General features: G+C 41.9%; 7 protein-coding genes across 7 annotated transcripts; 6 read left to right on the top strand and 1 right to left on the bottom strand.

Moving 5' to 3' along the window:
* Positions 1-45,473: 45,473 nt before the first annotated feature.
* On the bottom strand, positions 45,474-83,411 carry tsc1b (TSC complex subunit 1b). Its single transcript, XM_085793879.1, has 22 exons — positions 83,109-83,411; positions 74,934-75,155; positions 74,615-74,718; positions 72,847-72,999; positions 71,763-71,907; positions 71,489-71,643; positions 69,485-69,558; positions 69,199-69,377; positions 68,374-68,489; positions 63,776-63,941; positions 63,536-63,657; positions 62,952-63,045; positions 62,021-62,128; positions 60,561-61,206; positions 58,975-59,018; positions 53,792-53,958; positions 52,943-53,125; positions 52,747-52,857; positions 50,781-50,903; positions 49,297-49,484; positions 48,858-49,031; positions 45,474-47,844 (listed from the first exon to the last, which is right to left on the bottom strand). Exons 2-22 carry the CDS (start codon positions 75,040-75,042, stop codon positions 47,115-47,117), a joined length of 3,891 nt encoding a protein of 1,296 aa, XP_085650005.1. The 5' UTR covers positions 75,043-75,155; positions 83,109-83,411; the 3' UTR covers positions 45,474-47,114.
* A 2,399-nt stretch (positions 83,412-85,810) lies between these two features.
* On the top strand, positions 85,811-89,512 carry gfi1b (growth factor independent 1B transcription repressor). Its single transcript, XM_085793878.1, has 7 exons — positions 85,811-86,012; positions 86,459-86,559; positions 86,934-87,110; positions 87,215-87,444; positions 87,563-87,700; positions 88,256-88,421; positions 88,916-89,512. The coding sequence occupies exons 2-7, from the start codon at positions 86,466-86,468 to the stop codon at positions 89,092-89,094; spliced, it is 984 nt and encodes a 327-aa protein (XP_085650004.1). The 5' UTR covers positions 85,811-86,012; positions 86,459-86,465; the 3' UTR covers positions 89,095-89,512.
* An 8,422-nt stretch (positions 89,513-97,934) lies between these two features.
* Positions 97,935-107,654, top strand: gtf3c5 (general transcription factor IIIC, polypeptide 5). The gene is made up of 11 exons (XM_085793877.1): positions 97,935-98,262; positions 101,487-101,685; positions 101,783-101,975; positions 102,812-102,992; positions 103,285-103,389; positions 104,547-104,661; positions 104,786-104,866; positions 105,705-105,793; positions 105,908-105,990; positions 106,922-107,064; positions 107,373-107,654. Exons 1-11 carry the CDS (start codon positions 98,059-98,061, stop codon positions 107,558-107,560), a joined length of 1,581 nt encoding a protein of 526 aa, XP_085650003.1. The 5' UTR covers positions 97,935-98,058; the 3' UTR covers positions 107,561-107,654.
* Positions 107,655-111,117: 3,463 nt separating this feature from the next.
* LOC146977556 (bile salt-activated lipase-like) lies at positions 111,118-114,993 on the top strand. The gene is made up of 11 exons (XM_085793875.1): positions 111,118-111,198; positions 111,358-111,505; positions 111,785-111,904; positions 111,983-112,180; positions 112,269-112,399; positions 112,909-113,016; positions 113,100-113,214; positions 113,493-113,679; positions 113,833-114,036; positions 114,144-114,353; positions 114,475-114,993. The coding sequence occupies exons 1-11, from the start codon at positions 111,133-111,135 to the stop codon at positions 114,656-114,658; spliced, it is 1,671 nt and encodes a 556-aa protein (XP_085650001.1). The 5' UTR covers positions 111,118-111,132; the 3' UTR covers positions 114,659-114,993.
* A 2,439-nt stretch (positions 114,994-117,432) lies between these two features.
* Positions 117,433-122,753, top strand: LOC146977555 (bile salt-activated lipase-like). Its single transcript, XM_085793870.1, has 11 exons — positions 117,433-117,574; positions 117,962-118,109; positions 118,395-118,514; positions 118,599-118,796; positions 118,902-119,032; positions 119,165-119,272; positions 119,356-119,470; positions 119,564-119,750; positions 121,745-121,948; positions 122,083-122,292; positions 122,414-122,753. Exons 1-11 carry the CDS (start codon positions 117,509-117,511, stop codon positions 122,595-122,597), a joined length of 1,671 nt encoding a protein of 556 aa, XP_085649996.1. The 5' UTR covers positions 117,433-117,508; the 3' UTR covers positions 122,598-122,753.
* Positions 122,754-125,319: 2,566 nt separating this feature from the next.
* LOC146977554 (bile salt-activated lipase-like) lies at positions 125,320-130,138 on the top strand. The gene is made up of 11 exons (XM_085793868.1): positions 125,320-125,436; positions 125,708-125,855; positions 125,995-126,114; positions 126,205-126,402; positions 126,551-126,681; positions 127,537-127,644; positions 128,683-128,797; positions 128,934-129,120; positions 129,268-129,471; positions 129,622-129,831; positions 129,915-130,138. Exons 1-11 carry the CDS (start codon positions 125,374-125,376, stop codon positions 130,105-130,107), a joined length of 1,677 nt encoding a protein of 558 aa, XP_085649994.1. The 5' UTR covers positions 125,320-125,373; the 3' UTR covers positions 130,108-130,138.
* A 3,706-nt stretch (positions 130,139-133,844) lies between these two features.
* Positions 133,845-142,573, top strand: wdr5 (WD repeat domain 5). Its single transcript, XM_085793876.1, has 14 exons — positions 133,845-134,054; positions 135,013-135,122; positions 135,352-135,460; positions 135,553-135,626; positions 136,621-136,710; positions 137,025-137,114; positions 137,251-137,334; positions 137,456-137,511; positions 140,063-140,109; positions 140,307-140,382; positions 140,582-140,615; positions 140,920-140,994; positions 141,082-141,169; positions 141,386-142,573. The coding sequence occupies exons 2-14, from the start codon at positions 135,045-135,047 to the stop codon at positions 141,484-141,486; spliced, it is 1,002 nt and encodes a 333-aa protein (XP_085650002.1). The 5' UTR covers positions 133,845-134,054; positions 135,013-135,044; the 3' UTR covers positions 141,487-142,573.
* The last annotated feature ends 442 nt before the right edge of the window (positions 142,574-143,015 follow it).

Here is a 143,015-nt window from a genome sequence, read left to right as displayed (position 1 = left end):
ACATCCCCTTACAGGGCCGGCTGGGGTGGGGTGGGGTGGGGTCTGCCCTTCCTGTGGTGTCACTGGAGATGATAGCCTGCCCCGGGGCGAGGAGAGAGGAGGCAGCTCCGCTCCAAAACCCTCAGGATCTCATGAAAGGGGACCTTTTTTATTTTATTTTTCTAAAACCTCTACATTTCTCCGCTCTGTGGTGGCATTTACCGGCTCCAGACTCAAGTTGGGGAAGAAGTGGTGTCTCCCATTTTTTTTTCTAGAAAGTGAATCATTTATCACATTATAACGGCCGTGGCTGCAAGAGAGTTCTGAAACGCTCTGGTAATTAGTTTTTTTGGGGGGGAAGTGTGGTTTTAAATGAAGAGGAGCACGAGTTAAAATACAAGTTACACACTCACTTTCAACAGAACTCCCATCTCTTTGCTTTACTCCACTGGATCTTGTTCATCTCTGCAGTAGCAGGTGTCCACATTATAAATGTCCATGAAACACAGTGTGAAGCCGCTAATATTCACCACACAACCATCTACACTTGGTTTAGACCCATGTCTCCAGTCATGTACATCGGCATTTATTCCCTGAAGCATGCAGCTGTGTGTTTTAAAGGGTTAGTGTTGCAGCCTAACCTCTGTAACACTTGTTTACACACACACCAGTGGGATTTGTGTGTGTTTGGCTGGAGGACTCAAAGACACTTGAAAATGACTCAGCTGTTCTGCATATTAATACTAGTGTGATCTGAACAACAATGTATTAATACAGAGGGATGATGATGACGACGATGATGATGATGATGATGATGAAATGCTCCTTTAAAGAGCGTTGACTTTTGTGCCTATGAGAAGTTGGCTCTATACAAACAATATTACAGACTATGTGGACGCACTGTGTTGATTTTGCTCATTTGTCTTTTTAATTACAATATAACATCAAATGGGTTTCCATTCTTGATCATGGGAAAAATTGTTTAGCTAATAAGTAAAAACAAAAATCAAGAATCAGATATCAGGTTTGACTTTTTCTTTTCTTTTCTATATCACATCTCATGGTCTTCCTCAGCAGGAAGAAAGTCGCTCAGTTTTGTAAGTAAGTGGACCTTGAGTAACTTTTTTTCTTCCTTTTTTTCCAAATTACAGAAACATTGTTCTCCTTGCACTCTCCTTGTGGTAGCCTTTGGGATTTCTTTGCTTTATATATTATTGATTCCCGGATTCACAGTCTAATTTTAAAATGTTGATTTTAGCATGCACGCGCGTGTGTGTGTGTGTGTGTGTGTGTGTGTGTGTGTGTGTGATCTCCACCTGAACCACCTTAACTCAGACACCTAATTATAACCTTTATCAAATGAATTCAACCTCCACCTTCTTTCCCTAAATTGAAGTAAACCCAAACCAAATAGGTGGCAACAGTTTCCATTGTTATTTGATGAGGAGACAAAATTAGCAGTCAGGTCACAGACAAACAGAAGTTGTGTGAAGATGATAAATCAAAGATTTTCATACAAAGGAATCTAAGTTCAAAGGAAAACACGAATCCTCCTGGTCGAGCCAAAAACAGCTCAACTCTAAACCAACCTTGCCTTCTGTGAAAGTTGCTGAGTTCAGTGCTTCATTAAAACTGCTTAAGCTTAATTACAGAGTTTAGACTGTGCGAGTTAACTGAGAAGTTAATGAGCTCTTCCTCTGCCCTGGCTGTGGTGGGTTTGCAGCGTTTGGTGCCGTCATGGCTGCCAGGTTCCCCCTGACTTTTTTTTTTTTTTTTTTTCGTGTGTGTGTGTGTGTGTGTGTTTTTTTTCTCAGCCTGGGGATTTGGTGCAGGGTGTGTATGTTTGTCAAGTGGAAGTGGCTCCTCAGGTTGTAATGTTCCTGTCACTGATAGGTGGAGACCAGCTCTGTTACAGAGGTTAGCTGTGTTTGGTTGATCCTCCTCCTGCTTTAATATAATAATCCGTCAAAGAGCATCTCCACTAGTAATTACCTGCTTCCCCTCCCTCTCTCTCTCCCACTGTCTTTGCTCTCAAGACTTCAAACGAGGGATTTTTCTCTTTGCATACAATATTTATATCCTTTATGTCAGTGGCTGGATGGCATAAAACATTCATGGCACCTTTTCACACCTTAATTTCATGTGATATTCCTTTTGTTTTGTTTAGACTGGATTTTGAACATGATGTGTCCCACTGTATTCTCTCAAGAGTATCGATTCATTTTGTTGCTTCAGGATCTTCTCATTTACGCTGTAAAACGTGGCAGCTGCTTCGCCGCCTCAGCATCACCTCAAAAAAAAAACATTGTTTTTCCAAACCGGGGGCTTTTATGAGTCTCCTGTTGATTCTTTCTCAGGAGCAGGTGACGGTGATGATGATGATGATGGTGATGATGATGTGCACCAGCAGTCAGAGCTGCCATGTTGTCTGCATCACAGCTGTCTACATGTCTTTACTAGTGACTGGAACTCTTCACACAGGTATTCTTGTTTGGTTAGTTTATCCATTTAACACATTCCAAAATCAATTCAATTAAAAACTGTAATTAATTGAAAATCAATTAATGCATTTATGACATTATAATGTAACAGTGACAGAAATAGAGATTCACTTTATTTTAACTACTTCTTACATATTCAGTATGTTAAATTTGAATTTCTTCATATAACATTGTTGAAATAAAGGAATTTAAAGAATATTCAAAAAGAAAAAAAAAAACCCATTATGGTGTTCAGTGTCAATTATTACGCCCTATTTTAAGGTATTTATTCAACATGGGTTCCCTCAACCGGGACACTGTGGTTGGTTACCAGGGCAACCCGGGATTAAGGAAACTTTTACAGAAAAACAAATAAATCACTTGTTTGTTTGTGTATGGTAATGATGGTTAACGTGAACTTTATTTTCACGCGTGTTTGAACTTGTGGTTATATATAGAACAGTAGGTGCTCTTAGATCAACGGATGGGGCTCAAAACTATTTATTTATTGAAAATTGCTTTATGAGTAAATTAACATGTAGCAGAATGAGTAGCCCTGACTTAACAATGACCTCATAAATCCTGCGGTGCCTTCTTCTGATTTGCGTAGCAGCCAGACAGGACGCATATAGATGTTCGGCTCTGAAATAAACATGGCAGTTTGTAAAGTTTGGGCCCAGAAATATATCACAGCTGCCGACTCTCTCCACGGCCCCGAGAGGCTTCTCTCCTCTGTTTCTAAAGTCTTCTAATCTGAACACCCACACCCCCCTCCCCCTTCCCTCGCCGCCCCCACCCCACCCCAAACTTGTCAGTGCTAATGAAGTCAGTATGCGAGGTTGTCTTCCACTCTCTCTGAACTGATGGGGTGAACATGGTTGTCTAACTGGTTGACTCCTCCGCTCTGCCTCCCCCTGGGGAGAGAGAGCTGAGGGAGGGCACTGACCCGAGACCAGCTGAGGGGGCCGTGCAGGGAAGGGTGGGAGGGTGGGGGAGTGAAGGGGAGGAAGAGGGGAGGGGGGGTTGTATGTCCATCATTAGAGTCACTATTTGTTCGTGGCTTTGCGAGCACCGGAGTGGAACTAATACTGAGCAGCAGAATGGACATGGAGAGGGAGGGGAGGGGAGGGGAGGGGAGGGGAGGGCCACTTTTTACTGCTACATTAATTAAGCTCATTCTCAACATGCTCCTGTCTGCTCTTCTTCTCATGTCATTAAGTGGCGGAGCTGCATTGTGTGTACGGCTGGTTTAACCTTTTCTGACATTTACCACAACGGCCTCACTTCCAGACGACTGAGGACATGATTTAGTATTTACATGTTCAGACTCCTCTGCCTCCAGTTGACTTATAGGACAGGACTTTTTACCAGGACAGCAGCTGTTTATTTCTACTCATTAATGGCCTTGAGTTTTTTTTGTTTTTTTTTACTCTTTTCTTTTTCAATAGTTTTGTTTAAAAATATTAAGGAACTGTAAAATGGAGAGAGGTGCCTGTCATGGATCCTCAGTCCAAAAGAAGAGCAGCAGCTCCTCTCATTAGGAAGCCAGAGCTGGATCATATTTGACAGGTGACTAATTACCTGTGTCAACAACGGATGCCATTATTGATGATTTATGTTGTGTTAACCAACTTCACATTTAATTGATTTATTGTCACTTGTAGTTACTAGTTGGTTTAAAGATGTGTGATTTTTTCCCCTAAGTCACTTGTCAGTCAAATCTAATGACATCACACCCACTCAGTCCCATTTAAAAAAAAAAAAAACATGAACTTTAACCATGACTATTTAATACAGGGGGTTCCCAATAAATAGTCTGTGGTTCAGGGGTGAGATGTTGGAAAGTTTTTCCATGCTAAAAGGGAACAGGAACGATACTGTGGAGTTTGAAAATGTACGGTGGAAACCACCACACGCTCTATCATTAGATCATTGGTGGCACCTCCTGATAGACATTTTACAACTACAGCTTTCTGTTGCACAGTTTCATGGGGCAAAGGATAAAACACTAAAATCTTGCTCAAAGCTATAGTTGTTAGGAAACTTGCCTATGAAAGGGTGGGTTAAGGGGTGGGGGGGATGCAGATCACTCACCAGGGAGGGAAGGATTTTCTTTTGAGTTATGTTTGGTTTTGTTTTGTGTTTATTTTGTTTTGTCTTTAGTCAATTAGGTGTCAATATGTGATTATGGCTGTGGAGGATTTTGGGAGCTTGGATGAAACAGGAGTGTGTGTGGAGGGCATTGTGGACAGGCAGAGATCTGGATTTGAGTGTGTGAGTGTGTGAATGTGTCTGATTTGGGGTGGGGGGTGGGGGGGTTGACTCTTAGACGTTAGAACGTGTATGGCACCTTTGTTTTCGTTTTGTTTGTTTGTTGTTATTTTTTCTATATGTATGCTTAAATGTATAAACATGCATGCATACATTTACCATATTTATAATGCAAGGCAAGGCAAGGCATCTTTATTTATACAGCGCATTTCATACCAAGGCAACTCAGTGTGCTTTACATAAAGACAAAACTTTTTTTTTTAAAAAGAGGAGCATAAAACAGAATAAAAACAAACACTAAAAACAGAGTTAAAAGCAAGAGCAAATAAAAGTTAAATAATAGAAAATAGATCAAGTTTAAAGTTCTTAAACATGTGTGTGTATGTGTGACGGTATATATGCGTGTGTATATATATTTAGTTTCTTCTTTTTGTGTGTGTGTGCTTTCTTTTTTTTGTCGCTGTTATTGGATTTATTTTGTTTTTGTTTTTTTTGGAACATACAGTCAATAGTATGTTGTTTGCCAACAGTACATACACGTGAATTGTCTGTACGTTCTTATTTTATTTTATTATACTGATTTTCATTTTTTAAAAATTGTTAACAAAAAAAACTGACTGTTGACATCATCAGATATATATTTAATCAAATATCAGTGTAACTTTCAGCCCAGTTTGACCTGCAGTATGAGGGCTGGTGCTGACGCAGAGAAAATACATTGACTGCGTCTGTCTGAGCTCCGAAACACTGACGGTCATGAATCAGAGAGGAATCGACACTGCTGAGATCTGACCCCCGTGCTGACCTTTTTTTATTTATAGCTCATTAATGTAGTAAAGTAATCACCCACACTATGTCTCATCTTTACAACTCTGGCATGAACCACTTGTTTCCATCAGTTGTGCCCAACATGGGGGTCGAGGTCCCTCCAAGGGGCCGTGAGACAAACCATAAGGGGTCATGAGATGATTGGGACTGGACAGCAGAGTCGACATGTTTCTGCTGCACTAACTTCTGTTTGCTTTTACAGCTTCATTCTAAGTTTGACAGTTTTTTTTTTGCTCGTCACTTAATGGATAATTTAACCACTAAATGAATTTTTAACCTTGAAATAAATAAATCATGATATGAGCTGGTTTTAAGTGGTAGACATACTCAACCAATGATGATCAGCCTCGAGTTGACATAACTGTGAGACTTGATCGTCTACAGTGAGTACATTTATTTTTATCACCAGAGTATATATATATTACACTATTAAAAACTGATCTTCAGTGTTGGGGATGTTGTGACAGGTGCTTTTGATTCATTTTGCTTTAACTTGCTTTTTAACTTTTACTGTAAATCTTGACTTATTGCTGCTTTTTCTGTTTAATGAGCTCTGCCTGATGTGTTTGAGTGTGATTGATGGGCAGTTACATCTTTGTCGCTTCAGGATTGAATGACTGTTTCTTCTTCCCTTCCAGATGACAGGGATAAGGGAACAAAACAGCACCGGTGGCTCCTATACCTGAGCCACTTTCAGCAGATCTTAAGTGAAACACAGCGCTCGTCGGGGGCCTGCAAGCCATCATGGAGCGTGTGTTCGTAAATACGGCAGATGACGGGTGTCTGTCTCCATCAGCGCCGGCGCCGTGAAGTGACAGCTCTCTGTAACGGTGACGAGTTGGGGCTCCAGCGGAGACAAGATTGCCTTCAGGTGGCTCCATTTTCAAAATCTAACCAAGAATTTGGAGCGCTTAACTTCCCTTTTGAAGGCTGAAGGGCTCTCGGCGCCTTTTATATTCCAGATTTCGGCAGAAAGAGAGGGAGGGTGGTGGGGAGGGCTTATTTGAGAGTTTGCTTTAATATCTGTCTTTCACAGATCAGAGGGTGTCAGATTCTCACACCTCATATTTCATAGTCTATCACAGGCCATGTAAAATTCCTTTAAAAGTGCATTATGCAATATAATAGCAGGTTGGGGTGACACTTATCTGCCAAGGGGAGGAAGGCTGGTTACAGACCTATTGCCTTTTACAAAAAGGATTTCATCACCCGGGGAATCTGCGCGCGAATTTCTCCGCTTCGTCTTGTGATTGCAGCTGATGACTGAAATTAGAAATGAACTTCATGCCATGCCCACAGACAAATGTGTTCTTGCACATGCAAATAATTACACCTTAAAGCCGACACAGAGCAAAGACAAGGTTCGGGGGAAGATTTGAGTTTTAGTGACTTTTTGTTGAGAAGCTGTCGGAGCAGTTGATCTAGATAATCTTGTGCAGTCCTCAGAGTGTGTGCATGGGAGTGGGAGAAATTATTTCAGGGCCTGGTTATGCAGAATTTCTAATGGGTATTTTTGTTTTTTTTGTGTTTTTTTGTTTTTGTAAAGGAAATACCGGTAATAACTATGTGCAAAACCATTAGAATGAATATTTATGTTGCTTGTAATGAAATATTCATTAAGTCGGTATAAAAAAAGAACAACGAGTGAGACTGGGGGGAGCGAGTGTCTGTGTGTGTGTGTTTACTTGTGTGTATTTGTGTGTAAAATAGGGGCAGTGGGGCCCTCATCACCTATTGCACAGGAGTACTGACAAAACCCCTGGATTGAATGTCTGACATCTCTTAACAAAAGAAGCAGCAGTAGCATCTTCTTCCCCTTGTTTTTTTTTCTTATTTTTCCCCTCCCTCTATCTCTATCTCTTCCTCTCTCTTTCTCTTTGCCTGAGATGATGCGAGTTCCTCTGTTCATCCGATCTCCACATCTCTCCCTCTTTCTCCACCTTTCATTCCCTCACTTCCCCTTCGTTCCATCTACCCAAATTAAGAAATTAATGAGGGATAGGTTCTTTACCAACTGCCCCCGCAATGTTTACCACTGATGAAATTATAATGTAGGCCCTGCTGTATTATTTATAAGCCAATTAGGGGAAGTGTTACTTGATTTGATGGGGAGCCGACACACAGAGTACATTTAACTAATGGAGACCAAGAGAGTAAAGGGAAGGAGGGGAGGGAGGACAGCTGAGGCGGACTATTCCGTACGATGCTCTAGGATTACGTGGCTAATTGCCCTGCTTTATCTGTCTGTCACGGATAGCCATGCATATTTTAGCGTTCCCAAAGACTTTGATTGTTTGCACTCGTGTTGGGGCTGTAACAAGTAGAGCAGAGGCCAGAGTGGAGTGTAGTTAAAAACTGGCAGCAGGGGAGGCAGGGAGGGGAGGGGGCGACGGAGAGGAGAGAGAGGAAGGGAGGGAGGAGGACGGAGGGGTTGGGGTTTGGAAGGGAAGGGGGGGCAGCCGTGCACAAAACTCAGACACTGTGACAGGTGGAGGAAGAGTTTTGACAAGGAGCAAAGGGGGCGTCGGGGTGGGGAAAACGTTAAGAGGAAGGAAAGAGCCGTTCATCGAGAGGCTGCAATTAGATGGCAGCATAAACACTAATTAATTTCGCTTATTGTAGCCTGTAGCCACGCACGGCTCACTGACCTCCTCGTTAAGAAATGATTTCATAATTCTGTTTGCTCATTTGCATGGCTCATTTGCACTGCAGCGTGGCAAAGTAGTGACATCCAAGGAGACAACATGGAACATAAAAACCACATCCCATGCAATCCAGATGCACACCAGCAGCTGGAAAACTGGCTACAGACTTAGTATAAAAAAAGGTTGCTGAATGAATCAATTAGCCGACTCCTTATTAATCAAGATTTATCAGTTTAACTTCTTTATCTGGAAAATATGGCTAACGTTAGCACTCGCCTGCCTCTCACATAAGCTGATTAACTGATCAGTCAGTGTGTGGCTAAAACTGTTTCTCAAATTATGATCATTTTTCAGGTTGCTTTTTTTCTCTCATTGTAAATTCTATGTCTTTGTTTTGTGAACGATCTGAGAGCGTCACAGCGGGCTATCACACTATTTTCTGGCTTTGCACATGATAAACAATTAATGTCAAATAAGTGTCAGATTTCAGACAAAAAGCTAAAAAATCTCACTTTGCACTAGGCCTTTGCCATTATTTTCTTACATTTTGCCGACTAAATAATTCAATGAAAAATAATCAATAGAGAAAGTCAATGGTGGAAATTTTCATTAGTTGCAGCCACACAAAAAGTTGCACCCAAAACACTAGGCCTCGAATATGATTCTTTTTTTTTTTTAAGACATAAAAAACAATACCTATTAACTTTCCTGGTGCTGGCCGTTCACTGCTGGACATATCTAGAGGAATATTTGATTTTCTGCAAATTTATTTGGGCCCTCCGGGGCGAGCCGGAGGCCAAGACCCCCCTGGTGCAGAGCTGGTCCTGGGCAGGCAGATCCTGGAGGAACCTGCTTAAACCCCTGCAGTGGAGCTCCAAGGAGCAACTCTGACTGATGAGCTTTTTGAAAGTTGATCAGACACTTATGCTAAGAAGGGGAAACTGGAGCAAAGGCATCCTTAATTATCTGATGAGGAGAAGCTTATCTGAACGGTTTCTTTTTCTCTCCTCTTTTATCCTGCCGGATCACATGGCAGATCTTTACATAACAAAAGAGCTACCTGGCCGGCCCGCTTCATTTAAAACTCCATCCTGGTGCGGAGACACTCTGCATGTGTGAGCCTTGGTTCTGGTCTGAAGGCGATTCACAATAAGTCCCTGCTTCACGTTACACACCGCAACATATTCTGGACTTGTAATTTTCCCAGAAATATTGAGCGATAAAGATTTGAGGCCTGAGCATATTGGAACATTTATGGGTCTTCTCACTGCAATGACTGTGTAATTAATTCACGATTAAAAGTATTAGTACAGGCTTTGTGTGGTGATTTATTTAAAGGCTGGTACTAACGCTGGCTCGGTTTCCTCCTTTAGGAAATGGGTAATAAGATCCGATGCCAGGCCTTCTTTAGCATCCCTCTCCAAACACACACACACGCACGCACACACACACACACGCACATCCCATATTAGCGTGTCTCCACCATTAGAAGCCCGCACATAAGCACAGGAGCCCTGTCACCACCGCCGTCACAGGCACCATGTTAACTTATTCATTCCTGTTAAAGCCCATGTAACTGGATAGCTGTTAATTAATATAGCTGTCGGGTAAATGGTTGCCACCGGACCATCGCCACCATCCATCAGTAACATAATCTCAGGCTTGTTTTCATGCCAGGCCTCGGGCTCAATTAAGATAATGCTATGCAAACGAGGTCTCTCGCCATTAGCCTCATCACTGAGGGGCTGTTAATGGCATAATTGGGGCACTCCAAAGAACAATTACCGTGGCACCTCCTCCCCACCTATGAGATCAGCAATCATCCGCGAGCATGACTGAGGAGTCACGAGTCGTGACCGCCGGGCGACGACTGGTGGCTGCAGATTGACCCGGGAGGTCCAACAGGAGCAGCTGGAGAGCACAGACACACGACTGCAGCCAAGACCGCAGGCCCGCGACCCGTCTGATGGACTGTAATTATCACCAAGTGATGCATTTATGCTGAAATGGATGAGTGTTTATGTTTTAGGTGACAAGGAGGAAAACCAATTTCTTTCTTTACCACTACTTGACACAAAAGAACCCTGACATTCAGCCCATTAAACAAGACTCAGGAGATTTGCAGGCCAAATGATATTTAGACCGGCCTGATTGTGGGTCCAAGTCAAGTCTCAAGACAAAAGTATTTGTTTCATGAAGTCAATACTTCTGGGATCTGCTACAACAGTGAGAAAAACCTTATTCAAACTCCCACTGACATTTGTAATAATGTAAATAACAAAAAACTGAGCTTTGGAACAAAACCTTTTTTCAACAGCCTTTAACACATTTCCCATAAGCCCTATGTTCACAGGCTAAACATCACACCTCAGGAAAAAGAGGTGAGAGCTGCCTGTTTCTGAGCTAGTTATCTTTTATTGAACCAGGATTTAACCAGGAGAAATCCTGCCTTGAATGTTTTTGGTTTCAAGTCTTAAATCTCAAGTTAGTCAAGACACATGGCAGTCAAGTCAGGTCAAGTCTCAGGTGTTAGTCAGACTCAAGTTCAGGTCTGGGCTAAAAAACTCGAACCTGGGTTAAATGTGGTTAAAAGGCTTTTTTTTTTTTTTTTACCTTGTCTAAGTTACAATGCGTTTTGAGCAGTTTTGGCAAATACTGAGAGGATGGCCATTTTAAAGGGGTGAGGAGGGGGAGGCAGCGGTGCAGTGTTGGTCCTGGAGGGGGGAGACAGGAGGCTGGTGTTGGCAGAACAGAGTGACCTTGGTGAAGGTCAGTGAAGCAGCAGGGGTCCTGGTTATGGAGAGGTTTGTGATGTGATGAGGAGAAATCTATACTAAACTCAATCTATTGCAGTACAAGGAGCAGGTAAAGAAATGTTGGTGGACATGAAAACACTGTGATTTACCACTAAAATTTTGATTCATGTTATCCCCACCACTGGTATCAACAAGGTGAACAGAAGAGTTCAGTATACAATTACATTGTTGGTGTAATTTTCCTTCAATTTATATATTGGATCTTATCTGGTGTTGAAGAGGCCTCAGCATCATTTGTTACTATCATGGCCAAGCTAGCCACAGTAATATGCTAATGGTTTACTGTTAGTGCTTTGTCCATGGTTGCTTTTACAAGATCAAGGGATGGGATTTCCTTCTCAAATGTGCTGTGGCTAGCCAGGCTAGCTTTAGTTGAAGATGAGATGTGATAGATGTTAAGAATCAAGAATTAGGACTGGTTAAGGCTGCTCCTCACTACAGGAGACAAAAATGAAGGAAAATTCAGTTTGATACTGAAACTGGTGAGTCAACAGACACTGATGCAAATCAGGGCTAGCTGCTCTATGTCACTCTATGTGGTTATTTAGGGCCACAATTGTTGGGGGGGCAGGCACATGACCACAAAGGTACCCACCGGGGTTCAATTCAATTCATTCAACACATACACATGTCTGTGTGTGTCTGTTTATTCAGTTGTAAGCAGTGTGTGTGATTTGGTGTTAGCGCTTGGCATGTTTTGGGGGCCAAAATAAAAATATTGTATAGGGCCATCAAAATTCTAGGGCCGGCCCTGAAATGTTAGCTATGTACCAAAATATAAAAATGTAGAAAAAGTCAGAGAGACATGAAAGTTATATAGTCTTGTGTTTATAAATGCAGCTTTTTCTGGTCTTACCAAAGCACCTAGCAATACTTACACATCCACTCATATAAGCTACTGTATCACACCCATGCACACACACACTCATACGATTGGAACTGCCATCAAAAGTAATGTGGGCTTCAGTGCTTTATCTACAGTAAGGTCACTTAGAGACATATGACCTGAAGGATGTGGGAATCAAACCACCAACCATCTACTAAGTGGAAGACGTGGTGATTTAAATTAAATTTATATGAAAGAAATAATGAAACTAGATCCTTTCTATAGTTGTGCTCTGTTTCCCTGTGACAATTCAAGAAGAAGAGCTCCTTCTCCGTCCAAGCCTTTGAGCTGTTTCATCTGTCAGTCACCAAACTTAAGTAGAAGTCTAACAGAACTTCAACTCCCGGATGCTTGGACCCTCAAAATAACTCCCTGCACTTCACAACCATGTGACAGAAGAAAAGGACCCTTTAAAGATGAAGTGAACTTTCTCACAACACTTTTACACAAACCGAGTAACACTGAAAACAATCTTTAGTCAGATCATTATTCTAAAGTAAAACTTAGGACTAAACGTGACGGTCTGAATATAGCAACAGGCAAAAGTTTCATGTCCCCTGCACTGTGAATCTGCCATCTGAATTTGTAAACTCCCCAGAGACTTTCTGTGTGCTGAGTCACATGCCCACACATTTTCCTTCACGGCGCGTTTGTTGATGATTTTCAGTTTTTTCTCCCTTCAGCAGGAGAGACAAAGCCACATCTCTGCAAAACTGAGGCCCTTCCCATCTGTTGTCTGCTCACACCTCCACTTTGCTACATGACACACACACACACACACACACACACACACACACATACACCATGGGCGGGCTTCAGCACTAGCACTGGTTATAATGATTCCTCTGACACACATTGGGGCACATCATTCCACAGCACAGCACAGCTTTGCAGCTCAAGGCCCCTAAACCTTACTCACACCGCTCACTAGCAAGATGCTTTCTGTGTATGTGTGCGAGTGTGTGTGTGTGTTCATGGCCATGCGGCTGAGCGGTGAGCGGCTCCTTGGGAATTTTAAGAGTCAAGCTCCCCTAAATCTTCTTGTTTCAACTTTAGAAAATCAATAGGATAAATATCCTGTTTGGCCCTCTTGTCCTCAGCCGACCACCTCCAGCTCACTCTGGTTACCGGAGCGGAGAATCTCGCTCTCACCTCAGGCTATGTTTAAAATAATCCCTGGTTTGTTGAGCTCTGAATGGCCAAGGATCTCAGGTGCAGCTAGCTTTTTAAACAGCAAGCGAGAGGGGGAATCAGGTTAACATATGCCATCAGAGAGCGCCACTGGCTAAGTCCTCCAATCGACCTGCTCCGTGTGTGATTAGGCTAGTGAAGCTGAGCCAGGGCCAGACACCGATCGAAGAGGGTACACTCTCAATATGGATGTGAAACTCGCCTGCCACGGCCACATCCAGCTGCTTCCATTGATTTTTTTGTCCTCAATTATATAATAGAAGCTCTGTTCTGGATTTGAACTTAAATCACATAGTTTGGCGAGCGAGCATATCCCATAAATCAAGAAAGCATTTTGGCTCATATGAAATAGGATTTTTTTATCGACTGCGTTTGGCAGCCCCTCCGGAGAGATTTGCGTGGCCACGGTGTGAATGTGTGATACAAAAGTGTATGTCTGTGGGGGTTTTTTCATGGTTTCAGGTGATTGGACTAAAGACAAAGAGGCACTGACACAAAACTTTGAGTGTGCAGTTCAGCAAGCCACAACTCAAGCTCTCACAAATCTGTTTTGAAAAGCCCTTGGATTAGTTCTCCCAGTACACAGTTGACTCTTCTAATTGGAAGACATCCACTTTTTTTTGCCATTTTGATCCATTGGCAACTTTGTTGAAATCCTCAAATTCTTTATCCTCCCAGGCTTATAGATATCAATTGGAAAATACAGGTTAGGAGCATCATGGTGAGTGAAAACACAAGTGGACACTTATCCAGTTTCACGATAAAATGAATATTCAGCTCAGCCTAATATGCAATCAAACCATGGTCCACTCTAACAATCATACAGAATATCTAATCTACCAGTGAGGAAGGTAGGCTTTTTATATTTATGAAAATAGAAAAATAATATTTGTCTTTTTCCAATTTTTATCAGGTTAAAAAAAATGTTTATTAGTAACTTTATATTATTCTGGTTTGGTGTGTACAAAAATGGGCAAAACAATATGATTTTATTGGACGTTACATGTGTCATCTTCTTACTAATTGTGCAACAACCATATATTTTTACATTTTATTTAAAGTAATTACCGTAGGTATCAATAAAGTATTTATCTATATAACTATAACTGTAGCAAAACTAATGACATTAGCCATATTTGTACGCTGTGTTCAGTGCAGTGGTTCCCCACCTTTTTTGGCTTGTGACCCCATTTTGACATCACAAATTTCTGGCGACCCTGTGATCATACAGTCAAGTGATCACGGCCGTCAATCAAGATGCGCCAGCTCAGATATTTTTATATGCTGCATTTTATCTGAACTCGATTTATATTCGAGAAGTGAAAGTATAGAATACAGTTGTTTAAGATTGTGTGTGGTGTTTTTTAATCATAATTTTAAATATATATTTTTATCAGTATTTTTAAAAAAATCAATCACTTGACATTTCAGGCGACCCCACGGTGCCGACCCAAAGGTTGAAAATCAGTGGTTTAGAGTGATTTAATAAATGTTAGCATGCTGACAGGTGAAACTAAAACCTGGTGAACATTACACCTGTCTAACATAAGAGTGTAGTTAGCATTAATATTGTGAGCAAATTAGCATGCTGACATTAGCATTAAGTGGCTAAGCCCACCCTGACACAGCTGCTAACACTGTTATGCTTAGTTTTAATTTCTGATGGCCCACTTCCACTATAAAAGACTGGAGGATAGCCTGTAGTTTAAATAAATGAAGGCTGCTTGTGATAAGCAAAGCTTAGAAAATCTACAAATAACAGAAAGTGGAGAGAAGACTGGGTGAAAAATAACAAATTGTGAACTAGTTTTAAATGGCTGATTAAATTCAAAACAATTTTAAGCCACTTTCTAGTATTTAAACACTCAACACAAAAATGATGTCCCCAGCCAATAATATTACAAGTATTTTTTTCTTTTCTGTAACCAGACTTTATCCATGCAGAATCCAAACTGTAATGCCACCTTCTCCATTTCATAAAGACAGCCTTCATTACTGAGTGATATGACTGTCACTGTAAACCAAAGTATTTCATGCCCTATAGACCTGGTAAACTGACCCTTCGAGCGCCGCTCATGGAGCACGAAACATTGACCTAATTTCAAGCAGCCCGTCCTTCCTGCAAACGAGAGCACCGTCATTATCACCGAGTGCCATCAGACACCTGGACGAGGAGGACGGTGGAGAGGCGGTGGCTGAGGATGGCCAGGGGTTCGGTTCGGTGGGAGGGAGGGAAGGAGGGAGGGGTAACCTGAGCCTCAGATGCTAATCTTTCTACGCTCTGGCATTTTGGGGGATAATTGTAGCCCTGGCTGAGCTCAGGTGATGATGCAAGCGATCTAGTGGAGTTAAGCCCCATCATACTCACCGGTTTGCTCTCTTCCTCTCACCTGTTCTTCCCCCTTTGCTTAGTCTTAATCTCTTTTTTCCTTACCGCATCCCCCCCCCGCCTCCTTCCATATGAATATTCGCTAGGATGCCTGACAAACCCGCAGTAAGAGGCAGTGGGGAAGGGTCGTGGGCGTAACTTTAGCTGGAGTAATGAGGCCTAATCCCCTGCTGACTGGGGCCTGTTTAAACAGCTCCTGGCTGAGCCACCCAGTAATGGAGTAATTAACCCCAGCGCCCTCTTATGCCCAGCAGCTCTGGTCCTCCACGATGGCCGCCCCCATATTCCACTCCACTCGCATTGCTGCTTTGTCATTGTCCTGGATGTGATTGCGATGAAGATGGAAATTGATGGAAAAACATCCCTGATAGGAAATCCGCTCCTGATGGAGTGCAGAGTAACATAATCCACCTCTTCACAGCCTATTTCTGCTCTTCCCTGACATTGTCTTTGTAGCGACTTGTCTTTATCTGAGAAAACCATATCATATGTGCTATGTGAAGAAACAGTAATGGGAACAGTTCAAGGTTCAAGGGTCATTGTAAGCGCCGCGAATCACCGAGGCACACGGAGCGTTCAGGTGTGAGACATATCTCTCGCTCTCACTGATCTGATTTCTAGACAATCATACAAGGCAGATTCTTTGTATTTGCTTTAGGTGGGCTCACGAAAACAATCAGCACAATCAAACAGCATACACTACACACAGGCATCCCATCAAGCCAATAGGAAAAGCCTTGTGTGTTCATGTCCCGGCTCTTGCCGCCTCCATCCAGCTTAACGCAGAGAGAGGCGCCGGAGCGTTTGAAGTAAGCAGCCACCACACATTATGCTAGATGAAATGCTATCATGCGTGGTCGCTGAATGGTTTGTGTCATTAAGAGAATAAGGCAAACAGGGATCCGAGCACGCTCAGAACCTGCCTGCTCGCACGCCTTTCTGAGGGGAAGGCAAGATTAAGGGGATGTTCAGAGGCTCTCGTCTGTCAAGACTTCAAAGATGCCATCGACACTCCTTGTTTCTGCCGGCGCAGCGACCAAATCGCACACACTCTGCCGCCTCTGTGGCTGTCAAAGCTCTTCTGACATCCCCTTTATCAGGTATACAGGCTTTAATCCAGACATAGATAAATAAATCAACACACAGAGGTCCTGCTCTTTTCAGCGCCTCCTGGTGGCAGGGTATCTGCACAGCCAAGAAAAATATCAAGAAGTCATTAGTCGTCTGCTGGGGACAACAAAGAAAGGCCAATTACATGCTACAGAAAGGATAATTAATGCACAATTGTCAAATACAGTCAGGCAAACTAGTGAATTAACCAATAAGCACAGCTTCTTCTTTTTTTCCCTCCTTGCAGTCACGTCAGATGATTCAGTGCGAGATAACAAGCAAGAGATGAAATCAGCGGTGGCATCAAGGCTCACACTCACTTGAATTGGGCTCATCTCCTGCTGCATGCCTGAATTGAATTTCAAAGTGTATCTATCAGTTTCTACAAACAGAAAAATGTGTTGCTTTCCACCTTTTTTGTGAGAGCAGAGATCCACTTTGACACCCAGTGCAACATCTGGAGCAGACAGATGAGAGGCGAACACAGGAGTTTGAATTAAAGTTGACACGTCGACATGCAGGAAGACACGCCACACATCACAGCCAGCCCCGCGCAGCCAGGATGGACACATCAGTCTGTTTAGATATTGGTGAATCCCAAGTACAAACCCCCCCCCAAAAAACACAGGATGGCGGGACGCAATCTGAGCTATCGAAAGTGTAATAAATACAGAGGAATAAACCAAAGACACAGGAGTATGTACCCGATATGACTGCTTTAACTCACAGAGAAGTTCCCGGGAAAAAGGAAAAAAAAAAATCCAGCTGGAGAGACAGAGTGTTGTACCTGTCTGGGTGTATTTCCGTTGGTTCTTTTCATTTTATTTTAACAGCAAAAGTGAGGCAGACAGAGATCACCACAACAGAAATATGTTGTCTGAACTGTGAAGAGAGATCTGTTGTTCCATTGTTCTGTTTGTTTGTTTTGAAGCCCAGTCTGGCAGCGGAAAGCACATCCCTTTCAGAATACAAAAGATGCCTTAGAGGCAACATAAGTGAAGTTTTATGCTGATGACTGACTGTTTGACAAACATCGGGGGTGAAACTACAACTCCATTCGCAGAGGAAAGGGAAGAAGGCGCTGGGAAAAAAAATAAAAATCTAACAAGGGTACCTGGGTAATGTGTTAAAGAAAAGGAGAAAAAGGGGTTTAAAAACTGAGGGAGTGAGAGGACACACAAAAAAAAACTAATTTATATCCTATAAGAGGAATGTGAGGCACCCAGGGGGGGCCCTGTAAGTTGTGAAAAATTAAAGGAGACGGATTCAAACTGTCCAATTTCCACATCAAACAAACCTTGGGCTCCATGCTCCTGGAGAGGCTGCCTCATATCCAACACACAGCCTCAGAAAAGGTGCCCCCCCCCCACCCACCCCTTCTCTCTTCCCTCTTCCCCCTTCCCCATCCTTCCCCCACCTCTTCATCCCTTCCTCAAGTCCACCACTGCAGCCGCCAGTTTTTTTTTTCATTTTATTTCTTTCTTTTTTTCTTTTTTTTAGTGGTACTCTCCATTTCCTCAATAACCCCGCTCTCTAATTCCCCTAAGCACTGTACTGGTTACACTAGCCACTGTCTCTCCCCTGCCTAATTATACCCTTGTGAGTCTATTAATCAACTTGTGAATTATTTAAGGGGGAGAGCTCCTCTGCCTGTAACTGGCTTTGACACTGTGAAGGGGAGACGGAAAAGAGAAGAGAAAGGCAGTGGGTAGGTGGGGTGGGTTGGGGGGGGGGGGGGGGGGGGGGGCTAAAGCGATGGGGTTAGGAAAGAGAGAGGGAAGGCAGTAGGTGGGTGGATGGAGGGATAGAAAGGAGAGAAAGAAAAGAAAAGGGAGATGGAATCAGGGTCTTCTTGCATGTGTCCCCCGAGGACTGGGCTGCCGGTGCAGCGCTGCACCCAGACCAGACAAAACCCCCATCAACATTCACCCTGTTTGGTTTTTTTGTTGTTGTTTTTGTTTTTTTTCCCTCCTTCCTTCCCACCCTCTATTTTCATGCATAAGTTTTCATGATAAACAGGAAATTCATGAATATATAGAGTGATACAGTGAGAAATGGAGGAGGAGGGGGACAGAGGGGTGAGGTGAAGGAAGAGAAAGAGGAGTGAACAGTCAAAGCCGAAGAGTGAGGCGAGACCGGGGGGGAATTACTGTATGGAGACGGCAGGATGCACCTGCACACACACTTCCATACATACACACCGAGTCACATATATTTACACACAAACACACACGACTTGGCGCTGCGGGGGGGGGGGGGACCGGGGTCCTTCTGCTGTTTGACAGGAGGCAGCGTCTCCCCGGAGCAGCCAGGTATACGCATGGCGGTGGTGGTGATGATGATGATGGTTGTGTGGTTGTTAGCATGCTGCAGTCTGTCCTCCTCCTGATCCCCTGGTCCCTCCTGCTGCAGCCGCGCTGCTCATCAGCCGAGAGGAGAGCTCGACCCTTCTAATGACTCCCATCCACACCGACGCCCGCCATAAGCAGCCGGGGCAGGAAGAAACAAGTGTGAAAGTGAAATCATTATTATTTTCATAATGTTTTGTGCTCTCAGTCGCACCCCCGGCGCATCACCGAGCTGTCCGCAGAATCATAATGAACTCCAGTCGGAGGTAGCGGTGAGGGGTGCCGAAGAGACAAACTTTATTTCAAAGATGTAGTTAAAGGGTCTATTCGCCAAAATCACAAATACAATTATGTGTTCTCACTAACCTCTTGTGGTAGATTTTAATCCACATGTGTCTGGTTTGTCAGTTTTGAGTCATCAGCCCAGATTCAGTGGAAGTGAATGTTATTTCATCCGTTGGATTCAAGGCAACTTGAATGGCAACTGGAATTTCTCTATGCTCTTTTATCGCTGCTCTATCCAAAGCAGCAGTACTGTATATAACCTGAAAGAGAAGAGCCAGGGCTATGTACTGTTGGTACTATTTCTGATAACTGGGTGTGAACAATCACATCCTGAGAAGTGGTATCGAGACGCTTTACAAAGACTGTTCACAAATCTTCAGTAGGCTACTCTGAGGGCCGGATCTACTAAAGGTTTGCATGTGCAAACTTGATTTCACGCGCAAACACATGCTGAAGCTGATCTACTAACCGGGCGCACGGAGGATTGCGTCTCTCGAATGGCAAAATTGCACATGCAATCAATTTAGTGTGTTTGCCTTAATGAATATGCAAATATGGGCGTTTCTGCCAGAACGTGCAAAATATTGGGAGGAGTAAATGCAAATAGATTTATTTAGCGCACACAATGTGATTTACTAAACCTGAAACAGATTGCAGTGGAAGTTTTTGCATCTTTATTTAGGACATTCGAAAAGCAGGTGTAACCAAATTTTATTTTGTTCTTATAGGCCTTCTATAGCTTATCTCCTCATCTTCTCTTCACTTCATCTGTTCTCTTCTTGTTTTACCAACCACATTTACTTTCTCATAGTCTCCCACGTTTCTTCTACTGCACACATTTATTTGCCCCTCTCTATTTATCCATCGGATCAAATTTGCGGCCATCCAACTCTCTGTCCACACACTCCATGGTGGAAACGATTACCACGCGCAAACCACTTATTTAAATACTACAGTTTCCATGTTTTGTCATTTAACGGGTTACTCTTAGATCACCTATTTTGCGCAAAATCTTACTAGGAGCACGCAATTTAGCGCCTCTTATCTGGGATCTTAGTAGATCCGGCCCCTCAGTACACTGATGAAATCCCATTCACTTCCATTGTGTCGGTGTAGAAGAAAATCTTAGCAGATAAAACCAGACCTTGGCTGTACAGTATCGTCATGGCTACAGACCACAATAGGTAAGTGAGAGAAATCTTTTCTTTTTTGACTCATATTTACTGAGCAATCGAGCCCGTGGGCTGCAGGCTTGTGTGTGTTTTAGACAGACTAGTGTTTGCACTTTTCACGTACTGTATGTGTGCGTGTGTATGTGTGTGTGTGAGTAGCACTTCTCATTAGGCCCGAGCAACGCCATCGTCTGTGAGGGAACGTAAGTCCACGTTGCACCGTCTCTGTGGGATGTTTATTAAATTAATAAAAAGTTGCTCAAGGCGAGCTGTAGCGAGGAATGCCCAGGGCTCGGCTGTGATTGGCACTCTCCGCCGCTCGGCGCTCTCTCCAGGGCCCGCCTGCATTTGCTTTAACTAACTGGCCGTGACTGAGGAGAGAAGGCTGACATGAAGCCCCTCTCCTCCACCCCCCCTCTGTACTCCTGTGCCGCCCCCGGCCCCAGACATCATAACAAGTAGGCAATTGAACGTACTGAAGTCTGACTGCAGAGAGGGTGACGTTTTGGGCAAATTTGTCCTACAACACTGTGAAATGGAAAATTGATCATTGCTGAATCATGCTTTAGTTAATAATTACAACCTCCCTGCTAAATAGCTATTCATTAGGTTTGGGAGTCAACTTGTCATTTAAAGCCTAATTTCTTCAACATATACATAATACATATATTTTCACTGAAAATAAAAGTGGATAATGAGATCTTGATTGGCTGACAGATGATTATGTTCTACTTTCTGTTCAAACCACATGGTTGTATTTTTATTTCATTTTTGACCAGACAGAGCACGGACTGGTGGTTATTGTGGTCTGTTTCCGTTCGTTATCATTGATAAGTAGCTGCTTAGAGCATCTGCTAATGTGATGCTACTACCTGGCAGATCTACTGCAAACTGAGCAGGAGGCTGAGGCCTGTGGACAAAAAAAAGAGAGAGAGAGAGAGGGAACCAGGCAGAGCAGAGGTCATGGAGAGAAAACCGCATTTATATCAAAAGAGAAAAAGCAGACAGGCAGGGGTGGAGGAGACTCCTGAGGGGAAGATGAGTCTTGTTTGTTGGAAGGAAGAAAAAAAATCCCCCAAAATTAGTCATTATACAACCATTTCTTACTTCACACAAACACTTTATTTAGACTACCGGCATTATGTTCCAATTAAACACAAAAGAAAAGTCTGGCATTTCAAACTCTTCTGAGAATCTGCATATTGCCTTTCAGGAAAAAAACAAAGGGAAAAATTAAAATATATTATCATCTTTTAAAAATCCTTTTAAAAATAAACAAGACAAACACAAACAAAACACAACAAAAAAGCCCCACTCTGTCTCTTTCACTTTCTATCTTTCTGTCTATCTCGCTCTATCTCGCTCGGGCTGGGCGACTCTCTGAGGAGGGAAAAAAAAAGCTGAGAGAACTCATTTGCATATAAACTGTGAGAGGCAGGGATTGTCATCGGCGGCACATTAGACGCAAGGAGCGCGAAGGGAGAGTATTTTCATGTGCAAATTTCAGCCTCGCCAACTCTGTGCATTATTATTTCATCAGCGTCTAAGAAGGAAACCCCATACCGATCCCCAAACCCCGCCATCATCCCCACGGACACTTCAAGATCCACACCAAATCCCCCCGCCGCGCCTCTTCCCCAGAAGGCCCCACTACTGAGTAGCTGTTTACACCGGGGCCCGCGACGCTGGAGCAGTCAATCCGCCCCCGAGATGGGCGTGAGATCAGATAAGAGGGAACGGCAAAGAAGAGGGAGCAGATATACACCAGTTGTGACCAGCAATATTGGTGTTCCTTGCATTAATTGCTTGTAAACTGCGAGGCTGGAGGCTTGCTGGCTTTCAAGTTTAAAAAGGAGATTACAGCCAATTAGCAAGGCCTGTGAAAACCCTTTACCGCCTGGGGAATAGTGGCTGATCCCTAATGTGGGACAGCTGTGAGCAACAAAGGAACAGTCACAGTCCTGTGTTTGAACACACACTTGCAAGCAGAGCGGTTTCAAAACACATACACACACATTGTATGCGCTCAATAATCTCACATGCAAACAAGAAAAACTGACTGATAGAAATAGCTGCAAAGAAGTGAGATTACATGCATGAAAAATGAATGAGTACATAAATGCAAACACGCAAACAGACACATACGTGCACAAAAGCCTGCACTCGTTCCCAAAGTGACAGAAAGGGAACAGACAGGGAGGTAAATATGTTTTAAAAGGTGAGGGGGAAAACGTTTGTGGGATGGGGAACGTATTTCATCCTTTTAAATCAATTTGTCAGGTTTTTCTTGGGAGCCGTGTTACCAAAAGAGCCGAGTGTTTCCCTGTAAACTGCCATCTTTAATTTCTTTGTCTGACATGCTCGACTGTACCACGACACACCAGAGAGGTGAGCAAAAGGTTCAAAGCCCAGATGGGAGCAGAGCCTGTGTACCCCAGAGCACCGTGGATTACCTCATTCACTCTCATGTCAAACAGAAGGCAGGGAGAGGAGGAACACAAGTCGAAAGATCTCCACAGGCTCGGTAATCTACAACGATTTATGCCGAGCCCCCGACTCCCACATTACGAGTCTCGCTCAATGATTTTCCTTCTTCCTCTTTATCTTTCCTCCCCGTGTTTCGTTCCACGTTGCACCTGCACATCCTCTGCCTTACCCCGCAGCCCTGCCATCTACCTCCTCCTCCCTCGTCCCTGTGCACACATTAGCAAAAACAGCTGTCTGCCAACTATTCTGACTTCAGGTAATGAGATTCAGATCCTCCATATGCACCAAACATCTTCACCGAAAAGACTTTGGGAAATGTGTCGAAGAGATTAATATGACCAAAAATAGTTTTTTTGTTTTGTTTTGTTCAACAGTTAAATCTGTTCTGCAATTGTCTTCACAGAAAATCCTCAACTGTCATTGATCTAGATCTGCAAACTGTTGTTAACTGTTGTTAAGACTTAACCAGTACATTTTGCCAGCTGTTGGGATTCAAATCCAGAGAGGCTGAATTAAGCTGTATGACTTTTAAAATCAGACTATGGATCTTAAAAAAGTTACATTTGTAAGTCTGTCACTCGTAATCAACTTAATTTTGCTGCTAGAGCCTTATGGGATGATCAGTAGCTTTTGGTTCACACTTTCTCATCAAGCTAGCTCAAAAATAGTTTGTAGCAGGTTAGAGTCAGATAACCTGTAGAACAGAAGGCAGTTTACCTAAAAATGTTTCCTTGTAACGATGACGACGACCTTACTTTTAAAGTTCAAAAACACTGACTTTGAACTACACTCACATGAATCGTTAATATGAGTTGTTTTGGAAGCAACAATAACAATGTATAATTTATGATTTATGTAGGAAACCTATTGGGATTCAACAAGGTTTTCTAGAAATCTTGAAATGAAAGTTTTTGTAGACAAGTTTTCTCTGTTGCTGAATGTAGCTACCTGTGTGTGGTGGTGCTTCAGCCACCCTTGTGTTTCCAATCAAAGAGTTTCCAATACATCTCTGGGGAGCACTACTTTGTCACATTTGACTGGGTCTTGGCCAGCTGGTTAGCCAAGGTGTAATAAAAATGGATGCAAAACAAAAGTTATCACTGGGGATGCTTTCTGCTGCTGAAGATGGCTCTTGGTGAGTGAAGAAATTAAAGAGACCCAGAGGAGTTTGCTTTTGGTTATAAAAGAGTCTCATATTAATGTCGATGAATCTACAATAAATATATTGTTTATTCTTTATAGTTATTTTGATATTATTATTTAGTGGTCAGCACCCAGCATTTCCTTCAATTTAATGATAAGATCAAAATGCTGCAATGCTAATATTGCTATGTAGTGATACCAAAAAATCACAAATAGAAACTTTAATGAAGAAACACAACTGCCATGTTATTGTATCAAACAGAAATCATTTGGAGGTACATGGGTTGAATGGTGGTCCCATAAAAGTTAGGCTATAAAGGTTGTGGCTTGGGAATAACGGCACTGGGCAATTAGCTCCCATGTAATAGACTTTTTTTTTCAATTGTATTATTAATCTGATTGATAGGTTGTTCTCAGAGTTACTGACCATTGTCTGAGCTAAAAGTAAATACACTGACGCTTTTTCTTGTGCAAAGTGAGATAACAAATATTTGACTTTTTCTTCTCCTAACCTTAATCAACTACTTCTATTTACTTTAACACTAAAAGTATACCATAAGCAGAATTTGTGAGCAAACATTTTGTGACAATAGCGACAAAGCTTGTCTTATATTTTAATAAAAATATAATCTGGGCAGTATTATATTTTGTCTTCATACTTTCTGTACGGAAAGTGAAATACTTTTTAAAGCCTTTTGTGGGTCTGCAACATTTTGAGATACACCCAAGAAATATGAGATAGAGGCAAACAATAGCCTACCACACGTTCAAACACCTCCTTGTCTTAATTTTGCATGCCCGCCGTTTTCTCAGAGTAGGTGTCCCATCTTCTCCCTGTGCTCAGGGGAGTATTTGTTTATAGCGTGACCCTCTCAGGAAAGTCGACAGCTGTTTCCAGTCGTGCTTAGCGGCGACACCGCCATCCTTCAACATGATGGGTTTCGCCTTTTAATGCATCGCAGTTAACCACATCCTAATTAGAACTAATGACTTGCTCGTTAAAGAGCTCTACAGCTAATTGGCATACTGAACTGCAAACAGGGAAACACCACAAGGAGGTCAGGAATTTAAAAAAAATCATATGATAGTTGTAAAATGGGGGGAGGGCTGACCAGAGAAAGCTGCTAACCTTCTTATCAAACTGCATTTTTAATTAGAAATAATCAATATTCAAGGCAATGGATTTACCACAGTTTATATATCCATCAAGGTTCATAAATACTTAATGCTTAAAAAAGTAAGAAACCCCAACACTCCCAAATTTTTATTCCCCAAGTTTATGGCAATCTGGCAAATCAAATATGATTAATTATAAATTGAACCATTACAGCGCACTTCAGAAGCTCACGTTCACAAATTGCATCCACAACTGGGGTTGAACATGAATTTGCTCTCCTGGTATTTCAGCGGCTCATATGCAAAGTCGCCGGGTCTGATTCACATGCAGGATCTGTTCTGCACCCTGTAGTTTCATTTAGATCAAAAAGACTCAAATAGACAGAGAATCACAGGATATCCAGAATATCTGATAACACCCCCCCCCCCCCCCCATCCCCAACCTTTCCTCTGAGAATCTCAGCTGCTCTCGAGACAATCTCATTAAATCAGAAATGTAAGAACCAAAGAGAGAAATATACAACACAAATACGCCTGTCTATTGTCTTTGCTATACGATGCAGTGAATCCAGGTTAAGTGCTTGAATAATCACCCTTGCTGGACCATTCAGACAATCTGTGGACACAAGTGGAAGCTTTAACAGTCACACCACATTAGTGCAACTGTAAAAAAAAAAAAAAAAAAAAAAGGCCTTTCTGGGATTTGTTTCCTAAAAATACTCTCACACCACCCAGCCATAGTCTCCCAATAGCCTGATTTGAAACTTTGCAGCCTCAGGACAAGGCAAGCAAAGGCAGAAAAAAAAAAAATAAATAAATAAAAGACATGCCCCCAAACTGCTACTATTACAGACCCAACATGGCAAACAGTGGAAAACAATAGAGTTATTTCAGTGCGGAGCAGAGCAGGACGGAGAGCAATGGCATCTTGGGGCAGAGGGCTGCAGGGCTGGGTGGGGGCTACCCAGGCGGAGGTGGAGGGAGGGGTGCTCTAATGGGCTCAGGGAGGCTGACGAGCCCTGCTGGAGGCCCACAAGAGGCCCTAGCCTGTGGTCTTGCCTTGGGCAGGCCTGCCACAACAGCAGTCAGGTGGGCTGACAGACTGAGGGAGAGGAGGCCTTCCCCATGTGGCCTGCCATCAACCCCTCGCAACCCCCCAAATCCCCTCCCTCTGCACAGATGTTTGGGGTTTGGGGAGCAACAAGCTGTGCAGAAACAAACAAAGATGGGGGATTTAACATTGCCAAGTTGCATCTGAGTGATATATTTCACAGCGTCGCTCTAATTGAGTCAATCTGTGGTGCTTTTTAATTCAGACTGGAGCATGTGTCGACATCTCTGCTGCCAGATTAAAAGTTAAACATTTGCTCATGCAACATGGAGGAGACTGAAGTATAAGGTTTATTAATTAATGGTCATTTACAGGCTTGAATTAAACATTAACACCAACCCTCGGCGTCCACACATATTAGTACAAAGTTTGTTTGCGGTGCAATGTGTCAAAAAGGGTTTAAAAGACAGGAGTCGGTGTTGAATTTGAGCATCAACACATGAATCTTTTTTTCTCAGGTGTGTTATGGACTTGTGGTCTGTGCTTATATAGGCGACCTTTAACCCCAGAACTCCCTGAAGCCCCATCCATACAGCTCACTGTAGGAAGTAAAGATCAGGGCAGCCCGGCCTGGACTCTCCCCTCCTGACCGGCGAGGCGTGTGAAGCCTCTGGCATGACTCTCAGCATGGGAAAAGTGCAGCTTTATCACCGCTGCTCAAACATTCATCACACAACCTCTCCTGCAGCGCGCTCCAAAGGGAGACAATAGAGCCTCCATCAACTCCCATCAGAAGCTGCCGATTTAGGCAGAAGGTGGCAGAGAGGCAACTTCAAAGTTTTCGGGGGGGTGGGGGGGGGCACGGGTCGACGCGTACATCACACCAAAGAGGAAGAGGAAGAGGAGAAGAGAGGAGAGGAGGGACAGTCGAGGAGGAGCAGCTCTCTTCAGTCAGGAGGGAGGTCATTATCAGGCCATGTTTACACTGGCACAGAGCACATGGATGTGTGCTGCTGCTTTAACATTTGAAATATTGTATTGCAGGCAAAATCACTGCAGGCAAAGTAGTTTATGTCCCTCTTTTTGTCTATGCATGCATGTGTGTGTGTGTTTGTGTGTAGTTGTTCCAAAAGTCTACTGAGATGAGACTTTAAAAGGTATTTGCGTTTTCTGCATAGAGAGGTGAAGGTCAGTGTTTCTCCTGCGAATATCGACATCTTTGCACAAACAGCAGAATAAATACTTTATTCACTGTGGCATCAGGAGAATATACTGCAAAAACATCAGCTTTAACAAGTAATATGTTAGTTATTGGCTTCTAAAACTGTCATTTTTTGCATGAAACAAAAAGGGATTTAAGCTTTTGTGTTGCCTGAGAATATTGATGTCCTAATTTGCCTTGAAAACAGGGTATTATAAAAAATATTTTAGTTTAAAACATAAAAAAAACTAAGATTATCAATAAAATGTGAGGAAATAACAATTTTGATGCTATGTCAAAGATCTGTCTCTATATTGTTTTGCAGATTAGCATGCTAACAAGCAATCTCTTTCCCACCATGTAGGAAGTGATGTGATAGTGAGTCATAGCATTCACCATGAGAGGTTGAAGAAGTTACTGTGAGTTAGCTACAAGCCTTTGTTGTATCCATACTCTCTTCTTTCAGTCTTTCCTCAAACTTTGTTACTGTGCGTTCACACCAAAAGCTTCCAAAGCGTCAAAAACGCTCGAGGGTGGGCGTCAGACAAGACAGCTCCCAAAACGGCAAATATTTTCAGCCGCTTTGGCCGCTCGTCACGTGACTGACGTCAAAGTTCGATCACGCTGGTCATTGGGGAGCCGAAATACAAAAAAAAGAAAAAAAAGGCAGCCGACGGACATCTCTATTCTGACAGGCTGCCGCCGGTTGCCGCTGAGCCGCGTCATAGCTCATTACCCTAAAGTTAACCACGGCTCAACTTCTCATCTGGTGACGCTTTGGACGCTTTGGAAGCGCGGCGACGCCTGTTGACGCTTTGGACGCTCAGTGTCGCCAGGCTCTCATTGAAAATGAATTGACTTCCGGCGTTTTTGACGCTTTGGAAGCTTTTGATGTGAACGCACAGTTACGGATGCTGCAGCTCTCACGCTCTCGCTCGCGCATCAAAGTAGCTATAGAGGGATTATCTGTATCCTACTACAACAGTTTATCACCTACTGATGTAGTGTGTGTTTTATACATAGACTGTAGGTTTTATAACGGCAGGAAAAAAAAAACAAAAAAACGTCAGGACGGAGGATCGAGTTTGTACCGCGGCAACGGAAACTCAGCCACGGGACAAGACATGGACACTCACAGCAGCGGTGGTTATCGGTAAAAACAACACTGTGCATCCCTAACGTTACCTACAGTTATTTAACACACAATTCATGTTCAGGAAAACACTCACGATTACAAAACTCTGTGACTGTGAGGACTGAGGTGCTGCCTGGTCAGAGACGAGGGAAGAGGACGGACCTGTCTAAAGTCTGGAACAACTGCATAACGTAACTGTAACGTTATGCATGGCTGAGTATGTACCGGTAATCTAAAACAATATAGCTTAACGTTAATTAATGTCAGCTTGCTTTCCATTAGTATGTGACCTCGTCTTCAGTCACTGTCGTAGTAAACATTTCACAACTCATTCGCTGCAGTTATAACGTTACAGCTGTGCCTGTGAGCATTTAGCTTTATCACCATTCAAACCAACATATCTAACACGTTATATTGCTCGAAATTAATCGCCAATGTACTATTTTCTCTCTCGTTTGCCTTGAAAGGGGTGCGAGTTGACGGTATTCTGTTAAATTTGCGCGTTTTGTTATTTTTATCAAAACAATTAGTGCAACTAACAGCACAAAAAGACCTGATCACGGCTCTTGCTGCTCTCTTTCTGCAGGCGACATGCGCAGTAGAACGTCAGTGACGTAGGCTGATAATCCCTCTATATATTCTCCTCAATCCATGCAGGTTTGACAACACGTCAACAACTGCCCAACGCTGATGATAGATTTATTCATGCTAACTTTAGCTCAGTGTGAGGGTTGAAACATGGTACAGGGCTAGTGAAACAGTCCACCAATAGCGATTCTGCTTTGAAAAAGTGTCGTTATCAAGACAACTTATGGGCCACGGAATTCCAGAAATGTAGATGCATTCGGGAAATCAAACAACATATTGATGTGTTTTTCCAAGTGTGTCGACAGTTGTGACATTTCTCATCAGAGACTGTTCTGCTGCACTTGACCTGCGTCAGATTAATTTTACAATCCATGTTGTGATTATCAATTGATTTATCTATACCATGTGACAGTAAAACGGTGTATGTTTTGACAGTGCATTGTGTGTAAACTCAACATAAACAAGTAATAAAATCATTGTGTCAGCTGAGCATTAGGATGCACCATGTGGGTATATGGATAGAGAAAAAAACAGGAATCATTTTGAGAATCAAGAACAATAAATGTGCAGTTATTTCTCTCGGTGGCAGAGATGTTTACAGTTAACCCATATTTCATAAACATACAGTGTGACTGAAAATAGCAAAACAAAGTCAAACTATGCCATATCACTGGTGTCAAGTGAAGTATGATAGCATATTTGAATTGGAAATCTGGCAAAGTGACGATAACAACCTCATGCACTCGCTCGGAAGGCGAGAAGAGGGTTAAATGAACAAAGCCTTGAAAAAGAGTCCAATTCTCCAGCTCCTGCCCCAATCCTCGCAGTTACCCCCACAAAGTACACAAGAAAAAAGAAAATAGTATCATGCATATCATTCATTAGCAGCAAATAAAAGAAATTCTCTCTAATAGTGCCCCCAAATCCCCGAGCTCCCAGCACCACAGAGCGGGGAACTAAAGAAATGGGGGAGAGAGAGATGCAAAAGGAAGCCGTCTCCCTCAAGTGCTTGTTAGGCCCAAATTATTATGGCGATGAATAATTTTAAAAATAAATAAGAAAATAAATAAATAAAAAAAAGAAACATTTATAGATCTAAGTATTATCAGAGGAGCCGCGGGTCTGTTGCCAAGCTCTCTGGGCCCGTTTGAAATCCGCCTTTGTTTTTCACTTTGATCTTTAACTGCTAACCTATCCATCGCTTCACCTGATCCCCTGTTACTGCTTCTTCACCCACTTCCTCCTCTTAAACTTTTTCTCTCTCCGTGGCACGGCACTGCCCGCACTAAGTGGTAATCATAATCGCATCATCATCATCATCATCCTCCTCCTCGTCATCATTAACTTTTCTGTTCTTTCACAACAATAATTAACATACTGCACAGGGAGCGAGATTAGGCGGAGAGATGCAGGAGTAAATGAGGGAATACAGAGGAACGCAGAGCAAAGAGTGGAGGGAAGGAACCCATGTCGGAGGAAGAAAGAGAGAAAGGAGACATGAGAGAGCTGCGACCAGCTCCTATACTCTGGCTTCCTCTCCTCTTATCAGGATTCCTCTGATTCATTTTCCTTTCCTCCTTTTGTTGCGTCTCTTTTCATCTAATTTCCTTTCCTAGTGCTTCCTCTCCTCTCATCTACTTACTGTTATCTTCTCCCTCTTGTTTGCTCGTTCCTCTCCTGCAGTCTCATTTCTTCCTCTCTGGACTCCTTTCCTTGCACCCTCTCTCCTTGCACACACTTTTCTCTCTTCCCCTTTTGTTTCACTTTTTTATTCACTCTATTCCCTGCTCATTTACTTTTTTGTTCATGCAGTTTTTTCCTCTCCCCTTCTTTTTTTCTTTCTTTTCCTCTCTGGTTTCCTCTCCCTTCACTGTCTCCTTTCATCCTCTTTTGTTTCCAATTCTTTTATCTCCTGCTTCCTATCCTCTCATATTCTCTTCTTTCCTCCAGTTTCGTCTTTGATTTACTTTCCTCCTCTCTTCTTTTGCCTTCTTTCCACTACTTCTGCTTATTCTACTCTCATTTTTCTCATCCCATTTACTTTTCTCTTCTACATCCCTGTTTCTTCTCATTTCCTTCCTCTAATCACAATTTCTCTTATCTAAATATCTATTTACTAACTATTTTTTGTTCATCTCATTTTTTCCTTCTTGTCTCATTTATTCATCTCATTCTACTTTGTGTTCTTCCTCCTTGTTTCCGCTCTCCTTTTTAATTCCCTTAACACTAGAACCGCCGTGAGGTCATTTTGACCTCTCTCGCTTCTTAAAATGCATGTAACTCTGTTTGCGTAAAAACCCTATGTCTCCCAGTCGATGACTTTTACTAAAAGTGCGTTCTACATCATCCTATGCGTTTTCATGATTCTAGTATAAAAGAAAACGAAAAAAATTGTGATTTTACCTAGAACCGCCAAGAGGTCATTTTGACCTCCATTCATTCTAATGCAAAAACGGTAAATGGACTGCATTTATATAGCCATATACATTATAAAAGCAGCCAGACACATAGTTCAAAACACTTTATAGTAATGCTTCACATTCATATACACACACATACTTTACAAAAAATAACAATAGTCGTTGCTAGGCAACCAATATAGACAACTCTTTATTTTTCGAACAGTGTGTGTATATAAAAATGTATAAAACTGATTTTCCAATCATTGCAATCTGTGCTAAATAATGTCCATTTAGTCACTCAGTTTGTCAGTTAGTTAGTTATTTAGTTAGTTATTTATTTAGTTAGTCATTTTGACCTCATCCCACAACGCAACACGAGTTCAGATATTAAAAAGCTGTCAAACAGTTAAAACAGGTGTCAAACAGATAACAAATGAACATTACTCATAAACATTGAACATAACAATGACAGTCCCTTGCTCTCATGAGAAATAGACATGAATTCAGAAATTTGTAACAATTTTGAAAATCTTTATATACACACACTGTTCGAAAAATAGAAAATTAATGAGTCGTCTATATTGGTTGCCTAGCAACAACTATTGTTATTTTTTGTAAAGTATGTTTGTGTATATGAATGTGAAGCATTACTATAAAGTGTTTTGAGTTGTGTGTCTGGCTGCTTATGGCTACATAAATGCAGTCTATTTACCATTTTTGCATTAGAATCAATGGAGGTCAAAATGACCTCTTGGTGGTTCTAGGAGTACATGGAATGTTGGCGGTTCTAGTGTTAAATTTCCTCTTTCCTCATTTCATTTTATTCTGATCTCATTTTGTCTCCTCTCATGTTTTATCACCTCTCATTTCCTCTTTCTCATCTGCTCATTCTGTGTTCTCATCTCCTCTTTTAGCTCATTGAGGCCTCTATCCCTACTTTACCATCCATTCCCCTTTTCATTTCATCTCCTTTCTTCTCCTCTCTTGTCTCCTCATCCTTCTTTTCTTGAATGAATTCCTCTCCTCTCCTCCTTGTTTCCTACCCTCTCCTATACTTCCCATCATCCTCCTCCTGAGGTTTCTGACCCCCGGTGCAGGGACATCCCAACCCCGTGCTCTGTGCAAAGCCTCTGATTGATATTGTAATGAGACTTATCCCAACATCCCTTCCTCCCTGTACTCTTCCCCACCTGCCCCCACTCCCATCTTTCACTGGTACCCTTCCTCACCCCCTCTACCCCCTTTGCTCCCCGAGCCCCCGAGTGGCTCGCTCGATTCCGTTTCATCACACATCAAACAGGCTTGACGCTCTCCACGCAGGCAGGACCCAGAGAGTGCAACATCTGCACGGGGAGGCATGCGGGGGTGTGTGTGTGTAGGGGGGGGGGGACTCCGGCCTCTGAGGGGGGGAGGGAGGACACGTCGTGCTACGAGCAGATGTCACTGGGACCCAAACAGCAGGCGTGTGGGGGGGGACGCCGTGGGGAAAGAGATGTAGCGAGGGAGCCACCCCTGCAGCCCGGCCCCGGCCTGGGGAGGGAGGAGAGTGGAGAGTTTCTCCAAGCACTCCACCTCTGCTCCTCTTCCTCTCCTCACCTTGCAGCCCGGCTCCCCTCCTGCCCCCCTCCTGCTCCCCCTTTTGACAGTACAATTAGGTAATTAGTCATCTCAGTGCTAATAACCTAATCATTACTTGTCTGTGTGTGTTTTCTCTCCATTTCAAAATACGTGTCCTCCACAGGCACTCCCCCGAGTCCTGACGTGGAGGTGGAGGGGCAGAGGAGGCGTACAATTACCTTTGTCTGGCGACTCCCCATGGCACCGAGAGCGCTGAGGCTCTGATCCAGACCAAAGCAAAGGCCCCTTTTTAATGGAGACAGAGAGGCTGCTCTTTGGAGAGGGTCAAGATTGCTCTCACATCCATTAACACCAGAGCTATTTCATCACTGCCTTGTTCTGGCAGGCGGATCTGTAGAGGGACTGTGATCAGCCTCCGTCGAATGCAGACGCTGACATTTCCCCAGTTAGTGAAAGTGGCAATCGGGAGCCTCCGCTGTCAATGAGTCATCAAAGGGCTTGTTTGAGAACAGCTGTTGACGTCAGTGCACTGCCACAAGCATTAACCCTAGTTGAGAAGTGAAGTTTTTTTTTTTTTTTTTTTTTCCTGGATTGCTGATGATCCTTTCATCTGCATGGGTTACAGGCAGATCTCAAAGTTCACAGAAATGTTATCTGTCATCAAAAAGGGATCCTATTCTGACAGCAATTTGAAAAGGTGAATGAATATTAATAACTTATTATTTATTTTTGCATGCTTCAGCATTTACGATAAATCGCTTATACTTTACAAAGCTGCCCAACAAACGCAAACGTTTTTACCAAAAGGTTCATTTAATTTCTGCAAGTTTTCATCCTGGGGGGGAAGTCCTTATTTTCCTATTGGCTCATGCTGACATCCAGAAACCTATCATTCACAATTTTGACTTAATTAACTCAATTAGACTAAGAGTTAACAGCTAATGCCGATGTTCAGCAGGTATAATGTTAACAGCCATTTTGCTTTAGTATGTTCACATGCAAACATGAACAAACCAACACTAGACATGGGTTCAGGGAGGCCGATGAGAATGTTTGGACAAATTTTGGCTCGCTACGGTGAAAATCAAGTTATCACGAATGCTATATTGCAATGGATCTTGAGGCTGTCATAATGACATGGCAATCCATCACATAACTTCTCAGTCTCGACAAACTGACAGGTGGACTGACATTACAAGCCACACTGCCAGCACAAGGCATCAGCATACAGACTTGAATTTTGAACTGAATCTTGAATTTTAATTTTATTTTGAAAATGTAAAACCTGAACAGGTGAGATAGGATGACACAAAGAGGCAGCAGTATTCATAAGATTTGGATTATGTAGTCTATACATTGTAAGCATTTTAAACAGACTGGGACTAATAACTTTTTATGAGTTTGTAAAAAATATTTAGATTATTAGTATATTTTAAATTCTCTAAAACATACTTTTGAATACAATCTGAGTTAAGCTTTTGCAAAGTAGCAAATAGGCTAAACACAGGCATGCTCTTTCAGATGACCTTTCCTAGAGTTTTAAATTCGAAACACCAACATCTGCTCTTTTTCTTTTGGAATATTTTTCAAATCTCCACAGACGTTTCCCAGTAGCTGAGGAAAAAAAAACCCCAGCTCGCCTTGGCCATGAAATCATCCTTATCCATTCCTCATAATCTAGTCTCATGTTTTTGGTTTGTGGAGTTTGGATCCCCTGCTGTGCTCACAGCAACAGCCGCCGTGTCATCCTCTTTATTATTCAGATTTCTTGGAGCCAAACAGCTGTTTTGCATGGCAGATTGAATCAGAGCTTGGCCTCACGCGTGACACTCAGGTGACAGACTGAAGGACTGAGGTCTTGAATTAGGGCACAGCCATTAACACATAAAGAGGAGCTGCTGTTGAAAACTAACTGATATTGTAATCCCCAGGACACCGATGAACAAGTGCACCAGACTCTAGTCTTTAAGTGAACTGCGGGGGTTGTTAGTGTGAAATCTTCACATAGTTTACATCCATACCTGTATATAAATTAAGTTTTACGATGAATAAAACATCTAGACTTCATGTGCAGGGATTTTTAACTACAGAGACAGGCGTCAAAGCAGCAGAGAGAGAAAATTAATCGTTGCAGCCGGCAACCATTTCTCCTCTGGAACAAACTGCTGCAAATGGATTTCACAAGCAAGTGCGTGGTAGGCAGCAGCCTTTATTAGACAGAGCTGAATGCATTGCTTTAGCTTGATGGCGAAGTTGGTGCACTTTATCACAGTCTGGGTAATGAAAGATAACTTCCCTGCGTCTGCGGGAAGCGAGTCCGGCACCACAACCCCCATGCATTTTTTATCAGCCGCAATTACTCAGAGCTTGTTGATATTTCCCATTCGTTTCATTTGGGAACATTTGCATGAGATAACCAGAGGCCTGCTGTAGGGCTAACCGAGCTGTGCTGCAGTAAATTATAGGTCTCCAACTGTCCAACAACATAGTGGAGGATTTGCTAATGGCCAGGCTGCAGCAGCAGAGGTCAGCCGGTTCCTTTGGACGTCTGGTCTGTTGTCAAGTCTCCTGGCAGCTTGGTTTAGCCAGTCCAACAATTTCTGGGTCAAAACTTGTGAATGTCAGGTTCATGTGCAGCAAACAGACTGGATGTGATCAGTAGCAAAAACAATGGAGGCTGTGTTTTTGGCCCTGTATGTCAGCTTATTTGTTAGTATCTCGAAAACTACTTAACAGGGCTGACGCATGACATGTAAAAGAAAGACCTTCCTCCAGGCTCCTGCTCAATTTCCACAAGGTCCAGAACATCACATGTGGACAGGAAGGAATGAATCACCAGCCCTGTGATCAATGAACAACCCACAAAATCCCATCCAGTCTAAAACATAGCAGCTTCATATTTGGCCAATAATTTAACTTTACGAGCCCAGAAAGACGTTAACTCCAAAATTAATTTAGGTGCAGTCTTTTTCTTGTTAACGAACTGCATAGATGGAGCATAATTTATGTGGCACACTCCAAGCAATCCTGCACAATTTTACCCAAATAATGGGCATATGTCAGAGGTCATGAGTGTGAATTACTCTGAGGTTTGCACAATTTATACTTTTATCTTTAACCATGTATATTTCATCGCAGCTCCACAATCAGACAGGATTAGACGGGGGACAATAACAGGATTCTGCAACCTTGTAACCGGATGATCCATGTATCCCCAATCTTCTATGCCTATGCCACAAACTGAGCTTCTGTAAATCAGTGGTTTCTCCCCAGGAGTTCAGGACACTAACAAAGGGTTAAACAATAAGTAGCTCAGAGGCAAGATGAGCAGGTTAGGACAATAGAACAAATCTTTTAACCACACACATACATGATGACGTATCACAAGCCAAACAAGTTAACTTCACTGCCTGAAGGGCTGCGTGTGTCTCTATTGTCTTTTTAGTGCAGGACTTCACTTCCTCTTATCACTCTTAATTAGCTGCAGTTCTGCTCAATTAATGCTGCAGAAGTGAGGCAACGATGAAGGCATGAATATCAGTACCTTCCTGACAGGACAGATCAGGGCTGATTGACAGGCAGACTTCATCCTGATCAAGGTGCAGAGACCAGGGCGGCTGCTTCCTGGTGTTTCACATTTGTTGTAATTGACAGGTGCAGAGACGTACGGGGGGCCCTGGTGGAGCTCTTCGCCGTTTATGCAGATTAACACGTCAAAAGTACAAATGAATAAATAAACTGGTAAGCACGAATCAGGCATTTAGCCTGAGGGGATGCCATCATTACCAGATTAAACAAAGTGACTAATCACAAAAACAATCCGCTTCAGAAGTGGAGGAAGTCAATAGCTGCTAAAGCTTGGGGGTAAAAAGCTAAGTCATCTTAATTATTCAGCTATAGACAAACAAAGTATTCAGAATTAACACAGCAATGACAAATATATTTTTTAAATTCCTGACAGATACTGCAGTTGTGATGAAAGAGAGTGTGCGTGCCTATGTACATTATCTACATGATGATATGCAGGAGAGTCAGATTTTTTTTTTTTGAAGATGGAAATTTAAAAATTCAAACTAAAGATGAGCTCTGAGGACGGGATCACGGGGATGGCACATATTCCCATAGCACCCAGGCAGCACGGTTACCCGAACGCAGGCCTCGTGGGAATACTCCGGGTCAGGGTAAAGAAGAGGGTGAAATAACAGGTAACCAACAAACGGCGACCACGCAAGGTGTTTTGACACTAAAAAGAAAATCCTTCTTCCTTTGAAACCCAAATGAGCTGATGCGAAGTCCGCCTCCCAACATACAACCAAGCCACTGCCCATGAATCCAGTCCTTAGATGTCTGAGTTTGAACCAGAAACTGATGTTTTTCATGGCATTTTTTCAATGTGTGTGTGTATATATATATATATATATATATATATATATATATATATATGCAGCGGTTTGTGTTTATTCATCTTAACAGAGCGCGAGAGAGATTAACACACACACTCACACAGGTTACACACTGCTGGTAGCACCTTCATTATCGCTGCTCTGCTGCGTGTAACTTGTGATCGTGGGTTTGGATCTCTCTCTTTGGATTTTGTTTCAAATGCCTGGAAAAGGCTCAACTGTCTTTTTGACATTTCTATACTGGACCGGGCGTAATCATCACATAGCGGTAGTGTAGGCTAAATAGGTGCCAGAAATGAAAAAGTGACAGATGACATGACGTAAACGACAATCACTGGCTTTTACGTTAGGCTTCAGTGAACTCAGCACGTTTAGCCTGTTACAAACAACAAGCGTCTTTATCACACCCCCTCAAAATAAACAAAATTGCTTTTTTCCCCCCACCTATGAAAAAGATTGTACAGTGCGTACAGGATTCCGGCTGGCGGCGCCACTGTAGTATATATATTTATATATATATATATATATATGTAACCGAACTGACCAGAGCAGCCATAACCTCAGCTTGAACTTCCTTCATGTCTGGACACAACTCAGCTGTAAACACATCACTTCTCTTAAATTGGCCTAAAAGCGCCCCTGGTTTCCAGACTTCCCTCTACGCGCCACGGACACAAGCCTCCTTTGACCTTCACACCATGCTGCGGCCTGAACCTCGGCTATTGATTTTTCTAACTATCTGTTTACTCCTCGTCTGCACACTTTCCCAGCTGCTTGGAGAGCATCGTTTGCCCCGAGGCGATCAGCAGGGCTCAGCTTGTTCCAGTCTTTGATCATCGTTCAGCCAGTGGATTAACATATGCACACTCTCTTCCTCTCTTTGTCGCTGAGCTTGATAATAAATCTACGGCCCTCCTCTATCTCTCTCTCCTCCCTCTCTCTCTCGCTCCAATATGGGACAAGCCATGAATCAATCACCCCGCTTTACGCCTCGTGTCGGACATGGATGCAAATCACAGAAGGATCTGTGGGTAAAGCTCTGCTTATTAAAACCCGACGCCTGACTCATTACAACCCGCTCATGCACATGCATGTCGCCAAGATGAACAGCAGGTACCACGCGTGAAATACAGCAACATTGGTGGAGATAAAACACAGACAGACGAGATTAGCTGATTTCTGTAACTATTATCTCAATGGAGGCCAAAACTAAGCCTCACCCACTTTGCCAAAACTAAAAGAGAATCGAAAGCTAATGAAGTTAATTACCGCGTCATTGTGGGAGGTTACAGCCTCATCTAAAAGAGGCTTAATCTGAGGGAAACTGCAGTGCAGAGGCTCGCCTTCGTACCTGCCCTCGCTGTGCAGTAAGTGTACTAATTAAGGTTGGTTTGAGCCTACAACCACCCCGGTTAGCTCACTTAAAGGGCCAGGGCTTCTGGGGTTTAGAACAATATTCATAAGGACTCTGCAAGTAGGACACTGAGTAAATGTGCATGAGATCAGGCAGGAAAAAGAAGAAGCACATGCATTTCCAGGTAGACAAGTGACTTTTTTTTCTTAAAATGCAATGTATGTGGTTTCTCTAATGGCCACTGTTGAGACACGCCCTCGCTCCCTGTTGCCTTTCTTATTTATGACGACCTAATTATATCAGTGTGTCGGCTAACGTAACCGGCTCCTTGCCCTAAATGCCACAATGCTCTCGTGGCTGAGCTCGTACTTTCAGACCTTATGTTTCCAAGCCGTGTACCATTTAACCACGGCTTCTCCAGGCACATAGGGTTGTTTAGCCTGCGCTTTTCCCCCCTCCCGCTCATCCCATCAAGAATGCAACGGACGAGGCGAAGGAGCACACGCGGTGAATAAAAATACAGTAACAACATGAGCTCGAGACTGGCATGGGGGAGGAGGAGTGAGTTTGGACGAGTTTCCCCTCCTCATCATCAGCGTGTCGGCCTGTGCAGGCCTGCGAGGTGCTGGAGCTGGGGCCCTATTAAAAAAACCGCAGCCCAGCTTGCTGGAAAAGATCCGTCCTCTCACCTCAGAAAACAACAACCCTGCTCGCCCCGACTGTGAGACAATCAGCCGTGCGCTGCTCAGGGTGAGGCAGCGGTGACCCGGCGTGCCGGGATGAGGCCGCTTCTACACACTGATGAGCGCTTTCACAGACATCTAACGGGGGCGCAGCAGACCTCCTCACGACCTGCCTGTGCTGCCTTGTCTCCTGCTCTCCTGCTTTTATTTGAGGTTGATACAGGCAGACGGATCGGCAAATATCGATCACGGTGTGCTTGGTAAAATTCTCCCTCCAGGTTTGAGAGGTGATTACAGACCCTGGACCCAGCTGATGCAGACTGGGTGCGTGTATGTGTGCACATTTATGTTTTTCCTACCCCACCTGTCAGACAGGCTGAGGAGAGCAGCCCTATATTCTTTGGTTCGAGTGTCTCCAATCATCTGCAGAAGAGAGACATCTTTAAAAAAAAAAACACCCAGACAGACAGGCAGGCAGGCAGGCAGGCACACTGTACAACACAGAAAATAGGTTATAAAGCGCGGAGAATAATGCATGTGAATCCTAATCATCGAAATTCAAATGATTTGGATGCATCCCCAACCAGCCCTCCTCTCCTTGTCTGCCTTCTGTCGAGGCCTCAGAACTCACCAATAGGATCGGAGGGAAACAGGCTGCAGATTCAGAGGGTTTGCATTAGGAATGGCCCGTTATTAATTAAGCTTGTGGGGAAGAGTTTTTTGACAGCGGCTCCCGAGGCGGCAAGCGGTGTGGATCTTGGCGCTGACCTGGCCCAGCAGGGGTAGGAGCTGTGTCTTTGAGGTGGTGGTGTGGGTAGTGGGGTAGAATGGGTGGTGGGCGGGAGAGAAAGAGGAGGAAGAAGGGGGTGGGGTGGGGTTGTGGTGGGGGGTGGGGGGGGCTGGCTTCATGCCGACAGCCAAGCCTGCCACGTCTGCGTGCCCGCTTTGAAGTGTCACCTTGAGGGAAGAGCCGATGGCCGGGAAGCCAGGAGGGCGGGAGCCGCGGAGAGGAGTGGCACGGTTGGCATTGCCAGACATGGCACTTTAATATTGCATGGGCTCCCGTCCATCTCTGTACACACTCAGGACATTCCTTCTGCTTGATTTAGTTTGAAAGTAGATCTTTGTTTTTTTTTTTCCTCCCTCCTTTCCTCCTCCTCTCTCGCCTTGCTATGGCTCAACACCTGCGCTGGGTTTGTGCTCATTCTTGCCTGAACAAATGTCAAGCTCTGCAGTCAGAGGAACTTGAACAACTCCCTGCATTATGAAACCTGACAGTGTTGCTATTTGGCCTGCTGCTGAGTTGATTCATATAGCTTCTTATGCGCATTAAATCCTTACATTGCAAAAATCATCATCTCCAGCTTATCGAGTCAGAGAGAAATACTTTTTTTTTTTTTTTACATTTTCTGTAAAAAATTTAGATTTTCTTGGAACAACTGAAAAACTCCGGCAGTGCAGGGAGAATATTTAAACACTTCCATTGGAAAGCAACCTAATTCAAGCCGCTTCCAGAAATGACTGTCTGTATCTTGGAGCCAGGCTGCACACTCAAGAACGCATAACAGAAATGTCTGTTTACTTCCCAGTGTGGAAACTGACAGAGCGTAGAATTAAAAGGGCATTGTGAATGACTGGCCTTCGACTGTAGTTATCTCTTCTTCCCCTCTACCTTCGCTCATCCTGAAACAAAAAAAAAAAAAATGTTGCACTATGAGAATCAAGAAATCTATCAAAAAAAACCTGAAGAGTTAATCTGCAGTGGCAACAGACAGATACTCCTCACCTGAATTCATAACAACATGAAGACTCCATTGCTGGCAACTTGCTCAGAAGCAGACGATGACCATCTTCAAATAATAATCAATCAAATGATAATCACGTGCCTTATTGGCCGACTTTCTGCTAAATCTAAGATCCACTCTTGTGCTGCTAATTGCTAATGCTGCTTTCATCACTTCCTCAGATGGCATCTTCCTTTACGAAAAAACGAAACCGTATCGCTTGGGACCGAACTTAAACTATTCACTATTTCTCCGCAGTCGTGCTGTGTTTGCCTGACCTGCTGCCAGCGCAGTTACACAGCGCGGCAGAGAATCAAACATGGTGTTAGTTTGAGGAGTTTATCAACAGAGGCTGCGGAAAGGAGGTGTTTTGAAGTGAGGAAAAACGTATTTAAAAAAAAAAAAAAAAAAACACTCACACTGCACGCACTTTCTACCCACTTTAACAACCGTCCCAGTTCACAAATAGCAGTTTTAACTCCCCTGATTAGCACTGACATCTGCAGGCTTTCATCTCTCCCTCCATCTTGTTTTTTTAATCAGATTAACCCAAACGGGCATCCTTTAATGGCCTCTTTTTTAGGAAAGCTGAAAGAGGAGAGATAATTAAAATAATTAAACCGCTGGGACCGGTCTGTGCACGCTCATCTTTTCTTCTTGCCTTTAAGTTTTGATTCTGCCTTGCTTAGTGATTCAAGCAGCACAGAGAGAGAAAGACTCATCATCCTCACTTAATTGCTTTAAGTTGACTCTCGGAGGTCCAATCTTTCCCTCCAAAACCAACAGCCAATGTAGGATCTGATCTTTAGGTGCATGTCAGCCATCTAAATGTGGAAGCAGAGGGGGGAGGGCACGTTTCTAAACAGCCTTTATGGAGCATATTTATTTAGTCAGTGAGTTTATTTTGCATAAGGCCAAAGATAAAAAAAAAAAGAAAAAAAGAAAAAGAAAAAAAAAGCAGGGAAAAAAGTATCCTCTTTAATGATTATTTATTCATGGACTTTTAAGCTTTTAATGAGGACAAATGAAGCCGTTTTCCAGAGTGTCAGTATGTAGTATGCTTACCAAAAATATTCTTGTTTAGCATTTTCTTTTGCACTGTGTCCATAAGGAATAAACACTAACATTTAAATATAAGTAGGATTTTGGAGCAAGAATTTTAAGCGATCAGTTTATCTTGATCTTGCATGAATAGAAAATTTCCAGCAAGTTTTGATCAGACTCTGGAATGATGATGATCATTTATTAATTTTCAGTAATCCTTGTGCTCAAAGCTAAATTGATGAAATGTAATTGATGAATTGTTGAATTAAATTAAAAAAAAAAGGCAGTTCATCAGAATTGGTTGCTGGGTGCTTTTCAAAATAAAACTGTCAAACTTCCTTCAAACTAAAACTCACGCACCAACTTTATCAATCAGTGACCTCCCGAACCTGACAAATATTATATGCTCTCTCTCATATCAATTATTCACTCATATGTAATTTATTCTCATTGATATGCACACATGTGTCGTATGTTTGTACCTCCTAACTTCTACACTGACAACCCGAGAAGAAAAAAAGTAGGCTATACGGCACCATCTGAGTTATATTTTGCATTATAGGTGTACATATCTTGAATATTATAATTACACGTCTTCAGATGAATTCAAACTTTACTTCCTGTCAAAAGGAATCGAATGAATTCTTGCATGAGGATTTTACCAAGAGCAAGAGCCCCGACATCCTCCTCAGAGTGCAGCCCCGAACTTTACACAAGCTCGGATGTGTCTTTCCCCCCTCATACACTTTCGCTTCATTCAGATCATTTTCACAGGGCTTCAAGTTGGCACAAAAAAAGGAAAGAATCCCTTTGCTGGAAATACTTAAGATTTATATTTAAACTTTCATGGAATCTTTGAGAACATTGAGGAGCAATTTCACATTTGCACTGACATCTAATTTCTCAAGTAGAGTCTGAAATCACAAATTGCCAAGGATTCCCTATGTGCCCAATTATCCTGCATCAATTTCCTTGACCCTGCGGAATGCTGGTAAATTAATCATACCACTTTTTCTTTTTTTTTGCTGTCTTTTTTTTCTTTCTTGAAATACATATGCACACGTTTGATAAACTAATCATACTTGGTCGGTTATGCTCACAAAAAATGATTCAGTCTCGGAAGCGGGATGAGAGTTAGCAGTGAGGTCCAGGGAATTGGGAGATGATAAAACACACACAGTTGCACATGCACAAAACAACAAGCATGAACATGCAATTGAATTCATTCACAAAAATCACAAAGTGCTGTTTGGAAGGATGTGAAGTTTCAAATTCTGAGCCTTTCCCCCCCCAATTTCCATTTGTGTATTTTAATTAAATACATAGGCTATAGAATTTAAATCAATTAATGAGTTAAAAAGACAAATTCGGCCATACAAATCAGTATGGAGGAACTGTTTTTTCAGTAAAACATTTCTAGATTTAGACTTTTCATATGACTTTTTCATAGTGTAGATTTATAGATACATAGGCAGATGTCCCTGCATAGTAAAATCAAGTAAATCAAAAATATTAAAAAGAAAAATAAGCAGGCTGAGGAAGGAAAAATCCCTAAACGGAAATGCTAATCAATATGATCAATATATATGTCTGCTGTCATATATTGACCTTAACAGCACTGATAACAGCCTAAGCATCTGAATCATCTTCAATCATCAACTGTGCAGCACCACATTTACAAGGCTGCCTTACCTGTTGATGCCAACATGGCTGCAGAGGCTGCTGTTTCTGGAGCAACAGTGTCCTCTGGTGGAGACATGGCAACAAACAGCCAGGTAAACATCAACAACAAGGAAACAGGGACAACTTCAGTGTATCCGCAAAAATGTCCTCACCTGCCTTTCAGACCCAGTAGAAGTGATGGTTTATTCTAGAAGTGACAGACAAAGATATAAAAAATAAGCCTGCAATAAATGCATCATCATTATCATCATATATAAATTATATAATATAAAAATTTGTCAAAGAAAACATTTCAAAACCAACATACAACTTGGAGACAATATTTGACATTTACTAAGTTTAGCAGTTGGCAGGTAAGTTCACACTAGCCTAGCATAATTGCTATAATTAGTTAAGCTAAACATGTTCGATATTAGACTCACCCGTGTGAGAATAGTTCGACAATTTGGGAAACGCTTACCGGTATTCACTTTTACCCACAGCCTTGGTTAAAAAGGAGCCAGAAGACAGTCAGCTAATCTGGTTTTAGCTCAAAGTGAAACGGGCCACAGTGAAACAGACCAGACGCCCCAAACCTGAATGACGCAGTCAGCGCGAGACCTCAGGAAGGTGTAACTTCCTAGCTCTAAACTACGCTAAGCTAAACGTTTCCTGACAGAAGAGTTATCTAGATAAATGTTGCACAAGTCCTTACAAAACACAAAACTAAATGGGGGAAACCAAAATCACTTATTCTAATAAAAATATTTGATAAAAAATAAAATAAAGCCTCAACTTAAATTATTTAATTTATAAATAAATAAGGTGTAAACAAGTGGAAAGACAACACACCCATTGTCTATATCTGCTGCCTCATTAGTTTTCATCAATACTTAAAATCTATTTTGGTTGCTTTATCATTTTCTTACTACCATGTACTCTTTGTAGTCTTTGTAGTAGGACCCTACAGAACTCAGATGAAGAAAACTTGCACAACTAATTGCTCGGCTGATTAGTTGCTTAATGTGTCATGTTGCCTCATCAGAAAAATTCAAATGCCTGGTTTAGACCAACCTGAACTATATCCCATAGATATTAGCTAACTATAAAGTTAGCTACAATAAAGTAGCAAATGAATGTGAATGTCTTGCTCCAAAAAGACAAATCATCAGAAAACAAAACAAACAGATTAATTTCCCATCAAACAAGTGTTATCTCAATTATTGTTTTGGCTTTCGGGCTCATATGTGACGTATCCAGGAGGGAGTTAGATCACAGGGCTGACGGGAGAATGGACAAATGTCTGAAAATGTTAAATCCCAAAAACAAACTAAACAAAATTATCTTAATGAGAAAATATCTTGATGCTGATTTCCTCAGCGGCATAAACCATATTGAGGCGTTTAGATTCAACGGCAAAAATAAAGAGCAAAACTCAAGAATTGTAGTGCAAAACATTGAAGACGATCTTTATTGTTCACAGTTAAACACAAGCCACTGCTTTAAGAACTTCCTTTTTTGCCATTTTGTCCCAGATTCTCCAGCTCCGGTCAGAGTCCTGGTTTCGTCAGTTTGTGCTGATTGTACCTTCTGTCTTGGTTTGCTGTAGTTACTACGGTTGGCATTTAAGGTGGATTGTTGAACATGCTTTAGATAGCGAGGCAGAAGGAAATGACAGCAGGAGTTCCCGGTGGACAACAGGATTTAAATGACTTTCAAAAGCAGTTTACTTCTAATGCTTAAGAAGAAAGGAGGATACTCCGCATTTATCAGACCTCCAGGGAGGAAAACCTATTGGACATGTTAGATTTTCCAGATCATTTGTAACAGCTGAACACAATCTGAGTTACCACACTTCTGTTAAGATGTTTAAACTCAGCGAAACCAAAAATGTTTTTCATGGCACTTCCAAAAATGGCCAGCTGGTAGTCTTCAACAAAGAAATGTTGATCTTTGTAGCTTGGGCTTGTGTCATTTGCCAGGTCTGTTTCGAATTTAGCTCATGTGCTTGTGAGCACGCTTAATGGCTGAAGTAAAAGGTACAGATACAACAGAAATGTGGAATTCATAAAAATGCATAAAATTTGATCAGTTCTTAAATTCCATACATTTCCCTCGTAGCATCTTTACTGAAATATATGAGAATCAACATGACTCCATAACCTACGTTCTCGCACACTCGCACAACCAAAACAACCAAAACACATTCATCCTTTGACATTATGGACAAAAACTCGTGGGAGTTTTGTATGGAAATGTAAACTCCTCCAAATCAGTCCAGCAACAACAAGGTCTCGCTCCGAAGGTTTCCCCCGGAACAACCTAAACATCTCTACGTACTGATCGCTTCCATCACTCTGATGTAACACTTGCTCAACATGAACCCCCACCCCCCCCAAAAAAAAAATTCAGTTCTAGAGCACGCCTAACAGATGACCAAGATTCATGTAATATCTCCTACTCTCCTGGTGTTTCGTGTCTGATTTTACTTGAGATGGTGTCTTTTAAATTTTTAAAGGCTCCGTTCACTTGAGCCACGTGGCATCGACCACAGCAGGTGATTTAGGTTTTATTTGTCCAATTTTGGAGATTCTGCCTCGAGCGGTTTCTGCCTCTGCCAAACTATAATAGAGGTGAACGTATCTTTATTTGCAGTCCTCACAGCTTTTTGAAAAATGACATGAAATTTTGAACAGCAACTTGTCTTTCCAAAACAATGTCCCTATTACTCTGGATGACCCACAGGCCTTGTTGTGAACTTTTTTTTTCTAAAGGCGCCATTTCTGCAGTAGCAAATATTGTTACAGTGACTGTTCACCATGAGGTCTGGGGATGATCCAAAAAACAAAACAAACAAAACAAAAAAACAAACAGGTTCTGTTTGTGGAATGAATCAGTGAAATAAATAATAATAAAAAGAAAAAAGAAAGAAAGAAAAGGGAAAATCCTGTTGTCCACTCTGAGGAATGGAACAAATAACACTGAATTTCCAATGAGTTGCTGACATGTTACTCTTTTGCTGATTTGTAGCTTTTCTCCATCATTATACTTCAGTCCCTCCGGCCCAGCTCAGTCCTGTGTCTCTAACTGTGCTCGTGATGTGTTTCATTATAGTCCATGATCGTTAGATGCTGCTGCCGGGGGCGACCTGACCCTGCCGGACCCCGTCCACCTGGCCCCGCCCCTGCCTTCCTGCGGGGGCTTTCCTGGCTCGAGGCCCGCTGCTTGGGCTCCTTGGTGGGCACAGTGAGAGGAGTGGCAGGGGTTGGTGCAGGAGCAGGAGCAGGGACTGGGGTTGGAGCTGGAGCTGGGGCAGGGGCGGGGGCGGGGGCAAGGGCAGGGGGTGGAGTTGGAATGGGAGAGGGTGAAGGGCTGCCGGGAGCGATATAAGGTGGGCAGGGCGGCTCCACGCACAGCTCAGTCTTCAGGCCGTGGGCGAGCCCGGAAAGGCGCGGCGGTGGTGGTTGCTCCTCGTCGCACTGGCTCTCGCTCTTGTTGCGGAACAGCTCGCGCGCCCTCATGCCCAGGAAGCTCTTGGCGCTGGGGTAGGAGCCCACGGTGAGCGGCGCGTCGGCGGGGGGCAGGGGCGCCAGCGGGTTGATGTGGGGACAGGACAGGGAGGGCTCCACCAGCAGAGGCGGGGCCAGGTCCTGGCTGCCGTTGATGGAGTTGGCCGTCGACTTGGAAGAGTTGCTCGCCTTTGGTTGCCCTGGCGATAAAGTGCTGCCGTTGCCCCGAGGGGAGTCGTGCGGTGGTCTACTGGCCGCCTCCTCGTTGGTGTGAGTTTTACTTGGTCCATCTGGCACCATGACGCTGTGGGGATCAAATCATTCACATGTAAACAACGGTAATCGTATCAAATTATTGTAATGAAATGCTTCAGTGGTTGTATCAAAGATAGATAATGTGGCAAGATGCATCACCAGGATAATCATTAATGTAAACAAATGTAACCGTGTAAAATAACTTTAAAGGGACAACGAGGAGTTTCTCCATCGGCAGAACGAAAAATTCCACGACAATAAAAAAGTCTCATATTAATGTGGATGAATCTACGTTACCACTTGTTAATGGGCCCATTTTCGATAAATATATGGTTTTGTCTCTATCGTTATTTTGTTATTATTAGTGGTGGTGGAAATGCTGGGCGAGCCGACCAGCGTTTCTTTACTTTCGGTTTCGTGGCGAGTCATGAGAATAACGCAGCAGAATCTCCGTTTATGGTCGGAACTACGACGGTATGTGATCGTCTTCCAACCTCTGACTTTAATTCTTGATGAATGAAAACATGAGTCTGTCTTGTGCCGGTCAAAGAATTTCACGGTGCTCGGAGGCTCATAAATGTAGTGTGAAAATGCTTCGCTTTTCCAAAACTCCTTGTCCCTTTAAACAACGCCACTTATTTACTAAATGCAAATGTCCTACGTCCAAACTTTGTTCACCATTGTAGTTTAGATGGTTACCATGCATTAGCACTACTATTAGCTCCTAGATTAAAGACACAGGAGAGTTGAGGCCGATGGGAATGTAATTACTCTTGGCTGTAAATTGTAGTTCATAGCAAATAACATGCAACTTATGCTGTATGTGGCCCCTGAACTAAAATGAGTTTGACACCCCTGCCCCTAGAGCCACCACACTAGCATCACTAATCAAGTGCTAATAATGTAAATACTGATAATACAATTACTAGAAATACAATTACTGGACTCCTAACAAGAAAATCGACCAAGCTGGAACTTTATAGTCATCAGTTGATTACATGTGATACAAAATGCAAAACAGACAAGAGTTAACACTTTAACTGGGTGTGCTGTGAGCCTGACCTGGAGTCAGCAGGAGTGTGTGTGTCAGCTCTGCCCCCTGGTGGTGAGCTGGCGGCGGTGCTGGCTGGAGCCTCCATCTCCACTCGGCTGTAGAGCTGCAGGAGTTCAGTCTGCAGCAGCTGAGTGATTCTCCTCTGAGCCTGATACCTGCTGTCTGAGGCCTGCATCTCTGCCCTGAACACAAAGACAAAGAGGGGACGGAGAAAACAAGAGAAGGTACGGCTGAGTGACGGATTAGCATGGAATCGGGTGACCGGCTTCACAGGATATTTGTACCTGCTTGCATAAAACAAAATAGACACAGTTATGAAATGTTTGATCTACCTAGACAGCTCATTCATGTCCTGCGTATTTACAGTGGTTACAATCTTACTGTGATGCAAAACAAACTCTGTGTACAGACATCAAAGTGTTTGATATGTGATGGCACGGCACTCACTTTGCTTGACATTTTACATCCTCCAGGAACTTCTTCTGCTCGGCGATGAGGTGTTCCTTCTTGGAGAGCTGCGTCTCCAGCTCAGAGACTCTCTGCTGCCCCGCCTCCAGTTTCTGACCCTGAGCTAGCAGACTCTGCCTCAGCACCTCCACCTCTTTCCCATAAGACATCCGCAGCATCTGGGCCTCCTGCGTGAGAGGTCAAAGAGCAGGATGGAACAAGAAAGGTTAAGGACGCAAATAATTATAATTATTTCAAACATGGCTGTTTATTAACCAACTGTGCAAACAAGGCAGTTGGTGTTGAAGCCTGCATGTATATTTCTCCTTTGGGAACAGTGCACAAGTGTGTTCACAAGTATTTGTGGATCAAATTTCATCTTTTTGTCCCTGTCCTGCTGTTGAAATGTGACTGAAATGTAGGTTTTTCAGTTTTAATTGAAGAGGTTAAACAAAAACATCTCATTCATCATTTAGGCGTTGCAGCCATTTTTACACACAGTCCCTCCGTGTTCAGAAGCTCAAGAGTAATTTATCTTTCTTAAGCAGGTCACGCCTGTTCCCTTGTTATTTTGTGACAAATTGGGACAATAAAAGGCCTAAAGGTGTTTCATTTAGTGTCGCAGTGACCACGGCCTTTAAACACCGACCACCAAAATCTAATCACTTCATGCTCGAGTCCAAGCGAGTGTTTGTGCCAAAACTGAAGAAATTAAATATTATGTTCACGAGAGTGGGGGAACACAATGCCTCGAGTCACAGCTGTTGTCGGCCCAGAGGCATAAAAAACATCTACTACATTTGTGTGTCATTCATCATGATATAAACATTACAGTACAGATATGACACTGATAACTGATATTAGATTATTCAACTCTGGGGGACTTAAAGTGATAGCTCAACATTTTGGCAAATTGGCCCATTGTCATAATCCCTATAGTTTAAGGAGTAGGTTTGTTACCTTTAATTGTCGGTGCAAGCTATTTTTAGAATGGCACAACTTGTCCACCAGAGCGTTTTGGTATTTGATGTGTTTGATGAGGGAAACCAAGAAATCCCATGAGCCTCCGTAGCGTAGCTCTGAGCAGCTCGCGGCTCTGCTCCACCATTCTAAAAATAGCTTGCACCAACAATTAAAAGGTAACGAACCTGCTCCTAAAACTAAAGGGATTATGGCAATCGGCCAGTTTGCCAAAATGTTGAACTATCCCTTTCAGAGGATGATTTTCTTTCAATAACATCTAATTCCATGTAAGTGCATCCTCATACTGCAGCTTAAAGCTAGCTTTCTGTCACGACCCCATCGACCAGAGCTGATGTTACAGTGAAGCTTAAGAAAACACTTTAGTGAGACCGTTTTGATTTGACATCAAACAAACCCAATTAGTGTCCCTTTTTTCACCTCGGTACGGCGTCTCTGCAGCTCGCAGCATCTGTCTCACACACATACACACACACACACACACACACTTCGTTCCACTGTACCTTTGTATTATCGGTGCCTGTGTGGTGCAACTCCTGCATGGACAGCTTATGTGCCTCCCCGAGGAGCAGCAGCTGCTTGTTCAGGAAGCTCATCTGCTGCTGGGTGCTCTCACTGTTGCTGAGCTGAAGGACACACGAGACAAACAATGAGGATGGAGGACAAAACACCAATCACACTACAAACAAAACCTGTTTTAGCATATTTGGGAAGAAAGTGAAAACGCATAAAAACTCTCACTGAAACAATTAAAGATTCAACAAGTTGCCAGAAAAGAGTTCAGTGTACTTATTATTATTCTAAGATGCTAATTTTGTCCAAACACTAATTCTAGTTTGTGGTCAAATTTATTTATAAAAAAAAAAAGTATTATACTTGACAAACATTCCCTGACTTGACGTCATATAGAATTCAGCCATAAAATGCATTTAATCTTGTTTGGCTTTGGTGAATGAGGACCTTCAGTCGACCGTGCGGATGCTGTCTGATTTGAAATGCCCTTTTCCTGAATCAAGAGCTCCTTGTTTGTCTGGATTTCACTTCAGTCTGGGTCAGAGGAGGGAGACAGACCTCAGACAAACCCCACGGGGCAGAAAAACACCCAGAACCCCCACGTCGCTGACCCAGAAATAGAGAGGGAGCGACAACATCTCCAAGGCAACCGAGCCCTGGTCTGCGGAGAGGTGACAGGACGAGGACAGGGGCGTGTGCTGTTGAAAATACCCCCACGTCTGACCCAACCAAAACCCAACCCGTCTGCTCGCCGTCCTGCACATTTTAGATATTTAGAGACAAGAATGTCTTAAAATTTTAGATTTGAAATTTCACACCGGATGAGCCAGAACAGCAGAGCCCAAACTATCCTAATGATACGGAAATACAGCGACAGAGCAATGGTTTGTTAGTGACGTGTTCAGCTCCTTATCTGGAATCTGACACCTCCTAAGACAAAGAAAGACACAAGTGAAGACGACAGCCGTCTTTTTGGCAGCAGACAGGAAATCTCAGGTGAGGTGTTATTGTCCAGGGCAGATACAACACCAATCCAATCCAGCTCAGTCAAGAGACTTGATACGCTGATAGTCTGCTAAAGCTGCATCAACATTTTGTTTATAATCTGATTTTCTTTAATACATACACATTTATAAAAACTACTGCTACTATCAGTGCAGTGTGAGTTCACAACGATGAATACACCAGTGAGAAGAAGAACTGAGAATATCAGGTCAAAATAGATATTTCCAACAGGCAATAGTATTTTTTTTTTTTTTTTTAAATAACCGCGTACTCGGAGCCCCTTCCAGACAGGCACCCTACTGTGTGAACGTGTTGGCAAATTTTTCATGTTGGCCTCGTATCTGAAATGGATCCCAAATGTCTTGTTCCTCTCTTTAAAAAAAAAAACACACACACAGATATAAAATTTTAAATCTTAATTATTGTGTCAAGTTCCGGGGGAAAGAAAATCCCATCACAGTTTGATGCAAAATAAATGATAAAATAAGATGTAAATAATTATCAGAGCAGCTCTTCCTCCCTATATTCTCATTTGAAACATGAACATCTGGCAAAACAGCGAGTGAGGAAACCCAGAATTCAATGGGAGTTCACCATAAAACAAATTCTGAAATTAATTATGACACATATCGAATTCATAAATATTTAGAGAGACAAAAGACACCTCTGCCTTTTCCTTTATCAATTTCTTTTAAAATATTTACTTCCTTTCAAACGTTTTTTTGCTACTATTGTTTGTTTGTTTTTGTGATGGCTTGATGCTTTTTTTTTCAATTTGTATGAAGCACTTCGAATTGCCTTTTTTCCTGAAAGGTGCTGTAGAGACAAAACTGACTTCCAACACCTTTGTTAGACTGAGCATGTGTCAATGCTGGCTTCAACTTTTTAGATTTAGTTTAGACAAAGTCTGACAGGATATTTTCAGTTATATTGTGAAAGCTCCTTCTTTACCTTGATGGTCATCTGGTTGAGGAGGTGACCAGTGTGGCAGACCTTGTTGTTGGACCTCTGAAGCTCCGCCTCTAGTTCATCCATCTTTTTCTGACACTCCTGTAACTTACTCTGGACACACACAACAAATTCAGATTAAAGAAATGTATCTTACACCAGTCAGTGTGTGTGTGTTTGACTGAGTGTGTGTGTGCACCTGGAGCTCCTGGTTCTTGGTGTAGTAGTCGTCTCTGCCCTGCTGCAGCTGTCTGATCTGACTGTGCAGCCTGGTCACCACTGTCTCCCGGTCATCCCACAGCTGCCTGTAGCGCTGCTGCTCCACCTGCAGACTCTCCCTCAGAGATAAGATGTCCACACTCTGCAGGTTCAGCTGGTCCTTCTGGAAACACACAAACACACACACACATGCAAACGTTCAGTACAAAGTGTGCAGGAGCTTCTTAATGTCTCTGTGTTCTAAGGTACTTAGTTTGTGCCTCTTTTTTTCCTGAGATCATGTATGGACACACACAGAGGCACATTTCTTTCCCCAAAACTCAATCAGTGCTGAACATTTCTGAAATGTTTGCAGAATATTTTCAGCTGATTGCTGCATGAATGTACCAGTGTTCCTCAGCCTTGTTTGTGTTTCATTCTTGGAGACAAAACAGCCTTCATGGCTCCTTTGCAACCATCACTTGTTGAAAACACGGTCTGCCTGAGTTGCCGTCAGCCGCAAACAAAACATCTGCAGTTACATTTTCAGTGTTACGTGCTATAGGGAAGAAAACCCGACAGATTTGACAGCTTGAGTTATGAAACGCTGGAAACATTTCAGTGATCATTGGAAATCTCTGAAGGATTTAGACGTGTTTTCTCCTCTCAGTGTTGTTCGAGATATGAAGAGAGAAAAAAAACATGTCTCTGGTTACATGACTGTCATTCTGATTGTTCTGTGGTGCTGCCTCTCAATACTAAGAGCCTACGACGCCTCTTGTGTCCGTTTTAAAATCAAAAGGTGCTTAAAAAGGGGCTAATCTGTGATAATGAGCTCATGCAAACTCGCCATGGCGTTGTTCTGCTCCTCCAGCGCGGTGGCGTTGATGATGCGTCGGAGGAGGCGTCGGTTGCGGACGGCGTGCTGCTCCCTCTTGTAGCGCTCGTACAGCAGCTGGTTGTGCAGCAGGAGCAGCTGGCTGCGCAGCGTGTGAAGCTCGTCCAGCGGAGCCGAGCCTGGGGAGGCCGGGATAATAATCATGTAATTAACACCGTCACACACCTCACACACATGCACGCTATTATAAAAAACTGATTCATTCATTTCTAGTGTGGAAAACCAAAACAGTGCTTTTCATACAGTTAAATGGATAGTTCAACATTTTGGCAAATTTGCCTATTGCCATAATCCCTATATAGTCCAGTAATTTTAGGCCAAAAAAGGGGTCAACGTTAAACAAATTGCAACAGAATCAAACTCAACTGATTTTGTATCCTCAACATGTCCTGAGTGAGGGAAAAAAAGCCCAGAAGAATCCCATTAGGGGAAAGTTTCGAAAAACACCCAAACATATCCCATTTATACGCATATAAAAAAAATTTTTCACGTGTATAGGGTAAAATTTTTACCCTTTAGATATCTCCATGAAAATTACTGAGTTGATTACTTACATTAAGACAAACAAAAAATGTATTACAAGTTTTTTGAAATTCTTTGTTAACATGAGCAAATTTGCATAAATGTGTATAAATTTGCATAAATTCCACCGTTTTGACGGCACATGTATATATAAAGGTGCTGTGGTGGTACCGGCATGAAAACTGGAATGAGTTGACTCCATCAGTCAACCGACAAGTTGACCACTTTAAATTTCAAGATGACTGCAATTTTTCAAGACAGCCACATCCTTAGTAGAGCAGGTATGACATGCTCCGTCTCTATTAATGTTCATGGGCCTAAATTGGTTCCATTCCTTAAGGTTTTTAACTGTAATATCATATTACAGTTAAAAAATGTCTTGTTCAATCTTGTTAACATATTATATGTTAACAAGATTGAACAAGACATTTTCACCTGCTCTACTCAATGTTTAGATCAGGTGTTGTATGTTTGCAAATTAGCCATACGTAATTGGATTATGCACTGTTGGCTCATGTCATACCTGCTCTACTAAGGATGTGGCTGTCGTGAAAAATTGCAGTCATCTTGAAATTTAAAGTGGTCAACTTGTCGGTTGACCGATGGAGTCAACTCATTCCAGTTTTCATGCCGGTACCACCACAGCAACTTCATATATACATGTGCCGTCAAAACGGTGGAATTTATGCAAATTTATACACATTTATGCAAATTTGCTCATGTTAACAAAGAATTTCAAAAAACTTGTAATACATTTTTTGTTTGTCTTAATGTAAGTAATCAACTCAGTAATTTTTATGGATATATCTAAAGGTTAAAAATTTTACCCTATACACGTGAAAACATTTTTTTATATGCGTATAAATGGGATATGTTTGGGTGTTTTTCTAAACTTTCCCCTAATGGGATTCTTCGGGGCTTTTTTTCCCTCACTCAGGACATGCTGAGGATACAAAATCAGTTGAGTTTGCTTCTGTTGCAATTTGTTTAACCTTTTCTCATAAAATGACTGGACTAATAGTCATAGTGTCAGGTTCTTTACCTTTAATTGTCGGTGCAAGCTATTTTTAGAACGGCGGAGCAGAGCCGTGAGCTGCTCAGAGCTACGCTACGGAGGCTTCTTGTTTTCCCTCATCAAACTCATCAAATACACAATCCAACAACTCCAAAACACTCTCGTGGACAAGTTGTGACCTGCACATTACCACACTATGAAACAATAAGGTATAATTTTGTACGTTGTGACACATGAAGCAAATACTCGGAACTACATGTGCTTTTGAAATCACTCCGCCCAGCAGCCGTGTCTGGAATGTAGTTCCGGCTACGCATTTGCCTCTAAAACAACTTTGTCTAGTAATGTTACATTATTATCTCATAGCGTGGTGAATGTGCAGGTCACAACTTCTCCACGAGAGCGTTTTGGAGTTGTTGGATTGTGTATTTGATGAGTTTGATGAGGGACAGGGGACAATGTACCGTTCACCTCCATTGTGTTCACTGAGCAGCTTACATCTCTGCCCGACGAATCTCAAAACAACATGCACCAATAATTAAGGCAAATTTGCCAAAATGTTGAACTATCCCATTAAAATCCAACACAAAGTGCTTTCAGTAATAAAAACTATCCCACCCACATACAGCATCAAAGTACACATGGTATTTAAAAGCAGGGACTGAACTGAACTGAAGAAATGCTATTTTAATGGTGATAACTTATGGAGAAACACTGGTGGTCTTTCAAAATGAGTGTAAAAAGAGAATAAATAGAGCTGGGACAAATAAGCATAAGATCTGATTTTGCTGAGCCTGAAACACTGACAGAGTTCAGGTATTATTATGAATTTATGTCTACTAGATGATGAAAGATATGTCTACTAAACTAGAAACAATGCAAAGAGAAAATAAACTTCCTACAACTTTTCAAAACCATCTTCAAGTGTCTTTTAAATAAGTACAGGGGTGCAAACTCATCAGGGGTAAAAAAGGTGACAAGATACCGACCCCCTAGGGGGGTCCGGGGGTATGCTCCCCCGGGGAATTTTTTTTTAAAACCAACTTTAAAGGTGAATTTACAGTCAATTTTAGCATGAGACTAGGGTCCAGATTTACTCAGGTTTGCACAGCTTTTGCTCCTGTTAAACCTGCACAATCTGTCTCTCTGTGTTTGGTTTTTTTGACACATGTGAAGGGGGTCTTCAGCCTTTGCAGGTTTAGCATGAGCAAAAGCTGTGCAAAACTAGAGAATCTGTCCCTTGATGTCCATCAGATGAACCTTGCAAACCTTGCCTTCAAACTAAATAATAATTTAATACAGACTGACTGGTTCATTGTGAAACTTTTATTTATTGATGTAAATGTGTTTTCTGTAGGCTACGTAGGCTATGCTCCGAGGCAGCGCTGCTCTTTCTGTCCAATAACACACATGAAGCTTAAAAATGCCATAGGCTACATAAAACATATTAAGCGGCAATATGTATTTAAAAGATGTTCAAGCAAACGGTTCGGTTCACGGTTTTGTGGTCATGGTTTTCGGTTTGGTTTGGTTTACTTTGATCGTTGGGAAAATCAATCATGTCTTGTATATTCAGGTTAAAACTGAAAGAATGAGGCAGTCTGACATCTGATTCATCATTGTGACAGTCTGAGGTTAAAAGTAGGTGATCTGGCGGCAAGAGAGGAGACATTGATAGTTCCAACATGTTTTTAATTTACTGGGCAAATAAAGTTGTCTAACAAATGCTAAGAACAATTAGATATTCACTGAAATATATAACCTATATTTATTAATTGTGGTTCTTACAAAAAATATATCTTATAAAATATAAAAGCTAAAATGTCTCTTAAAGCTCTGCCCCTTTAATTAGTGCATACTAAATAATTTAACTTTAGCCTACTACTACTACTACTTTACAACCACATTATTTACCAGCAACATAAAGTGAAACAGAGGCAGAGGTGTCCTGTCACAGTCAGTCAACCTCCTCCTCCTCCTCCTCCTCCTCCTCCTCCTCCTCCTCCTGCTGCTGCTGAACAGGTCGCTCTGGAGCTAGTCTCGCTCGCCAGACCCTCCTCCAGAGAAGAGGGAGACACTGGAGCTAATAAATGCTAAACGCGCTAATCGCTAATTGGCCGCGATCGCGATCATCACACACACGCGGTCCCATACAGCACCTATACAACGCTGCTGGAGCATCTTCTTGCTCCGACTCTTTCACTCGCCATGCTCACAAAGTCGCGTTAGTTAGTCTGTATTAAAAGTGAAGCTTCAGGTGTGTATTGCTGGACAGAAGAGGAGCGCTGCCACCACTCGTTGTCATCCAGATAAGGTGCATGCGCCTTAAAGAGACAGGTGCTCGGCTCGCCTCGCCTCGCCGGACCCCCCCCCCCTTTCAAATTTTTTTTATTGCGGATACACGAATCACACAAATGACCAATTTGGGATCCAAAACGGCGAATTTCGCCGAAAGGTGACAAGTTTGCACCCCTGAAGTAAAAAAAAAAAAATCAAATTTCTACATCAATCAGGGTCTGCAATAATACAGCTTTGTTGACAGACACTCGGCCACGAGCCGAATGGTTAGGGTGCATACCATGTGGGTGCATGAGCTCTGAGCAAGTCCCAGTTGTCAAAACAGGATTGTCTGGTATCAATAGTGAAACCAAGGAACTGTGTGTATTAGTACTGAAAGCCTGAAATGATGCACAGCCACGTAAAATGTTGAATTCAGATGAAGTGACGGACACTGTGCTGGATCACAGTTTCAGCTCCCATGTCTGTTTTTGATTTATCCTGGTTTACTGCCTCTTGGCCGCTACACAGCTGTGCTACTTAATATCCTGATGGTTCTTAAAGATGGAAATGATTGATCCAGAACCACTTGACAAGATTTTATTACATCTTTGATTTGAATAGAAGTGTTGTGGTCGTAACAAATACAAACTCTTGAGTCTTTGAAGCTGCTTAAAGGACCCGGTGACTCACACTCTACAGATGTTTAAAATGTGAAAAAGCAGCGCAGCTCAATAAGAGATGAAAAACAGAAACCATTTCACTGTCCACCCTAACTCTGACTCTTCCCTTTGAAATGTGAACAAGCGAAGCTGTGTTACACCGAGAGAGAAGATTTGGGAGAAATTTCTCTCTGGAGAATTTGATCAGTCAGTCGTCCGTAAGCTGTGACAGGACTTTTGTTGTACATGCTATCGATAATACGGGGGTGGATGATTAAATTCCAGAGTTGTAATTACGAGTTGGCAAAGACTTTTAACAAAGTCACAGTGTTTCTATTTTGTTGGGAACTGCAGCCAGAGAAAATCAGATTCCTGCTCTGGTTGACTGGGTGCATACAGAGAGGTGAATAAAAAAAAAAAGGGAGAAGAAACCTCTAAACAGCCAACTTCTGAATTTCTGAGTTGATCATGTTCTGCGTGACTGTGGGAACTTTGAGAGTTTTGATAAATCCCTGTCCGCCTTGGTAACATTTCAACATGCTGTTCATGTCTCAAGAGCTCGTGATGAATCACTAGTCATGCCTAAATAATGCTCCGTCTGCAGTCTTTATAATGGCTCCTTTTATCAGTGCGCAGCAGTGTTGTGGTGAGTGCTTTACCTCCAAAGTGCGTCCAGTCAGCTGACTTACTTGGCAAAGGTAATCTGGAAAGGGAGAGAATGAAAAGCTGTTTGTGAGAAGGAGCTCTCTGGGATATTAAACTGTTCTTATGTGATTTCTCAGCTGTAAAAATCAGAACTACACACCACAATCACAGAGGTTTGTCATGGACAGCACAGTTGTTAAGTTACATTGAAAGACACAACCTGGCTGAAAGGACAGACCGACATACATGATACTACTCTGACACATCCCCTGTGTTTTAAACATGATTTTATAACATAAAAGATTAAAATTCTTGCTATATAACTATATTGAGCTATAAGCTATATTAGTTTATAGCTAAATCTGGCATAATATATGTGTATTTAGCATTGTCCCTGTTAAATAAACTAACTAACTAAATAAATAAACATAATAATCAAGATAACCATCTACAAAATATAAAGACGTAGAACTTTAGGAAACACCAAAGGCCTAAAGCTGGAAAAAAAATAAAATAATAATTATCATCTATTTCATTAAAATACATAGAGCATGGCTCTTTGGTCTACATGACTGGCAAATTAAATTAAATCTAGCTGAGATGATTTCAGGTTTGATGTTTTAGGAAATGTGGTCATTTGTTGTTGTTGTTTTTTGTTCACATAAGATCAAGAATTAAATACCACTTCATATAAATATTAAATATCAATCCACTGCTGGCAAACACTTTGAATTTAGACCGGCAGCAGCTGGAAGCAGCTAGCCTGGCTATGCAACAAAAACAAAATCCATCTACCATCTTAAACCTGTTTAATCCACATAAAAGCCAAAATGTAGAACCTTTTTTTTTTTTTAAATAATGGTAAATATATAAAAAAAAGAATGTAAAGCTTATGGGATATTGTCCTGGCTTTGACGAAATGTGGGAGTGATGAGCGAGTGAAGCGAGCGAGGCCAGACTGTTCTGGGCCCAGCACTGTTAACTTTGCTGACACTGTCTCTGCTGTTGTATTATTGGCTTAAAAGACCAGCTCCCTCTGTCTGTTTGCCTGTGTGTGTGGAAAGGAGGGGGTGGCAACTCCTGAACAATGTCATACTTGTTCTCAACTGGGTGTTTCCTTTGGGCCACAGTAACAGACTGGAAACAATCCAAGCAGACTGTGCAGAGTGAAACAGCACATCAAAACACTCCTAAGTTTCTTGTGTGATCAACACCAGCTTCACACCGACAACACACTCAGAACTGGAGAGAAAATAAGTCTGTGGTGGCTGCTGTGTTGATTCCTAAACAGGTGTTTTTTGGAGAGCATATACAACCTGTCAAACATACAAATAATCTATGTTTTATTGCTGTTTTAGAGTTTTATTTAGTGCATTCTTTTATTTTCATGATTTTTAAAGTGTTTATTAATTTATCATTATCATTATTATCATTATCATCATTATGTAATTACTACATTCTAACCATTTAAATTTTGCAGGATTGCTGGTTGGTGGCAGATGGTGAAAAACTGGCTCCTCCTTAGTGGTATTAGTGCCAGTAAAAGCTAGAAAAACAAACTTCTGCGGTGTGGAGCTAAATCGGCATGCGGCCCTCTCACCTCTTGAGAACTTTATCGTGGGCGTCGCTCCCCTGCTGAACAAGGCGATCCAGCACCTCCAGTGGTGAAGCCGACACGACCCCTTCCTCCTCCCCGTCCTCCAGGCCCTCCTCCCGCTGCAGCAGCCGCTCCATCGCCGCCTTGTGCACCGCCTCCGACGTCTTCTGCCCCACGAAGAGCGAGGCGGCCCGGGGCAGGGCCAGGTCGAAGAAGGACTCGTAGGGCACCGGGGCCGGCGTCTTGCTGCACGGGCTGGGGAAGAACATCCCCAGCTTCCCCACGTCGTCGTCCGGGGCCGAGGGGCTGCGGTGCAGGTGGTGGTCGATGGGGGTGAAACCGGACTGGAAGGACCAGGGCTGCTCCAGGCCCAGGGCCGAACCCCTGCTGTCCCCTCCCGCTCCTCCCCCGCCTCGCTCGCTGCCCACCCCGCTGGTGCTCGCCGTGTTCTCCGCCTTATCCGGCGTCGACACCACGTGGTGGGTGTCCCGGACGGGGCCGGGCTGGGCGTTGGAGAGGTTGGTCTTGTCTTGCGTCTGACAGCCGGTCAGGGTCTCGGTGGTGTGGTAGAACGGGGAGTCGAAGCCCCGCAGGCTCGGCAGCTCCTGCGTGTCTTCTGTGATCTTGAGCAGCTCCTCTGTGATGGCAGCTGCAGCAGAAAAAACAACACGTTGAGGATGGTGATGGAGCTGAACCTGGGTGTACACACCGGTGTGTTGTCAATGTCAATGTCTGCTCCTCGCAGCGGGAGCCAACCAACAGACAGAATAAGTGAGGTTTAAGGCTTGTGTGGTTGTTTTTTTTCCCCTCCAGAGAACAGAACATTTTTAACTACAAGCAGGTAGCTTTAGCAACAGAGCTTATGCCATTTGGCAGATGCTTTTCTCCAAAGTGGTTTCACAGCACTGTTGGGTGTATTTAGTTTTAGTGCTGGTAGTGGCTCAAGTGGGATTTAAACCAACACCTGTGTGAAGCTAGTTAAATACACAGGGATAGGAGCAGGGATGTGTGAGCATCCCGAGCATTTAGTCGAGTCCAAGAGCTCAGGCTCATTTAAGTTAACAGGAGAATCAGTTTCCAATACAAAACCGTTTTTGGTTTAGTCAAAACAAACTCTGTACTGACTGAAATTTGCATGCGTTGTTCATAAAATGTGACATTTATCTGTCTATTGGTATTTAATGTGTTTAATAAATACCAGTGAGGTGTGCAGCCTTGATTTGATTTAAAGGGATCACACAAGGACGTTTTTATACAAAGTCACTCAATTTTAACAATACTAATATTTGAGTTGTCTTTGGATTGTAAGACTTTGAATATAAATTGTAAGAAAAAAAAAGTTTGTTTGGCCAATTTGGTATTAGTGTTTGTTTTTACATTTTATTTAGGTTTTTTTTTAAAAAAAGGACATCAATAGAGTGGCTGTATCCGTTTCTATGGAATACACTGAAGTCGATACTCACCCTCCTCCTTCTCTTTCTCTGTTCTCAACTGAAGCTCCAGCTCCTGTTTCTTCATGTACACCGACAGCTCTGTCAAAGTCATGGACACATTCTCAGCAGCTCCTGCATCTGATGGGGGAATGTAAAGATCACAGGTGTCAGGGTGACGCCAACAACCCGTCTTCAAAAAAAAGGCATAAACATTAAAACGACAAATGCACCTCTGTTTGTGGATATTTTTGAGGAGGTGATTTGCACCTCATTAGGATTAGGACGGTGATCCCACATGATGAATCAAGGATCATCAAAGACAGGTCTTCCAGCCTGACATCTGTCGGGCCAAATCCAAATTATACTCAGTCTTATCCGGTTGGTAGGCACCCAGATCTTCTTTGTGTCAACGTGTCTCCTGCCCTTTTTACGTGAAAATGAGTGCATCTGAGCAGAATTGACTCCTATTACACCAGCCGTGTTTGTCTGAGGTGACACGCACAGCTGCGAGGACCCGTTGTGGGAGGCGCTCTGTGTCGGAGCACCCGCCTGAGACGCTTTGATCAGTGATTGGGTGTTTTTGAAACTTTATTCCGGTGCTGCAGCTCACTCTTTCATCCCCAAGTGCGATGCAGCGGTAATGTGACTGGTTTGACAGCACAGTGCTGGACAGGTGACAGGTCTTGTATTCGCTGTGCGCTCTGAGCTATGTCACTACAGGAAAAAGGCCAACAGCTATACATTAACAGGTCTTGTGTCAGCTGGAGGCAATATAATAAATGCTCATCTCTATTTGGCACGAGCCATTTGACCCACGTTAGCATGCTAGCAGGTCTTGTATGAATTTGTGAAACTTTATTCATTGATTCATTCATCAATTAGCTCTTATAGATGCAATGTACACCTGTTAGTGTCTCATTTAATCTGATAAACAGCAGTAATGTGCCTCATCTTGACTAACCTCGGTTTGTTGTTACTTCCCCACTCTTCTCCGTGTCTTTCACTGGCTCCTGTCTCACCAAAGAAGGTTTACTGCTCTCTCCTTGTCGACGATCCTGAAAAGTCACATAGTTAATTTTGAATTATGGATAACAGTCGGTTTCTTTGTGCAAAACCACCAAAACACAACTTAAAGATCATTTGATGACTGACTGAGGTTCAGATTTTTGTTTATAATGAGTAACCCAAAAGGCTGCTGAGAATCAGTAACATGATAAAATGATTGTGTCTCTTTTCTGCTATTCATTTACTACTGAGGGAAAAAATGAAAGACAGCATTTGGAAAATCAATTTGCCTCCTACTTTTAAGAAAATGAGTTTTCACAATGACTCAAACTAGATACTTTGGCTTCATGTTTGTTTGATTGTTCCTGATTAAGAAACATACGAGCAACGGGATCCAATGAGGCTTTTGTGAGGTTTGAGGAAAAAATACACAATAGTGATAAATAACGAACTGATCTTTTGCAATTCTGTAAAACTATTTCAAAAAGTCTGTTTGTGGAGTTCAGTATAATACAAAAATAAAATCTACAAAGTGTATACCTTTCTTGGTGGACTGGACTGGACTGTGTTAGCTGGTAAGGAGATTATAGGGAAGTCATCTGATAGGGTGGGAGGAGGGGAGGAGGTGGCTGGAGTGCTGGAGGCAGGCGTTCCTTTCCCTCCTGCTCAGATCAAATCAACAGCAAAAGAAATTCCAGGGTGTCACTAAGGTAGAGCTTAAACAAACACCACAGCACACCGATGCCCCGGTTACATATTTCCCGATGATGTAAGCCGTACCTGATGTGCAGTGGAAGCGGCTGGGAAGGTGTGAGGCACTGTGGGAGAGCTCTAAGTTGGGCGACATGCCCCTGGAGGAGGGGGGCGTGGCCATGCCACACAACGAGGAGGGGCTCCACAGAGGGTCCTTCCCACCGCAGGAAGAGTTGTGTTCACAGGTGGAGTTCTGCAAAGAAAAAGACCAAAACAGCACAACTATCACAGATCTGACACAAATCTTCAAGTTTGATACATTTCCCCTTCGAGGAACAGTATGACACTTGGGATAGTTCGTTTTCCACTGTTTCTAGTAATTATACAACACTAAACTACTTGTCTGCTTGACTGTAATTTTACTGTTCTGTACGAGTCTGTATGGGACACATGGTTATCAATCTCAACCTGGGAAACATATTTAATCAGTACGTGTCCTTGCTTGCTTTACTATAACTGCAAAAAGCATATTTTGTCAATCGTGAAGAGTATATTTAGAGAAAAATGTATATTTCATTTTCAACAGTAAATCCTCAAAAAACTTCACTGATATATTTTTAAAAGGATTTTTTGTCATTTCTGCCTATTTTAAAACATTTCTGTTTAATAATTCTTATTATTTTAATCCACTATATGCAGGCCCAGGTGTAGTCAACATTTTGGCAAATTGGCCCATAATCACTATAGTCTACGGAGTTGTTTTCGAAGCAAATGCAGAGACTGCTTGCCGAAAAACTGCCCCCCACAGGAACGTGCATCAGCGGTTTTGTATGAATTTGCCTCAAAACAACTCTGTCTCGTAACGTTCCGTTATTATCTCATAGCGTGGTGAATGTGTAGGTCACAACTTGTCCACCAGAGTGTTTTGGAGTTGTTGGATTGTGTATTTGATGAGTTTGATGAGGGAAACCAAGAAATCCCATGAGCCTCCGTAGCGTAGCTCTGAGCAGCTCGTGGCTCTGCTCCGCCGTTCTAAAAATAGCTTGCACTGATAATTAAAGGTAACAAACCTACTGCTTAAACTATAGGGACTGTGGCAATGGGCCAATTTGCCAAAATGTTGAACTGTCCCTTTAAAGGATTCCATTGTTTAATGATGGACAAAGACCATTTCTGCTGAAAACACATATAAAGAGGAGTTGGGTTGGACTCGTTCCTACTGGAGATTACCAGGAGCTCACCGTTCAACCACAGATCCAGATTTAAGATCATATTTTCCCCCTTTTGAATTGAGTTATTTGTTTGCGAATTGAGACTTTCCTTAGTAACCAAAGTGGAGCAGGTGGAGGTTCAGCGTTTTGATGTCAGTGAACATGAACATGTTGGCAGCAAAAATGATCAAACATGTCTCCTTCTCCGACTGCTGAGCCAGAAAAATAGCTGAATGAGGTTTTTTTTGTCTTTATGGTGCAAGAAGGAAGTCAACAACTCAAACTGTGTTTCAAATGGTGCTGCTCCCATGTTTTTTTTTCCAGATTTCCCGTCTGTCTGGGTCACAGACACAAATCCTCAGACAGACCCCAGGGGGCAGAAAAACACCCAGACCCCTCCCCTCGTGTGGCTGGTCCAATAATAGAAAGAGAGAGAGAGAGATGGCATCTCCCAGGCAACCGGCCCTCGGGAGAGGCTACAGAGAGGTGGCGGGGTGAGGACGGGGGGCATGCGTCGCGGTTCCTGAAGCTTGACCAGACTGCCTGCCTGCTGACGCTGATGACTCAAAGACCGACTGTCACTTTCTCTCCGTGTCCCACAGAGCGAGGCGGGCAGCGGCTGCTCTAATTGAGGGCTTTGTGCAGCGTCAACATGACTGTTGTTGAGGGAAACTGTGACGTTTGGTCTGCTTTGTAATTGATAGAGAATATCACTTAGTTCCACCGAAACGGTTCATTGATTCACAAGTGGGCGCAGAGTCGAGCTAGAGAGAGAGTCGACATCTTTTAAAGGTTGGCTAGGAATAATAAACGGCAAAATATTGCGCTGCTGTACTGGACGGCTCCGATAATATGGTATTTTCCGAAGTTAGCACTGTAATGTAATATTAGTTAGGAATTAGAGCAGTCAGAGAATCCTCTGTGTTGTCGACTCCTCTGGCAGAAAAGCGTTGGCAGGGACGGTGGGGAGCACTTCACATGGTTTGTTTCTATGGGTTATGGTTACCAATATGTGGACAATACAGTACCAGTCAAAAGTTTGGACACACTTTCTCATTCAATGGTCTTTCTTTATTTTTATTACCATCTACAGGGCCGTTGCTAGGAATTCTGGGGCCCCTGACAGAATACTAAAGTGGGCCCCTACCCCCTGACTTTTCCACTTTTTTCCTTACTGTGCGTTCACACCAAAAGCTTCCAAAGCGTCAAAAACGCCGGAAGTCAATTCATTTTCAATGAGAGCACGGCGACACTGAGCGTCCAAAGCGTCAACAGGCGTCGCCGCGCTTCCAAAGCGTCCAAAGAGTCCAAAGCTTCCTAAGCGTCCAAAGCGTCACCACATGAGAAGTTGAGCCAGGTTTAACTTTAGGGTAATGAGCTATGACGCGGCTCAGCGGCAACCGGCGGCAGCCTGTCAGAATAGAGATGCCAGTCGGCTGCCTTTTTTTTCTTTTTTTTGTATTTCGGCTCCCCAATGACCAGCGCGATCGAACTTTGACGTCAGTCACGTGACGGTTTTGGTGTGAACGCACAGTTAGACTATGTATGTATTATTTCTTTATTTCCTTATTATTTACTTTGTTTTGATGCTAATGCAGCATTACTATGAGTCCTAGGCCCTGTCCCAATTCTCCCCCTTAAATCTTCCACTTGGTTTTGAGTGCCCTCAACCGTAAATTCCCCTCGTTGAGGAAAAGTGGCTGAAAATCTTTTCCTATGGAAATGGGACACCACTAGCGTAGTGAACGTAGCGAACGTGATAACATACGTCACATGTTTACAATTATACCAGTGGAGCGTGCTACTATTTTCATTCAGGAAAAATGTGGGCGGTTCCGCTGTTGTGTTGCCTGTTGCGTTGGCTGTGTTTGTTTATCTCAGTCTAAACAATTTTTGTAATTAGTCATGGTTATCAGAGATTAGCCAGGCTAACGGTTAGCTACCTGTTTAACTTTAATAACTCAGTGACTCAATAAACGGTCCATGAAAAAATATTTTCTCCAGCGGATATCTGAGTTACAACATGACTGAGCTAACTGGAGTAGTTTCATGTCGTGTCCCACAACGGGAGGGTTTTAACAGCTGATGTCCTGATGCTACCACCGTTAGCTTTGCTGCCGCCGTTAGCTTAGTTTAAGCCCGCATCAGACCTCACTACATTTTGAGGGCTGATTTTAAGGGCAAAATCGCACTTCCCCTTGCTCCCTACAGTAATGGGACACCCTACCCCTACACGTGAACGCGCAAAATATAGGGTTAGGGCAAATATTTAGGGCTAGGGGGAGAATTGGGACAGGCCCTTAGTCAGGGTCATATGCAGAATAATTCAGTCATACAAAGATTAGACTACTGGGGTTTTTGTGGGCCCTACTGGGCGCTGGGTCCCTAGAATTACCATCACCTTTCTCCCCTATACAACGGCCCTGATTCCATCTACATTGTAGATTCGTACTAATGACATCAAAACTATGAAGGAGCGCATATGGAATTATATAATAAACCCAAAAGTGTTAATCAAAAACAAAAGTCTTATCTGTCACCTGACGTAAACCCAATTGAGATGGCTTAGGACGAGTTAGACCGCAGAGTGAAGGCAAAAAAAAAGGCAACAAATGCTCAGCACCTCTGGGAACTCCTTAAAGGCTGTTGGAAAACCGTTTCCAGTGACGACCTCATGAAGCTGATGACAGAATCAAAAGTGTGCAAAAAGCTCCAATCAAAGGTGGCTACTTTGAAAAATCCAATATATAAAACATATTCTTCTTTGTTTAACACCTAGTAAAACTTAAATTAAAGAAAAAAACATTGAATGAGAAGGTGTGTCCAAACCTTTGACTGGTAGTGTATCACTACCACTGCTGTATAATAGAAACTCCATTACTTATTTGTTTGAGGTTTCTTCACCATCAGCGCTCCAGCTCCGGCTGGGATGGACTGACGCCACCAGAGGAGGCTTCTCCTCTGTTTTCTTGGTTACCAGGGTGATGATGAATCACGCCCACGCTCCGATTGGTTGCCTGAAAAAAGGTGTTTGTAGTGACGACACCAGCGTCTTTCTGAAGAGGCAGGGGCTCTTAAAAAGACTGTGGGTGCAGCGCTTTGTTTGTTTGCTTGCTTCGCATACACTTCCGCCCACAAGTGAAAAAAACAAAAACACTACAGGGACACACACTAACTGTGACTCAGCAATATTTTGTGATAAGACCAGATCAGAGAACGCTGTGTGACTTGCATCTGTTCGGAAAAAGCGAGGAGTGAGAGGGTCAAAAGAACATGTCAGAGGAGATTTTGTACTCTCTGTTATTTGAAGAATCAAATTGTCCTGATTCCATCTAGAGAGGAGAAAATCAGCCAGCAGCAACCAGCTTATCAACACGCTGTTCTGGTTTCATCCTCTGATCATAAGTTACTTACCAGTCCTGTGCATTCAACCGGGATTCTGCAAGTGTTTGACCAGATTATGGATGATCTTACCTGGCGTCTGGTGGTCTGTGGGCTGCGGTAGGACTGTGTCCCTGAGAAGGGGGGCAAGGACAGAGGCGGGGGTAGCGGCTGCCGTGGAGTTGAGAATGGGGTCGAAGAGGAGCTTCCTGTTGTCAAGAAGATAAACAGTCTGATCAATTCTCAAATGGACGTAACCTTTGCTCTTTCTCTGCTATTTTGGACACAACTGTTCAGTGTTTGTCCTTTAAAAGCGCTGTCGGAAGACACAATGTTTGACATGAGAGGATGAATTATCTTTTAACAGTATCATTGCTTTTGTAAAAACAAAATGGTCAAAATATATTCTTAAACAATAAATAAGATTTTTTTTAAGGTAAATAGTGGAGATTAGATGATGCAGGAAGATTTTTCAAACACATTTAAGAGAATTACACCATGAGACCTTTAAAATATGTCAACTTTCCCACAGATTTTGAATACAAAAATATGGCAATAGTGAATTTTCATTTAATTTGTCCATCAATGTAAATTGATTAGTCAGAAACACAAACAGTTTCTCATGATCAAACATGATAAAACAAATGCTAACCTGATGATGTAACTTCCTGTTGTAACATAACACATGTGATCACAGTCTGTTTCCTGCTGTAGCTTGTTGACCATGTTGAGGAAAGAACTGCCCAATAAAAATATAAACAGTTCACTCCCTCAGTGTATGTGTTGGCCAACAAGAGACGCCATGATCAACAATGTTGACTATAAAAATAGTTAAATGTTATTATTTTAAGTCTAGGTAGTTTTCAGTTTTCAGTATTATCATCCTTCAGGTTTCATGTGTGTGAGGTGTTTTCTGACCGTAGCTGCTGTGGAGGTCTGTGTAGGGGCTGGAAGTGCAGTCTTGTGGTCGCATGTGGACTTGGGGGTAGAAGTTCTCAGGCATGGTGGCGTAGCCCTCCTCACAGGAGGCCTCCTTGGGGTCTAGAGACACTTTGGCACATTCGATGACGATATCATGGATTTCATATTTTTTCCACCTACGACAGATGACGGCAGCATTAGTCACAGTGATGCAGCAGACCTTGGGGAGAAGATTAAACATTCAAATTGCTTTCTTGCTGGAGAAAATGAGTTTGCTACTCGCCTTGTGGGATCAAGTTCATGGTCTTTTGTTCCTGTCACCAGTTCAGGGTGTATACGAACGTGTTCAAGCATCGGCTGGACGGGAGAATGGACAGAGTTTATGTTAGGGATCATTCGGTCTGACAAACATTACTGGAGATCAGAGCAACATAGAAATATCCACACTGCTGCTAAACCTAATCTCAAACTCAAATGAAAAAGCCTCCCCACCAGGAACCTCCTCAACTGATATGAAAGAATGGAATTGAATAATTTTCCAACTTAAAGGGATATTTCAACATTTTGGCAAATTCCTATTGCCATAATCTTTAATTGTCGGTGCAAGCCGTTTTGAAATCCGCAGGGCAGACGTGAGCTCTGCCTGGGCTTTCCCTCATCAAACTCATCAAATACACAATCCAACAACTCCAAAACGCTCTCATGGACAAGTTGGGACCTTCACATTCACCGCGAAATATTAATGGAACGTTACGAGACAGAGACAGTTGTTTTTGAGGTAAAGACGTAACCAGAACTACATTCCCGACACAGCTGCTCGACTTCAAAAGCGCAAGTACAGTAGTTCTTATTTGCTTCATGTGTCATAATCTTACATAATCATACGTTATTGTGTCATAGCGTGGTGAATGTGCAGGTCACAACTTGTCCGCCAGAGTGTTTTGGAGTTGTTGGATTGTGTATATTTAGTTTGATGAGGGAAACGTAGAAATACCATGAGCCTCCATTGCGTTAGCTGAGCAAGCTGTTTTGAGATCTGCCCTGCCGATCTCAAAACAGCTTGCACTGACAATTAAAGGTAATGAACCTACTCATAAGACTACAAGGATTATGGCAATATGCGAATTTGCCAAAATGTTGAAATCTTCCTTTAACACTTGGAAAATACCAGATAATAGAAAGAGATAAACAATCAATTTGTTCCTCTGTGATAAAGGACTAGAACCAGCACCAAACCACCCGCTGTATAGACAGAGTTGTCATACATCATTATACATACAGTATTAATCAATATTGATATCTTAAATATAATAATATATTCATATTTCCTGTTTGTTAAAACTCCCTTAGATGACTGACACTGCTAAATGTGATTTCATCTGCTGAGCTCCAACAGTGTGAAGTTGTTGTTTTTTGTTTTTATTTTTGGTGAGTGAAACTTGCCCACAAACACAGTGGAACAGCTCCTCATGAACAGCTGGCATTCATCAGGCTGAAATGATCAATTTACAGCAAGTCTGTGCAGTTAGGAGAGTTTGACAACTCTGACTTGGAAGTCGGAGCCTCATAAAAAGAAGTAAAGAGTGACTGACTGACTACAAAAAAAACCTTTTCCTCCTGGTGTCCTGATTTATCCTCCATGACCTCACTGTTGTTTCCTAAATCTTCCTGACTGGCTCTGTGGTCATAACATGCCAAGAAAAGTTAACATGCTACATGTTTTTGTAGGCTATGTTTTTCTGCCTTTAAGACTATCTATTAGACACTGATTTTTCTCTGCCTGTATATTTGAACTAAAGTGTTATTTATCAAAAAGTCCCTTAAGGTGACATGAAAACCTAATAAAGTAGCCTAAAAATATACTGAAAAAACACTCAGATAAAAGCTAATTACCTTAATAGGGTTACTTCATATAATTAACTTATATAAGATGGTATACTGGCAATCTCTTATCTTTTCAGCACTGTAGCTAACTAGCCTCCCTGTTAGCTGACAGACAGGGCCTTTTACAGATGACAAGATTTACCACTCTAAATGCAGATGTTATTTTCAGAGCTTTTGTATTTTCTTTTGATTCATTTTCAACAACCTGTTTTTTTAACTGATGTGAATGAAGTAGTGTACCAAATCAAATTTTCCACCTAATCCATCAACTGAACCGTAGCTCTCTGGTGTAGCCATAAAAGAAAAACGATGTTCCAGCGAACATTTGTTTTTACAGTTTATCATACAATTCCCTTGAAATAAAATGCAATATGTATTTCAGCTGGTCACCACTGATCCTCACCTTCACTACCTCCTCAAATGTTTCCATGTTCTCCTTCATGCTGTAGTGGGATCGTAGGTAGGACACAAAGTTGCATGGGTACATGCCGTAGAGGCGGTGGAAGAGTGAATAGACACTGGCGTGCAGGTGGATTAGATACACTTCCAAAACGTGACCTGAATGTGTGGGGTAAAAAAGTGAGTGAGATTCTGCTCTAAATTTACTCTATATTCAATAATTAAATACATACACGTCTCAATGATGTGTTTTTTGAGACACGACAACAGATTCCTACCGGGGTTCTTTAGGTTCCAGGATGCCAGGCGGCCGAAGATGTCAAAATACTCCCACAGGTGTTGTTTCCCGGCTTGAGGGATCATGGGTAGCAGAGTGATCAGGACAAGCACTCCAGTTATCAGCACCACTACGTCTGTATCCGTCTGCCAGGAAATTACAATATTAGACTTAACAACAATGCTATTTGACATTTAAAGGCTGGAATTAAATCCCTTAATTCCGTGAATATTGTTTATGTATCATAGTGAAAAGAAAAATTGCGCCAGCAACATCTCTTGCTTAGGTGCTCTTCCCTGTTAACCAGCATTTAAAGGGATAGTTCAACATTTTGGCAAATTGGCCCATTGCCATAATCCCTATAGTATAGGTTTGTTACCTTTAATTGTTGGTGCAAGTTATTATTAGAACGGCTAAAACTATAGGGATTATGGCAATGGGCCAAACTATCCCTTTAATATCATGGGCATACATGAATGCATTGTGGGAACAAAATTCACACAGTTCAACTGAATTGGACATGAATGTATGTGCTGCATTTCATGGCAATTCATCCAGTACTGGTCAAAATAATTCGGCGTGCACAAAAGGCAGTGGACCGACAAACATTGCCATCAGGAGCTTGGCTGCCAGCATGTTTAAAACCTAACCTAATCAAGGGTTAATCAACAAACTTCACAAACCGCACTTCTGTTCAGTTTGAGAAGACAAACAAGCAGTGTTGCTCTGGGAGGCACTGAGTGACAGAGCTAATCAATAACATGCTGCATCAAACCTGTGAGGAACTCACTGTTCTGTAGTCTGACAACAACCTTTCAGTGCCCACCAGTATTAAAAACTCGCTCTGTAAAAGCCACATCTGTATAGTTTTCTAAAAAGGCTTGAAAGCCAAACAATTTGCCACTAATTAGTATCTGCTAAGCGCCGCCTTGCGAACATGATGAAAACACATGCCGGGGACTGATTATCGCATGAGATCTAAAGAGCAGATGGATGAGAAATATCTAATCCTCATCCATCCACATACCTCTCAGTGCCTTGACAAGGGGGGCTCTTTGTTCACTGACTCATAACTGGGCCGTTACCTTTAGGCATTTCAGCAGCGAGAGCAGCAGAGGGTATCGAGCAATCTTGTGGATCCAGGACGGCTGCTTGCGGATTACATGGCCGAGCAGGGTGAGGGTGGGCAGTCGGCAGGCCTGTTTGGTCATACACTCGTTCATCTTGTCCAGAAGGTGCTGCGAGTGGGGGGAGGACGTACAGCAGGGTTAGCGTTGTGTTAAGCCTGGTTATCTTTCATGTAAGCTGCTGGCCTTGTTGTTTTTAATTAAAACATATTAGAAGAAACTTGTTTTTTTTACACATCTGTTTAAATACATTCAGATTATAAAATGTGCAAAACATCTGAAGTAACAAAACACAACCAAAGACCACCACTGTGTTTCTATTACAACGCAAGTCAAAGCAACAGGGTGGTATGGACCTTTCAATTACATGCAAATAAGACTGTGGAAATAATTATGACAACCTCAAAGCCAACAAAACCCACATCTATTGGGTTACTGTGGCAACGTGTAAAAACACACAAAAAGTGCAACAACAACATGGTAGAGTCTGATGACATTTCTAACAGCTGAGGGCATAACCACCGACACAATGAATGACTGTTTTATTACTGGTTCCAGCTTAAGAATCACTGTATTTTGACACATTATAGCACATAATTGGAGACTAATCACAGACAACAGAGTCGTCATTACAACATCAACAGTGATTTCTTTTCACTAATGTTTTGCCTAAAACTTCTCAAAATTCAAACTACGATATTTACAATGTGTTTAATAGTAAAGAAACAGAGATTTGGGTGAAAAACGGTGGAAAAAATGGCGTGCTGATTTAGCCAATGAGATAGATTACCGTATTTTCCGGACTATATGTCGCACCGGAGTATTAGTCGCATCTGCCTAAAAATACGTCATGAAGAGGAAAAAAACATATATAAGTCGCACCGGTTTATAAGTCGCATTTATTTTTTCAAACACGCTAGTTTAGGCGCCAGCTCTTTGTTGTTAAGGCGGTGTTAACAGGAAAGCGCTGCGGGAAACCCTGTGATCAGAAACCCTTTGTGGACTGTCTGTGAAGACGGACGGGTGTGAAGCCGACCTCTCCTCCCCTTCAGAGAGGGACAGCCCTGCACTGTCAGACCTGGCTCTCTGCTCCGTGTCCGGAGCCCAGTCGGGACCGGAGCAGAACCGAAGACGGGCCGCAGAATACGCTGTGAAAATACTCTGAATGGACTGGGCGCAACGGAGACAGGTCAGACAGTGCAGCGAGGAGAACAGCACGTGAGGAAGATGAAGATGAGCTACTGAATGAGGAGGGATTTAGAAATAAAACCCTCGCTTCCCTCTTGTGGTCATAGCGTAGGTTTTTTTTTTAAAATAAGTCGCTTCTGAATATAGGTCACATGGCCAGCCAAACTAGAAAAAAAACGCGACTTATAGTCCGGAAAATACGGTATTAATAATTGACTGTATGTAATAAATATATGTAATAAAATTGCCTTGCCTTGCCTATGTAATTGTGAATGGTATTATGGGCTTACAGATCACTCCTTGACTTCTTATTTGTTCTGTTTTGTATTTTTTTTTGCCCTTTTCAGTCTGTTCCTAAAATGTGAATATGGTCAATAAATAAGTTTAGTTGTTTTTTTTTAAATGTATATAAAGGGGGGATTTTCTTATCGACGTCATAACCTTGAACTCTGGATTGGATGTAAATGGAGATACATTTCTTCAGTATCTTGAGCAGATATATCCTGATCACAGTGACTCAATTCCCTCTATTTCTCACCTTGTCGTGTGGCTCTCTGACTGAGGAGAGGATATGCATGGCCTGGGCAGAATTTGTTTCCAAGAAGTAGTCCACCAGCCCGTTCAGCAGCATGGACCCTCGCTCTTTGAGGAAAACAGGAAAAATAAAACAAGTTGGTATTCTCTTGTGAAGAAAGAGAGGCAGACATACTGAGTCAGAAGAACCAGAACAGGGACACTTAAAATCGTTCCGGTCTGATCTTGCCGTCCTGGCCAAGGCAAATTGAACCGGTTACAAAGAGGTCACCGTGCAGCTGAGCACAGAAAGATACATAAATGTGACGTTAAAGCGGCCGTACCAGTGCTGAGCTGCTCGTTGATAAGGCCTCGGATCTCTTCTAGCTGGTGGAGGTCGGAGGTCTCCAGGAGTGGGAGGAGGTCCCCCACGTTGGGCTGCTCCCTGGCCATGGTGGCGGCAGTGCTGGAGGTGGAGGTGGAGGTAGCGTCTCTCTCACGGTGTCCGTCCCTGCCTGCCTGGAGGACTCCTGGGGGCCACCCTCCAATACAGTCTCCAGGCACCTCTGCATCACATCCACAGACCAAATCATCACAAACTGTTCCGGGAATTATTTGGAGGAGATCGAGGATTAATGATCACGTGACAATACCAACTCTGCACTGGAGCACATGGCTTCTGCTGCAGAACAGCAACAGTCTCGGTACAGATCAGTGGTCGCTGTTGCCGGTGTGTTTTTCAAATTAGCGGGTTTGATTCTCATGTTGGATGTTGCGCTCAAGTGCTAGTGGAAAAGCAAAAACAACTGAACTTGATCTTATTTTCTCAGACATTAAAAATAAGGTCCCTCAGGAATAGAATGAACCACATTTTGGATGACATCATGGGACATTATCCTCAGAGAAATCCCATTTCAGCCCCTATATTCAACAACACTGTTGCTGCGATTTATGGTCATAATGCACATAAAAAGGGTTGTTACTGATTTTTGTGTATTAAAGGGATAGTTCAACATTTTTTATTATAGCAGTAGGTTCGTTACCTATAATTGTCGGTGCACATTGTTTTGAAATCCACAGGGCAGAGACGTGAGCTGCTCAGTGAACATAACTGAGGTAATGTTACAGGTCCCCTGTCCCTCAAAACTCATCAAACACACAATCCAACTCCAAAACACTCTTGTGGAGAAGTTGTGACCTGCACATTCACCACGCTATGACATAATCATGTATAATTATTAAGGCTGGGACGATATGCTTTTCTCCCGATACGATTCTTCTACAATTTTTTGGACAGCGATTCAATTTAAATTGCGATTCTACAATATTGCAGATTCTCTCGATTTTTAGTCTGCATTTTTAACATTTATCTGCACACAAATACTGTAGAAGCCTATAAATTAACATACTCCATTATAAAGTGAACTTAAACCCTTTTCAAAACCTGTACTCTCTGTATGTAAAAAAGGTTAACAAATGCACATTGCACAATATTTTTAAAAAAATCAATTTTTGAAAAAAAAAAAAATCCATTTCAAAATCGTCAAAAAAGATATTGCGATATTTATGTGAGTCGATTTTTTCTCCCACCCCTAATAATATGTAACATTACGACACATGAAGCAAATACTTGGAACTACTTGTGCTTTTGAAATCACTCCGCCCAGCAGCCGTGTCTGGAATGTAGTTCCGGTTATGCATTTGCCTCGAAAACAACTCTGTCTAGTAATGTCACATTATTATTTTAATCCAAATCAATAGTACTGCAGTTCCGTTGCTGGTTTTCACTATTCATACATTTTTTGTGTCATGTAAGCCATTAATTTAAAGAGACATTGATGGTGTAACATCCTGATGAGGAACCCTTAAAAGACCTAAGGCTGTTTTCATGAACTGACAAGGTTACATCTTTGTGAGGTCATGGTTTGTCCGGGCTGTGACAGGATAAAGTAGTGGACTGAACAAAGTGAAAGCACAGCAATTTCCCCCGACCACATTACCACCACTGAGGCACCGTTATGCAAAAGGACTCAACCCTGAACGTCTACGGTTGTACTGCAACGTCCACGGACTGATAACACAATGTTTGTTTTAATCTACAAGTACAACCGAAAACAATGATTGCAAGGTGTGCGTTGGCTAAAATGGCATTAACCGGCACAAGGTGCAGAGATAGCGAACAAATGTGAGCTGTCTTCACTTGTTTGCCAATTCAACAGACGTATCTAAATTAGATTATACCAACATTTTCGCAACAGAGGCTGCTCTAATTGGTTGATTTATCTTACCGTTTAGCAGCGTATGAAAATGAAGTGTTTGTAGTGGTGAGGCCACAGAAAGTTCCCCTCAGCACTACAGGTGCATTTTATTGTCTTTTAAAACAATGCTTTGGTTTTACGGCCCTAAACTTAACTGCTCTGGGGCCTCATATATAAACGTGGCGTACGCACACTTTCCACGCAAAGGTTGTGATTTATAAAAAACTGACCTATATACGTACGCATAATTTGGAGGAAAAGGGGAATTGGTGACAAAGATGGTGTGGCTGTGAACTGAAATCAGATTATGTTTTTATTATCGCCTGTCACACATTTAATTTCAACCCGTACCATGCGTTAGATCAGAATGATTTAACTCAACAGTGTTATTTTTGCATTGTTCTGAGTAATTGTTTTGGAAACATCCTCTTAGAATCTGGAAATTCAAAATCAAAATTCCTTCTCTGTATTTAATCACCACTGTCTCTCCGTCATATTGTCCACTCCCGGAGCGCATGGGGAGGACAGGACGGCGCGGGCGCGGCTGCATGGAATAAGGCATCCAGTCCTAACATGGTGTAAATAACTAGATCTTTTCCTATGATACTCACTGTGAACATATGATCGAGAGTCAATTAAGTCGTTACATTCTGTTTTCTTGTTACGCCACTTTCACACCTGCAGCCAATTTACAACACCGACAGAACAACAGCACATCAGGCTCAATGACATGCAGATCACATTCATGTGGTGGTTTGCATTGACCATCTATGGTTGAAAAAAAGGGTGTGTACAGGGCGCAACGTGAAGCCGATTCAGCTGCGCACACTTGCAGGAACTCTGTGATTTATAATGCCGAGTTTGTCTTTTATAAATATGTATATTTTTTGGCACACGCAAACTTTGGCTTTTGGGCATACATACACTTTTAGTAAGAATCCTGCACAGTTTTATAAATGAGACCCCTGGTTCAGTCTCACCAGCTTTATTTTTCAGCATCAGCATGTCGGTGAAAAACTTCCTTGCTAGCATGCTAGCCTTAGCAATTTTATAAGATAATCTTACATCAGTGTTGTAAATATTTAAATGTTAATATGTTAATAGTAAACACATTTTTAATTCTGCATAGTATTAAAAGTACTTTATTTAAGGTATTATGACTGTATATTTTCCAGAGAATTATTTAAATTACCATTTTTATGGTCAAGTGCTAATATTTAATGCAGATATAAAAATTATAAAAATCAAACAATGTTAAATTCCTGCATTAGTAACTAATTGATATTTAAATAGCAAATCCTCATTATTGTTAGTGGTGATCCTAACAAAGTCTCATTTTATTCAGGTGTCCTGTTAAGCCCTGACAGTGTGACGACACCAAACTACACAGTCAGCACCGTCACTTTTCTCACTATTGTAACCTGAGCTCTACAGAAACACTAATTTCATCACCAATCTTCTACACCAATCTTAGTGTTCAGTTTACATGAGCTGAGAGAATTACAACTGAGTCACACACAGCTGTACAACACAACAGACCTGAACTATCACAGTGAAGCACAAACCAAGGCAAGTCCAGAGAACAGACTGGGGATGGATTAATCAAACAAATAAGGCGGAAAAACCCTCAGAGATGTAATTAAGACTGTGTGACGGATCCCAATACATGACCTGCACCTTATCTGACGCCGCTAAAGCCAACTCATGTCAATCCTCCCTGTTTAACCACTGCTGCCTTGAGCAAAGACTTGAACTCATGAGGTATATTTTATTTAACAGCTATTACACCACAGCCGGAACTTTGCTTTAAAAACACAAACTCACCCTATGTGTTTACAATTTCAGGTTACAAGCCTATCAGCGATGTCCGCGGTGCATTTAGACGAGACGCTGAGTCAGTCATTAAAGTAAAGGAGAGCTGTGCAAATCTCCATCTGAAAAACAGGCATAAATAATCCTGATAGGCAGGTCATTATCATCAGGGTGTCTGCACCGGTGCACCCGGCAGCTTATTCCCTAACAGGAGTTATGAATCAGCACCAGAGATCTCATCAGTCTCTCAGATCTCCCTTCGACACTTTAGGCCGCACACTCAACTCAACTGATTAGAATCCTAATATGGTTGAAATTGGCTGTGTATTTTACCAGCTTAAAGAGTATAAACGTTTCATTAGCGCGGGATAACGGGCCTTTCAACACAGAGTCACATGCTATGAAAAACCAAGATAACGTGGCGCTTGTTTAGAAAGTGAGACGAGACGATTTATCTCATTTCCTCTCATGAAATCTTATGTCAGATTAAGACGCTATGGGGGGGGGAAGGTGGCGGCAGTGCCTCTCCCCATGTTCACAGAGAATCAAAACAAGGCAATAAAAAGCTTGAATAAGTTCCTGTATGTTGATTCACAGACGAAGTCACGACGCAATTGTCCCCTTGTTATCAATTAGCCGCCCGGTCATGGGGTTTTCAGGGAGTCGGGGGGTGTGGACTGTTTTTCCACCCTCATCTTCTTCGCGCTGGGACAGGTCAGTGGCACAAACATGAGCCACACCGAGTGTGATTCTCAGGCAGCTTGCGAAAACACTCCGGTCAGGAGGACACAAAGGAGCTTTATGCAGCCCAAGCGCTTCCATGTACATGCTGGAAATAACATTTGGCTATGTGCGAGCTGCTACCAACAGGCTCCTTTTCTCCTGAGTCAATACTTTCAAGCAGTTTTTCGTTTAAAAAAAACAAGACAAAAAAAACCAGAGACAAACCATTATTACCATGAACCAACCTGCCCTGCTCAGTTAGCAGAGAGAAGCTTGTTTCAGGAAAATAGAAATATTGTGGACTTTACCAACCTCAGCAGCACTTAGGGCAACAACCAACATCATTTTCATTATTGAGTACTCACTACTAATTATTTTCTTTATTTAAAAAAAACTAATTGTGTGTTTTATAAAAAGTCAAAAAAGATTAACATTCAACATTTTTTCACAGCTCACATCCTCAAATTTCTCCTTTCTGTTCAAAAAACAGTCAAAACAGCAAATATGTCAAAGTTATACTGAAATTACTTTTGGTACCAATTTAACTGCTGCTTATATATTTTTGATAGTAAATATTTTCTTGATAATAAATTCACCTTTTAGACTAAAACATCCAAAACAGTGACACTGTCACAAGTTCTAGTTTGTTTCATTTACTATCATGTCACTTTGTCACTTCTGTTTTTCTCAAAAAAAAAATAACTAAAATGACAAATGGATAATCACATTGGTGGCTGATACATTTTCTAGTCGACCACCTATAAATAGCTGCAGTTTATGTCCAAGTTTGTCCGAGACATTTCAACTATAATAGCAAAAACAAAATTGACCTTTGACCTCTGAGCAACAAAATCTAATCAGTTCATCCTTCGGTTCATGTGAACATTGGTGGCAAATTTCAAGGAATTCCCTCAAGGGCGGCGGTGCTGAGATGGTGTATTCACCAGAATTGGATGGACAGACAATAACCTGCGGCCACCGCTGTCTCCAGCATGGAGACATCAAGACAAAGAAAAGCAGCCAAGTGTCAAATTTGAGAAGCTGGGACCAGTGACTGTGCACTTGCAATTTGCTTTATAAAGGCACAGAAACTTACAAGTCAATATGATAAGAGGTGAATGTTATGCACGCCTGCTAATATAATTTAATACAATCAAATTCTGAGACAATGGTCAATTGTTTTGACTGAGTTTACAATTATTCTCAGATCAATTAATTTAATATACCTGAATATGATGATAAAAGCAGATTTTTATTTCAAACCAATTTTAATGAGAACCTACAGTGTAAGGCCAGGCTATGCACAAGGGTTCTAGTAAAGAGTTCTCTGATATTTATCTAAATAGCTGTCATTTAAACCCTCATGTGGTTGTTTATCTCATTAGGCTCTGAGGTCAAACTTGAAGTTTGATTGTTTGGTTGGCAGTTTCGCTGTTCAAGAAATTTAGTAATTGAATAAAAATACAACAAAATTGTGGATCATGTTTCATAATTACAAGACAATTTCCCACAAACACGAGAAAAATAAACTATTCAAAGACAGCAAAGTGAATACCATTTAAAATCCCTCAGTGCCAAAAGACACAAGACAAGCAGCATGAAGAGGACATTTTATGGGCTCAAATTAAGGTCAACAAGATGTTAAGCTTGTAAAGTGATGTTGACAAATAGTTCCAAATTTGTGGACCTAAAATTGTGGACGTAAAATAAATCAGAGTGAGAACTTCAAGTCTGCACATGTGTGGAAAAGATCTGTTAGAAGAAAAGAGACTGTGTGGATAAAAACTCAACACTTAGAAATGCTCTTGTTAACATCTGTGCAGATACAGAGCAAAGAAAATTAAGTGTAAAACTCAGTCACATCATATGTGACGCTGAAGTTACAAGCATGAAGTTTGACCCTGTTTTTACACCTGAATCTGAAAAATGGTCCAATCAGAGAGCAGGTTGTGTTACCTCCATCCCCACTGCAGGTCCTGATAATCAAACCTTCATTTTCTGCTCATCATATAAACCCTCATGCATCACAACGAGCCCATGTTGTCGTGTATTTTTCAGGATGTTGCGTGGACATGACGGCAACACGACTTCCTGCTTTCCGATTGGACTCTGGTTTGTGTTTACACCGTCACGGTCCGCTCAGATTGTGCTTTGACGCAGATGTTCACAGAGTGCAACATCACCACTGATATCATGTGTTCATGTCGTGTTATTCATCACACAGGCCTGTTTTTTTTTAGAGGATTGCAAAGGTTGGTTCACAAACACAAACCGGACTTATTTGTGGAACATCTGAAAATCTTATTGAATTAAATTTGAGTCCATAACATCTGAGTTTTTTGGGAGACCGTGGTAAACCGCATTACTGCATCTGAAACCAGCCTTACACTCCCAGGATATCCCAGAGTCCTTCACGCACTGACAGGCAGCTTGAGCTGTGTTACAACCTCAGGCCCCTTAATTTAGATCAGGAGACAGCCATCTTATTTTAGACTACGTTTTATTTTGCCAAATTCCTGTATGACTGTTTTTGATTAGACATTAGAGGCTGCACAGTTTCTTGTATTTAGTCATAGGAAATAGGGTTGCTTTAGAAAAACTACAGCATTGATGATGAAGTATTATTGTTCATAATGGTGCCAAAAATCAGCTGTTATGCTGGCATTTGTATGAAAAGTTTTAAATGGTACAAAGCCCTACCAAGCAGGTGGGGCTTTACAAATCCAACCCCCCTCCAGAGTAATATGGCCATTGAAAAAAAATCACATGACTTTAATAACTTCACTTTTTGGTTTCCCTAATCCTGACTGCAGCCCTGTTACCATAAAGTTAGCATTTTGATTTTTTAGATGAGGTCCTGTAGACAGACATCAGGCCCAGGCACAGCGAGGACAGTGCAATGTGACAGAGGGCTCGAGGAGGTCAGTCTGTTTAACTAATGACCCATTTGCTCTGCATGATGGCAAGCAGGGCCTGGGAGATGATGTCTGGGTAAACACATGCTAAGAGCAGGATATTAATGACCGACGTGATAACAGGAGATGAACTGTCAGGCTGAATCCAAGTTTGATCCAGCTAAAAGACAGAGCCGAGGGAGCATGATGCAGAGAGCTGCATCACCATCAATGCTGAGATGCATAATGAGACATCAAAAAAACAAATTAAACTCACATAGGCCTTAGAGGCACTGTGTAGTAGCGGGGTGAACACCGACAGCGGTGCACAGAGCCCCGGGCAGGCTGAGGAGCGAGGCTGGAGAGCGGCAGAGCTGCTGTGTGGGGACTGACCACTGGCTGCCGCCGCTGCCGCTGCTGCTGCTGCTGCTGCTGCTGCTGCCTGTCGTAAACAACTCGCAGAGAACAATGGGCAGGGTTGGGTTTACTTTATCCCCTTGTAAAAATACATAAGCAGCCATTCTCTGCCGAGCCCGACACCGCCTCAAAACGCACCGGAAAACGCAGATAAATTCACGATGTTGAGTTTTAAGCATCAACATCCACTAAATCAATCACCGGGTCTTTCGGAAAACAAGTCAGTCCCACCGCCGAGAGCTAACGTTAGCTGGGAGCAGCGACCCACACTCGGTCGGGAATTCATCTTGTCTGTCAGCCGCGTTCAGACGGCGGGGAAGGAAGCCGTACAGCCCGCCTGAGATAAAATAAGTCCCGTGCGTTGAGATTCGCTGTAAGAAAAACACATTAGATGTAAATAATCGGACCTGTTTACCTGTTAGAGTAGCTGCACTCCACAGGGCGCCGCCATCTTGAACACCTCACAGCCCATCCCACCGCAGTCAGCCTCCGCTGTCGGGCTGCATGCAAACTAATCCCACAAGTTAGCGCCCCGTGAGTTGCAAGCGCAACTTATGCCGTCAATTTACCACCGAAACATCTAAAATAAGTTGGATAAATTACATTCAGTAACCCAGAGATACAACTTCCATCTGTGCCCCAGCGAGACCATCCGCTCAATTGGCTCTACTGCAAAGCTAAAGGTTGTTTTCCCAGTCTGCTCATTGGTGGAAGGATGAAGTGTGTGTAATGCGGTTTCGCGTGACCCACATGTGAAGAGCGCACGCGCAAATTATATATGTTTTTTCACCAGGTAGTTGAGGAGTGTGTGAGGAAGCTCATATTTGCAAAGGAAAAAAATGTTGTTGTTAAAAGTGGCAAAAAAAGAAAAAAGTGCCAAAAGTAGGGGGGAGGGTCAAGTCAAAATAACAATTTACAATCTAGCTAGTATGGCTATACCTAGTCATTTAGCCTATATGTTTCACTTAGGCTATTTTAATAACTTTGACTCAATAAAGGTGATGTTTGTTCAAATTATGACAGGAGAGTTTCAGGCCTATTACATTACAGTAGATAAGATTTTAAATGTCATGTCCAGTTTAGCATCTAATTCAGAAAGGCAAGAGAGGGGGATTTTATTTACATAGCACAGAGGTCATCTTTGGGGATAGGCCTACAAGAAGAATCTTTGAGAAGCATGCATGATAAGAAAACAGAATAAGGCACAAATTATAGCATCTCACTAATGTGAAATATTGAATGCTCAAATGAAGACAGAAACATAGAGCAGTTTTAAGCCAGCAGCTTGGGCAGATCTGAACTTCAACACAAAATGCTGCTGTGTGCAGCATCATGGCTGAACACCATTTCACCCTGTTTAGTTAACTCCATGCACCACCAACTGACCTGTGGAGTGCCGCTGCATATCTTAGAGACCCACTTGAACATGTCTGAATATATTCAGGGCACAGATTGTTTTGTGACAAATGGACAAAAAGTAAAACTTTGAATTCAGCTCTGTAACTGACAGGAGGCCAGTGCAAAGAGCTGAGATCATATTTGAGTAATATGACAATATTAACTTAACTAAAATTATGTGTTTTCTCAAAAACCCTTACAGAAGTATTCTGAATAAGGTGCAGCTGTTGAATCTTATTTAGCCATACAGCGAGAAGGAGGGCCTATTGGGACCCTCACCACTTTAACCAGCCCTTCATTCAGACAATGTGTGTATGTCCACAGTTAGTCCTGCACCAGTGTTATGCTCCACCTATGGGCAGTAAAAGCAGCAAGTAAACATACATAACCTTCACACCGACACCTGATGTGTTACAAAACCATCCGTTTTGAAATTCTGATATGCTCAAACACATTTTATCCTGAATGATTTTCATTCCACAAAATATTACATGGGGCTTATTTAATATTGTTTACTTCTATTGATCCCAAAAGAATCCAGTTTTTCTATATAAACCTACACTGTCTGCTGATGATAAAGCTCGTTTAGGCTACATGTATAATTGTTCATTTTCATCTTAAAACTATTTTTTTCTGATTGAAACAGCACAAAAAGATGCTCTGCTCTCCCATAAATGACTAATCCACTCAAACCAACTCAAGTTAACACACTGAATGTCTTTTTCTCCATGCTCCAATCTGATGCCAGAATTTATTATTAAAAAATATATATTATTTGTTTATTTTTAATCCTAATAATTCAATCTTAAGTGTGCAATAGGTAAAGATTTAAAATACATAAAACCTATTCAAGCGGCCACTAGATGGCGTGCTTGTACTTCTTCCCTCGAGTAAATCAACTTCTCAGTCACCTTTCACAGCGTTTATCGATGGTTTATCGGCTCCTCCACTAGATGTTTTTCTTTCTTTCTTTCTTTCTTTTTATTTTTTTTTACAAGTCTCCTCAGGTTAACATAAGTATTAATGCTGTAGCCTATATATATATTTAACCTATTTGCCAGTCCCTTTGTGTCCTATGTCAACCCTGCTCCTTGGTATCGCCTGCATGCGTGTGTGTCACCAGTCCATCCCCAGATCTCCAAAGAAATCTGTCACGACTATATTGATAATGCTTTTATAAACACAGGCAGCAGTCAACAGTGTTATGTGATTCCCAGACTGGTTTGGCATGTGTATCTTTGGAGGTGCTACAGTCTCATATGATCTTATGACCAAATCGTGCACACAAGTTATACACACATTACTTGAGGTAAATCCTGTAAATCAAACATTGGTAGGTGGGTTGGATTTTATTTTCTTTCCTTTTTTTTCTTTATTTAACGTTTAAATTATTAGGCCTACTTGCTTTTGCTTTTTTAAAGTTGTAATTAACATTTATATAAACATGTTTGTTTTTTAATTAATTGCCTGCAATGCAAATAAACAGGATGCAAATACATCGTCCTTAGTTGAAGACATTAACATATAACTTAAAACATGACAGTCTTCAACTCCATCACATGTCCTGGGAGCGCTTGGTGTTCAGGCTAACTGTTGTAAGGGCAGCACAGGCCCTAGTGTTTTTCTAGGCAAATTTCCATGTGCAGGTTGGCCTTTTCATTGGTTGCAACCACACTCAGATTCCCCTGCGAAGTTATCTGATTGAAAATCAGGGAGGGGAGAAAAGAGACAGCAACAAGTGTGATGGTTTTACACTGCTTTGCTTTCCTGACCTGGATTTAACGACGCATTTTCCTCCGCGGAGACAGTTCGCATCCAAAAGAAGAAGGAGAGTACTACTGGGCCTTTAACTTTTAGCTTTTTATTTTTTTAATCAGGCCTGCGACACCTTTAATTTCGACGGGAAGCTGCTCTGTTAACGGTGAGTTGCCTCCGTCTGGGAAATTAAAGCGTCAACTAAGATGAGGGTGAAACTTTGACCAACTTTTATAACTTTTTTCCGAGAATAACAGGATAATATAAGTTGGTAAATGTCCAAAATGTGTTAATTTATTACATTTTTGTCTTTTATTTTAAAGAAGAAAGACGAACAAACAATATTTCAGCTCTGCTAATGAGTCTGCTTATAGTTTACCATATGGATATTAATATTATTATAGACTTTGGTAACGCGCCTGTCATTTCAAACGAAAAGGATACTAACCCATAGGTGATGAAGGTTTTCTCGGAATATGTTTAAATGTTAGAAAGTGACAGTTTTACCAAATTTGACCTACTGTAATAACATTTTTTTTAACTGTTAGGCTATTTAAATGTGCAAATAACCTGTAAGACTAGCTTAAATCTAACATTGTCTGTCTGGTGTAGGATCAACATGCCCCGGTCATTTCTAGTGAAAAACAAGAGGTGTGTGTCTTACAATGTTCACCGATCATATGAAGACGAGCCGAAGGCCCCGATATGTACAGGTAAGACCAGAAAAAAACCCGACATTTTATGAAATATATGACAGAAACAACCTTTAGATCAACGAGACTATAGCTGTTTATTTTTTTATTTCCTTCTATAACCATTTTAAAGCAGCTTGCAGTGTTTGACACATTTGCATAAATGTCAGTTTTTAGGCAAATTTTCAAAAAATGATATGTTAATCATGCATGTGCCATTAATTGACAAATACCTAATTTTAACACTGAAAATAGACAGAAAGTATTAAGACAAAATGTCCTAGAGGAACTACAGGTTTTGTTTTTATTTGGATATTTACTTGCTGTCTAATCACACAGAGCCAAGTCCTCTGTTTTTATCAATCACATTTCTATTTGTTGTTGTGGATTTGCAGAGGTCCCACCAGCAGTTCCGAGCCCAGACCCTTCAGACAGGCCGCAGTCAGTGAAGCACTTTCCAGATTCAGATCGTAGTTCATGTGAAAAGGAGGTAGAGCTTGCGTGTCCTATACCTGTTCATCCTGAGCCGGCCAGACCCCCTGCAGCTCCCACGCAGCCATACTACCTGACTGGTGAGCCGCTTGTACTCTCCCTGCATCTCTCAACTTCTTCTGCTCAACTTTAACTCAGAAAAGTAACAAAAGTTTGTTCCATTTTCTCATTTGTGCTCCCTCAGAGCCTCAAATGGCAGAATTTCCTCCTTACTACAAGCCGACATATGCCTGGGAACCGGTGCCCTCCTCCTACGAGCTCCGTCAGATGAGCTTCAGCCCCACGGTGCTGCAGCATGCCAGCTCTCTGTACGGCTCCCACATCAGCCGCAGCCCACAGCCTCAGCAGCCTCTGGACTGCAGCACGCACTACTCACCCACGTCTGACACCTACCACTGCATCACCTGTGACAAGGTATGCTCATTGCTCCCCACATCGGCCTCACACCTGCATATGACATATAGGAAATTCAGGAAATAACAGTGATTTGACTTGGTCAGCAGGGTTTATTGATGGACTTCCTCTGTTTCAGGTCTTCTCAACACCCCATGGGCTGGAGGTTCATGTCAGGAGGTCGCACAGTGGGACGAGACCGTTCGGCTGCAACATCTGCAGAAAAACCTTCGGTCATGCAGTCAGCCTGGAGCAGCACATGAATGTCCACTCTCAGGTATATAAACCACTCTAAACCACCATAAGCCATTTCATTTTGAAGATGTTCAAATCTTGAATCTTCTGTGAAGCTCTGACACTTGAGGCGAGAGAGAGTAATACATTTTCACTTGAAATGAAGTTAATTCAAAGATTATATGATTTCAGCATATGATTTAACAGTAATAAATAAATAAAAACAATAATGACTGTTACTGTCTTGAATGGCACTGCAGTTTTCACCACAAGGTCTATTTGGTGGCTCCTCTGAGGCTCTCGTTCATGTCACATGATCTTCCTCCACCTACATTTTGCCCAGTTGTCAAGGAATTGAAGTTTTTCAGTCGTGTTTCCAACCACTTTTAAAGACTGCTCACCTGTGTTGGTGTGAAAGCTTAAACCAACTGTAACATTTGCAATCCGCTGAAAACTGGGCAAAGTCCATCTGCTGATGAAGATCATGTTTTATTTTTGAAAGCAGCAGAACTACTACAGTAAATGGACCTTGTAGTGAGATTATTTCATCGGCTGCTGTTTCTGACATCCTTCTCTCGCACTTTTTGTTGTTGATCAGGAAAAAAGTTTCGAGTGCAAGATGTGTGGGAAAACATTCAAGCGCTCGTCCACCCTGTCCACACACCTGCTCATCCACTCAGACACCAGGCCGTACCCCTGCCAGTACTGCGGCAAGAGGTTCCACCAGAAGTCGGATATGAAGAAGCACACGTACATTCACACAGGTGAGTCACAACATGGAGATTATTTTACAGTGGGTGGCCATTATTTTATGATGGTAGTAGAAAAATAAAAGTGTCCATTCCTCCTCTTGCTGTAATCACCTGCTTTCCAAGTGCAGCATGCAGGAATTGTTTCCAGGAGTAATATAACTGCTGATAAATCAGAAAAAGAAACTTAAACAAATGTCCCGTTGATTTGCATATCTGGTTTTCCTGCTTCGTGCAGAGCTCTGTGAAAGGAACTTTATGCAGTCCACATTTGTTGCCAATAAATGTTTGACAAATCTGAACAATGGCACGATTCTTACCTCACTCAATATATTAGTGCAAACTTTTATCTTTAAGGTAAAATAATTTGGCATATTTTTTCAGAGCAGATGATGAACCTGATTTTCCACCGAAATTAAATTGCAACTTCTCTGCACAATACTTTGACAATGAGCCAAGATTTCTTTGAGTAGATTTCCAACCGTTTTTTTCTTCTTTTTCTTCTGTAGGTGAAAAGCCACACAAATGCCAAGTGTGTGGTAAGGCATTCAGCCAGAGCTCCAACCTGATCACCCACAGCAGGAAACACACAGGCTTCAAGCCGTTTGGATGTGACATTTGCTCCAAGGGCTTCCAACGTAAAGTGGATCTCCGCAGGCACCACGAGAGCCAGCATGGCATGAAGTGAAACGACCACATGAGATCCCTCAACTGAACAGTTGAAGGTGTTTGTATACATGTACAATACATTTCTATTGAAATTATATATTGACGCTAATATAACCTAAATAGCTGGTATATTTTAAATGGTCTTCACAGAGAAAATTACAAGAGTAAGAAAACTGTGAAATCAAATTGATTTAACTTAAATGTCATCTGTAAAGGAATTGAGTAATTAATTCAAATGTTTTTCATTATCAGTTAATATATTGTAAGATTGTAAGTGTTATTCTTTAAAAGATGTGTTTATACTACGTGGATGAATGGGAGATGTTCGATGTGTATTCTAGTTAATTTAAAATATGCTTAAGCAATGCAAATTAGCCCAGTTCTGTATGTGAGTTGATAAATGCTTTCCTTTGAAAATAAAGGGTGTAGTGAGAAGGAAAATCTTTGATTGTTCTGTTTAATAAGACATACAAAGTGAAATAAAATATGCGATCCTTCACAGCTGGAGGGTAAAACACACACACAGTGTTTGTCTAAGATGACAGGATGAGCACTGTCTGTAAACACACTTTTTTCTCACTGTTGGACTCTTTCAGGTCTTTCAGTGTGTTTTAATGAGTCAGTGTCCTGTCGGTGCAGGATGTACAATACACGACTGTGGCCTCAAGTGAAAATCTCTTGCGGGACCAGAGATAGTATGCATTCAAATAACACACCCGGAACACCATGCAAATCCAAGTCTGGAGCTCTATTCATTCCTGAAAGCCGACTAGAAAGAGGATGGAGGAAATTCCACGTTGCGCAAATGAGATAGGCTATGTCTCTCTGTGTGATGCAGCTTTCTGGGTATTGCTGGAGAGGCAATACCAGCTCTTTTATCACAGTGAAAAATCTAAATCACACAAACCGTCAGGCAGGCCAAAATGAATTCTGTTCACACACTTGCATAGGCTCCATGCAGTAGTCTTGATTCTTGGCCTTTATGGTGAATCTAATGGGATAAAGGGCTGTGGAAAAGGGGATTGATTACTTAGTCAACTGTCACCACACCCAGTCAGTCTGTTGGATTTAGTTTAACTCACCACCTTCCTCAAACACGAAACCTGTTAGGACTTTAAGCTGCTCTAGGCAAATCAGATCATCATCCCAGCCTTTTAAATCTGACAAACACTGAGTTAAGCTCAGTTGCAGTTTGTAAAAATATTTCTTAAAAGTAGGTAAGTTAGACCAGAAATTCATGATAATGAGCCGTGTTTTCAGCACAAGGGAACCTGACTGGGAGTAAAAATTAACGAATTGATAGCCCCTGTACTAGTAACATTCTTTCCTAAAAGAAATGACTCATAAGTGTTGATTTCATTATATCATTTAACCAAGGTACATTCTATTATGAAGGGGTCAATTTTCACAGAGTCTATAGGCCTAAGCATATGGAGCTTGTTTCTTGTTTTGCTTTGCTTTGCTTCTATTCATATTCTTTTCTACCTTAAGCTAACATGCAAAGCAGCGAGCCTTGGTTCATCCAGACTGCATTAGTCTACCAAATCACTGTAGTGTCCAGCCTTTAGTTATGAAGTTGTGGTTCTCAGAAGATGTAGCCTACCACTCCTTGTCTTGTGAATGCAACAATGGCAGGACTGCTAGGTCAAGTGCGGGGAGCATACATCAGTCCGACTGCCCAAAAGTCCGACGGCTCATTTCTCCGACTACCCATTCTATAGTGTTAAGGTTAGGTTTAGGGTAAGGTTAAGGGTTAGGGCTACTTAAGTCGGAGAAGTGGGAGGTCGGACTAATGGACGCAAAAATAAAGAAATGTATGGTCGGAGAAATGGGTAGTCGGACAGACGTCATGCGCCCGGTCAAGTGCTGTTAATGCTAACACTGCTGTGCAATTTCAAAACTGCGTGGAAGGTGCCTCTAACTTCTTTGGTAGTGTGGGTACATTTATCTTATTTGACATTTTATGCTATGCTCAGTGATTCCAGTCAGACTGCAAACAAATTATTGGCTTACTATACTGAGCATTATACACTGTAGTATTTGTCTCAAACTCTGAACTATGACTGGAGTATGCATCAAAAATATTTTTATTCTGCAGGTGCAGATGAATCAACAAGATCATCAGTTCGACTTGGCTAGTTGCTTATAGGCCTAGTTTTTTTTGGAGGGAAGTAGGCTACATTGAATATTTTAAATCAATTTCACTCCACTTTTAAGTTTAGTCAACAAAGGAAGAATAGGCTAGAGACTGCACATAGAGTTGGCTTCTGCTTGAATGATGCACGGCCAAAGAAACACAAGCCTTCATTGGCGATTTAGCCTAGCGTACTCATTAAATGACGAGATCACAGTCAGTGAAGTAGACCTACAAAAGTTTATTCATGGGTGAGTGGGGGAGTAGAAATCAGTGTAGAACAGGAAAGAGAGGAGATGTGAGGGCTTACTGTCTCGCAAACAAATCTGACAGCTTTATGCAAAATGTGTTGGTATTGCCAGGGCAACAGGGTCTGTTGTGATCCTGCGGAACTACAGTTAGGCCTGCTGCCGCATCCTGGTGTGAGGAAACAGAGCAAATCAAAATCCTGCACAGGTAACCCAATAGAAACGACAGGCAGAGGATCATCTGGGGTGGGACTAAACAAACAGGACATAGGTCCTGAAAGGGGAGGGGCAGTGCTGTGGGGGTAGCTATAGCCTGAGGGAAAACGGGAAAAAAATAAAGAAAACGTGCAGGCCTGTGTGCACCTGTAATTCTTTCACCTGTTACAGGTGTTAAAATCTCCATGCAGTGAAGTAATTTTGATTTTTTTAAACGACAGTTGTTCTTTTTCAGCTGCAGAGACTAGTGGAGGTGTTTATGTGGTTTCCCAGCCCCTGATTTGCATATGTATGTTGCCTGATGTGCTGTGGTATCCCCAAAGTTGCAAATGTCCTGATTGTCTTTCTAATTATTCTGATCCTCCAAGGCTTTACCAGTAACAGTCATTGACTGTAAGAAAAGCAACTTTTAATAACACAATGTGTTTTATTATTTGTGCCTATTATAGTTACTGTGTGAGAGAGGGACAAGGCATGAGGAATATGCAGCATAACGCCAAAGGCTGGACTTGAAACTTGGGTTCTGCTTTCTTAGCCTCATGGGTATGCACTCTGAGGTGGGCCATTGGGGCTCTCTGCACAGTATCTTTAGTGCTATTTTAGTATGACAGACATCAGGTTACTGTCTGTATTGTACAGTAAGTCACAACACAGTCTGACACCAAAAACAGTCTCAGCGCCAGCAACTGCAGTGATCTATCAAATCTGTTCTGTTTTGTAAAGATCAACTAACAACTTAAAAATCAAGACTCAAACATCAGTACTGTGTTGTCATAACCAACAGAGCCCAATCCAAATGCAGCTATGTCTCTATCTCACTCACTCACACACACACACACACACACACACACACACACACACACACACACACACACACACACTCACACGTTGACTCAGACAGCGGGTAAAGACACGAAGCACAGAGCTAAAATTTGTCTTGCAAATGAGATGCATGCAAATGAACCCTGGTCCGTGCTGTGGAAACACTGCGGGATGGATGGATGGCTGAACAAGCCTGAGGCAATGATGACACATTCATGGAGGACAAACTGGGAGATCCACACTTTTCTCCCTGCAAGACGCAAGAAATGTCACGGGAATCTGAGTGATCATTTAATGTTGTGAGATACCTGTCACTGTATGGACCTCATGTTGCGACTTTGGATATCCCCCCCACCCCCCCAAAAAAGGAAACAATATGCAATTATGAATTAATCATAATGTCAGAAAAATCTGTTTTTTTTTCTTAGACTGTTGAATTTGACTTCACGGAACTTGTAGTACTTTAGTTACCAGATGAAAAATAATTATGATAATACCTTACGGTTTCCCAGAGAGAATATTTAAATGTTACAGCAGCAGAGGGAAGAGGTCAAAAAAGATGCATCCTGATAAACCCAAACATTGTGCTATACAGGCTTTCACAGAATACGCTGGTGAATAGAATTACCAAATTGCTATAATGATCCTGATGTAATCAAGATTTTTTATATTCATATGAATAAAAATATGCATATTACACACTTTAAAATAGTAATATTTTTAGTGTATGGTGCGAGGAACTTCATTTTGGTGTTGGGACCCACAATTAATTCATTGAATTATTAAAACAATAAAATGAAGTAAAGATTCACCAAATCTTATCACAGGAAAGCTCGTTGTTTTGTGAAGTCAGTGTTAACATTGAGTGACATGCCAGTGATCCATCACTTTGTTTTTAAAATGGACAGAATAATCCCAATGTAAAAAAAGAAGAAGCTGTCAGCAGATTTCCTCATATGACATGGACACAGGAAGATGCTGCTCTATGATCACATCCGCTGCTGTCACACATGTGGGGGTGTGATACTATTTGATTGCCAGTAACACTGTGTTGTGGTCCTGCCCTCCTACAGATAAGTGCAGTGATGACGTCTACAGAGGGCTGCGCCGTGAAGCGGGATGAGAGAGAAAAAAATAGGCTACATCAACATTTCTCTAAGTTACTTTTTCAAGGATTGTGGGTAGCCTAACATATCCTTCAAGTTAGATCCTGTTTGTCGTTATTATAAGAATGCAGGAAACAGAAAAAAAACTACTTGCTATCTTGAATTATGCTCATGACATGTAGGCCCCTAGTTCATTTTTACAGTTAAAAGCATGAGCTTCAAATATTCTTTTTAAACACTAGTTTCTCCTGATTTTTAAAATAATCATGTAGCAAAAAAAAAAAAAAATCTGCAGGATTTAAAGGCAGTTTAGCAGACATTCAACTGCAGTGGTTTCCAATCTTGGTCTCAAGTCTCCAGTGGGTCGGCAAAGATACAAAAGAGGATTCATGAGATGATACACAGCATCAGAAAGATAGAGGAAAAAAGTACTTAAAGGTGTACAGAAAAGAAAATTTAATTTAAGCCCACTCTGGGTCATAAAATTAGTGTAATAACTCATCTATCAGACGATGTAGGCCAAACTTTGTGCAAAATTCTATTTTTGAGTAAATCCGGGATATAAGTGTGTATTTTTTTCCCCGCATTGGATATTGCAGGCGCACGGATTACACGTCAGCCTGTACAGGATTCACCAGCCACTGATATTGGATCCGTAATCCGTCATTCAAACGTCTGAGACACGCACACACACACACGAAGCTCGGTCTCACCCCAAGCTTTGAATATCCCGCCCGCTCGATAACGACCAATCAAATTCGTTTTCCTTACTCGGGTAAACTCGTGTTGCAGCTCGTGACAACAGGACAAACGGCCATTTCTGTACACCTTTAACATCATTTAGTTTAGTTTAGTTTAGCGATTTTAGCTAGCTAGCGGCATGACTTCATGGATAGGTGTCTGTCGGTCCAGGCTGACATCACACTGTTGGATTGGTTGTCAATCATAGAAGTTTTTCATCTCACTCCATCATGAGGTCAAAGTTTTATAAAAGAAATACTGCCGGCTACCTGAAAAAGTAGTGCAAGTCACACTCTGCTTTGTGCTAATCAATAGCCTACACATCACCTACTTAAAGGTGCCATATGTAAGAATGTGGCCAAAAACAGTTAGCTACTGCGGTCAAATTCAAAACACAGTGATCTCGTTTTTTTCTCCCAGCCGTAGCGGCAGCTCAGTGGAAGCAGACCGGAGGCTGAAATGCCACTGACGCCGCCGTGACTGGGAGAGAGGGCTAGGTGGCGCAATGTGCCATCACGTAAATTCAAAACATAAACATGATTTGCAGTCTGCAAAAAACGATTTTTAATGCGAATAATCTGGCTGTAGCCTACTATTGTTGTTGGTGAGTTCATCATGTTATATGAACATTATTCCTGAGTCTCTGTGACATATTAGGAGGATTTTACGGCCAGTTGCTTTAGATTTCTTACATATTGTACCTTTAACATGAATAAAATCAGCTAAGAGGGTGAAACACGCTTTGGAAGACATCAGAAGTTATAGGCTATAAGAAAACATTGCAGCTCACAAGGCAAGCCATATTTGATTGTATAATTACATTTTATGTGTGGAGCTGACCGGCAAATGTAGGCAAGTTTGACATCAAAACCACTTGTTGAAGAAATTACCGGAGCGTAGGAACATTAGTTCCTGATTACCTGATAATCATCTTTTGTTTTGCCTACAGAAAATGGATCGGCTCTGTGGGTGTGGCCTCATGCCTACATCACACCTCCAAACATGGCCATCCATACAGGAAGCCTTTCCAACTGACACAGGGCGGTGAGAGACAGAAGCTGAGGGAGGGGGGTGACAGGAGAGAGGGGATATGCTGAGTGAGAAGTCAGAGTGAGTGGGAGTGGAGGGGGGTGAAATCTGAGGGCAGCAGGCTCTTCCAGCGTGAGTCGGGTGTCTGATAACCTTATCATGGCCTCCCCACACTGTAACGGCTGGAACAGGCCAGCAGACGGGCAGGGAGGAGCGGACAGGTCCTCCACCGAGATAGCACCAACCAAGAGCTGGACGGACGTTCTGTGTAGCCTACCAACACCCCAGTACAAAGAAAGAGAGAAGAGAAAGAGAAATATGATCAAAATCTTCACCTCACCACAGCAAACAACAGATTGTCAGTCAGTGCCCTCTGCTCCCTCTTTCCCCCCCACAAAAACACTGAGCTTTAAAACACTGTTATATAGACCTGAACGGGTTGAATGTCACTGTTTATGAAATTGATAAAGTTCTGTCCTGTTGATATTTTTATTTTCCTTAAACAGATCATTAAAAGAACATATGAACAGACTTTTAGTGTGGACATATTTTGGAGAATGAGTGGAAAATCTGACAAAACAAACTGAGATTCAGTTTAATTGAGAATAAAAAATGATATATGAATTAACGATGATGAGAGGAAAAGATATCTTTTGAATAGCAACATGGACATTTAGCCAGTAAATTGGCATTGGAAAGAACAGGCGTTTCCCTCAGGAGTCTGCAGGGACAAATGAAACAGCTAAAAGGGAGTGAATATTGAATTTAAGGAAAATCTCTCTTATTTACTTTACACATGGTGTTACATGTCCAACAGCACTCAAAGGTGGAAATGCCACATAAAAAAAGACCTGGGCACTAACTTCGTTGATGTTTATATTTCAACATTTAAAAAAAAAAGTTACACTGAGAAATAGACATTTTGGGATTTTTCTCTTTTACTCACTGATTTTTCATCTTTGAACTAACTGCTGAACTGACTGCAAATCTGCTGTAGCCTACTGAGAACACAGGGATGAAATTCTGTGTAGCCAACATGTTATAATTAATTTGTTGCAGTGGTCAGAGTCAGACACAAAACAGTATCCTGTTCAAGAGCTGACCTCTAGTTCAGGAAGTTATTTTTCTCATCTCTACAATATCACATGAATGCACCATTCCTGCAGACTGTCGTTTTGCACATCCAGCTGCAATTTCACACCGACACCTTTGACAAGAGAAATAAAAACACTTCATTGGAATACAAGATTGCTCTGAAAAAATAGTAGGCTACAATAAAAGAAAATCCTATTAGGTTACTCCCATCTCAAATGAAGACGATTCAAACAGTGAAATAGCCACAGGCCCACATTGTGCAAATCTAGTGTAAGGCTTTGTACTACTTGAAAGGAATAGGAAAAGAAGACAAACTAGAATTAAAGCAAACAGTGTTGACACTATGGCTGTAATTGCCTATATAACAGCATCTTAAATAACTTGGTAAACACACAGACACATCTGTTTTTTCAGAGTCCTTTTTCTTCTCCGAGGGGATGACAGTCTGTTGACAGTTTCTGGGAGGGACTGCACGCAAATCCTCTTTGCTAAGGTCCTTCTGAAAACAGTGGAGTGGACAGGACTGTCTCCTTCTGACAACACAAAGATGCTTTTTGCATACTGATGTACAAAATTACAACACATCGACAGAATCACATAAAGTCTTGAAAGTGTACTCAGAGAGATTCAGTTACTGACTTTTATTCAACTTTAATGGTACCAAGATTTTATTTCCACAGCCAATGTCCTTTATCAACTACATTTTGTCTGGACACACAGCGCCATCATGTGGCCATAAGTTGTTCAGCAACAACTATGATTTTAGGATGATATTGTTCAGCGAGTTGATTGTGACTTTTTTTTTTTAAAGAAAAGTTATAAATATAACGTTATTTGCATTATATAAAACAGTAAAAACAGATAAACAATGTAATATTTTAAAATGATATACAAAAATAGCCTATGATAGCAGTGGAAAAGAAATATTTTACTAACTGTAGCCTATCACTTTAATCGCTTTGAAGATTGATTTGAAGATTGATTGATTTATTATTTGTTAAACGTGAATTGTTCAGTCCAGGCTTTGATTGATATTGAAAATAGTAAATATTTGATTTCGTTTTCTTTTATCAAACAGCCTACCCTCGGCTTATCCCAAGACAGAAGGAAACTTTTACTTTTTAGTAAATCTGTTTTTATTTTTTGCAAAATTTCATATTCATAAAAGTACATTTTCTAAGAAAACCCCTTGCTTTTATGTTTTTCAAAAAGAAATGGAACTTTATTTTAAGCTAATCACCAAATCAGCAAATGAAAAGGCTATTAAAACCATAGACCTTTGTAATATGTATAACCTTGTTGTATAATGAACATCACCACTGGTACATGTTCTTTGCATTTTCATTGTATACTGTTCCTACTTGTCAACTTCTTTTAAATAAAGCTGTTGAGAAAAAAAAAAGAAAAGAAAAAAAAAAACAGCCTACCCTCGGAACCATAGGTGTGCACCAGCATTTCTACCCGGTGATATTTTGCAACAGGACACAGACTCGCGCTGCATCATGGGTTCACCGCGAACTACGAGTGTACTAGCAGAGTGTTATTAAGTGTTGAATGTTGTTTTCTGAAATATAACGTGAAGAAAAATCATCATGGCGGCAGTAAAGGAGTTAAAGTTGGATTTTACTCTGAAAGAACTGACTTTCTCCGGCCCGGCCGACAGTGAGCCTGTGGCCGGCAGCTCTGCCACCGTGCTGGTGCAGGGCCGGAGGCTGGTGTGTGTGGAGTATCCCGCCGTGGTAAACAGTCTGCCCAAGATGCTGGACACTCTCGGGGGTGAACAAGGAGTTTCCAAAGTAAGTAGACACACAGCTGGACCTGACCGGCTTTTATTAACCTAACTCTGCCTGTATCAAAACAACGTTAAAGTCTCATTTAGACTTCATCCGGTGCCTTGCAGAGGTATCATAACGTTACCCCTTGAACTTTCCACATTTTGTCACAGTAGCCTACCGTATAACCACAAACTTAAAGCCCCAGCCCCAGTATGTAACTTATTCGGCTTTTTCTTAGCAAAAATCAAATATTGCTTTCATAAATACGTATTTCACTGAAGTCGAATCACACCCGCATATAGCTTTCTCCTACCTAGAATGAATTGTTGCAAGTCGTTACAAATACACTGCTCAAAAAAAATAAAGGGAACACTTAAACAACACATCTTAGATCTCGAATTGATTAAATATTGCAGTTGAAAATCGTTATGTAGTAGAGTGCGTTGAGAACAAAATAACGTAAAAATGATCAATGTTAATCAAAATCATTATCCCATGGAGGTCTGGATTCAGAACCATACTCAAAATAAAAGTGGAAAATCACATTGCAGGCTGCTCCAACGTCAACGACAATTCCTCCAGACAAGTCCGAATGAGGCTCAGTAGTGTGTGTGTGTGTGTGTGTGTGTGTGTGTGTGTGTGTGTGTGTGTGTGTGTGTGTGTGTGTGTGTGTGTGTGTGTGTGTGTGTGTGTGTGTCCTCCACGTGCCTGTATGACCTCCCTACAACACCTCCATGCTTCTGATGAGGCAGGATGTTCTCCTGAGGGATCGCCTGCCAGACTTGGGTTAAAGCATCAGTCAACTCCTGGACAGTCTGTGGTGCAACGTGGAGAGTCAGGAGTTCTTTGAGCAGCCCATGCCGTACTTCATCCCCCCGGCCATCTTCTCCCGCCTCGACAGTCCTGTGGATTATTTCTACCGGCCTGATGTTTCTCAGTCAGTAACAGCACAAATATACCATATCAACTTAATGACTTGTCAGTTGACTGTCTTTTTGATTTTCAACTTGTTCGGCCAAAATTGAGAGCAGATCTGTATTCACTGCACTTTTAGGTAACACTTTACAATAAGGGTCCCTTAATTAATGTTAGTCAGTACATTATTAAGCATTAATTAACTGTTTACAGATATATTAAAGCAGAAGTATGCAGAATGTTTGTGTTAATATAAGTCTTAAATAGTTATATCTTCCGACAGCAATCACTTCTATAGAGTGTTTGGTCTGAAACACGGGTCTGTCAGTCACTCTGCTCTGCTGTAAACCGAGGAGAAAACTTTCCTTGTATCCTACAACCTTTATCCAATGAGGAGAGAGAACGGCATAAAGGGGCGGTCCAACGTGGTGTTGGTGGATGGAACGAGACGTGATGTCCCAGATGTGCTCAATTGGATTCAGGTCTGGGGAACAGGCAGGCCAGTCCATAGCATCAATACCTTCATCATGGAGGAACTGGTGACACCCTTCAGCCACATGAGGCCTGGCATTGTCATGCATTAGAAGGAGGAGGGATCCCTCACCCAGGACGGGCCGACGTGCAATAGATGTTGTTACAGACAAGAAAACAGTTTCTAACACAGAATGTGAGCAACATGGAAATGTTAACAACAGCTGAAGGAGGAAGCTTCTGGTAGGCTAGGGAGGCGGGGAGGGCAGACCAGCTGAATGGGAGGACTGGATGGCAGACTGGTTCACTGGTTCATAGGAAGGGAGGGCAGGCAGGCCGGCAGCATAACGTTCTCCACGGCGTCTCCAGACTCTGTCACATCTGTCACATGTGCTCAGTGTGAACCTGCTCTCATCTGTGAAGAGCACAGGGAACCACTGGCCAATCTGCCAATATTGGTGTTCTCTGGCACGGTGTCGGGCTGGAAGAACAGGCCCCACTTGTGGACGTCGGGCCCTCATACCACCCTCGTGGAGTCTGTTTCTGACAGTTTGAGCAGAAACATGCACATTAGTGGCCTGCTGGAGGTTGTTTTGCAGAGCTCTGGCAGTGATCCTCCTGTTCCTTCTTGCACAGAGGAGGAGGTAGTGGTCCTGCTGCTGGCTTGTTGCCCTCCTACGGCCCCCTCCACATCCTCCGGTGTACTGGCCTGTCTCCTGGTATCTCCTCCATGCTCTGGACACTGTGCTGACAGACACAGCAAACCTTCTTGCCACAGCCCGCATTGATGTGCCATCTTGGATGAGCTGCACAACCTGAGCAACTTCTGTTGGTTGTAGACACCACCTTATGCTACTGTACCTCTAGGGAACACTAGAGAACACTAACAAAATTCAAAAGTGACACAAAGTTGCGCACAATTGTGAAGTGGAAGCAAAATTATACTTTTTTTTTTACACATTAATGACCAAAATTGAACTTTTCTTTTACATGCAAAAGGATATTTGTGGTGGAAGCCTGACACTGCACATCAACCTGAACACACCATCCACCGTGAAACATGGTGGTGGCAGCATCATGCTGTGGGGAGGCTTTTCTTCAGCAGGGACAGGGAAGCAGGGCGATCCTGGAGGAAAAGCTGTTTGCAAAGGACTTGAGTCTGGGATGGATGATGGTCTAACCCTAAACATACAGCCAGAGATACAATGGACTGGTTCGGATCAAAGCATATCCATGTGTTAGAACGGCCCAGACCTAAATACTACTGAGAATCTGTGGCAAGACTTGAAAACTGCTGTTCACAGACGCTCTGCATACAATCTGACTGAAGTGGAGCTATTCTGCAAAGAAGAATGGGCAAAAATTGTGTGCAAAGCTGGTAGAGATATATTCCAAAAGACTTGCAGCTGTAACTGCAGTGAAAGGTGGTTCAACAAAGTGTTGACTCAGGGGGGCTGAATACATAGAATGCCACACTTTTCAGATTTCTTTTTTGTAAAAAAAAAAAACCTGAACACCGTGTAGCATTTCCTTCCACTTTACATTTAAGTTTGTGGTTGTAATGTGACAAAATATGGAAAAAGTTCAAGCGGTATGAATACTTTTGCAAGGCACTGTATATGTTTCCAATCACATATGTTCTCAGCAAAAGATTCAGACTTGCTTTTAGTCCAGCCAAACCTCCAGGAGCCATCAAAAGCCCCACGTTGTATAGTTTGTATTCCACCACACAGTTAAGCACTGGTCTTAGCACCAGTTTGATTTTGAATAAGGTGAATTAACTGCAGTCACCTTATTGGCTGTTGTGGACTGAATGATTGCCATCATGTTGAGCCTCTGTCTCTGTGTTTAAATCACAGGCCTTCGCTCACCCAAACCGGCGGCTTGAGCTGCGTTACAGACCCCAGGACCCCTTCTGTCACTCCCTGTGTGCCAACCGCCTCCAGTCCAGCAACATCCTCCTAAGAGTGCGACGACGGGTGCGAAAAAAGGACCCCAAGGAAGTTGAGATCCACATGGATATAGTCGGAGTCATAGGAACGACATATAAATTTCAAGGTCAGATGAAGATATTTGATTCACAAAACAAAGAATATTAATTTCCGTGATGTAATGTGTGTTAAAGAGACGTCCGACTCATCTTCGTCCTCTGCAGGCTTGGCTGACTTCCAGTGCCTCGCTGTACATTCTGAAGGAGGGAAGGACCAGTCTTTGTACGACAAAATCATCCTTCGCAAAGTGGAGAGTCAGGAGTTCTTTGAGCAGCCCATGCCGTACTTCATCCCCCCGGCCATCTTCTCCCGCCTCGACAGTCCTGTGGATTATTTCTACCGGCCTGATGTTTCTCAGTCAGTAACAGCACAAATATACCATATCAACTTAATGACTTGTCAGTTGACTGTCTTTTTGATTTTCAACTTGTTCGGCCAAAATTGAGAGCAGATCTGTATTCACTGCACTTTTAGGTAACACTTTACAATAAGGGTCCCTTAATTAATGTTAGTCAGTACATTATTAAGCATTAATTAACTGTTTACAGATATATTAAAGCAGAAGTATGCAGAATGTTTGTGTTAATATAAGTCTTAAATAGTTATATCTTCCGACAGCAATCACTTCTATAGAGTGTTTGGTCTGAAACACGGGTCTGTCAGTCACTCTGCTCTGCTGTAAACCGAGGAGAAAACTTTCCTTGTATCCTACAACCTTTATCCAATGAGGAGAGAGAACGGCATAAAGGGGCGGTCCTCTCTGTGTGTGCAGCCAAGGGATGCGCCTGAATGTGGTGACGTAGGGACGAGGGCGGGGACTGCTAACTCCATCGGCTGACAGGAAGTTAGCCAAAACCACCGGATCGCTTACTTCTGCTTTAACAATCATTATTATGTATTACTTAGGATTAGGAAACACATTAATTAATGTATTAATGTTTACTACTCAAAGTTAGTTAAATTCTTAAGTAATAATAAAAGTTGAATAATGTAATTAGTTATATCAACGTATGCATTACTTAGCATTGATTAACACATTAGTTTATATATTAGCTAATGCTTAATAATGTACTAACTAATGTTAATTAAGGGACTCTTATTGTAAAGTGTTACCCATTTTTAATTTCTCTGTGATGCTGTTGCAGCTTGTCAGGAATATATTTATTGTGTTTCCTCTCCATTCCTCTCTGTAGGCAGGTGACCATGAACAAGAACTTTATCGGTTTGAATCGTGCTCGTCGGCCCCACAACGCCATTTTTGTCACCTTCACTGATCCCACTGTGCCCAGTGCGTGTCTGGAGGCGGCCAGACTCAACTGGGACCGGCTCTGCCAGAAGGATTCTGACAAAGAGGTTGAAGAACAGCTGAGACAGGTCTGTGTGCTTCTGGGAGCACAACACACTCAGCTCTGCACAACTTTTGAGCATGTATTTGAACGCCTCTCAGGCACTGGAAATCTTCTGTTCCAGCTATTTTTCCATCAAGCTGTTTCCAGCAGTCACTCTGTTCATCAGTGCAGCACAAACCAATCAAAGTCAGCTCGTTGTCACTCCAGAAATAGCATCGGCTGTGAAGCTGGAAACTGTTGCTTAATATTACACATGCATGACTCTCCTTCCGTTTCCAAGCTTTAATCTTATCTCAGACCAAACGTTTTGTGCCTAGATGTTTGAGAGACGGCCCATCTGGTCCCGGAACGCGGTCAAGGCCAACATCAACATCCACCCTGATAAACTCAAACTGCTGCTGCCCGTCTACGCCTACTACATGGTGAGCTGAGGAGACAAACTGTGCCTGGTAAAGAAGGAGGTTGCATTTTGGGGGCAGAATGAATAAATGATGTTCAGTTGCATTTTCCCTGATGTCATTCAGATGTATTTTGAAACGGTGAAACCTAAATGAAAATACTATCTGCAGCCTCAGTGAGGACAAAAAGTCCAAACTGAAATCTGTTCATTTTGTATTGATGTTATCAGAATGTAAACTGATATTGATGTCATCAGTGTTAGGCTGTAATATTAAACTGTTTACAGTTGCAGTTACATTTACATTACATTACATTTTGCATAAGCTTCATAGTTTTTAAGCGTCATTCCCCTTAAACCCATTAATTCTTTAATTTGTATTAAGAAGAATTAGTGATATGCAATACTGCTGTTCAGTATTGCAATGATGATATGACTGAAAAACCAAATGTACGTGTCCGCATACAGCTGAGTGAAGCTGAATAAAGGACACAGACAGAGGTTACTATCGGTCATCTCCTCTGCCCTCAGTTGCAGGTAACGCTGCTGAGAGCGCGCGGCTGCTCTCAGGCTGTAGTTAAAGGTTTACAAAGGTTTGTGGAACTGAAGCTGCAATCTGCACAGCATGTTTTCTTTTTAGCTTGATAATTAATTTATGGAGAAGGCTAAAATGTAGCTTTTCCACATGTTTTAATCTCCTTGAACAGATGTGTGATGTTGCTTTATTACACTCACAGATCTACAACTGTAGATGTTAAAGGGATAGTTCAACATTTTGGCAGCCGTGTCTGGAATGTAGTCCTGGCTATGCATTTTCCTCAAAAACAACTCCGTCCCGTAATGTTACATTATTTATATTATATTATTTCATAGTGTGGTGCGTGGTTTTGGAGTTGTTGGATTGTGTATTTGATGAGGGACAGGGGACCATACCATTGACCTCCATTGTGTTGGCTGAGCAGCCTGTGTCTCTGCCCTGCAGATCTCAAAACAACATGCAACGATAATTAAAGGTAATGAACCTACTACTATGACTATAGGGATTATGGCAATAGGCAAATTTTCCAAAACTTTGAACTATCCCTTTAAAAGTTCACTCACTGGTCTCCACTGTCACCTGTGTGTCAATAATAAAATCCCATTTTCCTAAATTGGACTTACATGTGAGTCTTACTTTTGTAGGTGACGGGGCCGTGGAGGAGTCTGTGGGTGAGGCTGGGCTACGACCCCCGAACCACCACAGAGTCCAGGAAATACCAGTTGCTGGACTTCAGGATCCGCTGCAGCACCAAGCACGGTGAGAGGCTGAGGGCTACGAGCAGTAACACTAGTATTTGGTGATACTGTAGAATATTTAGTTGCTATTATGAGTCTTAATCAAAAGCCAAGTCCTCTTTGCCTGATATTAACTCTCTTTTTAGGTTACTCAATATCTGACTTGCCAGTGAAAGCCAAGAGGAGCGCCCTTAACTATAGTCTGCCCATCACACTCAACAAAGCAGGTGAGTTTACTCAGAATCATGGATTTAAGATGGGGGCCCACAACAGGCCAGCCAGATTGATTTTCCTGAATTCATTCATTCGAGGTTTGATTTCCACATTTAGATTTTCCTCTTTGTCCTCCATGTGTACAGACAACCAGCATTCAAATCGGCTTTTTACTTCCACACACGTCGAACACTCCAGACAGTGAAGAGACATTATTTCACATAACAATGTTTTCTCATGTTTCACATAATGTCACCCAAAATCTGACTGAAGCACTTGGTCAGTTCCATCTGGAAGTGTAAATAAATTAATTTGACCATTTATAGGAACAGCAGCTCTCTCACTAACCAGAGTCTATCTTCTTTTAGTGATGGTATCCATACAACACAGTTGTACACAGGAGTTGCTTCTAAAATACAGTCTAAAGGTCTTTGCACACTGAGTCCGTTTTTTTTCGCATGCGTTTTTCGTATCCGTCATCCGACAAAAAATGTTATGCACACTGAATCCGTTGCGTTTTATTCGCATGTGTTTTTATTTTGTGTTCCAAATTTCGGAGAGGGAGACAAAAATCGTCACGCAGTGATGCACTTTGTGGTTCTCTCACTTGTCGAGAAATGAAAGACAAAAATTAAAATATTGTGTCCATCCTGAGAGGACGCCAACAGCGAGGGGATCTGCTGCTTGTTAATGAGCAGCGGAACTATCATGATCACTTCAACAGTTTATTTTAATTTACACATAAATTAACTGAAAGTAAGTCCAGTAAGTTCAGTCCAGCACTAAATCAAACTGCACCAACTCCCCAATAATCTTCACATGGTGTAAAAACTGCTGTGTTTCTTTCTCCAGGTCCACTACCAGCTAGTGTGATGGATCTTCCAGCTCAGGAGGGTTCCAGTTCCAGTCGAGATCCTGTCGTGGTTTCATACCAGCTGAAGGTCAGTGAAGGTCACATTATGTGAGGTGTTATTACAGTGTGTCCTAATGTACTAATAGGTTTTGATATGTTGATACCTGCTGAAGGAAATGCTGAATCTGTGTCATCTCCACAGGAGTCTAACTACATTTTCACAGAGGGCATGCTGCCTCCTCACAGACAGATGTTTTACCAGCTCTGTGATTTGCATGTGGACAGGTACGTTACAGTGTGATGGGTCTCATATTTTCATTTTCTTTTCAAAAGACGCTATAAATCATCTTAAATACAGTTAAATTAGTGTCTCAGGTCTTCGTTTTGGTTTTATAGGCCTTGAATTTATAATAAGGAACACCAGGATTCAAGTAAAGTACAAATAAACTTTTTATTTATTTATATAGTACTAGTCATAAAGTGATTTGCATTAGTAAAAATACAAGTTAAATGCAGCAATAAAAGAAAAAAAAGAAATGAAGTACACTATATACCATACCATACCATACCATACCAAATTTATTTATAAAGCACTTTAAAAACCCAGTGGACCAAAGTGCTGTACAAAACACACATAAAATATACAATTGGTATAAGACACAAAATGTCCATAAAACATAACAGAATAAAATAATAAAAGAACAAACAAAGTGCATTTGATATATATATATATATATATATATATATAGGGAGAGGAATATCAAGCCCACCATGTTTAACAATTCACATTAGTTAGTATAGTACTAGTATCAGCGATCAAATTATAAAAGATTATTGTAACAAAAATGGTTGTTTGTCCCTGTTGTTTTACAATGTACTGTACTGTATGTTTGATGCTTTAATGTGTACAGCAGCCTCTGAAGTTGCAGTTGCTAACGTCAGACTCAGTTTTAGTTAACTGACATCCCACTGAGTAACTTCTAAATGTTTCCCCAGGGATAAATATCAAGTTATTTTTTCTGAATCAGCAAAGTAACCAGTAACTGGAGTTATCAGATAAAAACGATGCATTAAAGAGTAAAATACTTTTGTGGTAAGTATGACCAAATGAAAGTACTGACATCAAGTACTTTTCACTGCACAGTAGTTGAGTCAACATTTCTGACGTACTTTCCACCAGTGTTTGGGGGTAATGCAGCTGTTTGTGTGTTTCCAGCATCAGACAGGTGGTGGAGCAGACCGGCGATGGCGAGCAGGTCTGTAACGAACGGGACGGCTGGTGTGTTGTGGGCACCACTGACAAGCTGAGGGACATGATTTCAGCCATGATCAAGAAGATCGTCCGAGCACAGAAACCAGGTAGGGAATATCACAATGGATGAGTCACTGTGAGGACACTGTGTGAGCGTGTGTGTGTCGGGGGGGGTGTGCGGTTCAATTACACACCGATTGGTGAATTTATTTAGCTTTCCACAAACAAGCTCCCTGCTGCTCCACCTCTCACTGCACAGTCTCAGTAGTGGGGCAGTGGTGTTGACTCTCTTCTGTGGGAAGTGAATAAAGTTAATGAAAAACCCACTAGACAGTTAAACACTGCTTTACAAACTGTGTTATCTAACCGTGTTAGACCCAGTGGTCTCTAATCTGATGTTATCTTTCCCCCGTAGCTTTGCCAGTCGCCCCCAGGAGAAGCCGGCGCAAACGCACAAGTGTAAAATACTCACTAACAGAAGGGGACGACGACGAGGAGGAGGAAGAGGAGGAGGAGGATGGTGAAGAAGACGATGACGACGAATTTCTGCCGTCTGAGGGAAGTGAAAATGAGATGGAGACAGAAATTCTGGATTACATGTAACAAAGTATGACTGCCCTGACTGTTAATATTTTTCAGTTTCTGTAAAATGTGATGTGAACTTGTGAAATGTAAATAAAAAAAATGGCAGTATTTCTACAGCTTTGCGTGGTAGCTGTATCATCCTTATAATCAAGTCTGAATTCACGTTTCACTGATCAAGATGTAGTCGTTCTTGGATATACAGTATTTACTTGATTCAGAGTGATGGAATCTGATGATGCAGTTGAACATTTCTCTGTCCCTGATTATTTTAAAACTGCTTGTGTCTAACCTCCTTTACAAAAACCTGAGCCTATTACAAAGAACTAAAGAGTCCTATTTCAACAAAAAATATTGTTCAAACATTGTTTTTCTACAACGAGAAACTATACAGTACAATACAACAGTAATATACAAAACATATTCAGTCAGTTTAAAGAGCATCTTTAATGGTTGGTGTGTGTGGGTTCTCTCTGGGTTCTGTGGCTTCCTCCCAGTCCAAAAACATTTGGACCACAAACAAACCAATTCACAGCCTCCGCCACAGTTCTCCGTTACCTCTTCATAAAACAACAGCCCACAAAGACTGTGGCTTATGCATTAGTCTTCCCCTTTTGTTTTCGATAGTGGCATCCACCCTAGCCTCTGCTCATAAGCCCTAATTGTTTTGGTGTGCAGCAAATACAGACTAAAACCAACACGCAGGATTGCTCCAGCTTGACTGCACCAACTTTCAAAGACTTCTCTAACTGAGTGTCTTAGCACCACATCCTGGAAGCCTCTTAACAGTTGTATGACTTTGAAACATTACAAGCTGCATTTCCAGATCTTTAATAATTGCCTTGGAACTGTTATGTTAACACTGTAACACCGTTGTGAAAAAACAACCACAAAGAACTGGAAACTGTTTAGGTCACATGGACAAACTGAAGAAAGTTTCTTTTGTTGTTCAATAATTTGGAAAAAAATATTATGATGATACAAAATGGGTTCATTTACTAGTCGTGAGTGGCAGGTATTGTTTTAACCTTGCGAGTCGGTTATGTGTGTGTTATCATGGTAATGTGTCCTGTAGTGGGAACGGCTGCAGAGGTTTTGAGTACTCTGACCAGTGTTTACACACCTGTTTGTGTTTTTTAACAGATTTTGTCACTGTAATGGTGTGACAACTGTGTAAGATATGGCCACACAACTTTACAGGTGTGCCCATTTAAAAGTGAATTGTGGGCACACCTGTAAAGTTGGACACTTACATTACTTTTGGAATACTTTTGATTTAAAGGCGTGGGACCCTCTCTCCTCTGTAACAGTTGTCCTGACACAAGTTCACACCATTTATCAGTTTGCAACAGCAGTGTCATGTGAGGTGAACGTGGTGTAGCTCATTCTTGGTTTTAATCGTTGTATGAAAAAACAGCTACAAAAAGACCAACAGATTAAATTTCAGATTACAAGGGTCTATATTCTAATATAATATAATATATAATATAATGGATTTTTGATGGAATTTGTTTTTGATATAATCCACAGTAAGTTTTGAGGAGCGCTGTGGTGACAAGGTGGTTAAATATGTGTTGTGCAAGAGCAAGAAAAACAGGCCAACAGACACTGGTGCACACTGGTCGGATGTTGTTTAGGGGAGGAGTCACCTTCAAAAAAGTCTGGCCGAGTAACTAATGCCAGTAATTGTGTCTATATTATTTGATGTTTGTAGTTTTTTCTTTTTTCATTATAAGAAAGTGTTTTTATTTGTACGAATTTTACGTGCAACATTTTAAATATTCTGATTATATAAAATTGGTTCATTACCAGCCATGACAGAGTGGCTGGTAATGTGAGTGAATGTGTATGTGGTAAAGTATGGCCTTGTAGTGGGAACCATACCTTAAAGGTAGTACTTTACTATACAGTCACACTTCACAGGCTGGCTTTGAAGATGGTTGGGGAGTCCTGAGTATTAATTCGACAATGTAGTAATAACTACTGAACACTACTGGGTCAGAACATCACCTTTGGACACACTTGCCAGTACTACAAGTGAATGAGAAAGTGACAGATTTTAATTGGTATTGCATAAACACAGGCATGCACAGTATGTAAAAATGTATATTTATCATTTAATTTTTCTTTTTTTATTCTCAGATCCATTTTTAAAAGTAGTTTTTTCTTTCTGTTTTTTTTATTTGCACAATATTACAAGCAAGCAAAACAGCTAAAATACAACAAACCCGGGGGGGGTTTATAAAGGAAATCTCACCTCATAAAAACAAGGAATATAAGCCCACAACAATAAACAAGACAAGCAAATTTAAAACTATAAAATCAAGAAACAAAAGTAATTCAAAAATAACAATATAGAACATAGCTGTGTGTGTGTGTGTGTGTGTGGGTGTGTGTGTGTGTGTGTGTGTGTGTGTGTGTGTGTGTGTGTGTGTGTGTGTGTGTGTGTGTGTGTGTGTGTGTGTGTGTGTGTGTGTGTGTGTGTGTGTGTGTGTGTGTGTGTGGGTGTGGGTGTGGGTGTGGGTGTGGGTGTGGGTGTGGGTGTGTGCATAGGGGTGTCTAGCGAGCATGGAAATGTGCTACTGTAGGTGTATTCCAAAGCATATCAGTTCAGCCAAATCCTTACAGTGGAAGGAGAACAGACATTTTCCGTGTCTAAACCCATACCCATGTCTAAACTTACTGTTGGTTATGGCCACTTTAATTTACCTTAATTATATGATGAAAACATTTACAGGCCATGGTGCAGCATTAGTGGAAAAAGTTAGATATCAAACATGGATTCACATTTGAATTGGCTACAGCAGTGTGACTCTGAGTCCTGCTGGACAGCTGTGTCAACTCAGCAATCACTGGCTTCCTGGTACACAATTGCAAAATTTGGAAATCACTTCTCATGCCACACAAACATTTGCTGTGTAGCCACGTTTTCTTTGTGTTGTTGTTTTTTTTATTTTTTTTTCTATTTTTATCCTACAGAAATGCTCCAAAAACTATGGTACAATACTGGAAATCTCTGTCCATGTAACTGCTCTTCTATATTGCTATTGGTAATATCATACACCATTAATCAGTTTGCATGATGGCCGTGTCATTTGACGTGAAAGTGGTGGAACCCATTCTTCATTTTCGGTAGCTGTAAGAAAAACAGCTTCATACAGACCAACAGATCAAATTTCAGATGACAAAATGTAATGGTGAGAAGTTTGTTGTTTTTATATGGAGCTATCTTAAATTTTTGTCTTTGTTTCGAGATAAACAAATTGACTTATGCAATTGTGTTTTCAGAAGATACAGTGGTCCTTGCCACCATGGTTTGATGAATATCCATAACAAAGAGAGTCTTCGAACTTTTCTCCCCATCTCTAATGCGATGCTACAGAAATACAAGTCTGAATAAGTTTTCCATGTAATCCTCAGCAAGTATTGAGGAAAATGCTGTGAAGACAAGATAGTTAAATATTGTGTGTTATCTAAGAGTAAAGAATGCAGGTCCACAGACACTGGTGCACACTGGTCGGATGTTGTTTATTAGGGGAGGAGTCCTCTTTATAAAAGTGTGTCTGACACTGAAGCTGGTTCTCACTGTGGTCATGATGGAGAAACTGGGGATTTTAATTGCCATTGCAGCTTTTCTGGAGGCGGTCTGTGCTACCTCTGTAAGTGTCACATGAACAACATACTTCCAAATTGATTGAAGTATTCAGTTGAAAACATGTTGATTTGCTTTTTTGTTTATTTCTTTACCAAAACAAGCCTTAAAAATACTGGGTGGACTACCATGTCAAGTCTGTATGGTCTTTGTGTAATTCCTGTAGCTTGGGGTGGTTTACACCGAAGGAGGGATGGTGCAGGGCAAGAACATTCGTCTTGGGTTTCGCCATCACATGGACATCTTCAAAGGGATTCCCTTTGCTGACATCCCTGGAAGATTTGAGAAACCAAAGCGTCACCCTGGCTGGGACGGTGGGTTGACCGATTTTCATCAGTCAATCCCCAACTACATTTTACATTTACACCGATAACTGCAACTATAACGATGCTTTGTTGTTCAAGAATTCAAAATACAAACTAACTACTACTACTACTAATTCTGCTCAACCTTGTCTCCTAATTTCACTGAATGAGAAAGTTTTATTCTTTAATTGTTTTAGTGAAAACATGGTGTCTTACTTGTTTAAGCTCTAGAGGTCAATGTTGTGAAAACATGCAGTTTTATGCTGCTCATACACTGTATCTCATCAGGTGTCCTGAAGGCCACTGAGTACAGGAAGAGATGCCTTCAGGTGAACCTTATCATGACTGACACCAGAGGGAGTGAAGACTGTCTTTACCTTAACGTCTGGGTTCCTCATCGCCGCTCAGGTAAGGACAGAGAAACAGCCGTCAACTATCAGTCAATTAACACTACAATTGGCTCTAATTCTCTGTCTTTCTCTGTAGTGTCCACAGATCTGCCAGTCATGGTGTGGATCTATGGAGGAGGCTTCCTGGCCGGAGGCTCCATGGGCGCTAACTTCTTGGACAACTATCTGTACAGTGGGCAGGAGATTGCAGACAGAGGAGACGTCATTGTGGTGACTCTGGGATACCGTGTGGGAACTCTTGGCTTCCTGAGCACCGGAGACTCTAGCTTGCCTGGTAGATGCAGGTTTATTCTTCTACAACAGAAACACAATGCATGGTCGATGTTGCTTGAGCCAATTTTACAAATTCTTCTTCTTGTCAGGAAATTATGGTCTGTGGGACCAGCACATGGCCATCGCCTGGGTGAGCAGGAACATTCGCTCATTTGGTGGAGATCCTGACAACATTACCATCTTTGGAGAGTCCGCAGGTGGAGCTAGTGTGAGCTTCCAGGTACGATGCTTTGTTTTTCTGGATTTTTAGGTTATTGTATGTGTGACAGTGGTGGCCCTGTCACTATGCCTCCAATTGATCATGTGCCCTGGCTACTTGGCCAAGGGAATGTCCCTTTGGGTGACTGGCACGCGTGCATGACTCTTACCCGGGAGGTGTGGGTTCAAGCCCTCTTCACCTTGCCACATTCTGACGTTGTTGGCAGGATCCATGTACTGTAGCACTAGGGGTGGGTCCATGGATTCCTAATGTGTGGCAGCCTGCGCGGAAGCACGAGGATGTGCTTGTGAAAAGAGGGGGAGAGATGTGACAGTGGTGGTCCTGTCACTATGCCTCCAATTGATCATGCGCCCTGGCTACTTGGCCAAGGGGATGTCCCTTTGGGTGACTGGCAAGCGCGCATGATCCCCGCCCTCTTCACCTTGCCACATGTGCACTGAAGCAGAAACACCTGAGAGGTTAAAGGAATTCATGAGAATCTCCTAAAACATCTGTTTTTCTGTCTACAGACACTCACTCCTCATAACAAAGGACTGTTCAAGAGAGCCATATCCCAGAGTGGGGTCGCTCTTTGTCCATGGGCTGTCAACAAGAACCCCCGCAGGTTCGCTGAAGAGGTACATCCTAACTTCTATAAGAAGTTTTACTTCTTTTGTGCAACTTTGTTTTTTAACAGTACATTTTGAACCTTCCCCCCCAGGTTGCCCTGAAGGTCAATTGCCCCACTGATCAAAATATGGCGGCTTGTCTGAAGATGACTGACCCTGCGCTCCTAACGTTGGCCGGCTCTCTTCCACTGTCCAGCTCACCTGATCGTAAGGGCTCAACTCTCTCTTCTCTCTCTCTCTTCTAATAATAGGACTCTTTATGCTACTGCGGAAAACAGCAAATGCATCTTTCTTTTTTGAGGAGTATAAGATGCTCCTTCACAGAAATTTCTGACTGGTAGCAATAAGAAGTACATGGTGAAGTCTTGTAGGGAACAAATTAAGAGGTAGCTCATTGCTTTTGCTTTGGGTATTCAACATCTACCTTATAATGACTAAATCATTTATTGTCACTGTAAGTGTCTGATCATATCTGCCACTGGTAGAGCCCCTCGTCACCAACCTGCTCCTGTCTCCTGTGATTGATGGCGACTTCCTGCCTGATGAGCCTTACAACCTGTTCCACAACGCTGCTGAGATCGACTACATCGCTGGAGTCAATGACATGGATGGACACATCTTCACTGGTTTAGATGTTCCTTCTATCAACTCCCAGCTGGTGGACACGTCTATGTGAGTTCAAGCCATTAGATCAGTGTGAAACTAGATCTTACTAAAGTAAGATACCTTTGCAACAACAACTGTAGAGATATAGGCTAAACATTTTTGATGGCACAGAGGTGTTTCTTTAGCCTTAATTTTCGAACTTTCTTTTCCCAAATGCAGTGAGGATATAAAGAGGCTTCTGGCATCGTACACTAAGGAGAAGGGCAAGGCTGGTTGGGAGAGCGCCTACTCCACATACACTTCAACCTGGGGATCAAATCCCAACAGGGAGACCATCAAGAAAACCGTGGTGGAGATTGGAACAGACTACATCTTCCTGGTTCCAACACAGGCTGCTCTCTACCTTCATGCTGCCAACGCCACGTAAGATTTCAATTAGTCTGCTGGACTACTAGCAGGAGACAAGGCTTTTATCTCTCTCTTTGTCGTTAACATTGCTACATCTCCACATTTTTCTTGTTTCACCAAAGAACTGGCCGTACCTACTCTTACCTCTTCTCTGAGCCAAACCGTTTGGGCGGCATTACCACACCCTTCCCCAGCTGGATGGGAGCTGACCACGCTGATGATCTGCAGTACATGTTCGGAAAACCTTTCACCACACCACTGGGATATTGGCCTCGTCACCGTGATGTCTCTCGCTACATGATCGCCTACTGGACCAACTTTGCCAAAACCGGGTATAAATCTTTGGAGACAAGAAATAGAGCACTGCAGAAATTAAATTAAGCAAAGCCAAACACCAAAATAGAAAATTAGGCTTGCCTTAATTCAGTTGCCCTTTTTTCTTTTGCTTCACAGAGATCCCAATAAAGGAGGATTGGATGTACCCGCTACCTGGCCCAAATTCACTAGCACTGGACACCAGTACCTGGAGATCCATAATAAGATGAACAAGGGTTATGTGAGACAGAAGATGAGAATGCGTTATGTGCATTTCTGGACCAGTACCCTGCCAGGCCTTCCAGTAATGTACTCAGAATGAAGAGTTTTTGCAATCATGTGTACACCTGCAGTGTGGACCTGTCCTGCAGATCTCAAGAATCAGTTCATGAAAAATCAATTTTTGATTAATAAAAATGATATAGTAAATTTTGGTTGTACTCACTGATGTATTGTGACACTTTAAATTTACCAAATTCTATTTGCATATATGGCACATAAGTTAAATGAAGATTGAAGCTAGCTTGAGTGACGGGCTAATGGTGGCAAGCTGCCTAGCTAAATAAGCCAATTTATTAGTCACCATTTGTCCTGTTCCCACCCTCTGTATACTTTCCACCACTGTCCACGTTGTCATAAATCAGCATAGTGAAACTGAACTCCATCTGCTAAACTTATTGCAATTCATTAAAAAGAAAATAAGGCTTAGAAATGAAGTGATGTGAAAGTAAACTTTTATGTGAAGTGGAGCTTTTCACGTATTTTCATATTAGAAAACAAATATGAACATAAAATGGACTAGTGTAAACTGGGCCAAGTATAGAGATGGGTTGCCCAACCTTTTGGAAATAGCACAATTGAGACTAATAAGACAATCATAAATGAAGATAATGATCCTAAAAGCCAAATATTAGCCTACTATGTTAGGTACTGCATGTATTCTGTGCCTGTTTCTGATGGCCTGTGCGGCCCGGGCCCATTGTGTGTGTGTGGGTTTAGTGTGGGGATTGCTTTTTTTTTTTTTACGAACAGCTTGTTTTTATGTACAAAACAATCAGCACGTCTGTGGTTCTAAAACAACATCTAGGCTATACCTTTAGTCACATACAGCGGTCCCCAACCTTTTTATCTCCGCGGACCGGTCACCGGTGGAAAATTTTACCGCGGCCCGGCGGCGGGGGGGGGGGGGGGGGGGGGGCGGCGGCGGCGGCGGCCGTTCTCTTCGGGGGGGGGGGGGTAGCGTACGTTCTCCTGTTTACATTACATGTAGGCCTACTGTATTAACAGGACTACACGTTCACATAGCCTAGTTTTCTCTTACGTTTACGTTCTTTGTTACAACTCACCATAGTATCACAATAATAATATCAGTCATCTGGGGGTGATGCTCCGTCTGTCATCTCGGTTTCTGTCTACTCTGTCATCTCGTTTTGCTGCTGAAGCTGCAGAAAACTCCGTTTCACAAACATAATATGTTTGTAATGGAAGCAGGTTTTCCGTGCTTTTGTGGCGATCTCAGGATATTCTGCTTAGCCAGAACGCAGGGAGAGAAGTTTTCTGTGAAGTGATGAAGCGGCAGAGAGCCGGCCGGGTCCCGCACACACATTGCGGAGCTTGGAGCATGTGAATCACCTGTTGCAATGAACCCGTAATTTAAACAGGACTCGTGCTTTTTCTTTTAGAACAGCTTTCTTCTTGTTGGAAAGCGTCGGGTCTTCTGTCGTCTCATTATTGAGTTTTTCCCGGCCCGGCGACGTGTGTTTTTCACTCTTTTACGTTTGTGCCTGCCTGTCAATTGCCTGTCAATTGCGCAGCACCGGGAAGATGCACAAACGGAAGTGGCAACATTTTCAAAATAAAACGACCGGAAGTGTGAAATAGACGAAACAAACGATTTCTTTTTTTTTTTTTTCATTTTCATTTCATCTTTCTGCGGCCCGGTACCAAATGATCCACGGACCGGTACCGGTCCGCGGCCCGGTGGTTGGGGACCACTGGTCACATAGCCTGTCAGGCAGATTTCTTTTGTTGCTAAAAGTTAAATACTTCTCACATCGGCATTGATTTCTTAAAAGGTCTATGTTTCAGTCACAAGGACCTTACTTGTGACCTTATGACTTGACCTTTTTGATGAATTGATGCAGGGTGTAAGTGTGTATGGGAATTCACTTTTTTCTTTCAAAGATTTTTTTTGGGCTACATTCACTGGGGCACAAAACAGATCATGCGAGTTGTGAGAATGTAGCCATCTATTCATCACTATTACTATTCAAGACTTTCAAAATTATTGACGGATTATAAATTAAATCAGTTTTGAAGCAAAGACAAGTATGTAGTGCATTGCACATACTGAGGTTAGCATGCTGACTAATAACTAGCTAGCTACCTGTCTCATCTTGAAATCAAACCTTTTTATAACATTTCTGGTGCTCTCTGACAGCTTTCTTTGCCATTGTGAAAAACTAGAAACAATTAGTCCCCTTTTCTCACAGGCAAACTGTAATTTATTGGTTTGTTCAGGTTGTGTGGACACAGAAAATTAAGAAGTCTTCTGTCTTGTGGTAGCTATATTGTGTAAATCCAACAGAAGAATGAGCATTATTTTATTTTCTGCTTGTGTCTATGTTTTATTTTGACTGAACAAATGTGTTTTTCTTGTTCAATAACGTTGGACTTTTTTTTTTTTTTAGATTTTCTGATAATATACAATTTATTAATTTCCAGACAGGTAGGCTATATCCTACCTCATGATTCTGCACCTATGTGTGTTATCATGGTAAACTAGGTCCTGTAGTGGGAACTTACACAGGGGAGGTTTTGAGTACTCTGACAGGTGTTTATGTCTGATAGAATTTGTCACTACGATAGTGTCACAGCTGTGTAAGATACAGTCACACAACTTTGCAGGTCGTTGAGATCAAAATGAAGGCTGGCTTCTAAGATGGGGGTGTGTTGGACCAACCCCTCTTTCAGTCATCAATGTCCAATGAACACCCCTCATCCCTTACATCGAGAAGCTGTAGAGATACTTTGACAAGGTGGGCAAATATTATGCAACAGTGAGAAAAGCAGATCCACAGCCACTGGTGCACACTGGTCTGATGTTGTTTAGGGGAGGGATCCCCTTTATAAAAGTCTGGCCAACAGCCAGACTGACGCTCACTGTTCGGTCATGATGGAGAAGCTCGGGATTTTGGTTGCTGTTGCAGTTTTCCTGGAGGCAGTGTCTGCAGCCTCTGTAAGTTTCAGACAAGAAATATATCTTTATGGGATCCAGAAAAAAGGGCATTTATAGTCTTCTGTCTGTTAAAAAAAAAGAAGCAATATCTGCATCACAAACATTCTGAAATTCGTAATTTTAAGCAATAAATGCCTTTATGATATGGGGACAGTATTTTTCTCTGTCACAACATATTTATAAAAGGTGATATAGCGTTTATAGTTCAGGTAGCCTAGTCTTTTTTTCCCCCCCGAAACATCCCAAATGGAATCTGAGGAATCAAACCTAAATACAACATGCCAAATGTTAGGGGTGCAGTCCTGCATTTTGAAAGAAAGACTTGAATTCAAAATGTTTGATGTACTACTACGTCATGTTTTTTCTGTGTATGTTTAATTCCTGTAGCTTGGGGTGGTTTACACCGAAGGAGGGATGGTGCAGGGCAAGAACATTCGTCTTGGGTTTCGGCGTCACATGGACGTCTTCAAAGGGATTCCCTTTGCTGACATCCCTGGAAGATTTGAGAAACCAAAGCGTCACCCTGGCTGGGACGGTGGGTTGACTAAAAACTATACTGATGCTTTATTGCTCAAGAGTTCACAATACAAAGTGGTAGCAACAGGAATAGTTTCTCTTTTAACTTCATTGAATGAAAAAGTTTTGCAGATCCAGTGAGTTTTGTTCATTGTTTTATTGGAAATGTTGTATCTTGGTATCTCTAATAGTTTTAGCTGTAGGCCAATGAGCATCAGCTAAAGGCTTCAACGGTTTGATGTAACATGTCATTAAAGAATACACATTTTTATTCTACTCTTTTACTGTATGTGTTTGTCATCAGGTGTCCTGAAGGCCACTGAGTACAGGAAGAGATGCCTTCAGGTGAACCTTATCATGACAGACACCAGAGGGAGTGAAGACTGTCTTTACCTTAACGTCTGGGTTCCTCATGGCCGCTCAGGTAAAGAGAGAGAGATGGCTGCAAAGTATTATCCACAGTCAATTAACACTACAATTGGCTCTAATTCTCTGTCTTTCTCTGTAGTGTCCACAGATCTGCCAGTCATGGTGTGGATCTATGGAGGAGGCTTCCTGGCCGGAGGCTCCATGGGCGCTAACTTCTTGGACAACTATCTGTACAGTGGGCAGGAGATTGCAGACAGAGGAGACGTCATTGTGGTGACTCTGGGATACCGTGTGGGAACTCTTGGCTTCCTGAGCACCGGAGACTCTAGCTTGCCTGGTAGATGCAGGTTTATTCCTCTACAACAGACACAGATGGCCTGATAGATGTTGCCTGAGATATTTGTAAGAGTCTATTTTGTAACTTATTCTGTCTTCTTGTCAGGAAATTATGGTCTGTGGGACCAGCACATGGCCATCGCCTGGGTGCACAGGAACATTCGCTCATTTGGGGGAGATCCTGACAACGTCACCATCTTTGGAGAGTCCGCAGGTGGAGGTAGTGTGAGCTTCCAGGTACGATGCTGGATATTTAGTTTATTGTGTGCACTTAGTAGAAACACCTTAAAAGGTTGAAGGAATCATTGAAACAGATGAGAAAATGCACAATTTGGACATGAGAACTCACTAAAACATCTCTGCCTACAGACACTAACTCCTCACAACAAAGGACTGTTCAAGAGAGCCATATCCCAGAGTGGGGTCGCTCTTTGTCCATGGGCTGTCAACAAGAACCCCCGCAGGTTTGCTGAAGAGGTACATCCTAACTTCTATAAGACGTTTTACTTCTTTTGTGCAACTTTGTTTTTTAACAGTACATTTTGAACCTTCCCCCCCAGGTTGCCCTGAAGGTCAACTGCCCCACTGATGAAAATATGGCCCTTTGTTTGAAGATGACTGACCCCGCGCTCCTAACATTGGCTGGCTCTCTTAAGCTATCCAGCTCACCTGATCGTAAGGGCTGCACTCCACATAGTGTAGTTAACATTTTAGAGGTTGTGTCAAAACTTGTCACTGTAAGTGTCTGATCATATCTGCCACTGGTAGAGCCCATCGTCACCAACCTGGTCCTGTCTCCTGTGATTGATGGCGACTTCCTGCCTGATGAGCCTTACAACCTGTTCCACAACGCTGCTGAGATCGACTACATCGCTGGAGTCAATGACATGGATGGACACCTCTTCACTGGTTTAGATGTTCCTTCTATCAACTCCCAGCTGGTGGACACGTCTATGTGAGTCCAAGCCATTAGATCAGTGTGAAACACAGGGGTGCAAACTTGTCACCTTTCGGCGAAATTCGCCGTTTTGGATCCCAAATTGGTCATTTGTGTGATTCGTGTAAATCCGCAATAAAAAAAAATTGAGAGGGGGGGGGGGGGGGTCCGGCGAGGCGAGGCGAGGCAAGCCGAGCCGAGCCAATGCACCTGTCTCTTTAAGGCGCATGCACCTTATCTGGATGACAACGAGTGGTGGCAGCGCTCCTCTTCTGTCAGCAATACACACCTGAAGCTTCACTTTTCATACAGACTAACTAACGCGACTTTTTGAGCATGGCGAGTGAAAGAGTCGGAGCTAGAAGATGCGCCAGCAGTGTTGTGTAGGTGCTGTATGGGACCGCGTGTGTGTGATGATCGCGATCGCGGCCAATTAGCGATTAGCGCGTTTAGCATAATTAGCTCCAGTGTCTCCCTCTTCTCTGGAGGAGGGTCTGGCGAGCGAGACTAGCTCCAGTGACCTGAGCAGCAGCAGCAGCAGGAGGAGGAGGTTGACTGACTGTGGCAGGACCTCTGCCTCTGTTTCACTTTATGTTGCTGGTAAATAATGTGGTTGTAAAAGTAGTAGGCTAAAGTTAAATTATTTAGTATGCACTAATTAAAGGGGCAGAGCTTTAAGAGACATTTTAGCTTTTATATTTTATAAGATATATTTTTTGTAAGAACCACAATTAATAAATATAGGTTATATATTTCAGTGAATATCTAATTGTTCTTAGCATTTGTTAGATAACTTTCTTTGCCCAATAAATTAAAACATGTTGGAACTATCAATGTCTCCTCTCTTGCAGCCATTATCTCACTACTTTTAACCTCAGACTGTCACAATGATGTATCAGATGTCAGACTGCCTCATTCTTTCAGTTTTAACCTGAATATAGAGACATGATTGATTTTCCCAACGATCAAAGTATACGAACCGAACCGAAAACCATGACCACAAAACCGTGAACCAAACCGTTTGCTTGAACATCTTTTAAATACATATTGCCGCTTAATATGTTTTATGTAGCCTATGGCATTTTTAAGCTTCATGTGTGTTATTGGACAGAAAGAGCAGCGCTGCCTCGGAGCATAGCCTACATACAGAAAACACATTTACATCAATAAATAAATGTTTCACAATGAACCAATCAGTCTGTATTAAATTTTATTTAGTTTGAAGGTAAGGTTTGCAAGGTTCATCTGATGGACATCAAGGGACAGATTCTCCAAGTTTTGCACAGCTTTTGCTCATGCTAAACCTGCATAGGCTGAAGACCCTCTTCACATGTTTCAAAACCAAACACAGAGAGACAGATTGTGCAGGTTTAACAGGAGCAACAGCTGTGCAAACCTGAGTAAATCTGGACCCTAGTCTCATGCTAAAATTGACTGTAAATTCACCTTTAAAGTTGGTTTTTTTTTAAAAATTGCCCGGGGGAGCATGCCCCTGGACCCCCCTAGGGGGTCAGTATCTTGTCACCTTTTTTACCCCTGATGAGTTTGCACCCCTGGAAACAAGTAACTCTGAGAAAGTTGAGTTTATGTCTATTGGACTTTGTTGTAGATTCCTAAAAGTTTTTGCCTCTCATTATAAAGAGGCTTCCCTTTACCCTTGGTGTGGTCCTTAACAATATTGATACCTTTGGTGTGAATATGGTGGCACTGATTAACCAGGGTTTTTAGGGTCACCTGAGGTCAGGTGTGGATGACACTGGTTAGAGTCACATGAGGCAAGTGTGGATAGTTGTTTATGGTATCTTTGGTCTTGTTAAAGACCCCACCAACGCTAAATACCTGTGCTAAATGTCTTTAAGAATCAAAAGTCCAGTTGAACTAGTTTTAATTTCCCCAGAGAACTATAATCCAGGTGTCTGAGAACTTTACAGATACAAGCAGCATACCTTTCTTTAATGGCACAGAGGTGTTTCTTCAGGCTTCATTTTTAAATCCTCTCTTCCCAAATGCAGTGAGGATGTAAAGAGGCTTCTGGCATCGTACACTAAGGAGAAGGGCAAGGCTGGTTGGGAGAGCGCCTACTCCACATACACTTCAACCTGGGGATCAAATCCCAACAGGGAGACCATCAAGAAAACTGTGGTGGAGATTGGAACAGACTACATCTTCCTGGTTCCAACACAGGCTGCTCTCTACCTTCATGCTGCCAACGCCACGTAAGATTTCAATTCATATGTTCTTTCCCCTCCACATTGTCTTAGAAGGGGACTACTAGCAGGAGACAAGGCTTTTATCTCTCTCTTTGTCTTTAACATTGCCACATCTCCACATTTTTCTTGTTTCACCAAAGAACTGGCCGTACCTACTCTTACCTCTTCTCTGAGCCAAACCGTTTGGGCGGCATTACCACACCCTTCCCCAGCTGGATGGGAGCTGACCACGCTGATGATCTGCAATACGTGTTCGGAAAACCTTTCACCACACCACTGGGATATTGGCCTCGTCACCGTGATGTCTCTGGATACATGATTGCCTACTGGACCAACTTTGCCAAAACTGGGTAAAATTATTCATAGAGAAAACAGAGCATTGCAGAAATTAAATTAAGCAGAATTGAAGACTAGGCTACAAAATTAGGCTTGTCTTTATTCAGTTACTCAATGTTTTGTTCATGTTCACAGAGATCCCAACAAAGGAGGACTGAAAGTTCCCGCTACCTGGCCCAAATTCACTAGCACTGGACACCAGTACCTGGAGATCCATAATAAGATGAACAAGGGTTATGTGAGACAGAAGATGAGAATGCGTTATGTGCATTTCTGGACCAGTACCCTGCCCAACCTTCCAGTAATGTACTCAGAATGAAGAGTTTTTGCCATCATGTGTACCCCTGCAGTCTGGACCTGCAGATCTTATATATTATTTGTTCCTGAAAATAAATGTTTGATACAAATAAATAAAAGTTTTTTTTTCCATTTAATAATGTGTTGTGCCTTTTTACATTCACAATATACCTGAATAATAGTTAATACAATTTTCATGAAAGGCACATGAGTTACTTTGTTTGGTTCAGTATTTTAGCTCAGCGATGATGACAGATGCTACTGCTATATGTGTCCAATGTAATTTAATTTAATTTAACAGTGCTGTTTTAACGTCATGCCAAATAAAGTCAAATCAATTTGTAAAAAAAAAAAAAAAGTAATGATATTGATGTATTTTATAAGCTTGTTGCTCAGGCTTCACACTTGTATGTCCAACTGCATTAGCCAAATACAGTTAGCTTAGCTAATCAACTAAGCCGACACCTAGAGTATGACAAGGTGTTCTTCAGATAATCATATTTTTCATTTCCACATTGTTTCCTTGTGTCAGAACACAGAAGAACTAGATGCATGCAAACTATATATTGTTATTATTTATCTTTTAATTAATTAATTAATTCCTAAACAAACCAACAAACCTAACCCAACAATTGAGACTATTAAGGAACGACTGCAGTGAGAAAGATTGTAGGCCCACGCTTTATAAACTGACTCATTCGTCATCATACCCCAAACTCTGTTTTCCTATGCTGTCCAAGTCAAGAACAAGAAACTAAGGATTAGTTCAGCTAAAAACCAAGTAACATGATCAAACGATTTTTAAAATCCTGTATAGTGAGACTTTGTATTTAGCACAAACCTAACACTGATTTGAACAAGCGAGCTGTTCAGCAGCCAACTGTTACACTTGTCTTATACTTAACCTCCCTTCTGTCTGTGGATTGCAATGGTTGGGCAGTAGAATTAAGAAACTAAGCCAAGTGATTTTACTATCATTGCTGCATGGCACAACAAACAGCGCTGTCCATGGTTCTGAAACAACATCTACAACATCAGCTTCAGTCACGCGAGTCAGCCAGTAATTCTGTAGTTTTTTCTACTTTGCTATTTATATATAAAACAAAACTACACTTGCTTCGGTTGTCACTATAATGTGAGTGATTTAAATCGTTCTTTAAAAAAAACAAGATTCAGTATGCCACTATTTCAAAGATGAAAGTTAATTCCCATGCATAACCTCCACACCTGCATTGATTTATTAGAAAGATCTACATTTTGGTCACAAGGACCTTTCTCAAGATCTGTCTTGCACTGTTCTTTAATCAATTGGAAAATTGGATGATAATTCATTCATATTTCCACTTTAGAAGGGGAGAAGGTGTGTCAGTCAAATCCCACAGAGATACCTGAAGCATGTTTAGCTTTTAAAGTTCTTGTTCTCTTTTTTTGGCAGGACATGAAAATAGAACCAAAGAGTGTATCTCCTTTTTTCTTACAGTATATTGGATTCCCAAACTTTCCTGTTGTATGTTGACTCCTGTTCTTATTGTATGAATTTGACAGCTGGACAGTTTTTACATAATTGCTAATTAGATCTAAGATGCATCCAAAATAGGCAATTATGTGTATCTTCAATGGGAAATAAAATAATGCATGAGTGAGGGATAAAATAAAATTTAATATCAGACAAAATACATTTACAGATTTTGATAGTGACTGACAAGGTGCTGGATCCAATCACATTAATCCCTAGTCGTTCTACAGATTTACCTTAATCTATCTACCTGTATCTGTGAGGATCTGTTGTTACAGGAAGGGTTGGAAAGGATTTGAACTTTATTAACCTCTGGCATGAGGAAAATATCAAAGCTCAAATACATTTCTCAACAAACAGCAGCATTTCAGCGGTGTGAGGTTATTTTGGCGGTTTTATCTTATCACAAACAGTGTGTTATTTGCTAATCTGAGAATTACTCCACCTGTTTCTGTGAGTCAATAACAATGTGGCGTCAATACCTACTTTACAAGGACTGCTGTGGTCTATCTCAGCCATGTGTTTATGTGTCCTCAATATGTGTACATCTACACGCTCTTGCATATGTGCAATCATTTGCAATACTGTCACTCCTGATATCAAAGCAGTAGCATCCACAATACACTTGTGTTTGATAGCCTACATGCATAATCAAGATTTCATTTTGAATAGAGGGTATAATCCAGCCAATAATTAAAGTTTACTGCAAAATGTGTAGGTTACTGCAGTTTAATTCTATTGAAATGTATTCTCTGGGACACATACGTTGAGAGATTGTGGAGCAAAGACCAAAACATTTATTTCTGCTGAAGAATGGCCTTGAAATGTTGAAATGTTGTTGTAGTCTCCAAAATTCAGTTTTCTCTTAGCAACTGGAAATAAAAAGTAAAATCCAGTCCATTCCACGTTAAACATGGGCAACTGTGATTATGATTTGACATGAAGTATCTGAGTATCTGAGTCTTTGTGAGGTTTGGATTTTACTTGCAGGGTTTTCCAAAGTACAAATCCCTTGCCAAAATGTGTCAATAGTCAATAATCATTCCCTGATCATTTTGTGTGTTTTGGGAAACCTACTACATAGTACAAGGAATGGTGTACCTCAATTCATTTAACTTTACACCATGCTGTTTCCCAGAGGTCAGAGGTTGGGATGTCAGTCGGACCACAGGGTGACAGGGTTATATAACAAGCGTAAACAGCTATATTTACCATTTATTCTCTCACAGAGGGGATCTTGTGTATATAAGGCCCTCAGCTGCAGTCTCTTTTCTGGGCAGGCATGGAGAAACTGAGGGTTTTGTTGGCTGTTCTCCTCTCCCTGGGAGCAGCCTCAGCAGCGTCTGTAAGTCTGTAAGATTCTTTTTTATCAACATGTTTTTATTAAGAAGTTAAGATGTGGTGTAGATTAACTGTTTACTTAATTCCAGTGACCTTTTCATGTCCCACTAAACTAATCAGAATGCTATTCTGTACATGCATCCGTGGAAATAATAGGTTAACAGAAAGGTCACAGTCAATCATTCATTATAAAATAATTATTGTCCCCCCTGCGCAATAGTTATTTTGGTTGTTCATGTCTGAAAGTGAATTCTGTTTTCTGACTGTGTCTCCAGCTGGGAGTGGTGCAAACAGAAGGTGGCAGCGTCCAGGGACAAAATATCCCCCTTGGACTGTTCCGCTCTGTGGAGGTTTTCAAAGGAATTCCCTTTGCTGCCAGACCTGGGATCTTTGAGAAACCCAAACCTCACCCTGGCTGGGATGGTGAGTTCAAACCTGGTCTCAACAAACACCGATATACTGTATGTTGTCTCACATAATGTGAGGCTACGGGTCTCACTTGCACTGCAAAAATCACCACTGAAACATTGAGAAGAAACGATCAGCCCTTTTTCCACCCCAGGCATACTGAAGGCAACAAAGTTTGCCAGTAGGTGTCTCCAGATCAGCATGCTGCAGACTTCAAGCTTTGGTAGTGAAGACTGCCTTTTCCTCAACATCTGGGTTCCTCATGGCCGGCAAGGTACCTTTTTTATTTGATATGATTTTATGGTGAAGAAAATTGGTTTGCTTGTGGAATGAAAATAATGTGTCTCTTGTTGTTTTCCCAAAGTGTCATCAGACCTCCCAGTGATGATTTGGTTCTATGGAGGGGGCTTCATGGTTGGTGGATCTATGGGAGCAAATTTTCTAAACAACTACCTGTACAGTGGTCAGGAAATCGCAGACAGAGGTGGTGTCATCGTGGTGTCAGTGGGATACCGTGTGGGAACACTGGGCTTCCTCAGCACAGGGGACTCTAGCTTACCTGGTACGTACAATTAATGGGATCTGACTGAAACATAATAAATCCCTGGTGTAACTTTATATTTTTCCACTGGAATAAAGAAGAGTAGTAGTTAAATCCAGACTTAGGTATCAGTACAGTGGTTGATTGTGTTAATTTGTCGCTATGACAGGGAATTATGGGCTGTGGGACCAGCACGCCGCCATTGCCTGGGTGCATAGGAACATTCGTTCATTTGGAGGAGATCCTGAAAACATCACCCTCTTCGGAGAATCTGCAGGTGGTGCTAGTGCTAGCTTCCAGGTGAGAAGGTTATCATAACAGGGTCTAATAAAGGATAAAAGCTACAATTTAACTGAATTAATAAATGTATTCTCTTTTAATTTAGAGTTAAATAACAATGCATTAATTATAACCACAAACACCTGAAAACGTGAGGCCTGAAAAATGGCATTTATACATGACCTTTACTGTTTGAATGAACAAATAAACATTACAATAAATAACTAGAAAATTTCCTCTCGGGAAATTTTGAATGGGCCACGGGAGCTACTGCGGGTTGTGCCATCTCTGTCAACATGGGAATCAAACCCACGATCTTAAGGTCAAGACAGAGCTGATCAGACAGACACATGATCATCTTTCTATAAGCACTGATATGGAGGAGCTGAAGATGTAACTATTTAAAGGGACAACGAGGAGTTTCTATTTGGTTATAAAAAAGTCTAACGTTAATGTGGATGAATCTACGCTACCCACACTTGTTAATGGGCCCATTTTCGATAAATATATTGTTTTGTCTCTATGGTTATTTTGTTATTATTAGTGGTGGTGGAAATGCTGGGCGAGCCGACCAGTGTTTCCTTACTTTCGGTTTCGTGGCGAGTCATGAGAATAACGCAGCTAAATCGCCGTTTATGGTGGGAACTACGACGGTATGTGATCATCTTCGAACCTCTGACTTTAATTCTTGATGAATGAAAACATGAGTCTGTCTTGCGCCGGTCAAAGAAATGTACGGTGTGCGCGGAGGCTCATAAATGTAGTGTGAAAACGCTTTGCTTTTCCAAAACTCCTCGTTGTCCCTTTAAGACTTATATTAACACAAACATTCCGCTTACTTCTGCTTTAATACTATATATTTGGTCTGTTGCACAGACCCTCTCTCCCCACAACAAAGGGCTGGTCAAGAGAGCGATCTCTCAGAGTGGTGTTGCCCTCTGCCCCTGGGCTTTCAGCAGGAACCCACGCAAGGTTGCAGAACAGGTAGGTGGAGATGGATTCTTACATCCACAACTTATATTTAGTGTTTGACCTATGAATAACCAAAATGTATGTTGATATATTTGTTATTAATAAGACAGGCCTACCAATTAAAGACAGACAAATTATTCATGCCATTGAGATATATGAATTGAGTAGTGGTGTGTCCCAAATCGCGCACTTGTGCACTTACACTTAATATTTTGAGTGCATAAGTGCGTTCACACTGAGCAGTGCGCGAAAATGTAGTCCGCTATGCGCACTCAATTGGCGCACTCAAACGGCCAGAAAATTGAGTGTGGATCGATGCATACTTTCCACACTTAACGGCCGCCATCTTGGTGACGTAGCGGAAACACGTCACTACTTTTCAAACGGCGGCGGTTGCTTTGAGCAGCGACGGAGCTGACACCGGGGAAATGTCTTTAAAAAACACTCATAACAGCACAACAACAACACTAACACAAGAAAACACAACTTAATAGCTCGTTTTGATCGGCAAAAAGCGTTGTCAAGTGTCGGCGATAGGGCTCCAGCGGCCGGTTGCTATGGTTGCAATCAGAATTTAAAAAAATAGAAGAAGCAGCTGTCGAGTCATTTCCTGTAAGTGCGCAGCAGCAGTGTTTGATTTGAGACGGTACTAACCTGTCGAAATTAGTGCACTGCACAAGGCAGTGCACTGCCTTACAGTGTACTGTAAAGCAGTGCACTGAGAGAAGTGTGCGATTTGAGACACAGCACAGGACTTGGCCTTTACTAAACTGTCTGTAAAAAAGCCAGTGAATCAATAATCAGTCTTTGACAGTGTTGTTGGTTTTGGCAAAATGTGCTAATATTTCAGTATTTTACTATAAACTACATGGTGATGTAGGCTATTATGGCTTTGCTTATCTGAGAAATGAGAAAATAAGTAGCTCTAAAGAGATGAAGAAGAACTAGGTGAAAATGACCAGAATGTCAGGGAAATATTCCATCAGCCTAAATCTTGCTAGCCTACTCTAAAATACACTATAGACTGATTATTACATACCATGTGCTCAGGTTGCAGAAAAGGTCGGCTGCCCTACTGATGACAGGATGGCCGCCTGCCTGAAATCAACTGATGCTAAGACTCTCACCATGGCTTCTCCGCCCATCCAACAAGGCACCCCAGATCGTGAGCATTATTACTCATCATATCACAATGGAAACACATGATATGTGTAGCCTACATAGGTTGATAATTTTACTGGCGTCTTTGTGCCATTTTTTAACAAGCAAAATTTTGATTTTCACGTTTCAATCTATCTCAGATCCCGCTGTTAACAACCTGCTGCTGTCACCTGTTGTCGATGGAGACTTCCTCCCTGATAAGCCTGAAAACTTGTTCCACAACGCTGCTGACATCGACTACCTGGCAGGGGTTAATAACATGGACGGACACCTCTTCACTTCACAGGACATCCCCTCCCTCAAGAACAAGAATGGAGAAACTCCTGTGTAGGACTTAATTGTTTGTCCTCAGTGTGGAGACATTTTGCTTTAAATGCTCCTGTAACTTTTAAACCAAAGCCACGAAAGCGTAGAAATGTGTAAGTCTGAAGAATCCTTTCACTAACAGAGATCTCTACCTTGTATATTCTGCAGCGAGGACGTGAGGCGACTTCTCGCCGCTTATACCAAAGAGAAAGGGCAGGCTGGTTTGGAGATCGCCTTCGCTGAGTATTCATCCAACTGGGAGTCAAAACCCACCCAGGACAACATCAAGAGGACAGCTGTGGACATAGGGACTGATTACATCTTCCTAGCTCCCATTCAGACGGCCATTTGCCTGCATGCTGCTAACGCCGGGTGAGGCTGATTCTCTTATCTAAAATCGTCTTCCAATTGCCATATAGCTCTTTTACCTTTCTGTTGGATGCGTTTGCAGCAATGTGTTCAACATCTGAACTAAACCTCTAGTTGTACATTAGAATTAATGACGTACTTGGGCTTTTACAGGTCTGGCCGTACCTTCTCCTACCTGCTGTCTGAGCCCAGTTTAATGGCTGGACCAGGCAAACCCTACCATGACTGGGTGGGCTCTGACCACGCGGACGACCTGCAGTTTGTGTTCGGCAAACCTTTCACCACACCTAAGGCTTACGCAGACAGCCACAGAGACCTGTCTGGATATATGATTGCATACTGGACTAACTTTGCCAGAACTGGGTAAAAACACATTGTGTATGTTTAACATTGCAAATTCTAATAGTTACAAAATGAATACTTTCACAAGTATTTCCTTCTTACAGGAACCCCAACAAAGGAAACCTGAGGGTGCCCACGGTCTGGCCTGAGTTTACAAGTGCTGGACACCAGTTCCTGGACATCAGTGCCAAGATGAACGAAAACTCCACCGGTCAGGAAATGAGGTCACGCTTCGTTCGCCTTTGGATCAGCACCCTTCCCAGCCTTCCATCGTATCATACCACAGAAGCTCAATGATGCATTTTCAGTTCAAATAACAAATAAAGAGTGTGCACAACAAACGCAAATTATGTCCGTGGCTTTTTACATGGTTCAACCTGACTTTGCCAACAGCAAAAAACATTGATCAACATCTTTAAACCTGTGCTGCCCTACAAAGGCAAAGTGCAGTATCTGCACCAAAACAAAGGCAAACGTGCAGTAGGCCTATCTGCCATAAAATGGTCAAAATTGGTCTGAATGACAAACCTCAAAATACATGTAGGCCTAATTCAGTCCACCTCTAATCAATCATAGACTTGGTAGTTATTCATAATTTGATGCTTAAACCTGACCTGTCAGTTTGACATTTTTGCAGATACTGCACTTTGCCTTTGTAGGGCAGTGTGTGGATCTCAGGATTTTTTATAGTATATTTTTGGGGCTTTTGCCTTTAATTGATAGTGAAGTCAAGAAAGACAGGAAATAGGGAGGCAGAGAGAGAAGGGATGACATGCAGCAGGGCCACCTGAGTAGAGATTCGATACAGGGACATATCCTCTGCATGGGACGTCTGCTCTACCAACTGAGCTAAACGATGTCCCTGGATCTCAGGGCTTGACGATGACATAGCAATAAAGACGTAGCTGCAAGATATGAATTTGTCCACAGGCCTATAAAGACCATTACAAAATAGAGCTCTAACATTTGCTGAACAGTTACCACTTTCAGCTAACTAGACTTTCTCCCTGGTGCTACGAGCATCTTGCACTTTAACTATCCTAAATGGGAAAAACAGCACTTTATTCTAGAAAATTAGCACTTTAACTAACCAGCACTTTAACTTATCAGCACTTTAACCCTCTATTGCATGAAATATTTAGCCTGACAAGCCAGACTATTAAAATGTATAGTCTGGCAACGACCGGTAGACCTCGGCTCAATCCAGGGGGCGGGATGAAGGCTGTCTTTCAAACTGCCTCTGCACGCAATAGGGTAGCGCTACGACCAATCAGAGCAAAGAACAGGATGATGTTAGCCTGACAAGCCAATTAAAATGTATGTCGTCATCGCGTTAAGCCCGCCCAACGACTCTCTAACAGATAGAGCGCTGTGATTGGTGAACACAAACGGTGTTCGAGACTCAAAAAGTTCCTATGGCTCGTTTCTAGACCCACCTACGGAGCAAATATTTTTTACTGCTGCTAGGGTGCGTCTAGATTTCTAGGCTATGAAATATTACTAAGGCATGGTAAAAAATGTTTTGCATGTTTTTATTACTTAAAATTGTCTAAATAACAGAAATATTTTTTAAAAATCTTAATTTTTTTTTAAAGGGGGGGTCGTTGGTAAATTGTTGCCATATGGCAACAATATGCATTTGTGGAAAGTCCCATAAAATCAACATTTTTGACCAAAAACTAATTTTATTTAAAGCAACACTCAACAAATCCATCTCATACTCAACCAAAACTAACAAACAAACATTTATACAATAAAAACATTGTATAATTTCAACAGTTATCTAAAATGTCTGAGAACCTGGAACCTGGAACCCGTCTCAATGAAGTACATTGAATCACTCATTTTATTTCATTTCATTCAGTTATCTAGAAGATATAAGTGCAGGTCTATTTAGATAATGTTACAAAATACCTTTCACAAAATATAAAAAAAATATATAATGTTTTTACCTTTAAAATATAAGAAAAGGTTGTAAACATAGTCTCAGGGTAGGTTCATGCTATGTAAGTCAATGGGACTCCATTGCGTTGAATGCACCAGGAATTTTCCATATTTGCATACTGTTGCCATGTGGCAACAAATGTATTTTAGCATATTACAAAAATACTATTACATCAAAACTGAATTAAATGTTAAAAAAAATAAAGTTTATAGTGATTTCAATTTTTTATTTGATGAAAATTTTCCAAAATTCTGAATAAAAGACAGTCTTCGGGAGCCCCACACAATGATGTTTACATGGCAAATGTCCATGAGCAAAAGGAACTGGCAAACAGGATATCTTGGTCATTTGACCTCATAAATTGTATGTCCTTCAAAGTAAAAGCCCCCTTTTCACACCTAACTGTAAAAACAAAAAAAAAATATCATAGCTTTTTAGAAAAATGAACACCATGCAAACTCCATGCACTTTATCGGCCCCGCCGTAGTCCCCCGGTTGCCCACGGGGTAACAGGTGTGGCCCGTGTGTGTGGTGCCGTTGTGTTAAAGGGATAGTTCAACATTTTGGCAAATTGGCCCATTGCCATAATCGCTATAGTCATAGCAGTAGGTTCGTTACCTTTAATTGTAGGTGTAAGCTATTTTCAGTACGGCGGAGCGCAGCAGCTGGCTGCTCAGAGCTACGCTATGGAGGCTAAGGGAATTTCTTGGTTTCCCTCATTAAACTCATAAAATTCAACATCCCAAAACTCCACAGCGCTTTTGTAGACAAGTTGTGAGCTGCACAACCACCACGCTATGAGATAATGACGGAACGATACGAAACGGAGCCGTTTTCGAGGTAAATACAGGGTAAATACGGAGACTGCTTGCTGAAAAACTGTCCCTGAACGCAACGCGCATCAGCGGTTTTGTATGAATTTACCTCGAAAACGGCTCAGTTTCGTATCGTTCCGTCATTATCTCATAGCGTGGTGGTTGTGCAGCTCACAACTTGTCTACAAAAGCGCTGTGGAGTTTTGGGATGTTGAATTTGATGAGTTTAATGAGGGAAACCAAGAAATTCCGTTAGCCTCCATAGCGTAGCTCTGAGCAGCCAGCTGCTGCGCTCCGCCGTACTGAAAATAGCTTACACCTACAATTAAAGGTAATGAACCTACTGCTATGACTATAGCGATTATGGCAATGGGCCAATTTGCCAAAATGTTGAACTATCCCTTTAAGCTGTGTCTTTCTATGTCTTGGGCCTTTTCTGTATTGCACTGTGTTGTGTAGCCTATTCTTTGGCATCTGTATTTTATTGTGTTTTGTATTGTGAGTGTCGGGACTACAGATGGGGGGGGGGGGGGGGGGGGCTAAATCTGGTACAACCGTCTTTTCATTGTTTTGTTTTTTTCCAATTGACTATTGGTAATGTAGGCTACACTATAATGTCCTGTTTCAATAAACTAAACTAACAAGCTACAGACTCAAAGCTTAAACTTTGCTCTCTGGTCATTGACATTTTCTCCATAGTTGATGTTATTGTGGCAAATCACACGGAGAGAGCAGCGCTTTGTCAGTTTACCATTTCCGTGTAGCTAAAAACTCTAGCATTCATGTTAACCAATTTATTTATCTACATGAGCAACATAAGCTGGACTCTCTCAGCATTTTTTATTGGCTAAAGTCTTTGAGCATTAGGGTTAGGGTTACCCATAAAATACCACAAGGGGGGTGGATGTAGCACATGAGTCAGCTCATGTTTCTGTCTTCCAGGTTTCTTGCCCTCCTGCACCAACAGGTCTTAGACCAACTGTCTCCCGGTTTCATCATCCCAACACAGTCATAATACTGTCTGTGCAGAAGAATAAATGTCTTAACTTGAGGCTTAGACTTGCAGGAGTGTTTGTCCAGAGTATCTACCTCTATCTCCACAGGAACAGGAGTAAGAAAACGTTTCAAAACGTTACAACACGTTAAATATCCAACTGAAAAGTATCAATAAATTTTTCTTAAGCAGGTTGCTGTAAAACCACATTTAAAACGGCCTAACTTTCAGTTGACAAAAAATAAATTGACACTTAAAATGTCCCTCATTAGTTTCCGTTACTCCTGTGCGCAACGCGCATGCGCAAACCAACACCACACCACATTCCGCGCGTCTGCTCGCAGCTTCCTTCCCGCAGACAAACATCCAGCAGCCAGCAGACTGTTGTTTAATGCTTCCTAAACCATCGTCTGAATCCATGTACACGCGTTTCTTTCTCCAGTATTTACGAGGAGAAACAGTGTGACCGCGGAGCCGCGTTCAAATCCCCGTAAGTACCGTCTCAACACTGATTTCTCATTGTTTGAATGGAGGGCCCCTCCGTGGCAGCTCTGGCGATTTGTCAACACCATCAGTGGATTTCTGGCAGACTGGATGATCACACTGGAATTAGCCATTGTATAAAAGCAGTGGGTTGAACACAGACTTATTATTTCTTTCTGCAAGACGTAAAATCTAGTGTACGTTAATAGACACGGTGTCTCATCTCCGCAGCGGTGCTGGCTCTGTTTGGGTCGACAGGCTCCGGTTCAGCCTTTTGTTAGATTTTTTTATTATTATTCTTTTTTTAAATCACGCTTCAGCTTCACAACATTAAGCCCAAACGATTGTTTACCCGTTTACAGGTAAACGTAAAATAGACCGAGTTTACTGTGTAAAAACGGTTCTGTTTACTTCCTGAGACACGAATGAGGCTAGTTAGCATTAGCTTGCTAAAGCTAACTGAGAGAAGCTAAATCGAAAGGAGAAATCCCCTTAAAGGCCAGTAAACAACGGTAAAAGCCAGCGATTTAAAGTGCATCAGTCCAGACAGTACAGTGTCACATTCAGTGGCTATAGATCAATAAACAGGCTCATGTCTGTCAGTGGTTCACATGATTTTCATTTAATTATCATTTAACGTTAGACATATGGATCTCATAGTCTAAACAGTTTACATCCAACACTTTATAATGACAGAAGACTCTGTTGTGTTGTCGTGTTATGTGCCAGGTTGTGAATGTGATACTGGGGTGTATCTGTGTTCACATAACAGGTTAAGTCTGAGATTTTATTTTGGCTGTTTCACATTTTAAATAGTTTATATCTAGAAGCTCCATGTTGCCTCTCCAGCCTCTCAACCTGTGTTCACTGTCTCGTCCTCTGTCGTCTGTGGATGTAACAGCACTTTCTGACTAAATAATTAAATTCCTGGCGTAATTCACTGTCTGTTTCTTCTCTGGCTACAGGATCCTGCACAATAGATGCTAATTTCTTCACCATGGCAACAGAGGATAAGAAACCAGAGACTGATACGAAACCTCCAGTATCATCATCAGCCTCCGCCAGTCAGAGCAAGGTTTGGATTCATTCAATGTTTTAGGTGTTTCCCCACAGCATCTGTTTATTTTTGGGGAGATTGATTGATTGATTGATTGATTGATTGATCGATCCTTTGTCATTTTTTTTATGTGAGATTGATAATATATTTTTCTGTGATGTTGTTTCGGAAACACAAATGTGTGGCTTGTCGCTTGTCACAGTGTGGGCGGTGAGTTTTAAATGTCACATTGTGTTTTCATTGACAGTCGGCACCCGCCAAACCAAACTACAGCCTGAAGTTCACGTTAGCGGGCCACACGAAGGCCGTCTCCTCTGTCAAGTTCAGCCCCAGCGGAGAGTGGCTCGCCAGCTCATGTGAGCTCCCTTCACGCTTTTACACTAGTGAACGAGAACGATCAATAAGCTGAAATGCAGGAAAAGTGATCGAATGTTTGTTTTGTTTCCAGCTGCTGATAAACTCATCAAAATCTGGGGAGCTTATGACGGCAAGTTTGAGAAAACCATCTCTGGACACAAACTGGTGAGTTGAACAGATTCTCAGTGTTACTGCTGCGTTTTTCTTTTTCTCAATAGCAACAGACACATCCATTTCCTTTCATTTACATTCCCCTTTTTACAGCTGCACTTAATCTTCACACTTGTATTCAAGAATTGTGTAAAAAAAACAGTATAAACACACAGGGTTCCCACGCATCCTGGAATACCCGTCATGGAAAATGAGCAAAAAAGTCAAATGTCCTGGAAAAGCTCGAGTTGTCTTGGAAAATTATTTATCATATTGTGCCATCAGCTACCAGAGCTCTGTCTGTTGGACTTCTTCAGACCCCACTAAGGGTTTTTTTTCCCACAGAAATACCCTGTGAGAAAACAAGTACCTATGAGTTAATGAGTGTTTCCAGTATTGGACTGTGAGCATGAGGGTTTTCTCTTCTGAGTGACGGATAGAGGAGCAGCAGAGAGCTGTTTTGGTGTGGTTTAAAAGCAACCACACACACGTTGTTCTATGATAAATTTGTCATAATTTCTGAGCATGTAGTAGATTTTTTCATAGATAAGCTAGAGCCATAGGTTGCACATCTTTAAATCAGACTTCTGGGGGTGAGAAGAGAATAAATATAGAAACAAACTGGTTAATAGGATACAACTGTCCCCCCCAAAAAAAAACAGTTCTCCAAAGCATAAATGGGACGAGGAGTGTATTTGTGTCTGGCATAACATGTCTGTCAGACTGTAGCAGCTGGAAAAGTCCTGGAAAATGATTTCAAGAAAAGAGTGGGAACCCTGATACACAACTATAAATTTTAAAATATATAATGAGATAAAATAATGATAAATAGAAAATAGTAACAATTCTATTACATAACGTTAGAGAGAGCAAAGGAGAAGGGGAAGAAAATCCACTCTGGATATAAACTGCTGTGGTTTTGATGCTGTTTTGCTTTGGTTTTGAGAACTGGGATTGTTGGAAAACAGTGATTTAGTTATTAACTTTACTTCCACGCCGTCTGTTCCAGGGCATATCTGACGTGGCCTGGTCGTCTGACTCCAACCTCCTGGTGTCTGCATCAGACGACAAAACCCTGAAGATCTGGGACGTCAGCTCGGTGAGAGAGCTTCACTTGTCTTTCCAAACTAACCGTGCAGGAGAGTGTGTGACCGGTCAGACGCTGTTGCAGCTTCTTGTGTCATTCCACATTCATGAAACGCCAACACGAAATCCACGGGCTCCGTTTGGATCCATATCTGTTTCAATTTCAATTTTTAATCTCTGTTGAAGCTGCGGTTTACTTTTACTGCGTTGGTCTGAGGACGCTCTGATACCGGCTCTGCTCGGGTTTAAGAGGGGTAAAACTGTTCAACTCTGTTCTGCTGCCAGACAGAAAGTGACATTTCCACTCTTTTTTTTTCTGTCACCCAGGGAAAATGCCTAAAAACTCTAAAAGGTCACAGCAACTACGTCTTCTGCTGCAACTTCAACCCCCAGTCCAATCTTATCGTGTCAGGATCGGTGAGTGCGAAGCCTTTGGCATGAAACAAGCAGTAAATGGAAACCAGATGTTAGACCTTTTCCGAAGCGCTCACTCGGAGCATTAGAAGTATGTCTCTGATGAATGTTCTTTTTCTCTTTTTTTTCCTGCTCATAGTTTGATGAGAGTGTGAGGATATGGGACGTGAAGACTGGGAAATGTTTGAAAACATTGCCGGCTCATTCTGATCCCGTCTCTGCTGTAAGTCATTATTTAAAAATTCCAAACACAAGTTCAGTCGTCAGGACTGAGGATCAACATGATGTCAGTGATGATGATGATGATGTTGTGTGTGTGTGTGTGTGTGTGTGTCTCCTCGCAGGTTCATTTCAACAGAGACGGCTCCCTGATCGTGTCCAGTAGCTACGACGGCCTCTGGTGAGAACACACTTTGTTAAACAGCATTATATCAGACAGTGGTTGTTGCCTCATTAGTGACGCAGCACTAATTGTGTCCTCATTAGCAGATCAGCGCTCAGTCAGTTAATCACCTTATTGATCATGAACAGGGCCGTTGCTAGGAATTCTGGGCCCCCTTAAAGAATACTAAAGTGGGCCCCTGCCTCGTGACTTTTCCAGTTTTTTTTTTCTTAGACTACCTATGTATTATAATTTTTTATTTAGCCTACTTTGTTTTTTATTGCTAACGCAGCATTACTATGAGTATTAGTCAGGATCCTTTGCAGAATAAATCAGTCATACAAAGATTAGACTTCTGGGGTTTTTTGTGGGCCCCACTGGTCGCTGGGCCCCTAGAATTATCATCACCTTTCACAACTATACGACGACCCTGATCATGAAACTTATTGGCCACAGCTCAGCATGGAGGTGTGTGTCGCTGTGCTCACAGGATCCGTTTCCTGGGTTTTTGTAATTAGGAAAGTCACGTTATAAGTTCTATTATTTTTTTCTTATTCCATTTACCTATTTCATCTTTTTTCATAGTACACATTGTTGAATGTGATCGCATGACGTCTGTCCGACTACCCATTTCTCCGACCATACATTTCTTTATTTTTGCGTCCATTAGTCCAACCTCCCATTTCTCCGACTTAAGTAGCCCTAACCTAAACCTTACCCTAAACCTAACCTTAACACTGTAGAATGCGTAGTCGGAGAAATGAGCCGTCTGACTTTTGGGCAGTCGGACTGATGTATGCTCCCCGTTGAATGTAAGATAGTATTTCCTTGGTGTTTTAGTTTTTGGGTGTGCGAATGTCTGTAAATGTCTGTTTATTATTTTTTATCACGTAAAGCACTTTGAGCTGCTTCCTGTATGAAAAGTGCTCTACAAATAAAGTTTGATTGATTGGTGGGGTGGCAGCGTGGTGCAGTGGTTGGCGCTGCTGCCTCTCAGTGTGAAGGTTCTGTGTTCTGCTCTCCAGCTTCCTCCCACAGTCCAAACATGCACATTAGGTTAATTGGAAACTCTGTAAAGTGTCCCATGTGTCTCTATATGTCAGTCCGTAGTGATTTGTCCACCTTTGTACCCCGCCCTCGTCCTGCGCCCCCCACCTCCCTGTACTGTGACCTCGTACTGTTGAGTAGTACAGCTAATGGATGGATGATTTAAAATCTCTCCACTTGAATAAAAACATGTAGGATGGAGCTTAATAGCAAATTTCCTGCAAAACATTTACAAATGTAAATTCACCCTCAGCCATGTTGCACTGCAGCTCTGTGACAAACAGAAGCGCTGTGTGTCTGCAGGAGGGAGATAGGCTGAGTTTGCAGATGAAATTCAAAATGCCATTGTGTTGTTAGATTGGTGCAGAAACGCTCATCGGTGTTGGCAGCTCTGCAGCATTGTCATACGATGATGCTACGCAGGCTCTGCTAATGCAGGATTGTGTGACTGACTTAATTGTTGCATGGCTTCTGTGATTGGTTAGTTATCTGTTATCAGTTGGCATTGATCAGGGGAGAGCAGCCAGACAGATATGAAGTAACAAGAAGAAGGAGTACAAATATGTTGTTATGATTGTTTCTAATAGATGTCTAATAGAAACCAACAGGATGGAGATAGTTGTCTGGTTTTTAAATATTTGTGATGTTTGACCCTCAATCATTTTAATTTGTAAGAGTCTCAGTTTTAAAGGGATAGTTCTACATTTTGGCAAATTGGCCCATTGCCATAATCCCTATAGTTTTAGTTATAGTTTAGAACAGTGGAGCAGAGCCGCAAGCTGCTCCACCGTTCTAAAAATAGCTTGCACCGACAATTATAGTCTAACCTACTGCTAAGACTATAGGAATTATGGCAATGGGCCAATTTGCCAAAATGTTGAACTATCCCTTTAAGGTAATTTGTAGATTGTGAAAAGTAATTACAGCTCTATGAGCATCATAACAAAGTCTGTTACACAGTTAATAAGCTGCTGCTGCTGCTGCTGCTGTTGTTGTGTGTCTGTAGCTGTGACTCATCACACACAGTTCTCTTATCATCACTGCTTATATTAGAAGAAGAAAAAAAAGGAAAAGTGGTAGGTTTTGCCTCTGACAGGAACTGGCAACCCTCCAGACGGAGCAGATCTGCGTCATTGTGCTGGAATCAGACGAGTCTTTCTTCCAAGTCGTGAATGAATTCTCTGCTTCTCTCTTTTCTTTTGCTCGTGGCTTCTTCTTCTGCTGCCACTTCTGTTTAAATCCTCTTTTCTTGGCCGTCGACAGAATGTAAAAACTGCAAAAACATATTTAGCTGACTAAATATGGATGAAACTCTTCCATATGGAAAGTCAAGTGTTGTGACGGGGGGTCTCAAACATTTATGGGATGAATTCTGTCGGTACTGATCCACTGTGTGTCCACCGCTCTGCACACCATCGGAGTTTATTTGTCAGGTTACCTCACGATCTTAAAAAAGAAAAAAAAAAGAACGCAACAACTGCTAATGAAATGATGTTGTTTTTTTTCTTCTCTCCATTCGCAGCCGAATCTGGGACACAGCCTCAGGCCAGTGTTTAAAGACACTCATAGGTAAGATCATCAGTATGTGCAGCACATTTAGGTCGTCTCCAGTCTCCTTGACCTGGTTCTGTTGAATCTGTTACAGCAAACGCTGAAAAACACCGACGACAGAAAATCCAATTTATTTCCTTCAGTTTCCTGATGTAAAATGTACAAAAAATAATTTATTTTCTATAAACCGATCGTTTTTCTTGTGTTTATTTTAGATGATGACAACCCTCCTGTGTCGTTTGTCAAGTTCTCCCCCAATGGGAAGTACATCCTGGCTGCAACACTGGACAAGTGAGTGTGAAGTCGCTGCTGCTGTTTTCAGATTAAATCATGTTGATCTGCTTCTTCTCTTTGGTTTCCACCAGCAGAGGGCAGCATGAGACTATAATCAGCTATAATACAGTTTTATGTTGACAGCAGGTATAAGATGAACATGAATAAAATATGTCTGTTTTTACATTGTTGTCATGTTTGTGTGTTTGTTTTGCAGCACGCTGAAGCTGTGGGACTACAGCAAAGGAAAGGTAACGACTGTTCATGTATAAATCATGTGGAATATCTTCACATAATACTCTTTTTATACGTTTTATACATATTTATTATATCTGTCTTTTATTTTGAAACTGAGACAGACATTGTTTCCTGTGGTGATAAATACATTTATGTGCAAATATCCACTAATTTGACTTCATAATAATAATTTCGATTGTTTTCATCACTTAAATGTTTGTTTATTTGTGAGAATAACACAGGTTTTGCAAAGGTGAATATTTTTGAGGTTTTGATTGAGATGCTTCATGTCTGTTTATTTGTTCTTCATCTCCTCAGTGCTTGAAAACGTACACGGGCCATAAAAATGAGAAATACTGCATATTTGCGAATTTCTCTGTCACCGGTGGAAAGGTAAGATCTCCTCTGACCCACTCACTCACCTGGACAGGTTGTGTGTGTCTGTGTGTGTATTTACTGATCTGAACTGCTCTCTTGCAGTGGATCGTGTCGGGCTCGGAGGACAACATGGTTTACATCTGGAACCTGCAGACCAAGGAGATTGTGCAGAAGCTCCAGGGCCACACAGGTACAACACACACAATCCTGACTTAGCTTCTAAATGTTGGTATTTCATCGAGCTGCAGAACCATGTGGGTCATTTCTTCAGGAGATAACTCCTGAAGTTTTGCAAAGACACACACTGTGTAAATAAATGATAATTCTCAGCTCCTCTGTGCTTCTAAAACTTTGATTTGCATTTCTAAACTCCGTTTCAATTTTCCCTCTGGTCGCTTCCTTTCAGACGTCGTCATCTCGACTGCCTGCCACCCAACAGAGAACATCATCGCATCCGCAGCTTTAGAAAATGACAAAACCATCAAGCTATGGAAAAGCGACTGCTAAGCCCTCTGGATCTTTTGGGGCCCATTCATATTTCTTTTCTTTTTTCTTTTTTTTCTCCTACATTTTGTTGTAAGAAAAGAGGACTTTTTTTCTAACAGAGAGCACCTGCTGGGTGCAGACGGCTCTTAGGTAATGAAATTCAGCACGGAGAGCCGAACGATGAGATGCATCAACCACACACACAACGCACACACACACTTGAACGCACAACATCAGCCGAGGCGATTTCCCGCAGCAGCAGACGTGTTCCTCCCGCATCCCGAGATATTTCATCAGTTTTTATGGTTTTTTCTCCTTCTGGTACCAGATTTTGTCGTCTCAGAAGGCAAATGGGTGACTTGTTCCAATCTACCACACGGCTCTGGTGCTTCAGTATTTTTTAACACTGCATGTTATTGCTTCATACCAGCTCCCACACACACACATCTCCCTTGTAATATACGTCTGATGATAATTTGGCCTTTCTTTGGGAAAAAAAAAACAAACTAATCTGTTGTCTGTGTAACTGTGTAGTTCTGTCTAAATTACTTCAAAACTGAGCTTTAAGTAAAAAAAAAAAAACATTAAAAAAACCCTAAGGCCCTTTTTTTGTCTGTTATTTATTCATTCAAGTGGTGCCACGATTACTATTCTTTCTTTCATTGATATCAAATGTCAGACCTTAAGTAAGTGCTGTGCCATAACATCATATATGTTCAGAACAGGAAAGTCCAAATCACCTCAAGAGTGTGATGTCACATAATAACACACGGACAGTTTTAATCACTAATATCTACATATTAGTTTTTCTACACTTGTGTTGGAGCCTTGAACTGGTGTTGACGTTTCATAGCTCACCTCAGTGACCAAATGCGTTTCTTTTGTGTTGTAGGATTCGTACATAGTACACCGTCATGTACTGTGATTATTTTAGCTGTCTCTGTGTGTGTGTTTTTTTTTTTTTTTTTTTAAATAATCTCTGCTTTCTGATTAGCTCATAGTTCTGCACATGAAGCCAGCAGCCTCTGTTCTCTATAGTTAACCTGGATTTTTGTGGAATATGATGACATATGACCTGCAACTTAATAAAACCAGTTTTTGTATGTTTCATGTTTGTGAGTCGTGAGTGAAAACGTGTTGTCGTCGTCGTTGTCGTCGTTGGGGAAGTGACTCAACTCAGCGTCAGTCGAGCTTCACTTGAAAGTTTTTTAATAACTTTTTTTTTCTGTCCATGAAAGAACATCAGAGAACAACCCACAAAGAACAGATGACAAAAAATTCCACCTCCTTTTTAAAAATAGACAAAAATATAATGAAGACATTCCCATCTTGCAGCGACAGGTTGAAAAATGGCGAAGTAAAGGCGACACAGTTACCAAGGTGCCAAAGCCAACTATTCCTCTCATTTAATAATCTGAAAATGTTCTCTTGCCTCGTCGAATAAGCTTTTCCACAACGTATACAACAGCCCACAGAAGAAAAGGCAAAGAACAAAGCACATAAGCAAGGGATAAAATTACCTTTGTACAAAAATAGATCTTTTTCCAAGT

This window comes from Trachurus japonicus, chromosome 12 (genome assembly GCF_045865225.1).
Source record: "Trachurus japonicus isolate A0001 chromosome 12, Traja_1.0".
Lineage (NCBI taxonomy): Eukaryota > Metazoa > Chordata > Actinopteri > Carangiformes > Carangidae > Trachurus > Trachurus japonicus.
Note: the sequence above shows the minus strand (reverse complement) of the source record. Positions and strands in the feature narration are given on the sequence as shown.

Coding starts and splice junctions, on each gene's coding strand:
- gtf3c5 (XM_085793877.1), top strand. CDS start 98,059: ATGGCGGCAGTAAAGGAGTTAAAGTTGGATTTTACTCTGAAAGAACTG. Junction 101,686..101,782: donor AACGACATATAAATTTCAAG/GTCAGATGAAGA, acceptor CGTCCTCTGCAG/GCTTGGCTGACTTCCAGTGC. Junction 105,794..105,907: donor TGGTTTCATACCAGCTGAAG/GTCAGTGAAGGT, acceptor TCATCTCCACAG/GAGTCTAACTACATTTTCAC.
- LOC146977556 (XM_085793875.1), top strand. CDS start 111,133: ATGATGGAGAAACTGGGGATTTTAATTGCCATTGCAGCTTTTCTGGAG. Junction 113,017..113,099: donor CCCGCAGGTTCGCTGAAGAG/GTACATCCTAAC, acceptor CTTCCCCCCCAG/GTTGCCCTGAAGGTCAATTG. Junction 113,215..113,492: donor ACTGTCCAGCTCACCTGATC/GTAAGGGCTCAA, acceptor TGCCACTGGTAG/AGCCCCTCGTCACCAACCTG.
- gfi1b (XM_085793878.1), top strand. CDS start 86,466: ATGCCCCGGTCATTTCTAGTGAAAAACAAGAGGTGTGTGTCTTACAAT. Junction 87,701..88,255: donor ACATGAATGTCCACTCTCAG/GTATATAAACCA, acceptor GTTGTTGATCAG/GAAAAAAGTTTCGAGTGCAA. Junction 88,422..88,915: donor GCACACGTACATTCACACAG/GTGAGTCACAAC, acceptor TTTCTTCTGTAG/GTGAAAAGCCACACAAATGC.
- tsc1b (XM_085793879.1), bottom strand. CDS start 75,042: ATGGCCAGGGAGCAGCCCAACGTGGGGGACCTCCTCCCACTCCTGGAG. Junction 63,658..63,775: donor CCGCTTCCACTGCACATCAG/GTACGGCTTACA, acceptor TGATCTGAGCAG/GAGGGAAAGGAACGCCTGCC. Junction 47,845..48,857: donor CACACTCCTGCTGACTCCAG/GTCAGGCTCACA, acceptor TGATCCCCACAG/CGTCATGGTGCCAGATGGAC.
- LOC146977554 (XM_085793868.1), top strand. CDS start 125,374: ATGGAGAAACTGAGGGTTTTGTTGGCTGTTCTCCTCTCCCTGGGAGCA. Junction 126,403..126,550: donor AGGGGACTCTAGCTTACCTG/GTACGTACAATT, acceptor TCGCTATGACAG/GGAATTATGGGCTGTGGGAC. Junction 129,121..129,267: donor AAGAATGGAGAAACTCCTGT/GTAGGACTTAAT, acceptor TATATTCTGCAG/CGAGGACGTGAGGCGACTTC.
- LOC146977555 (XM_085793870.1), top strand. CDS start 117,509: ATGATGGAGAAGCTCGGGATTTTGGTTGCTGTTGCAGTTTTCCTGGAG. Junction 119,033..119,164: donor GAGGTAGTGTGAGCTTCCAG/GTACGATGCTGG, acceptor CTCTGCCTACAG/ACACTAACTCCTCACAACAA. Junction 119,273..119,355: donor CCCGCAGGTTTGCTGAAGAG/GTACATCCTAAC, acceptor CTTCCCCCCCAG/GTTGCCCTGAAGGTCAACTG.
- wdr5 (XM_085793876.1), top strand. CDS start 135,045: ATGGCAACAGAGGATAAGAAACCAGAGACTGATACGAAACCTCCAGTA. Junction 137,115..137,250: donor ATCTTATCGTGTCAGGATCG/GTGAGTGCGAAG, acceptor TCCTGCTCATAG/TTTGATGAGAGTGTGAGGAT. Junction 140,110..140,306: donor GTGTTTAAAGACACTCATAG/GTAAGATCATCA, acceptor TGTTTATTTTAG/ATGATGACAACCCTCCTGTG.